We start from the raw sequence: 144,179 nt of genomic DNA, 5'->3' as shown, positions 1-144,179 counted from the left end.
CGCAGTTCATTGTCATCACCTGCAGGTACCTGTCATGAGGTTGGGAACCCCAGCCAAGGAGGTGGGTACAGGGTCTCAGGGGACCATAACTCCCAGCCCAGGGTCTTGGCAGCTCTTGACCTGTGTAAAGGCTGATCAGTCATGGGGTACACAATGAAGCAAATGTCAATCTGTGGGACAAGGAGACTGGAGCTTAGGGGCTCCGGTTCCACTCTGAAGGCAAGGATCCATCAGGGAATTGCTGTAGCAATGATAACACACTTGTCAGCCTTCATTGATCTACATCATGCCAGTTGTTCCAACCCAGCTCCTGAAGGGCATGAGCTGGTGAGGCTGTGAGACCAAAGAATGCCCCAGGCAGAGAATTAGTCTTAGTTTTATTGGGACTTAGGGACAGGAGAGAATCTTTTCATGGTGGCCAGTAAAAAGGATAAATAAAGCTAGTACTCTGCAAAGAAGCAGGAAAAGGAAGGGAAATAAAAGGGGTCTCAGAACAAAGACATTCCATAGGGGCAATAACAGAGTTCTGGGTAGGGTTGCACATGGGGTTTGGTGAAGTTATCTCAGGAATGAGGTTTTACAGCTCAGAGGAGATTTGGTTTAAGACATTCTCTCTCCTCGGGGTGTGGGGAATTGTTAACCTTTAACTTAGGCTGGGTCACTTAGGCAGTTGTATGCCGAGGCCTTCGTGGGGGTCTGGGCCCTGAATCCTCAAAATCCACCCCCATGTAGCAGCCTACATTGACCATAGGACAAGCATTGCATCCATATTCCACAGCAGCAGTATAAGACAACAGAATAATAAGAGTCCTCCACCAAGAGCTAGTAGACATAAAACTATGCTGCCAGGGACAAGAAAGGGAACTAAATCAGTCAGTCAGGGAGTCAATAGCTAACTTATCAATGTGTTGTGTGTGTTCTTGCATATGGTTTAGAGCTTGCAAAATATTATAGGAGTGATCAGGAATATATACACAACCTTGAACATTAATGAGGGCATAGGTCCTGCCTTGTGGTGCAGTAAGAATATCTAAAGTCATCCTATTTTGTAAAACTACCTTTCTTTCATACTTGGGTATCTTTGTTTCATAAGGAAATTGCTACTTTGGAATCATTAAGGGTTGGGCAGTGTGATTGACTAAAGCCATTATGTGCTTTTCAGTGATGACTGCAGCACCTCCCAACACAAAAACAACCAATAGGTAGAACCACCAAGGGGTGTGCTTTACCCTATAATTAGCCTTGACCATTTCCCAATTACTAGGAGTATAGGAGTATGGAATAATGAGTCATATAGAGTAGCAGGGACATAAGGCTGTCCCCATACATACACCATCTGGTTCAGTTATAGGACAAATACAGTCATCCATTTGGCCACAAACCTATAGCCATCCTTTGGGGGATGGGTAGGTCCCAGTTAATGAGTGGTAGGCCTGCCATTGGAAAAGATCATCATTTTTCAGTTTGACAATAAAATTACACTATTCAGAGGGTAACCACATTACTGATTCCCTCCTGTCATTCCATGAAGACAGGAGCAATGCAATCTAGGGTGACAGACTCAGCCATTAACCATACTAAACCATCATATCCTAATAAAGCATATCCTAATAAAGGTCTGGCTTATTCACCTGTTCCCTTACATGAGAAAAAAAAAATCATTGTGAGTCTCATCGAAAGGCAGCAGCTGGATTTGTCCTAAATGGAAAGGCCTTGTTCCAAATTTGTCAATGGGTCATATTCTGCCATGCCAGCAAGGTGTTCCATGCCGTCCAATTTTGCAGGAGTTACTGCACAAGAAAGGCCAGTAGCACCCAAGGATGGTAAGTCTGTGCAAGCCCAACATTGGGTTTGAATGTGGGCATGGGTTACTGCTGAAGCCCATTGGAGAAAGGTATTGGCTAGCGTGCTATGGGTGAAAATAAAGATGTTTATGGGGAATGATAAAGGGCAGATCGTGTTGGTCTAACAGTATACAAGCAACATGTCCATTAGTAGATAATAAAGTACCAGGTAGGGGAGCCTTATGAGGAGACTTCCAATAACATATATTTTCCCCTTCTAAATTCTCTGTGTTTTCTATGGTGACATCAAACACTTGTTTAGGCATAAGGAGACTCCACATAGACACCCAAGGGTCCCAGCATGAATAGGAGAAACTGGATTATTAATAAAGACTTTTACTGGGATTTTTTGTATAAACTGTGGTTTTATCACAATGTTTTAGGTGACTCCTATTCCCCATGGGATTAAGATTCCCAACCAGTGAGATTGTATACGCCAGTTCCATGGCCAAATGATCTCATTTTTCCCAGCTTGGATGGTTTGAGGCAGAGACAACAACAGGTTATTATTACTTCTCCTTTTGGGTTGGAGGGTCACTGACCCTTTAACTTGTATTCTTAATGCTTGCATTGGTCTTGCTATTATTGGAGCTGGGGCCACAGCCCACAGCATTAAATTTAAATTTGTTAAGGCTGAATACATTCTCTTAGCCCCCATTGTTGTAAAGATCCCTTATTACCTGTTCTTTAAAAGGCCATTCATTCTTTCTGTAAGGCCTGCACCAGTGATGGTAAGGGTAAATGGAAAGTCCAAGCAATATCTTGGTCCTCCATACAAGACTGTCTGAGGTGACCAGGAAACAGAGTCTCTCAGTTACTTTAAAATTGGGCTGGCACCCCATACAGGGTACATACCTTTTCTAGGCAGTGAGTAGTGGCTCATTGATTGGGCTTTCCTACTGGGAAGGCCAACAAGAGTCCCATGGTGGTATCCATGGCAGTGAAAGCATACCCTGCCCCTTGTGATAGTGGGAGGGGACTGATGTAATCTACTTGCCATCATGTCACAGGGGTCTACTCCTGGCCAATATGTCCCATCTGGTGAGGTAATTGTCATGGTCATTGGAGTGAACATGATGGACACTCATGGGTGATGTCTATGAGCTGCTGATGAGTGACAGGCAGCAGGAACTGCTGGGCTAAGGCCACAGGGTCTGGTAACCACAATCTCTGCTTTTCCTGGGGAGCCATTCTGCTGCCTCAGGTCTCAGTGAGGCAAGGCATCTACTTCAACATTCCCAAGGGGCATACCAGAGGAGTGGGCAGGGATGTGATAGTTATCTGTTGCCACTGACAGGATTTCCAGATGTCCTCCCATAGATATCTCCCCTACAGAAGGTGGTTCATGACAGTCCATTGTTCTTGTTTCCAAGTTTCCATCCAGGTGGTAAGGTCTTTGTATATTGCCCAACTATCAGTACAGATTATTAATGCATCTCCAGGCTCGTGTGTTATAACCATCCACATAGCTCTTAACCAGGCCACTGACTTATCTGCATGGTGTCTGTTTCCCACCAAATAGTGTCAGTGTTGGACTGGTTGCACAGTTGTGGATGTACACTAGCTGAACTGTCCATGTACCAGCCATTCTCCCGAATGTTTCCCAAGTCTTCTATAGTGGGCACCACAATGACCACCTTATGGGTTGTAGTGTGGGCTGAGGAATCTTCCACATAAGACACTGAGCCTAGGCTCTTATGCATTTGAGTACTTAAAGGGTTAATGTTGAAGACACTTCATGGCAGCTGGTAAGCTTTCCACTTTGTTAAAGTACTTAATTGTGCACTTTAGTTTTGTTCTCAGTATCTGAGATCCACTCTTGGCTAGGGATGGCAGTCTTCAGAATGAATGGGCACTTTTAGGTTAAACGTTCTATTTGCAACAAGGCATTGTATGCTGCACATACCTGTTTCTCTAAGGGGTTAACCATAATTCAGCCCCTTTCAGTAATTGTGACTAAAATCCAAGGGGAAATTGTTAGAATGTTGCCTTTGCCACAAACCCCACCCAAGGCCAATATCAATGCTGACCACATACAATTCACAGGGTAAATCAAGGTCCATACCTCCCCTTACTGCTTGAACCTGTGCTATTTCCCTCTCTACTTCTTCAACAGCAGGCTCCTGAGGGGGGGGGTCCTCCCATTCTCATGATTAACACATAGAATGGTTTTAAAATCTGAGGTAAATGAGGGATGAAGGGTCTCCAGTACCCCAAAAACCCCAGAAAGGCCATTAACTGTTTAGAAGTTTGTGGTGTGGGAGAACATTGTACTTTATCAATTAGAGCAGGGGGTATAGTCTTTGTCTTACCTGACCAAACAACACTTAAGAATTTGACAGAGCAGCCAGCCAGGACCTTGAAGTTTGGCCCAACTGTTAGCCTTCTTACGGGAAGTTGAATGCAGGCCGCTTTGACTTCTCTAAGGAGATGCTAAAGGAAGCATTAGCAAATTCTAAAACAAAGTGATAGTGACATAACTGGGTACTAATCTCTTGCAATAAAACAGCAATATTTAGGACTGCTGCATACAACAGTGGTGTTACTGAAGCCAGCTTCTAAGATACGGAATCAATAGATGGATCTGGAACCTGGCAGAGATCATCTGGACATCACATGGACATCAATAACCCCCAAGATAGCTACTAGGAGACCCTCCCCAAGATTCTGCCATTCAGAACAAAGACTTCCTCTGGAAGCCAGGAGAAGCCCTGGATATTTCTCAAACACTTTACCATTGGACCCTCCCAGGGGATTGATGGGTGGAGTTATTGATCAAAATAGCAAACAGCTGGAACTCTTTCCATGCCTTTAGCAAAGGGGTGGAATAATTAATGGCTCAAAAAGCAGGCACGAGACCTGAATTCGCACTCCCTCTCACCTTTAGATCCCTGTTCCTGCCTTCTGCACCCTGCTCTTGCTATTTTTCCCCTGCCATAATGGCCACACAAGTAAAACCTGGGCATTTATAATCTATAGTGAGGAATTGCAGTCTGTAAATCAGCCCTCTTTATCACTTTTCAGCCCCTTCCTCTGTTGTAGAATTTGAGAGAAGTTCAATTATTTGAGTATAGAGAGGCCAGGACTCAGGAATGATTTTGAGAAGGAAAAATGGTTTATTGACGGCCCGCCGGACTCAGGAGCTTTCTGTTTGAATCCTGAGCCCCGAACAAGATTTTCAAACGTCTTTTATACAGAGAGGAAAGGCCAAATGGTCCCTTTGTTTCAGTTCTCAATAGGCTTCAATTAGCACATATATCTTCCACATCTTAGGTAAGCTTTTAGCATGGACTCCAGACATTCTAGATAAGCTTTTAGCATATTTACTTTTTGCATTTCCCCTAAATACTTAAAGTTTATAGCCCTTGCATTGTTAAACTGCTTCCTGGGACTGGAGCCTGTTGTCATTGTCCCTAAGGGCAGGACTGCAGCCTCTTACCATTCCACACCCACAGCCTTCAGCTTAGGTTATCTCTGAAGAGACAAAGAGCCTTCCACCCATAGCCCACATCACCTCCTCACCTGGTACCCATGATCTGTTATTTTCTCCCATTTCTCTTCTCTCCCTACCTGAATAAATCACTGGCCTTACTCACCTGACATGCTCTTGTAATTCACTTCTGCAGCATAGTCAAGAATGTAGATGAAATCTGGTAACGTATTTGGTGAGTCAGCCTGGAGCTTATTTGTGAGTGAAACTATGACCTACAGCCTAATGCCTTCCTTTTGTTCTCCACTTTAAATAGGTTTGCCTACAAGCCCCACGGGATGTAATCCTGGGAGGGAGGAGGTTGGGGCACAGGAATTCTCCACATCCATCCCACACACCCAGGCTTGTTAGATCTGAACCCTGCCAGGAGGTCTGGGACTCAGGACAGGAGCTCACCGAATGACTCATTCAAGTCCTTTTAGCAGCCATCAGTTCTGTCCTTGGGGCTGGTGACCATTGCCTTCTCCTGTCTTCTCCCCTGGGGAGTGCAGAGCAGTGAAAAAGAGTGGGTGCTGGCTTCATGGACCCATGCCTTTGCAGGTCTGCCAGGTGGTGGGCAGAGCCAAATGGATGCTGTGGGAGTTCCCCTTCCCTGGAGCAGTCATAGGCTAGGATACCCTTTTATAATTAACTTTTATCCACATTTTTACCTTCCTACTTCTTGCTACTGAATCACTCATTACAGGTTTGTGGTAAAATGAGTCTTTCTTTGGAATGTCTTAAAAACTGTAAAATGGAAATGCCTTTGCTATCAAGGAAATGATTGTCTCAGGGCCCCAAAGCCTGTTCACTAAGACAATTGATCTCTAATCACTTAAGGCCTTTTGGTGGCTGGTCTAACTGGGAAACTCTCAGACAGTAAAGTTATAAAACTAGGATGGCTTTAAGACCTCTGTAAGAATAGGAAGAAGCTTTTGCCCCTTCTCTGAGGAAGGAGCAATATTTGGCTTCACAGCTTCTGGTTGAAATCTATTCAACCCTGAGATCTATTTGGCCTGCCTCCCAAGTCCAGAATGGCCCCAGAAATTCCTGTAGCAGGGGCTCTGTAATTCCTGGGGTGGAGGGAATCATAAAACAGCCAAACATTTCCTGAAATTTAACTCAGGATCTTCTGTTTGGGTAACCATGCAGTTAGCCTTAAACTATGAAACATCAAGGGTGCTGAGAACCAGAGCAGCAAATTCTGAATGGCCCCCATTCCTGGGCCCTTCTATTCAGAGGACAGCCAAATATCCCCTGAGACATCTCAGGAGCTTAGATTTGGGGTAACTGTTCAGAACGTCTCCCACCAACTCAACTTGGTTGCATTGATCTGATCTCTGGAATCATCAGATATCCCCCCAAACCTAGTTCACCCACAGGGACACCTGTAAGCCAAGAAGGCTCTGAGTATTGAAATTCTCAGGATGCTGATACAGAGCAGCAGCTCCAAATTATGTGGAGTGGCGAACATTTTAGTCAGACTAGGACTCTTGAATGCCAGATGAATCGACTAAATCATGCTCCTTCATTCTCCCTAAAATAATGGGAATGGTCTCTAGCCCACCAGTAAACTCTCCATAAGAATGTCTTCTCAAGGGTCAGGAAAATTTGCCTACTATTGGGCCCTGTGGCCACAGTATAGCCAAGAGCAGCCTTTGCATGAAATCCTGAATTCCAGTTAAACTGGTGTAAGAAAAGAGGACAGATAGATCTGAGGTCCAGAAACCTCGTGTTATGTCTCCTTAAAAAAAAATGAGGAAATAAACCTCAAACTTTGAATAGCTTCCTTTTAGAAACAGCCTTCTCAGTTCAAACTCGGTTGTGCCTATACAAGTTGTGAATAGTAATCAAGATAAAGAAACCTCATGTGCCATCAAGTAAAATAAAAAAGTTCCTAGAAATACTAAGGGTATAAAATTCTTCTGTTTTAATCTGTGCTAAACTTTGTGTTCAACTTTGAAATCTGTGCTTAACTTTGTCAGTTTACTTGTGCCTAGGAAATCTGATTTGTTGTTCACCTGCTACAAATTGGATAACAGTGAAAGATAGCCTAAAAATGAGGCTTTAAATATCAATACTGTCTTGCGAATGGGTTTAATATATAAATCACAAGTAGAATTGATTCAACTGTTATAAAAGCAGAGAAACTTCACAAAGTTGTTACTAATAAAATTCTTGTGGCTTAGTTAATAAAATTACCCAATTTGACTGAAAGTAAAAACTTACTGGAAACTGTAACTAAGAGTACTTGCTAATTAACATCTTCATGGTAAAAATGTAGAAGTAAGCAAAGTACTAAAAAGTTCATTTGCTATGTTACACATTGCACTGGAAGTGTTTAAAAAGTGTATAAAAGTCAAGAGATAAACTTCAGCATTGTCAAACTCTCTTGTGCATTCGAACCAGGCCTTCAATACACTGCAGGTTGCCTCTCCATTTGAGTTATTGGCTAGGTTGGTCACTGCCCCTAAAACAATAAAGATATCTACTACATCTCTGGTTGTGCTCCTAAAGGTGATGGAGACTACATTGCAGTTTCAAACTCCTGCAGCAGCCAATGATGACTTGATATAGCCAAATGTACAAAGGATTTTGCCTCCAGACTGGCACTGTTTCATGGTGCTGACAGGTGCTATGCACCAGGCTGGTGGAATCCTGGAACCTACTTTCCTAGCTTCTCTCTAGGGTCAGTGTGCTGCAGCTTGCTGGCTGTGTGAAGAACAAATGGAGCAATGATCACCAGATTACTGTGAGTAGAACTTAAACACAATTGGCATTATGGCCTGCTCCCATGCAGAGATACCATGTGTGGTGTTGCAAACCTGGAACTCAAATCTATTGATTGCAGATCAAAGAAAAACTTATGCATTGGATAGTGCATTAATTAGTATTAAGTACTGTGCCTATATCCTATTATAGATATAAGCCTGATGATTATGGTGATATTTTTTCTATCCTAGACCATATGCAGAGAAACATTAATCATGTTAAAAGTCCTAGTTAACTTCTTTTTCTAAGTAGTTAAGGAATGTGCTTAGCCCAGGTCTCCCTCCTAACCCTTACTCCAAAACCACTCCTAGTCATTCTCTGAGAAGAACTAGTAGATCCACATGCCACCCTACCAGGGCAAAGCATTTTCCCACCAGAAGGGAAACAGCAAATGAGGTGGCTAAGGCCCACTTAAATTTAGCCTCTTCGAGATTGTCCATGGAAAATCTTTCCTTACCCCAGATGTGGAAACCAGGTTCAGATTTTAAAAACTTGGCAAGAAAATAAACCTCATTCTCAATTAGCGCCAAAGTGGAAGGAAACTTACTCTGTAGCTCTGATCCCTCCAATAGCTATTAAAGTTAACAATTTCCAGCTTGGTGCATGAATTCTGAGTGAAGCCAGCTGCCTAAGGAAGGAGCAGCTCACCAGAAGCATCTGATGGGATGTTTGAATGTCAGTCATTGGATGGCCTGAAATACCTCTTTGAGACAAAGCTAAATAGTGTCTGTGTTAAAGTCAACTGTTCCCTATAACTCTAGCCCAAATGCTGTTGATAGGGGGAGGGCAAACCAGACACCCCTTTAAAAATCTTGCTGTTTTCATCTCCTGTAACTTAAGTAAAAAGGCAATGCCTCTTCTCATTCCTCTTCTCTACCAAAGGAATTGGGATTGGCAATTTTTACCTAACTCCACTGTCTACTGTAATCTCTCACTAGAGTTAACCAACAGCATAAAATAACTGAAGGAAAAAAATACTGTTTCCCTCCAACTTCAGGAAAATGCAGCCTTTGCAGGCACTTGGCATTTTCTACTTCTGTGGTTCGGTGTCCTCTTAGTTGGACCACATATTCTCAAATTTCTAATTAAATTTGTTTCTTACAGAATCAACATCTTGTTAGCCATATGGGGACTTCATCCAGCTTTGCCCAAGATGCTAGAGTCATCTTCCTCCAACTGAGATAGAAAAGCAGGAGGGTTTTACACCTTGTGAGGTAGGGCCTACTGCCCCTAACCAGCAGGAAATACCTAAAGAGGAAAGATCATCTCCCTCCACTACTCCTTTAAGAATAAAGGTATAAACTATCTGAGCAGGCTAGTAAGACAGGGAATCAATAGATGGATCTGGAACCTGGCAGAGATCCCACATGGACATCAATAACCCCCAAGATGGCTGCTGGAAGACCCTCCATGAGATTCTGCCATTCAGAAAAATGACTTCCTCTGGAAGCCAGGGAAAGCCCTGGATATGCCTCAAACACTTTATCATTGGACCCTCCCAGGGGATTGATGGGTGGGGTAATCAATCAAAACAGAAAACAGCTGGAACTCCTCCCCTGTCATTAGCAAAGGGGTGGAATAATTAATGGTTCAAAAAGCAGGTGCAAGGCCTGAACTTGCACTCTCTCTCACCTTTGGACCCCTGTTCCTGCCTTCTGTGCCCTGCTCTCACCAGTTTTCTTCTGCTGTAATGGCCATGCAAGTAAAATCTGGGCATTTATAATCTATAATGGGAAATTGTAGTCTATAAATCAGCCCTCTTTATCACTTTTCAACCCCTTCCTCTTCACTTGGGACCCATGATCTGTTATTTTCTCTCATTTCTCTTCCCTCCCTACCTGAATAAATTACTGGCCTAACTCTCCCATTGTACTCTTGAAATTCGTTTTGGCAGCACAGTCAAGAACCTAGACAAAATCCAGTAACATTTCCTTAATTTATGATCACCTATTGTTATGCACCACTCCTGGCAGCCCCCAATGGCCACTCTCTTTTTATGTAGCCTTTGAGCTGTTTCCTCAGTGGAGGTGGGACAAATCAGATAAATACTACCCAAAGCATCTGCCTCTTGATTTCCAGGTAGAGAAGTTGTTTATGTGACATATTGTTGTAGAATTTGAGAGAGGTTCAATTATTTGTGTGTGAGCTGCTATTCCAAGTTAGCAACCCCTGCTGTGGGCTGCTATTCTAAGTTAGCAACCCCTGCTGTGGGCTGCTATTCTAAGTTAGCAACCCACGAGGACCGGGCGGGCTTCCACGGCTCGGCGGTGAGCCCCTAGGCCAGCGCGTAGGCCTAGGTTCTCCAGGCGTGGGGGACGCGCGGTAAAAACCACGGAGACAGCCTGTGAGAATGAGCTAGTCTACTTTATTGTGGAAACACACTTGATTATATAAGGTCGGGTAAAGGGAGGGGTAGGAATTGGGGCGGGTAAACTACGGGGCGGTAGTGGATAGGCGGAACTGTGCAGGCAGCTATGAAGTAGGCGGTGATTAAGAAAGGGGGCAGATTATGAGTTGGCTAAGTGGACGGGACTGGCGGGAAGGATAGCAACGGCTGGAAAAGGGAGATAACAAAGGCTAGGAGGAGGGGTGAAGGGAGGCAGCAACATTTGTGTATAGAGAGGCCAGGACTCAGGAATGATTTTGAGAAGGAAAAATGGTTTATTGACAGCCGGCCAGACTCGGGAGCTTTCTGTTTGAATCCAGAGCCCCGAACAAGATTTTTGAATCCCTTTTATACAGAGAGGAAAGGCCAAATGGTCCCTTTGTTTCAGTTCTCAATAGGCTTCAATTAGCATATATATCTTCCACATCTTAGGTAAGCTTTTAGCATGGACTTCAGACATTCTAGGTAAGCTTTTAACATATTTTGTTTGCCTTTCCCCTAAATACTTAAAGTTTATAGACCTTGCATTCTTAAACTGTTTCCTGGGACTGGAGTCGTTGCCATGGTCACCAAGGGCAGGACTGCAGCCTCTCACCGTCCCACACCCACAAGTCAAACAGCTTAGGTTATCTCTGAAGAGACAAAGAGCCTCCCACCCATAGCCCACATCAATATAACATTTTAAATATAATTAAAACCATGATTAACAACATTATTCTTTTCCCTAATATTATGCAGAAAACATTGCTAAATTCCTGGGGATGTTATACAATCTTTAAATATTTTTATGAACATTTTACTCATATAACTTTAATTAACAGAAGTTTAAAAAATCCCTTTTAATTTTATAAAACTTTTTAAACACTTTTTATTTAACTTATAACATATTAAATGAATTTAACTATTCTTATAATTTTACCTTTTTCAAGGTGAAAGAACAAATCGTTTCAAACAGTTTGACACTTAAAAAGACACTTTTTGAGGTTTGACTTTGAAAAAGCAAAATGTTAGAATTCATCGTGTTTTAACATTATGGTTGTTTTTTTTTTAAGTGAGAAGAGCTGTTTTTCTTTAACAACCAAGGACACCGTAAGGTGAAAGTACAAGAAGCTATTTTAACAAAGCAGAATTTCTTCTTCATAAACTGATTAAGAAAAAAAATCATAAACTTTTACTAAAGCAGACTAATGACCTAAGAAACTTTGTCACAGGAAGAGAGGAAGAACGAAATGTTAGTTTTGCATCATTATACTGTTGTAGAAGTTGAGAGGTTCAATTTTTTGTGCATAGAAAGTCCAGAACTCAGGAATAATTTTTGGGAAGGAAAAATGATTTATTTGTGACTGGCCAGGCTCAGAGATTTCTGTTTCAAACCCCAGCCCAGAACAAGATTTTCAAGTTCCTTTTTCACAGGGTGGGGAATCAAATGGTGCTTTTATGAAATAAAACTACTTTCTTTGTTAGTTAAGTGTTTGCCTGAGTACCAGATAGGTTTTGAATTAACATATCGCCCACATTTCAGCTGAGCTTGAATTAGCATCTGGCCCATATTCCCTCTGGGTGCAACTTTGAAAACACTTTCAGTCTTACATCCTTTCTGAACATTCAAAGCCTATAGGGCCTATAGCAGGTAACTGGATTCCTAGAGACTAGGCACACTTGGATATAGAATAAGATAATTTTGAATTTATGCACAAGCTATATTATATTTCCCAATCAAGGCCAAGTCTGAGTCCCCTTAAGCTTCAGCATCTCCACCATCAGAGCCTCCCTGGACTGACTGGTATGTATATAGAGTTTGCATTGCTAAATTGCCTCCTGGGACTGGAGGCGTTGCCATGGTCACCAAGGGCAGGACCGCAGCCTCTTCACTGTCCCACACCTACAAATGAGGACACATACAGCTTAGGTTATCTGCAAAGAGATGAACAGCCTCACACCCATAGCCTACATCAATACCAATTGATAATAAACTTTTTAAAACTATAAATAGACCCATCAAATCTTACACAACTTTAACCACAAAAAAAAAAAACTCCTTTTCCATGAATCTTCTGCACTTTGAGACCAGCCTACTTTAGGCAATGAAAAGATGAATCCAGGAACTGGAAGAAAATCATGGCTGTGAAATACATGGCCATAGAATCCCACCTGAACATCTTCTGAGAGAAAGACCTCCCCCCCGCCCCCCCAGGAAAGCTGCTGGAAGAACCTGACAGTTTTTCTTGATCATCTGGAGTTAAGGAAAAGCTCCCAGATATTCTCAAGGGCCTTATCATCATCCCCCTGGGAGAATTGATAGGTGGGGTAATTGATCAAAACAGCAAACAACTGGGATCTCCCTCCCCCACAAACATTACAAGTGGGAGGAATAATTAATAGTTTAAAAAGCAAGCACTGCCAAATGTAAGGGGGAAATGGAAAGGAGAAATGAGTTTATATGGCTACGAGTCTCTAAAAAAGAGTCTGGAAGCTGTAAGAAGGATTGCCCTTGTGCACAACTGAGCGGGGTCTGAGAGACAGATAGAGCAGATACAACCCCCAGGTATTGGTTCCTTTGAGGGCTAAAGAGACCCGTGGGAGTTATGGTCATGGCCGATGGGGTTAACTACCAGGTCAGATGGCCCCTCTTGGGAAATGGTGTTTATGTGTGATGAATCTGGACTCAGATGGGATCTCTCTTCATGGGACTTCCATGCTAATGTGCTGGAGGTGCAGTTGGTATTGGGGTTTGGGATATATTTGGGGGATTTGAATCTCTGGACTGACAGTGTGATGGCCAGGTCCTGAGTCTCAGCAGACTCCAGCACCTACAGTCTGATTCATTGGACTCACCACACTCAGCTAAGATGGAGTTGAAGAGGGACAACCACCACACCATGGAGCCTAGAGTGATTACAACTGAAAGTGGGAGGATTGCATCCAGCATCCATGTGGAATCTGAACCTCCTCTTGACATAGAGGTGCAATGGACACAACCAATCCAGTGTCCACATAGAAAAGGTGGCATTGGATTGGGAAAAGTGGACATGGTGGCTGATGGGTATGGGGAAAGGCGGGAGGAGATGAGAAGTGGAGGCATCTTTGGGATATGGAGCTGCCCTGGATGGTGCTTCAGGGGCAGTCACCGGACAGTGTAAATCCTCACAGGGCCCACTAGATGGAATGGGGGAGAGTATGGGCCATGATGTGGACCATTGACCATGAGGTGCAGAGGTGCCCAGGGCTGTGCTTACCAAGTGCAATGGATGTGTCATGATGATGGGAATGAGTGTTGCTGGGGGGGGGGAGAGGTAGGGTGGGGGTGGTAGGGTTGAATGGGACCTCATATATATATATATTTTTAATGTAATATTATTACAAAGTCAATAAAAAAAAAAAGCAAGCACTGAAGTTAAATCATCCCTTTTTTCCTACTGCAAGAATACCTGGGATCCATAATCTGTTTATTTTCTCCCATTTCTATTCTCTCATTTCCTTTTACTGGCCTAATTAAACCAGCATGTTCTTAAATTCTTTTATGTAATATACCCAAGAACCTAGAGGAAATCTGGCAATATATACCAGCAAGTCACCAGAAGAAGGAGGTAATCTTCCTCAATCTCCATGAGGTGAATCTGACTGTGAATATTTAATGCCCTCTTTTAGTTATCCCTTTTGAACAGATTTCCCCTATGTGCCCCCACAGCACATAATCCCAAGCCAGGGGCAGGGGCTGGGGTGTGGGACCCCTCCATGGCCATGTTGCATGCCCAGGCTTGTTGTACCTCATCCTGGTCAGGAGAGTGAGGAATGAGGGATGGGTCAGATGGAGCCCTGGACTAAGCTCCAGGCACAGCAGAGCTGCCTTTTCTGGCCTAGATGACTTTTTTACCAGCTAGCCCCAGCTCCCAGCACTGACTGCCACTGCCTTTTCCTGTCATCCCTCCCCCAGCAGCTGCAGGGATGGCAGAATGCTTCTGGGGCTTGATGTGCCCCCCTCTGTGTCCATACCTTGGCCTGCCTGCCTTCCAACCACAATGGCTCCCTGGTTGGGATGGGGTGAAAAAGCAGTGGTGGGTGGAGCTGAGGTGGGTGCCACCAGGCAGCCCATGTTCTCTTTCCCAGAGGGGTCATGGCCAGGGACTGTATCTGTGTCCATAATTCATTTCTTTTCTTTTTTTTTTTAAGATTTTTATTTATTTCTCTGCCCTTCCCCCCACTCTGGTTGTCTGTTCTGTGTTTATTTGTTGCATCTTCTTTGTCCACTTCTGTTGTTGTCAGCGGCATGGGGATCTGTGGGTCTTTTTGTTGCATCATCTTGTTGTGTCAGCTCTCCGTGTGGGCGATGCAATTCCTGGGCAGGCTGCACTTTCTTTTGCACTGGGTGTCTCTCCTTATGGGGTGCACTCCTAGTATGTGGGGCTCCCCTACGTGGGGGACACCCCTACGTGGCACGGCACTCCTTGCACGCATCAGTACTGGGCATGGGCCAGCTCCACACGGGTCAAGGAGGCCAAGGGTTTGAACCACAGCCCTCCCATGTGGTAGAGGGATGCCCTAACCACTGGGCCAAGTCCTTTGCCCATAATTCACTTTAACTCTTCATGTAATCATCCTACTGCTGAATTTCTCATTTTAGAAACTGAAAATGTATTTGCCAGTGAAGCTGGGTTCCAACCACAGGGTGGAGAGGTTCTGTTCCCTCCCTGTCCCCTGAGGGCCCTGACATTTCTTCAGATAGGGGGCTGGAGTAATTGATCCCTTAATGCTTGATGGGCCCTTAATGTCTGGTTTAGCTATGAAACTCCCTGATTGAGCCATAAAATGAGACTGCTTCCTGAGACCTCTATAAAAAGAGGTTTAAAAAAAGAGGAGGTTTCAAGCCCCTTTTCCTGGGAAGAATCATGTTTTCTAGGAGTTTCAGTTGTGTTGTAATTGCTCCCAATGCCTCTCACAAATCCTGCTTGGGATCTTTGGTCTGAATTATGGGTTCAGGCATCTTCTAAGACCTAGTTCAGCCATGGTGTTGCCCATTGGCAGGGCTCTGAATTCTCTGAATGCTGAGACCAGAGCAGCAGCTCCAAACATCTTCCAAGTCTTATGTGACCCCCAAGCAATTGACATCTCTTTTGCAACTTTGGTTTTTAAGGTAAAGTTTTAGTCAGACTTGGACTCTGGAATGGCAGGTCAGCTGACTAATAACATTGTTTTAGTTGCTTAGGTAAAACTGTATTAGTTGCTTTGTTAATAAAAGTGTTTCTTTTCTCTTAGAATAATGGGTGTTGTCTCTAGCATGCCATCAGAATCCTCCCTGGAGTATATGCTCTAAGAACTGGACAATCCTGCCCACTGGCGGGTTGAAGAAGGAGAAACTGATCTTTTTCTGCAACACTGCATGACTGTAGTATGGCCTTAAAAATAGCCAGCAATAGCCTGTTAATGGCACTCTAAATTATGACCCTATTTTACAGTAGACATCCTGTATAAAAGGGAAGAGAAGCAGGTAGAGATTTCATATGTCCAACTCTTTATTGCTTGATATCAAGACACAAGTTTAAATGGATCTTGCAGGTTGTGTTATGCTCAGAAAGTGAAAGCACCCCAATTCATATGCCCATAGCCAGCCCAGAAGCAGTCACTTGGAGCAAAGCATCTTTTCACCTTATTAGGGGACCCAAGAATGACCTCTACTAAAAAAAGTAGGTAACAAATAAAGACAGAAGCAATTAGAGTCTGTGTTCCTCTCTCCCTAGCAGATGTAACACAATGAAAAAACAGTGATTTTCTCCTTTAGAAGCAGCTTTTTTCCACTTTCAAAAACTGCAACGAGGCCATCGAGGAAGGGAAGGTAAGAAGAGATGGGGAAAAGGCCCACCTTGTGGCATTTGCCATAGACAGTAGTCTGCCACCTCAAGATCACCCCAACTCAGGTTCTAAAGCATTGAGATCCTATTTCAACTGTGGAGAACTTGGCTGCTGGAAGAAAGAAGGCCCTAAACACCACAACCCCTTAAGGTGTCCCCCTGTGCCTGCCCCCAATGTGAGAAAACAGACATTAGTCTCAGGATACACTGAATCCTGAAAGGGGGACAGAGCATGGTCCATGGCCCTAATCGCAATGGCCACCAGGGAGGACTGAGAAAGGTTGGGACAAATGTGGGTGGTTGGATGACTTTGTGGAACAGTAAACTCAAGGAGTCCTGAGTGAACTTTGACATGGTAGATAAAGAGATTGATTTTTTTTAATTAATGAAGGAGCCACCTATTCAGTTCTGACCTGTCACTCCAAACCTCCCTCCCCCAAAACCAGCCTGGTAGTGGGTGTTTAAGGTGAATCTAAAATTAGATCCTTTACTGAGCCTCTCTTCTGCAAAATAGGAGACCTGATTACAAGTCATCAATTTTTAATTGTTCCTGAATGCCCCATCCCCTTGCTGGGATGGAATTTACTTCATACTCTGGGGGCATGCATCCAACTAGTAGGTATAAATAAAACCTCTAAGGTACCCTTAGCTCAGTGCTCAAGGGAAGAACATAGAACTCCATGTTTACCCATGACTATGGCTAAGGAACTGGGAGTCTGAGCAGTTATGCAGGAAGTCAATAGCAAAGCAAATCCTATTGTCTGGGAAACTGGGATACAAGGAAGGGCCCTCCAGGTTCCCTCATTTCCCATTGCTTATAATACCAACTAGCCCTACTTTCATAGAAAGCAGTATCCCCTCAAGGAAGAAACTATTAAAGGCCTCTAGCCCATGGTTAAAGATTCTTGGAAAATAGTATACTAATTCCCAGGCCAGTCTCCGAGTGTTAGTCCAGAAACAGGATGAGATTTCTTAATCAGTAACTTATTTCTCCTAACCTCTGTATAACACAGTGCAGGAATGGCCACTTTGCCTGAGAACAGAGGGAGTAATAGTGATATAGCCTGTGCATTAAAACAAAATTATTTCCAAGAGTACCTAGTCTCCAAGATGGCCAAATAAGTAATATAGGCCCTACAGTCTTTGAATGTTCAAAAGGGATGTGAGACTGAGTGTGTATTCAGGGCTGCCTCCAGACGATGTGGAAGATATGCTAATCCAAACTGGCTTGGATGTGGAGAATATGTAACTCACCGGGAGGAAATAACCTATCTGATACTAAGATCTGAAGAACCTAACCAAAGGTCTGTTTACCATCACTGTTAGTCTTCCTAATCCTATATCCTCTGTATAAAAGGGTCTGGAAAAGGCTGTTCGGGGCTCGGTTTTTATTAGGACAAGAGTCCACCGAGCCTGGCCGGTCGAAATAAACCAACTTCCTTCTCGGTATTCTCGTGTCCTGGCCTTCGAAACCGCGCCTATCCTAATTTCTCCACTACAATAGCCCCTTTAATTGAGCAAGCCACCAAATTAACTTGGGGGCAAACTCCCACAGTCTTCACCCCACGCAAGGTGAAAGGTGCACTTAACCCAAGTCTCCCTCCTAGCTCTCATTCTAAAACCAGTCCCACTTATACCCTGGGTAGGACTAGCAGACCCATATGCCATCTTGCTAGGGCTAAGGATTTTCCCACCAGAAGGGATACACCATATGTGATTGATGTGGGCTATGGGTGGGAGGCTCTTTGTCTCTTCAAAGATAACTTAAGCTGTCTGTGACTTGTGGGTGTGAGACGGTAAGAGGCTGCAGTTCTGCCCTTGGTGACCATGGCAATGACTCCAGTCCCAGGAAACAGTTTAACAATGCAAGGTCTATAAACTTTACATATTCAGGGGAAATGCAAACTAAATATGCTAAAAGCTTATCTAGAATGTATGAAGTCCAAGCTAAAAGCTTACCTAAGATGTGAAAGATATATTTGCTAATTCAAGCCTATTGAGAACTGAAACAAAAGGACGTTTAACCTTTCCTCTCTGTATAAAAGAAACTCTGAAAGTCGTATTTAGGGCTCCGGTTTGCAACAGGAAGTTCCTGAGTCCAGCTGGCTGTCAATAAACCATTTTTCCTTCTCAAAATCATTCCTGAGTTCTGGCCTCTCTATACACAAATAATTGAACCTCTCTCAAATTCTACAACATGATGGCTAAGACCATTTCATCTTAGCCCCTTCAAGATAGTCTATGGGCAACTGTTCCTTACCCACAACATGGAAACCAGGTCCTGATCAAAACCTGGCAGGAGAATAGGCCTCCCTCTAAATTAGAACCAAAACAGAAGGGACCTTACTCTGTGATTCTGATTCATCCCACAGCTATTAAAGTTAAGGGAATTGCCAGCTGGGCTCACTTATCCTGAATGAAGTCAGCTACCTAAGGAAGTACCAACTCACCAGAAAAAGCACCCAATGGGTATATGAGTGCCAGTCATTATATGGCCTCAAATACCTCTTCAAGAGACAAAGCTAAGTAGTGTCTGTGTCAAAGCCAGGTGTCCCCTCTAACTCCAACACAAATGCCTATAGCTAGGGGGAGGGCAATGCAGACGCCCCTTAAGAAATCTTCTCTATTTTCATTTCCTGTAGTTTCTCCCTATACCATAACTAAAAGGGCAATGTCTCTTCTCATCACCTTCTTAGTTGTCTTAGGCATAACCACCACCAGGGAAAACTGGGATTGGCAATTTACACCAAACCCATTATCTATAACAATCATTCCCTAGAACTAACAGACATAGAAGAAACTAGCCATGCCTTAGAAGCTCTAAAACAACAAATGGACTTTCTTCCTGCTGTGGTGCTGCAAAATCGCAGGGCACTTAACATGCTAACAGCAGCACAGGGAAAAACATGTCTGTTCCTTAAAGAGGAATGTTGTCTCTAGGCAAATCACTCTGAAATAATTCTAAACAGCCTTCAAAACCTGCAAAATAAAGCCCACCATTTTGAAAAGATGAAGTCTTTGGAGACAACTGTCCTTTCCATCTCTTGTGGTCCAGTATCCTTTTAGTGGGACCATATGTCTTCAAAATTCTAATTAAATTTATTTCTTCTAGATTCAACACCTTGTTAGCTATATGGGGATTTCATCCAGCACCACATATGGTGCCAGATTCATATTCCCCCCGTGATGATAGAGTAGCAAGAGAATTTTACACCTTGTCAGGTAGGGCCTATGGCCCCTAACCAGCAGGAAGTAATTAGAGAAGAATGACCATCATCCTTCAGCACCCCTTAAGGATAAGGGTGTAAACCCTCTGAGGGGGAAGTTGAGGCAGACTAGTTTAGGGAATGAAAAGATGAACCTGTGGCCTGGCAGAAAAACATGGCCATGAAACACACGGTCATGGAATCCTGCCTGGAAATCCTCTGAGAGAAAGACTCCACTCCCCAGAATGCTGTTGGAAGAACCCATGTGAAATATCCTTGATCATCCAGGATCAAGGAAAAGCCCCAGATAGTCTCAAGGGGCCTTATTGTTGTGCCTTCCAACATGATAAAGAGTATATGTGAAGAACCAACACCTAGCATCATATTCAATGGTGAATTGCTGAAACCTTTCCCTCTAAAGAGCTGGAAAAATTCAAGAATGGCCTCTGTCACCACGTTTATAGTATTGTGTTAAGAGTACTTGCTTGAGCACTTAGGCAACATAAATATATTAAAGTCATTAAAATTGGAAAGGAAGAAGAAAAAATTTCACTACTTTTTGATGACATGATGCTATACATTGAAAGCCCTGAGAAATCTACAAACATGCTTCTAGAGCAAATAAATGAATTTAGTAAAGTGTCAGGATATAAGATCGAAACATAAATATCAGTAGCATTTCTGTGTGCCAATAATGATGAATCTGAGGAGGAAATCAAGAAAAAAATTCCATTTATAATAGCAACTAAAAGACTCAAACACCGAGGAGTAAACAACTAAAGATGTAAAAGACTTGTGTGTAGAAAACTATACAACACTGTTAAGGGAAATCCAAGAAGACCTAAATAAAAGGAAGAATATTCCATCATCATGGATTGGAAGACTAAGTATCATTAAGATGTCTCTTATAGCCAAATAGTTTTACAGATTTAATGCACTCACAATAAAAATAAAAAGAGCATGTTTTTTACTGAATTGTTAAAGCTATCTATTAAATTTATTTGGAAGATCAAGGGGCCACAAATACCCAAAGCATATTGAAAAACTAAATTGGAGGAATCACACTACCTGACTTAAAACATACTACAAAGCTACAGTGGTCAAAACTGCATGGTATTGTGTGCAAGAAGACATACTGACCAATGGAACCAAATGAGTGTTCTGATATAAACCCCCAGATATACAGTCAACTGACATTCAATAAGAACACCAAATCCACTCAACTGGGAGAGAAAGGCCTCTTCAACAAATGGTGCGTGGAGAACTGGATATCCATAACCAAAAAATGAGAGGAATACCCTCTCCCATACTTTATACAAAAATTAACTCAAGATGGATCAAAGATCTAAATATAAGAGCTAAGTCCATAAAGCTCCTAGAAGATAATGTAGGGAAACATCTACAGACACTTGTATTTGGAAATGATTTCATAAACTTTACACCCAAAGCACAAGAAATGGCAGAAAAGATAGATAAATGGGAGCTCCTCAAAATTAAAAACTTTTGTATTTCAAAGGAGTTTTTCAAGAAAGTGAAATGGCAGCTTATTCAATGGGAGAAAATATTTGCTAAACATCTATCTGATAGGGACCTAATATCCATCATATATAAAGAAATCCTAAACCTCAAAAATAAAAAACAACCCATTTTAAAAATGGGCAAGAGATTTGAATAGATGCTTCTCCAAAGAGAAATACAAATGGCTAAAAGGAACATGGAAACGTGTCAAAATCACTAGCTTTTTAGGGAAACGCAAATCAAAACTAAAATGTGATATCATTTTACTCCCATTACGATCCTGGTTATTAAAGAAAAGATAGGACTACAATTGTTGGAGAGGATGTGGAGGGAATGTAGAATGATGCAGCTGTTGTGGAGGCCAGTTTGCTGGTTCCTAGGGAAGCTAACTATAGAACTGCCAGATGATCCAGCAACCCCATTGCTGGGTATATACCCAGAAGAAATGAAAGCAGGGACATGAACAGATACACACACCCTAATGTTCAGAGTGGCATTATTCACTATTGCTAAAAGTTGGAAGCAACCCAAATGTCCATCAACAGATGAATGGATAAACAAATAGTGGTACATGAACGCAGTGGATGCAGCATATTCAGCTGTCAAAAATAAAGCAATGCAGTATTAACACATGAGATATCATGGATGAATACTGATGACATTATGTTGCATGAAGTAAGTCAGTCACTGAAGAACAAATATTACAAGACCTCACTGATATGCATTAAGCAAATTGAGCAAGCTAGTCTGGAGATGGTTTTACAGGAGACCGAAAGGGAGTAGAGGGTGGTGAGCTGAAGCCCATCTGGGCAAAATCTATGATAAGTTGGAAGGGTTTGTTTGGGCAGTGGAGGGGGTGTGACAGTGGTTCAGTGATGTGACTAGATTCAATGGTGCTGGTTTATGAGGGGGAGTAGATTGGGAAGTTGTATTGGACTATCCATGGTAGTGGGGGAGATCAGGGGAAGGAGCAGATGAACTCTGGGAATTTGCAGGTCTTTAGCTGAAATTTCAATTTTGGAAATGTTCTTTTGAGAAATATAGCAAGGGAGGGTTACTGGTATAGGGTGTCACATTTGGGAGTGTATATGGGATAGGATGCACTGGAGGCAGGCTTCTGTGGAATATCTAAGTGTTCATCTTACCAAAGTGTGTTATATTAGCGGGTGGAGGACCACACAGCAAATAAGAAAATATTAAACTCCCATCCTAGGAAGTCATGCTATGCTCTCAACTAGAGGGACAAAAATCCCTCAAAAACATAGGCAGTGCCTAATAAAAGAAAACAGATGAATACATCAAGCCCTCAATATTTTTGCAATTAACAATGAATCTTATTCTTCAAAAAGTGAAACTCAGTGGTTATAATTTGTTCTGAGGGGAGGGGGAGGTGAGAGTAGAAAAGATGAAACACAGGGCATTTTTAGGGCATAACGGTTGTTCTGAATGACTTTGCAATCATGGATACAGGCCATTTTAAATTTTGTCAAAACCTATGAAAGTATATGATCCAAAATGTAAACCATTATGTAAACCATTGTCCATTTTTAGTAATGCTACAATCTTTGTACAATTTTAACAAAGTCACCATCTGCATGTAAAATGTTATTAGTATTGGAGAAAGAAAAAGGGGGAAAGTATAGGGTATATGGAAATTCCCTATATTTTCTCTATGACATTTCTGAACCTAAAGCTTCTTTGAAGATATAATTTATAAAGAAAGACACTAGGGCAATCAATGGAAGAAAATGTCACTATACATACAAGACAACCTATCTTACAGTTATAGATACAACCTATCTAAAGTTTTTCTATTTCAATTTTTTTGTGTTTTGTTATTTTAAAAATTATTATTATTTCATTTTCTTATTAAGTATCTGGTTATTTTGTTGATTTCATTTTTGGAGAGGTTTTGGATCACAACTGTGGCAGGGGAGATCACTAGCGCAGGGTGTTGGTTTGGGGGGGGAGGCCTGGGGGCAGTTTCACCTGAGACATGCCTCTAAGGCATATGAATATGTTCAGTTGTTCACTGGGAATTGTCTCCGTGGATAGAGATCCACACAATAACTGAAAGAATGTTGAATTCCCATTCTGGAGAGCACTGTCATATTCTTTAATGTCCCCAGGACAAGGGCAGTGCCTAGTGAAGGAAGACAGACCCCTAAGCCAGGTCCCAGATGTTGATGATGGTACTTACGAGACTTTTCTTGTGAAAGAGAAACATAGCCTAGTATTACATATTGCCCAGCAGTTACCTGGTGAAAGCTGCCTTGTTGCTCAAATGTGGCCCTCTAAGCCAAACTCTCTAAACCAGTGTGGGACATGACTCCTGGGGATGATCTTCCCTGTCACTGCAGGATTATTATCAAACACCAACTAGCAATGCGTCTGGAAAAAGACCTTGACCAAAAGGAAGAAATGGTAAATAAAAAATAAGTTTTTATGGCTAAGAGATTTCAAAGTGAGTCAGGTGTTCACTTCAGAGGTTAAACTTATGCATGTCTCAGCAGGATCTCTTTGTCACAGTAAATAGTGTCTCAAATAGTGGGCTCCCAAGGTCTCTATAGATAACCAGACACTAGCATGGCAGGAATTCAGCATCATGTCAGTGCACCTTTCTTTGGAATTTATGTTCCACAGTGTAACCTAGTTAGCCTCATTTTTAGTTTTCCTACACATGGCTCTCCTGCCCCTTCTATTTGAATGTATAATTAGCACTATACTTGTTAAATATATTCCCAGAAACCTAAATCTTTGGTCCATCCATATGCCAGTTTGATCCCTGAATCTCAGCAGAGTTGCAAAACCTACTCTACTGTTCATTGGAATCATCCAGGAGAACTTCCAAGGAAATGATGATGGACAATGCCCATCCCAAGAAACAGTGTCTGCGACTGCAAACAGATAGCTCTATCCATCTGCCACATGGGATCTAAGCCCTGTCATTTAGGAACAGAGTGAGCATCACCATCCCCAAATCCTCAAGATTGGGAAATGAACAATGTACTAAGGTAGACTAATTGTCATTCTATTATAGACATTATTATTCTAGCAATGGAAGAACTTTTGAGACTCTGAAGGGAGGGAGAGGGAAGAATAGGTGTAACATGGGGGCATTTCTGGGACATTGGAATTGTCCTGCATGACATTGCAATGATGGATACAGGCCATTATATATTTTGTGATAACCTACAAAATTGGGCATGACAGAGTATAAAATATAATGTAAAATATACTCCATGGTTAGTAGCAATGCTTCACTATGTGTTCATCAATTGTAACAAAGTTACCACACTAATGAAGTATGTTAATGTGGAAAAGTGTGGGAGGGGATGGGGTTGGAGCATATGGGAATCCCTTATATTTTTTATGTAACATTTGTTATCTAAATTCTCTTTAAAAATAAAAAAATAATTAAATGTTTCATCATTAAAAAAAAACTTACCTCTCACACTAACATGCCTTGAAATTTATATTTAAAATGGGAAGCAAGTTTAGCATCAGCCTTCAAAGAACCTTCTGTCTATGATAAGCAAAATTCACCTTTGACAGAAAAGAAATTTTGATAATTCCAAGATGCCTAATTGGAAAATCTGAATATACCTTCTCTTCTTTGCATGGTTTAGTGAGACTTAAATTGAGGGGTTCATTTCAACTTTTTCTGCTAACCTGTTATGTATTGTCACTGAAAACAGCTGCCTTTATTTTAAAATTTAAAAATACTAATTTCTAGTAAGTAGTCATCCAAGTAAGGATGGAGAATTACACTGCCTTCTATATTGCACTAGGCACATCCATGGTCTCTTTTTTGAAGTCTAAAATGAAGAAACAGTAACACAAATGAGTTATTAGGTGCCAGATCTGAATTTATGATGAATGGATTCCAGACAGTGAATTTAGCTGAGTTGGTACATAAGGTATCACTCATTTAGATCTTCTATCAAATCCCAGTGTTAATTTTATTTGTGAAGGAAAGATGTTTAATAAATTGTTTGAGAATCTTGGTGAATAAAGATTCATTTTAAATCCAAATAACATTACTTTTCTATGTGCCATTTTGGGGATAGGTGTAGAATGTTTAGAGACACTGTTCAGGTGCACTTATGTTTTTGTTTAATTACTGTTTGTTTTATAGTTTTGCCTAGAATGTGTTTTGCCATAGTTATGACAATCTAACCATGTTCTTGCTTTGAAATTGCAAGACCCCCTATTCATGATGAGGTTAGCCTGTCAGTTAATGCTTTGGTGAGTAACTGCCTTTCTTTGGCCTAGTTAAAACCTGCAAGAATAAGAAAAAAATTGTTGGAGAGGTTTAAAATATGAGTTCTGAAAGAGTAGTTTTATTTTATAGCAGAGAATTTTACTCGCTGAGCTCCAATTTCTATACTAAATTTGACAATATAATGCAGACTGGAAAATTAAATGCTCAAACTGATCCTATTCAGATATCCAACCTAGGACATCTGAATAACTACTTTCCTGTTTTTGGTTGACTTTACGCCACTGCCATTTGATTTGAAATGTTTCAGACCACTTTTTCTGCAAACGTGTTACAGTTTTACTAGCTACCTAGTGACTTAAGCACCACTGTGAATTTATTTTTTTTAAGTGCCATTGACATCCCTATAATTCATATTTTAACATTTAGGAACATATTTTTATTTTGTGCCATAGCAAAATCTACAATGTCTCTTTGAGCATGCAACCAAGTCTTACTTCAACTTCTTCCTTATAGTAGCCCTTAGTAGATGTAATACAATTCTTTTCAAATTACATTTGTAAAGAATCTTTAAATTACATAAATGATGCAACAAAAATTAGGGGGATTCTCATATGCCCCACCCCCTGCACCTCCCACACTTTCCCCAATTAACATCTTTCATTGGTGTGGTACATGTATTACAATTGATGAATGCATACTGAGGCATTGGTACTAACCATGGTCAATAGTTTACATTATAGCTTACACTTTGTACCACACATTTTTATAGGTTTAGGTTTTGACAAAAGACATGATGGACTTTATCCATCATTGTAGTGCATTTACAACAATTACAATGTCCATACATTGCCCCATGTTACATCTATTCTTCCCTCACCCTCCCCTCAGAAATTCTGGTTACCACTGCTCATATATCAATGTTACAAGATCTTTCAGTGATAGAATAATTAATAAGTCCACTTTAATTTATAGTTGCATCCCCCCCTTTTTTTTGTTCATTCCTCAATCTTGAGAATTTTAGGATGGTGATGCCCACACTGTTTCTGAATGAGAGGGGGCATAGATCCCATGGGGCAGATGGATGAAACTGTATTGCTTACAGTTGCTGATACTCTGTTTTGGGGGATGAGCATTTTCTATCTTCATCATTTTGTTAGCTATCCAGGGTGAGTCCAATGAACTAAAGACTAGGTGCTGGAACACAGCTGAGATTCAGGGCTCAACTGGCACATGAATATCCTGAAGATTTAAGTCTATGGTACATATATTTAATGAGCATAGTACTAATTATAGGTTCAAATAAAAGTGGTAGAAGAGCCATGAATAGGGAAATTATAAATGAGTATAATTCTGTTAAACAGAGGAACATATATACCAAGATAAGGCCCACTGACAGGGGGCTGAATTCCTGAGATTGTTTTCCTTGCCTTTATTTATTTATTTCTAAAGATTTATTTTTTATTTATTTCTCTCCCCTTTCCCACCCCATCCCCCAGTTGTCTGCTCTCTGTGTCCATTCGCTGTGTGTTCTTCTGTGTCTGCTTGTATTCTTGTCAGTGGCACCTGGAATCTGTGTCTCATTTTGTTGCATCACCTTGCTGCATCAGCTCTCCGTGTGTGTGGCGCCATTCCTGGGCAGGCTACACTTTTTTCGCAGTGGGCATCTCTCCTTATAGGGTGCACTTCTTGCACATGGGGCTCCCTTATGTGGGGACACCCCTGCCTGACATGGCACATCCTTGCATGCATCAGCACTGCACATGGGCCAGCTCATCACTCAGGTCAGGAGGCCCCAGGTTTGAACATAGGACGTCCCATGTGGTTGGTGGACACCCTATCTGTTGGGCCAAATGCACTCCCCTTCCTTGCCTTTAGAGTCTAGATCTCTCTAAAGCCCTCAGGAGCATCCCTGATTTAGGCATTGTTTACTGTGGTAGCCAATGAGATCCACCTGAGATGTGCATGAACATAACCTCTTGAATGACTTCCTGACTCATTTTGAAACGTGTTAGGCATAAAAACATTTGTATTTAGTATTTCCCCCTTTAGGTCAAGGTCATTTGCCAAATTCATTGCTAGCTGGCATATTTTGGATGTAACATTTATGTAGTCTAAAGCTTCCTTTAAATAAATAAAGTAAGTAAATAAATAAATAAGAATGATTCCTCTATGTTGTCCCATGTTCCCTGCATTTTTTCAGGTGGGTAATAATGCATTGTATATATATATCACAATTCATCTTTCGATAGACACATAGTCTGCTTCCGACTTTTGGCAATAGTGAATAATGCCGCTATGAACATTGGTGTGCATATGAATGTTTGTGTCCCTGCTTTCAATTCTTCTGGGTATCTGTGCGGTCACCCCTCGGGCTGTGCCCATCAGTGGTTAGCTTCCTGATGAGCCACCAAATTATGCTGCACAATGGCTGCACCATTCTACATTTCCACCAGCAGTGGATGAGCATTCCCTCCCTTCTGCATTAGTGTGAACCCTTGTAGTCCTCTGCTGTAAAATGATCTCATTGTAGTTTTCATTTGCATTTCCCTAATAGCTAGTGATAGTGAGCATTTTTTCATGTGCTTTTTAGCTATTTGTACTTACTCTTTGGAGATGTGTCTATTCAAATTACTTGCCCTTTTGTTAAATGGTTTATTTGTCACTTTATTTTCAAGATGTAGTTCCTATTATATATAAGCTGGGTATTAAGACTTTATTGGATAAATGTTCACCAAATTGCCCCATTGTGTGAGCTGCCTTTTCACTTTCCTGACAAACTCTTTTGAAGAGGAAAAGTTTTTAATTTGTGGAGTTCCCATTTATTTATTTATTTATTTTGTTGCTCATTTTGTAGGTGTAAAATTTATGAAACCATTTCCTACTAGGAGATCTCATAGATGCTTCCCTATATTATCTTCTAGTAACTTTATTGTCTTGGCTCATATATTTAGATCTTCGATTCTTCTTGAATTAATTTTTGTATAGGGTATGACATGGCAACCTTTCTTTTTTTTTTTGGATATGGATATCCATTTCTCAAAGCACTATTTGTTGAAGAGGCCATTCTGTCCCAGTGGAATGCGGTTGGTGGCCTTGCTGAATATCAGTTGAACATATATGCAAGTATTCAAATCAGAAACCTCAGTTTGTTTCCATTGCTTATTATGCTTATACTTCTGTCAATACCACGCAGTTTTGACCACAGTAGCTTCATAGTATGCTTTAAAGTCAGGTAGCATGATTCCAAATTTCATTTTTCTTTTTCAATATGTTTTTTGGATAGTTGGAAACTTTCCCTTCCAAATAAATTTTATAATTAGCTTTTTCAGTACAGTAAAAAGTGTTGTTGTATTTTTTATTGGGATTGCATCAAATTGGTAAATCAAGTGGGTAGGACAGACATCTGAATGATGTTTAGGCTCCCATGCAGATGGAATTTTCTTCCCTTTATTTGGATCTTCTTGGATTTCCTTTAACAATATTGTGTAATTTTCTGTGTGTAAGACCTTTACATCTTTAGTTAAGTTTATTACTGATATTTGATTCTTTTAATTGTTATTGTAAGTGGATTATTTTCTTGATTTCCCTCTCAATTTCTCATAATGGGTGTACAGAAATACTTCTGATTTTTGTGTGTTAATCTAGTATCTTGCCACTTTAATGAAATCATTTATCAGCTCTAGAAACTTGGTGGTAAATATACCAGTGCTTTCTATATATAGGATCATGTCATCTTCAAACACTGATATTTACACCAAATTCCCTTCCAATTTGGATTCCTTTTTATTTCTTTTTCTTGCCTAAGTGCTCAAGAAAGTACTCCTAACTCAATCTTAAATAACAGCAGTGACAGTGGGCATCCTTGTTTGTTTCAGATCTCATGGAGAAAACCTTTTAGCATTTCACCATTGAATACAATGTTAGCTGATGGCTTTTCATAGATGCCCTTTATCACGTCCTTCTATTCCTATCTTTTGAAGTGTTTTTATCAAGAAAGGATAATATATTTTGTCAAATGCTTTTTCTACATCAATAGAGAATATCATATGATTTTTTCTGTCAATCTGTTAAATAGGTTTATTACATTGATTGAGTTCTTATTTTGAACCATACTTGCATACCAAGGATGAAACCTACTTGATCACGGTGTAAAATTAATTTCATGTCTTGTTGGATATGATTAGCAATTACTTTGTTGAGAATTTTAGCATTCAGATTCATTAGAGTGATTGGTCTGTTGTTTTCTTATCTTGTGGTGTCTTTATGTGGCTTTGATATTAAGGTGATGTTGGCATCATAGAAAGAGGTATGCAATGCTCCCTCCAGTTCTTCTGCTTCTTTTTGGAAGAGTTCAAGCAGGATTGGTGTTTGTTCTTTTGGGAATGATTGGTAAAATTCACATGTGAAGCATCTTGTCCTGAGCTCTTCTTAGCTGGGGGGTTTTGGGGGGGGGGCTAATTTAATCTTGTTACTTGTGGTTGGTTTGGTGAGTTCATCAATTTCTTCTTTAGTCACTGTAGGCTCCTTACATGTTTCTAGAAATTTGTCCATTTCCTCTAAGTTATCTATCTTTTTGGAATACAATTTTTCAAAGCATGCTCTTGTAATATACTTTATTTTTGTGGGATAAGTGGCCATATACCCGCTTTCATTTTTTATGTACTTGCATCTTCTCACTTTTTTTTCTTTGTTAGTCTACCTCTGAGTTTGTCAATTTCATTAATCTCCCCAAAGAAACAGATTTTGGTTTTGTTCATTTTTCTAGGGTTTAATTCTCAGTTTCATTTGGCTCTGCTGTAATCTTTATTTCTTTTTTTCTGCTTGCTTTGGGATTTGTTGTTCTTCTACTTCTGCCAGGTGTGCAATTCAGTCTTCAATTTTAGCTCTTTCTTCTTTTTAAATATAAACATTTGTGGCTATAAATTTTACTCTTAGTTCTCCTTTTGCTGCATCCCAGAGGTTTTGATATGTGTACTCTCATTTTTATTCATTTCAAGGTATTTACTAATTTCTTTTGCAATATCCTCCTGATTATCTAAGACATTGTTGCCTACCTTCCATACCTTTGTGCCTACTCAGCTTCTCTGCCCATTATTAATTTCCAACTTCATTCTGTTGTGAGCTGTGAAATTCCTTTGTATAATTCATTTTTTTCTGAATTCATTGATACTTGTTTTGTGACCTAGCATGTGATCTATCCTGAAGAATGATCCATGTGTGTTTGAGAAGAATATATAACCCACCGTATTCGAGTGTAATATTCTACATATGTCTATTACATCTAGATCCTGTAATGTATTATTCAAGTTCTCTGTTTCTTTATTGACCTTCTCTATTAGTAAGCCAAAAGGGGTGCTGATGCAAACTACCAGAAATCTGTTGGCTTTTATAAAGGGTATTTATTTGGTGTACAAGCTTACAGTTTCCAGACCATAAAGCATAAGTTACTTCCCTCACCAAAATCTGTTATCAATTGTTGGAGCAAGATGGCTACTGGATTCCGCAAGGGTTCAGTCTCCCTCTTCCTCTTAAGGCTCTATGGTTACAGCTTCTTCCAATATCAGCTGTAGGCTGGGATAACTCTCTTCTCTCTCTCTCTGGCCTCATTCTTCTCTGGTCTCCACTGCTCTGTTCCCACCACAAGGTCAGCTGTAGAATATCAGGCTCTCTTTCTCTACCTGGGTCCTCTGCTATACCAGCTTCTCTGTGGATGTACTTCGCAGGCTCCAACATTAGAACTCCAACTGTATACTCTGCCTTATTGTTTTCTCTGTGAGTCACCATCCACTTAATCATAATTTAATCAAAGCCTTAATCATAACTTAATCATGTAGAAGTGAAACCTCTGAATCCAATACAATCTAATATGCCCAGAGGAACAAACCAGTTTACAAACATAATCAGTATTTCTTCTTGGAATTTATCAATATCAAAGCCACACATTCTGTCAAGATGTTATGTCTAATGATGATAATGGTGTATTTAAATCCCCCACTACACCTATAGAGGTATTTCTCTCCTTAGTTTTTCCAATGTTTGTCTCACTCTGGTTAGGTGCATAAATTCTTGTGATTGTTCTTTCTTCTGGATAGAGTATTCTTTTTATTACTATATAGTGTCCTTTTTTGTTTGTTACAATAATTTTGAATTTAAAGCTATTTTATCCAGTATTACTAGAGCTACTCCTCCTCATTTTTGTTTCTTGTTTGCATGTAAAATTGTTTTCCAAGCAATCATTTGCAACCTTCTTCCATCCCTGGTTTTAAGATGAGTTTCTTATAGACAGCTTATTGATGGGTCATATTTCCTTATCCATTATTCCAATCTGTGCCTTTTGATTGGAAAGTGTAATATGTTAACAATGAGTGTTATTACTCTTCAGACAGAACTTACATTAGCCAATTTTTTCTTTAATTTTGTATATGTCAGATTTTGTTTTTATTTTTCTTTTTGTCTTTTTAGTTATTCTTTTTAGTCCTTTTCCTTTCTACACTCTCCTTAAACCCTCTCTCGCCTGTTTTTTTCCTTTCACCTTCACAACTCCTTTTAGTATTTCTTGAAGGGCAGGTTTCTTGTTGACAAACTCTCTTAGTTTCTATTTATCTGTGAATATGTGAACTCCCCCTCATTTCTGATTGCTAATTGTGCTGGATAAAGAATTCTTCGCTGGCGGGTTTTTTCTTTGTCACCTTAACTATATCATACCACTGTCTTCTCACCTCAGTTTCAGAAGAGAAATCATCACGTAATCATATCAAGCTTCTGTTGTATGTGATGAACTTCTTTTCTCTTGCTGCTTTCAGTTTTATCTCTCTATCTTGAGCATTTGACAATTTCATCAGTATATGTCTCATGCTAGTCCAGCTAGCATTTATACTGTTTCAAGTAGGCTCCACTTCCTGAACATGTACATCCATTGCCCTCAAAACAAGTTGGGAAATTTTCAGCCATTATTTCCTCCAACACTCCTTTACCCCCTTTCCATTCTCTTCTCCCTTTGGGATGCCTAAAATGTATTTGTGCTTTTCATGTTGTCATTCAATTTCTTTAGTTCCTGCTGAATTTCTTCTCTTTTTATCCTTCTGTTCTACTACTTACGTGAGTTCAGATGTATTATCTTTGATATCACCAATTCTTTCCTCTGCCTGCTCTAATCTGCCATTGTGTCCTTCTACCATATTTTTTTTTATTTCTTATGTTGTGCTGTTTATCACTGTAACCCAGTAGGTCAAGCCCAGGGAGGATGACCAAATGTTTCAATATTCCAAAGAAACCACATGAGAGGCCAGCAGGAATAAACATGCCTTTAATATTTGAAGGACCTGGTATGGTATGGATCTGGATATTTGCACTGACATCTGCCTCAACATTCCCAAGAGGGGTATTGGAGGAGTGGGCAAGAACATAATAGACAGTAACTTGTCCCTACTGGCAAGTGTCCCAGGTGTCCTTCCACAGATCTCTCCCCTATAGAGGTCAACCCATGACGGCCCATTGTTCCTGTCTTGTGTTTTAGTATTTTCAATCCACCTACGGGTAGGGGTGGCAGTCTTGAGAGTGATCTGGCATGTTTGGGTTAAGCCCTTTACTTGCATTAGGGTGTAGTATGCTACACAGTTGCTTTTCTAAGGGGCTCTATCATACTTTGGTTCCTTTTTACAATTGTGACTAAATCCCAAGGGATATTTGTTTAGAATGTTCCTTTGCCACAAACTCTACCCAAAGCCAGTATTGGTACTGGCCACATCCAATTTACAGGGTAAGTCAGGGTCTACCACCTTATTCCTTGAGTCTGTGCTATTGCCCTCTTTTCTTCTTTAAAGGCAGCCTGATGGCATATGTCCTCCTGTTCCCATGCATGACCCTTCCTGATTAACACATACAATAGTTTTAATATTTGAGTTATTAAATAAGGGACAAAGTGTCTCCATTACTCCAACAACCTGAGAAAGGCCATTACTTATTTTGTAGTTTGTGGTGTGGGAAAACATTATACTTTATTGATTACAGCAGAGAGTATAGCCTTTCTTACTCAACCAAATAACGCTTAAGAATTTGATAGAGCAGAGAGCTGGGACCTTGAAGTCTGTCCCAATTTTTTGCCTGTCCCTTGTGCTAAAGATAAAATGCCATTGTTTCTGTTGCCTTATTTTAATTCTGACAAAGAATTAATGGTTAATATAATGGAATAATGTTACAGGCACAGATTTTTTTCCAAGCAGCCAAATCCTTTGCCAGGAGGCCAGGACAAATAGTGCGGCTATGCACTTAACCTTGGGGAAGAACTGTATAAGTTGATTGTTGCCCTTTGCACAGAAAGGTGGATGCAAGCTGCCTTGACTTGCCTAAGAAGATACTAAAGAAAACCTTAAGATCTGAAACAAAGTGATAGAGACCTAACTGGGTACTGAGTTCCTGCAATGAACTAGCAATGTTTGGGACTGCTGCATACAGCTGTGGTGTTACTTTGTTTAATTCACAATAATCTAGGCACTACTCCATTGCAGCCCTATTGGCCACTCTCTACATAGCCATAGAGCAGTTTCTTCAGGAGAGGTGGGGAAAAATAGAAAAATATCAGCCAAAGCATCCACCTCTGGTTTATAGGTGGAAAGGTTGTTTCTGTGACATATAACATCTTCAAAATAATTAAAACCATGATTAAGAGCATTATACTTTTAGCTAATATTATGCAGAAAACATTGTTAAATTTCTAGGAGTTTTATACAATCGCTAAGTATTTATATGAACATTTTACTCATTACACTTTAACAGAAGGTTAAAAAGTCCTTTTTAATTTTATGCTAGTAACTAAACACTTTAAATTTAACTTTAACTTGCATCGAATGAAATCAACATCTCATTACTTTTCACTTTTACACCTTACCATGATTACATTAATGAACAGGTATTTTATTTTAGCAGTACAGAAAAAACTACTTTCTCCATTATTTTATGAAAACCTAACTTTCCCAATGTAATGAAGATGATCTTTCCCCTACCACTATTTTAATAGGCAGATTGAGGTGGCTTCTGACAGGTTTTCCCCTAATGAGGCTATTTTTTTTTATCAACATCAATTCAGTTTCTATTTAATAAGGAATTTATGGAATTAATCACATAATATTTCAGTTTAAACAATGCTTTCAAAAACTTCTTACAACTGAGGCAGATTAGTGCAGGGTAATGGAGAAGACAACAGACCGCATCTGGCTGCAAGACCTTGGTGGGAATTTGAATTTAACTTGAGGTCCCAGTTTCTCTTTCTGGGACCTCCCCTTGGCCTCAGATATTCCAAAAAGGCCTCAGCATTGGCCCCTATCATGGGTGGGGTAACCAATAACTCCTGGAGTTCATCCTCTTATTGTTAGCAAGGAGGTGGAATAATGAATAGTTTAAAAGGTAATCACACAAGGCAGAGCATCCTTTCTCTGCCTAGAAGGGTCTGCACCACATCTTGGTGTGTATTTCTGTCTTTCTCTTCCATTTCTCAGCAAGCACTATTCTTTCCCTCATTGCCCAAATAAATTATTTTTCCTGGCCTAACCAAACTGGCTTGGTCATAAATTCTATTATGTATCATAGCCAAGAACCTAGAGGAATCCAAAGTTTTGATATGAGCTGTGTGTGTGGGCTCTGTGTGTATTCAGAAATAATATGAGCTGTATGTATGTGTGTTCAAGAATGATATGAGCCGTGTGTGTATTCAAGCTCATGCAGTTTCCTAAAAGTGCCTAAGGCCCACAAAACTGAAACCTGATCCAACTAAGAAAGTCTTTTCATGCCTAAACCTCTCCTGGCCCCACCCCATGTGTCTCTTATGTAAAAGCAACCTGAAAACCTGGCTCAGGGCTTGACTTTTGGATGCAAGTCCACTGGGCCCAGCTGGCTGTTAATAAACCTTCCTTCTCAGAAGGTTCTCATATCCTGGTCTTCAACACTGCGATCACCAAATCCTCTTAACTACCACAACATTTCTGGGCATTAGTCTGGGATTGCTGTGAAGTCAGAGATGGCAACATTTAGTTGCCCCTCTCAGATGACTCTGAGGAGGGTGAGAGGGAACAGGTGAACCCCAACCCAGGGCTCCCCTACACCCCTTTAATCCAAAGAGGTCATGGACTCCATTGGAGCCCTCCTGGAAGAAACCAGAGGCACCAAAGGGTTTGAAGAAGACCCTGAGAATGGAGCAGAGGAGCTTCCCACACCAGCTGTGTAAGTCTCCTGGGGGCATAGTGTAGGGAAAGCCTAACTCTGAAAGTTAGAAGGGGAGCCTGATCACCTGCTGAGAAGCCCCGAGTACTCCCAGGAAGTTTTGGGGGAAACCGTCTTCTCTAGGTCTGAGAAAATAAAATGAAGGAGGGTGGTTGTGTGCATGTGATTATAGAGACCAAGTGAGATGCAAATAACCTTTATGGGGTGAGTGTGAAGTCTCAGTCCATGGTTCTGTAGCCACCTCATATGGTTATAGGCTGTGGAGGAACTCTGAAAAGAGCCCTTCCTCCAAGCTGGGGGTTTATACCGATCTGCCACACTAAGAGGTGCTGTAAGTCCCCACAAGGGGAGTGGCCAGAGACAGACAAAGCAAAAGAATTGAATGAGTGTTGTGCAGTGTCAACTCAGGGCAGGGACATGGGAAACACACAAAGTATGACCCCACTAAGTTGCATGCTAAAAACCTTTACCAATGTTTTCACCTTCCTGCTTCTTGCCACTAAATTTCTCTTTACAGGTTTGTGTTAGAATGCTTTGGAATGTTTTAAAAACATTTAATAAAAATAGTGACACCAAGAGTTAGCATTGATTTACCTTTGCACTCTCTCTCTCTCCCTCTCTTTCTCTCTCTCTTTCTCTGCCACCATGGGAAAAAAGGCATCAGTATCCCAGTGCTTCCCACTAGGATGCATCCAGAAAAATTGGTCTAAATTTGGAAGATATTGGTTACAGAAAAACAAATTAATTTTTTAAATAAAGCTTTGTCTAAATATAGATTAGATGACAGAAAAATTTGGCCAGAAATGGGTCTTTGAATTTGAATACTATATTGCAATTCAACTTGTCTTATAAACAGAAAAAAAAAAAAAAAGGCAAAAGTTCCCATTTGTTCAAATTCTTCTTTGAGTTGTGGAAAGATAGAGGAACCAAAAATTGTCAGTTAATGCTGTGTAAGTCTCCTTTAGCCCCAGTTAAAGACCTTAAAAGCAGTAAAAAGAAAAAAAGTGAAATGATAGAAAGCTTAAAACCAACCATGCCAAAGAAGTAAGAATTATGAATCAAATTAGCAAACTTTATGTTTCTGTTGTATTTTAACTCTTTTGTGTTTGTCTGTTCATTCAGTGTATACTTTCATACCTCTTCAGTGTATACTTTCATACTCAGACTGGGGCTCTGGGGCACCAGAACAGTCTACTAAAAAGTGCTTCTTCATTCTTCCTAAAGTAATGGGCACGACCTCTACCATACCAGAAAACTTCCCATAGGTCTCTCTTCTCAGGAATCAGGAAATTCTGCCTACTGCTGGTCTACATGGCCGCAGCATAGCCAACAGCAGCCTCTGTATAGAACCCTGAATTGCAGTTAAACCAACATAAGAAATAGAACAGCTAAGTCTGAGGCCCAGAAACCTCATGTCATGCCTCCTTAAAGAAATGAGTGTTGTGGAAAGCTGGTTTACCTGTTTGTTATTGCCAATGTTACACCTGTTAAATGTAGCAGCTGTTAGATGTTGCAGTTGTTCCCTGTTATTGTAAATGATGTTGCAGTTCTGATAGCAAACAGCTGCTTGGTAGTTTTCCAATAAATGTGATGGGAAAACTAGGGTTGAGGCTCTCAGTTCCAGAAGCTGTGAGTCCCCTGGTTCCAGGTTTTTCTCCCCTCTTGTGTCTCTACCTTTAGTTCTGCATTGCCTTCCTTTCGAACCAACCTACTGTGAGCTGAATGCAGCAAGTGGCACCCAACATGGGGCTCAAAGGAAGGAAGGTTCACAACAAGTGTCACCCAAAGTGGGGCTTGAAGTGAACAGGGGCGTGAAGGAAAAAAGGCATGAAGGAAAGAATGCTCACAATAACTGGTGCCAGACCAGGAATACAAAGAGAAGAAGGATTGCCTCAAGCAAAACTAAAGTTGGTGTAAAAGTTCAGAGCCCTGAGTGTTTTGGAAAGCCTTCGAAATCCTTGAGGGTTTCTTGTATTTCCCCAGGAGATGGAGAGCGGAATCTACACCTTCTTGGCCAGTGGCAGCAGCTGTGGGACTGTGGGGACAATCTTTCCAGACCAGCAGCCGTGGGGAGGCTGCAGGGCTGCCTGGCACACATGCTTCCGCTCTGGAGTGTTTCTGCATGGGGACGCTATGAAAAGGACTTCTAGAACTGTTTTGAGAAATGAAAGAACATCCAGCTTGTCAGGTAAAATGATACCATGAATGCCACGAACACCTAGAGATGACAAAAGTTCCTGTGGGACCCAGAACCTCCAGTCATGCAGATGGAGAAATGAACACTGAAAACTGCCCATCTGGGTCTCATTCTGAAGACATCAAAGTATCTTAACTACAGAACTTGTTCAAACATGGCATCATAAAGCAAGTATGACTTGGGGACAGAAAGAGAGTAAGAAAGAAATTGAGAGGAGGAGAACTGGAAAAGAAATGTGTTGAAGCAATGAAGAAATTCTAGATTAGTAAATTTAAAACTGCTTTTGTGTTCGTATGGTTGTTCAGTGTTAGTGAGAAAGTGTGTTTGTTCAATGTTAGTGTGTGTGAAAAAAAGAAGGTCAGGTGCCCCAAGAGGGCGGGAGCACAGGGTCCCAAGAGGCCCAAAAGAGTGTTTGTGCAATGTTAGTGTGTGTGAGAAAAAGAGAAGGGCAGGTGCCCCAAGATGGCAGGAGCCCAGGGTCCTAAGAGGTCCAAAAGGGTGTTTGTGCAATGTTAGTGTGTGTGGAAAAAAAGGTGGGGCAGGTGCCCCAAGAGGGTGGGAGCCCAGAAAGAAAAGAGAAAAAGAGAAGGGCAGTTGCCCCAAGGAGAGCGGGTACCCAGAAAGGTGTTTGTTCAATGTCAATGTGAGTTGTAATTTTTCAATGTGTGTAGTAATGGTTTTTGTTATATTTTGATATAATGCTATCTAAAAGAGCTCTATTCAATTGGCCAAAAATAAATAAATAAGCACTTTTATTATTTAAGTTTCTTAATTGAATTCTTGCTTAAATTGCTTCATAGGATAAAAAGAAAAATGTAAAAGTTAATTGAATATTGAAAAAGTTTGTTGGAATGCTAACTGAAATTTAAGGTGTATTTTGTCCTAAAATAAAATGGTTAATATGGAGATATGTGGGACAGAACTAGTATGCATATAGCAAGTTGTAAATGTATTGTGGTAGCACTCAGTGAGATAATGTGTTTTTCAAAAGTAAAACAAGCCTGAATGAATATAAAAGGTGCAAAAACTGTGTGAAAAGGTCAACAAAGAACTTTTCCAGTTCCTCAAGGCTTTCCACCCTGGCCTAATGGCAATGAATCTTGCTGCATAGAAGAAATCTGTGGCAGTGACCCTATCAAGAAACATCAGAGTCAATAGTATTCTAAGGACCTGAAAGAGGCAAACAATTGGGACAAACAGTAAGGTCCCAGCTACTCTATCAAATTCTTAAAGGTTGTTTAGTTGGGTAAGACAAAAGTATATTCTCTGCTGTAATTGATAAATGCAATGGTTCCTCATGTTAATGGAATTTGTAATGACTTAGCTTGTGAATTGGATGTGGCCAGCACTAATATCTAGTACTGGCCTATATAACTTTATTGGTTGGAAATTTTAAGGCCATGAGAAATGAAAGTCTATTCTGCCAGTTGGAAGTCTTATTGTTGTTAAAGCTTTATGAATCAGTAAAACATCATTTACATAGACTTTGTAAAAACAAAAAGGGGGAAATATTGTGGGAAACTGGTTTACCTGTTTGTTATTGTCAATGTTACACCTGTTAAATGTAGCAGTTGTTAGATGTTGCAGTTGTTCCCTGTTATTGTAAATGATGTTGCAGTTCTGATAGCAAACAGCTGCTTCGTAGTTTCCCAATAAATGTGACATGAAAAGTGAAAACTCGGGTTAACCTCTCAGTTCCAGAAGCTGTGAGTCCCCTGGTTCCAGTTTTGTCTCCTCTCTTGTGTCTCTACCTTTATTTCTGCATTGCCTTTCCTTTGAGCCAAGCCCTTGTGAGCTGAATGCAGCAAATGAGGAAATAAACTTCAGACATCCATTAGTTTAAATTTGGTTGTGCCTATAAAAGGTGTGAATAGTAATCAAGATAAAGAGAGCTCATATGCCATCAATTAAGATCAAAGAGTTCCTAGAAATGCTAAAGGTATGAAACTCTTCTATTTTAATCTGTGCTTACCTCCATGTTCAACTTCAGAATCTGCATTTAACTTTGTCAATTTACTTATGCCTAGGAAATTAGATATGGGGTTCACTTGTTAAAAATTAGATAACAGTGAAAGGTAACATAAAAAATCTTTAAATGTCAATACTGTCTTGTTAGTGGCTTTAATGCATACATCACAAGTAACATTTATTTGCTGAAAAAGCAGAGAAACTTCACAAAGTTGTTACTAATAAAAATTGTTTTAATTGCTTAGTTAATAAATGAAAGTACCCAAATTGATTTTAAGTGAAAATTTTCAAGAAACTAGAGTTAAGATCATTATATAAATGACTTTATATATAAAACAGCAGAAGGATAATAACTGAAATTATTATAACTGAGTAAATGTGGCCTAAATGTCAACTATTGTAATAGTAATCTTAAACTAATTTACCTTTGTTTATGGCTTCTTCAAGTCTATCTTGTGCTTGCTATAGTAATGATAATTATAAACTAAACTTACCTTTGATTATGGTTATTTTATAACTGGCTTCACCTAGCTCTTAGACTTCAGGTATTGTGATGGTAATTATAAACTGAGTTTGCTTTAGTTTATAGTTACTGCAGTTCTAGCCTCAGCCCTTGCCTTTGCTTACAGTTATTTCTTGACAACTTCTGCCCCTATGGCTCAGGGAAAGCAAATTCAAGACATCCCTTTCTCCTACTGGTGCTAGTAACTCTGCTTTCTCTTGTGGCTCCAAGTGTGAACTAAATTACTGCCTGGTGGAATTCTTGACCCTTGAGGTTGAATGTCCACTCTTCCAGTCCAGCAGCTGCCAGAGTCTGTTATCTCCAGGGACTGGGAATTGAAGGAGACTTCCTGCCCTGACTGTCAGGGTCCCTAAAAGTGGCAATTCATAAGAGAAACCAGATTCCCTGAGACTTCTACAGTCTCAGTGAGTATACATATAACTAGTCTTGCTCATCCAAAGTTTACTAAAGTCAAAGTAAAATCTAAGGTTCTAAAGCATTGGGAACATTTTGGTTATAAGCCATTAATTAAAAAAACTAAATTCTTGTGCAAAACTGCATGGTCATAGTGCAAATTTTTTTTAAAAAGTCTTCAATACTCTCAAGTAAGCCCTCATGGAAACACCAAGTCTTGGGATCCCAGACCTCAGCAAACTGTTCTATCTCCCTTTATATGAAGCCACAAAGGTGGGGGGGGGGAGGAACTGTGAACCCCTAGTCTCAGGAAGCCCACAAAGGAAAGCCTTCAAGAAAATCTTACAAATGTTGCTTTACAGTTAAACTTGTTTTTTTTTTTAAATGAACATTTTAAGTAACTGTTATGTTTCTGTGTCAAACTATTCATGTCTGCCTATTTGCTCAGTGTATATCTTCATACATCAGGATAATATCAAATTAACAAATAATTTTTAAAGAACTCTATTGAAATTGTTAAAAATTAAATATGCAGTTATATATAATGAATATTCTTAGAACTCAAATTAAGCTAAAAAAAGACAGAAAAGTCATATAGAAATCTAAATATAGCAACTATTTAAAAAGGGAAAAGAATTTTCCCGAGCTCTTTAACCTACCCTGTCCCCCAGGGTCTTCTCTTTGCAAGAGCTCTGAGGGAGGGGCTAAGTGTAACAGATTAAAACTCTTCTAAACAGAAAAAATTAAAAATCAGTTTGTCTTGTAATTTAATGTTTAATGAAATTAAGCTAAAGGAAAAATGTAGATCTACTATCTTTTAAATACAAAAAGTAAATTCCATCAGTTACTGATTGTGATCTAAGGTAAATTAACCAGTCCATGTAGTTGTGATTAATTATAAAGAGTTTGTAAGTGCATCTTCCAAACTGAAGCATTTAAATGGCTAATTCTAAGAAGCCATTATTAACTAGAATCCTAAATCAATGTTAATGGCAAAAGTAATTTCATAGCAGTGAAACTGTCTGGAAGTTACTTCAATGTGTATATTCAAGTGGTGGTAATAAAAAGTTACCTTGATACTATCGGGAATCTTCAGTTTTCATTTTAAAAATGAAAGATTTTCCTTTACTGCTAAACTAAGAATACCTACTAATTAATGTCTTCATGGTAAAAGTGTAAAAGTAAGAATCCAAGTACTAAAAAAATTAAGTTGCATGTTGCATTGGAAGTGTTTAAAATGTATATAAACATCAAGAGATAAACTTCAACATTGTCACACTCTCTTGTGCATTCAAACCAGGCCTGGAATACATGGCAAGTTGCCTATCCATATGAATTATGAAAGCATGGCACTTCCCTAAAGGTTGAACGAAGAAACCACATGGAAACAGAAGTAAAGGGAGATAGAGACCTTCACTCCCTGCATATCAAAGGAACACTCACTCCTCCAACATTCCAAGAAAACCTAACTCCCTAACCCACTATCCACTAGCCATACAAGGGAAAATTTTCACCTCTTGGGCTTCTTATTGGCCTTTGACCCTCACTGAGACCCTCAGCCTCCTCCCACTGACTATCATTTCCCCATCTGGGAAAGTTCTGTATCAATTCAAATCCCCCTTCCAGAAGTGGGCTGAAGTCTATTCTTCAGACCCCCTCTGTTGGGAGAGCTTCTCAATAAATATCCTGCTGTAGTCATATCAGTCTCCATGTCCCAGTGAGTGCCATTTTTCTCCAAAAGCATTGGACCCTGAATTTCCAGTTGAACCTGTTTAAGAGAGGAGAGGACATACAGATCTGAGGGCCAGAGACCACAACCTCATGGCCATGTCTCCTTAAAGCAGGGTTTCTTAAGAAGGGGTCTGTGGAACAAAAATTGATGAAAAGCCCTGCCTGAAAGGGATGAGGAAACACACTCTAATTTCCAATCTCCCCTGTAGACTAACAAACCTCCTCATGTATCATCAATAATGGTTAAAAGATTCCTGGCTTTCCTAGCTCCCTATTTCCTTGTAACACTCCAATCCTTCCAGAGAAAAAGGCTTGCAAGGTTTTACCCCTTGTGAGATAACTAATGGATGTAGCCCCAGTTCATGTCTTCTCAGAAGCAGGCTTCTCTAGACCCCTTAGCTCCGTATCTAGCAGTTGCCCACAGATTTTCCTGGAGGAATGAAGCTGAAGGGTCCTGCATGAAGTTCTTGCCATGGACTGATCCTGGGAACTTTGTATCCAGGTGATTCTAAAGTCAAGTCTTTCTCTAAACTAAGTGCATAAAAGTTTCTCTTCTGTTCTAATTTGCGCTTGCTTTAACTTTGTTATACTCTTCATGCCTAAGAACTCATGAGTCAGATTTGGGGTTTGTCTATTTAAAAAATTGACAACATTGAAAGGTAACCTAAAGATGAGTCTTTAAATATCAATGCCATCTTTCAATTAAATTTTATGTATAAAGAAATAACAAATGGAATTAATTCAAGTGCAGAAAAAGCAGAAAAACTTAGCAAAGTTGTCAGCAATAAAATTGTTTTAGTTGCTTAATGAATGAAAGTGCTCAAATTGTTTTTAAGTGAAAACTTATTTGAAACTGTAACTAAAAGTCAAGATCATTATATAGATGCCTTTATTTTATAAAAAAGCATAAGGATAATAACTGAAATTATAACTGGGTGGGTGTTTAACCAGATTTTGTCTAGTTTTTCTTTATAGTTTATTTCATTTATTTATTCCCCTCTCCCCACCTTGTTGATGGTGCAGGAGTGTGGTCCATCAGCTGGCCACAGCAGTGGTGCAAGCCAGCTTGCCTCCATGAGGAGGCACCAGGAATTGAACCTGGGACTTCCCATATGGTAGACGGGAACCCAATCACCTGAATCACATCCACCACCTCTAGGTTCTTAGCTATGCTGCAGAAATGAATTTCAAGAGAACATTGGGTTGTTTAGGCCAGGAATTTATTAAGGGAGGGAGGGAAGAGAAATGGGAAGAAATAAGAGACCATGGGTCCCAGGCAGAGAGGAAGGGGCTAAAAAGTGATAAAATGGGCTGATTTCTGGACTACAATTTCCCATTATAGATTATAAATGCCCAGGTTTTACTTGCATGGCCATGATGGTATGGGAAAACTGGGAAGAGCAGGGTGCAGAAGGCAGGAACAGGCACACAGAGCAGCACTAGGACAGAGCAAAGGCAAGACAGCAGGAGAGAGAAAGAAGTCTTTGTGCTTCCTTTTTAAACCATCAATTATTCTGTCTGTTTGCTAAAAGCATAGGAAGAGTCCCAGATGTTTGCTATTTTGATTGATTACTGCACCAATCAATCCCCAAGGAGGGTCAAATAGTAAGGCCCCTGGAGAATATCCTGGGCTTCTCCTAGTTTCCAGAGGAAATCTCATTCTGAATTGCAGAATCTTGGAGGGTCTTCCAGCAGTCATCCTGTGGGTGCTGAATGGCATGTGGATTTCTTGCCAGGTTCCAGATCCATCTATTGATTCCTTATCTCACTGGCTGGCTTCAGATGTAGCCTAGACTTGAGCCACTCTAATGGTAATCTTAAATTAAATTTACCTTAGAATATACTTATTTTGTAATGAACTTTATGGAGTCCTTCAACTTCAGCTATTTTGATGGTAATTATAAACTGATTTAGCCTTTGTTTATGGTTACTTCAAGACTAGCCTCACCCCTTGCCTTTGTTTATGGTTATTTCACCATATGCTTCTACCCCCTGTAGCTCAGGGGAAAGCAAACTTAAATGACTCCTGTCTCCTGTCCTACTGTTTTTAGTGATCCTGCTTTCTCTCATGACCCCAAGTGTGGACTAAATTGCTGCCTGGTGGAATTCTCAACACTCAGGGTTGAACATTCACTTTTCCAGTCCAGTGGCTGCCTGGAGTTCAGGGTTCCTAAAAGTGGCAATTCCTGAGAGAAATCAGTTTCCCTGAGGCTTTGACAGCCTCAATGAGTATACATAAAATTAGTCTTGCCCATCCAAGGTCTGCTAAAGCCAAAGTTGGAAATAAAGTTTTGAAGCAAAGGAAAATTGTATTAAAGCATTGGGGACATTTTGGTTATAAGCCAGTCATTAAGGAATGAAATTCTTGTGCAAAACTTCATGGTCACAGTGCAAAGTAGAGGACAAAAAGCCTTCAAAGAAATCTTCCAAATGTTATTTTACAGTTAACCTTTTTTTTAAAAGAATGAAAGTTTTTTTTAAAGATTTATTTTATTTATTTCTCTCCCTTTCCCCCCCACCCCAGTTGTCTGTTCTCTGTGTCCCTTTGCTGTGTGTTCTTTTTGTCTGCTTCTTGTATTGTCAGCAGCATGGGAATCTGTGTTTCTTTTTGTTGCATCATCTTGATGTGCTATACACAGCATTGGAAGTGTTCAGAAAGTGTAAAAATCAAAACAAACTTCAGCATTGTTAAACTCTTGTACATTCAGACCAGGCCTTCAATACACTGCAGGTTGCCTTTGCATTGGAGTTATTGGCTAGTTTGGTCACTGACCCCTAAAACAATAAATGTTATTTAGTGCATCTCTGGTTGTGCTCCTAAAGTGGATGGAGAGTATGGAGAGTACCTTGCAGGTTCAAACTCCTGCAGCAGCCAGTGATGGCTCAATATGACCAGATGCAGAATGGACATTGCCTCCAAAATGGCACCATTTCATAGTGCCAAAGGGTGTTTATGCACCAGGTCAGTGGAATACTGGAGCCTACTTTCCAAGCTTCTCTCTAGAATCAATAGTGCTGCAACATGCTGGCTATGTGAAGGGCATACCAAGTGGAGTAATGATTACCAGCGTGATGTAAGTAGAACTTAAACATATTATGACCTACTCCTATGGAGAGATAATATGTATGGTATTGCAAACCTGGAGCTTAGATCTACTAACTGCAGCTCAAAGAGAAACTTACGCATTGGATAGTGCATTGATTAGTAGTAAGCACTGCACCTATATCTTTCCTATTCTAGATATATGCCTGGTGATTATGATGATATCTTTCCTATTCTAGATCATATGTGGAAGGATATTGAATATCTGAAAAGTCATGGTAAACTTCATTTTCTAAGTAGTTAATTAACATGCCCATAAGTAAAGGAATATCCACCTTCCTTGAGAGCAGTGGAGGCAACAGCCCTTTTAATTTATAAAAAGGCCACCAAATTAACTTGGGGGTGACCTCTCACAGTTTTAACCCACACAAGGTGAAATATGTGTTTAACCCAGTTATTGCTCCCAGCCCTTATTCTAAAACCTGTCCCAGATATACCCTGGGGAGGACTGGTGAACCCACATGCCTCCTGACAGTGCTAAGCATTTCCCTCCAAAAGAGAAACAGGAAACGAGGTGGCTAGGACCCAACTTCAGCTTAGTCCCTTCAAGATGGTCTATGGATAACCTTTCCTTACCCAGGACTGAAAAACAGGTTCTGATCAAATCCTGGGAGGAAAAAAGGCCTCACTCTCAATTAGAGACACAATGGAAAGGACCTTATTCAGATCATTCCTGCAGCTGTTCAAGGAATTGCCAGCTGGGTGCACTTAGCCTGAATGAAGTCAGCTCTGCCAAGGAAGTGCCAGCTCACCAAAAGCACCTGATGGGACATACATATGCCAGTCATTGGACAGCCTGAAATTCATCTTCAAGAAACAAAGCTAAGTAGTGTCTGTGTCAAAGACAGCTGTTCCATTTAACTCTAGCCCAATTGCCTATTGCTAGGGGGAGGTCAAGTCAAACACCCCTTATCTAGAAATCTTGTCTGTTTTCATTTCCTGTAGTTTCTCCCTATGCAATTACTGAAAAGGCAATACCTCCTCTCATCCCACTTTTAGCTAGTTGTCTTAAGAATAACCACCACCATAGAAAACTGGAATTGGCAATTTATACCAAACCCCATTATCTACTACAATCTCTCCCTAGACCCAACTAACAGCATAGAAGAAACTAGCTGCACCTTAGAATTTCTAAAACAGCAAACAAACTCTCTTGCTACCATAGTACTGAAAAATCACAGATCCCTTAACAAGCTGCCAGCAGCACAGGGTGGGGTGAGGGTGTGTGTGTATGTGTGTGTGCATGTATATTTCTCAAGAAAAATGCTGTTTCTATAAATCACTCTGGAATAGTCCTAAACAGCATTTGAAACCTGAGAGGTGAAGCCCTCCAACTTCAGGGGGATGCAGCCTCTCAAGGCGCCCAGGGCTTTCTTACTTTTGTGGTCCAGTATGTCATAGCTGACTTCTCTTTTTTTGGATCCACTTACAGCCATCTTCTTTATTCTTTATTCATATATCTTAAATTCTAACTAAGCTTATTTCTTCCAGAATCAACACCTTCCAAAACAAGATATTAGTCACTTAGGGATTTCAGCCAGTTCCAAGCACAGTGACCCTTCTTCCCTCAACCTCATTAGAAAAGCCAGAGAACTTTACACCCTGTCAGGCAGGGACTACTGCCCTACCCAGTAGGAAGTAACTACAGAAGAATGATCATCGCCCCTCACTAACCCCCATAAGAATAAGGGTGTGAACTCTCTGAGAGAGGAGCTGAGGCAGGTTAGCACAGCACCATGGAGAAGATGACCCACAACATGGCTGGCAGACAACATGGCTGGCAGACAACATGGCTGACAGACAACATGGCTGGCAGAAAACATGGCTGGCAGAAAAGAAGGCTGCAAGACCTCCCTGGGATTTTGAGTTTAACCTTGAGGTCCCCGTTTCTGTTTCCAGGACCTCCTCTTGGCCTTGGGTATTCCATAAAGGCCTCACCATTGACCCCTACTGGAGGTGGGGTAACCAGTAACTGCTGGGGCCCATCCCCTTCTCATTAGCAAGGGGGTGGAATAAGGAACAGTTTAAAAGGTAATCACACAAGGGAGAGCACGCCGTTTCTGCCGAGAGGGGCCCACACCAAATCTTGCTGTGTATTTCCATCTTTCTCTTCCATTTCTCAGCAAGCACTCTTCTTTCCCTCATTTCCCAAATAAATTATTTTTACTGGCCTAAACATACTGGTGTGTTCATAAATTCTTTTATGCATCATAGCCAAGAACCTAGAGGAATCTAACGTTTCTCCATCTTCATAACTGTCTATAACCACACAGACTATAGTTATTTCATCTCAAGACAAATTTGACTTTCACAAAACACATTCCCTTACTAAATGTTACCTTCTACAATGTCTTCTACAACTTTCTATATTCATTCAAGCCTTGCCTTACACATTTCCACCCTGGTTTTATGAAAACCTGTCATCTTATCTTAGGACAAAACACATTCCCTTAAACAAACTCAACATTGACTATAAATTCACTTCCACAAAACTTTTACTTCTTTCTATATCCATTTAAGTCTCATATCCCACATTCTGCTGTGGGAAGGATAAAAACTACTTATTTCAATTTAGGCAAAAGCAATTAAAAAAAAAAAGGTTTGTAATAATTTTATTAGCCAATAACTTACAATTTTCATCAATTTGAGTATTTAACACATCTAATGCCAATTTATTTTATGAGTATCCATACTCACTTATCAATATCGGTACTTATTTAATTTTTTGGCCATTTGAATAGAGCTCTTTTAAGAATTTTCATTTGTTTATTTAAGATTGCCACCCAGAGGTATGAACATATACATTGAAAAAACAAACAAACACAAAAAGAGTTAAGACACAAAAGAAGAAACATAAAGCTCACTAATTTGACTCATAATTCTTACTCCCTTGGTATGACTCTTTTCAAGATCTCCATCATTTCACGTCTCTGATTTTTGCTTCCTTTAAGATCTCCTCTGGAATCTGTGCTGCATGTAATAGGCCAGCTCGTTCTTGGAAACATTAGGAATACTTGAACAGTATAAATGCAGTTAAACACTAATTTAGTAGTAAAGACAGGCAGACATTTAACACATATATTCTCGATTATTACTCTTTAGGCATACAATTAGATTTGAAGTTCAGGAGTAAACTATTGATTCAAGACTGAAAGTTCTTTTTAACAACTTGATAAACATTCTGATCAAAATAAGATGACAAAAACTTAAAGCATTGTCAAAGTAACATCCCACTTAAACTCTTCCTCAGTTTACACAAAAATTGTGAGCTTTCAGTTTTGTAATTTATTTTTAATTGCAGGCTTACAAAAGTTGCTAGTATTTTTCTATTTTCTCTTACTTTCATAGAGTTGTCCAGTTCAAAATTAATAAACTTTAACAGCACTAATTTTATCAATGTGGCTATCCAGGCCCAGTTAGGATTATTATGGAAATGAAATAGAGAACATGGAAGGCAGGGCAAGATGGTGGCTGAGTGAGTGTACCTTATAGTCTCTCCTGCAAAGAAGCGGCTGGGCAGCGTTAGAAATTCTTCAGGACCAGGCTGTTTTGGGATTTTGCAGGGGAGGAGGTGTCTGGACATCGATTTGGTGGGATGGTAACAGAGAAGATTCGTGTAAAAGCTAACATGGAGTTGAAGAATGTCAACCACCACACCATGGAGCCTAGAGTGCCTACATCTGAAAGCAGGAGGATTGCATCCAGTATCCATGTGGAATCTAAACCCCCTCTTGACATAGATGTGGAATGGACACAACCAAGCCAAGGCCCACAGGAAGGAGGAATACAGTAAGGATTAGAGTGGACTTAATGATATTCTATTCATGAACTATTGTGGTTAATAATCAAGAAAATGTGGCATTGGTGTGAAAAAAGTGGCCATGATGGCTGATGGGTACGGGGAATGGGAGGAGGAGATGAGATGTGGAGACATTTTCAGGACTTGGAGTTGTCCTGGGTGGTGCTGCAGGGACAATTACCGGACATTGTATGTCCTCCCATGGCCCACTGGATGGAATGTGGGAGAGTGTGGGCTATGGTGTGGACCATTGGCCATGGGGTGCAGCGATGCCCAGAGATGTACTCACCAAATGCAATGGATGTGTCATGATGATGGGGGAGAGTGTTACTGTGGGGGGAGTGGTGGGGTGGGGGTGGTGGGGGTGAATGGGGACCTCATATTTTTTGAATGTAATATTTTTTTAAAAAATGAATTAAAAAAAAGACTCAAAAAAAAAAAAACCCAAAACAAAACAGAGAACATGAATGTTGCTATGTTTTTCTACTTCTTCAGCAGCTAAGCTCTCTCTAGCCCACGGTCTTCAGGTGGCAGGGGTTTGAGGAGTAGCTGCCAAATTGTTGCCCTTATCTCAGTTAACTCTTTAGAAGAATATTTTCTCACAAATGGTTTTGCAGACAAATATCTTATTTAGCACTTCTGCTTGTGATTTAGCTTTTCTTTGCACAAGCATTCTAACAGGATTTAAAGATTCTTTTATAGTTTCTACATCTGAATCACTATCTCTTTCTTTTTTAGTTGCTTGGAGAGAACTCACTAAGGTGGAGGTGGAAGTCTGCAAATCCCTTTCTAGCTTTAACTTTTTTTTTTTAAGCAGTAGGTTTCTGTGTTTCCCTTGAGGTAATCTGCTGTAACTAACCGTACCACCCCTTGCAACTGGCAGCCCAAATCCTGTGGCAGCATGCCTGTTATCTTTACTGAGCTTCACAATCTTTTGTACTTGCAGCATGCACTCACTTGACTCCTATCAGCATTTTCAGGGCATCCCATACTCATGGAGTTCCACAACAGTCAAGCAAGTGAGTGACCCCAAATTCTCTTGAAGGTCCCCACTCTTCTGGTCCTCACTTGTCTGGGAGGGCAGCCACCCCTCCCCACATGGACGTTACAGGACAACTTGGGATTTCGCCGTGGATTCTCCCATCCTAGAGCTCATGGCCACCACTGCTGGTAGCCCTTTAGTCTACAGGCTATGGCTTGCCAGTTATTCCAATCCAACTCCTGAAGGGCATGAGTTGGTGAGGCTGTGAGACCAAAGAACACATCAGGCAGAGAATCAGACATGGGCTTCATTGGGACTTGTGGACAGGAGAGACTCTTTTGAAGGTGGCCAGTCAAAAGGATGAATGAATTTAGCACTCTGCAAAGAATTAGGAAAAGGAGGAGGAATACAAGGGGTCTCAGAACCCCATAGGGGTGGCAACAGAGTTCTGACTAGGGTTGCACATGGGTTTGGTGATGTTATCTCAGGAAATGAGGTTTTAAAGTTCAGAGATTTGGTTTAAGACATTCTTTCTCCTTGGGGAGGTGTGGGGTTTGTTAACCTTTAAGCTAGGCCCGGGTCATGTGCTGAGGACTTAGTGGGGGGATCCGGGCCCTGGAACTCCACACCAGTTTATAGATGAAATCTTGTAAACAACAAACAATATTCTAGTATTGTATGTGCCCAATATTACATGAGGGACATTTATGTTTAAAAAGTATTTATTGTTTATCTGAAATGTGAATTTGGTTAGGTGTGTGTTCTGTATTTTATCTGGCAATCCTAACTAAAAGCGAAACTAATACATTCTTATTAGTTATTCACCCATAAGAAAAGAGCACTGAACTTACAATACAGAGACTTAAGTTTGCATTTGGCTCTACAAAGAAAACACCCCATTTCCTCATTTTCACAGAAAGGGAAAAACTTATAGAAACTTCGTTTGAATTTTTATTCTGTTCCTTTGCAATTGATGCTTCTTAAATGATTCCACTCAAGGAGCGAAGATTCAGGAAAGCCAGAAGCTAGTTTCTGGGTCCAGATTTTAAAATGTCTTGAACAAATAATCTATAACAAAAGATTTTCAAATAAATACATTTTTGACTCTCCTTTTGAAAATATCTACATAGAAAATAAACGCACAGGGGAAAATATCTCAAAATAGTAAATGTCACAGGTAAAACACTTAGCAATGGATTCAGGAAAAAGTATTGCTTCTTTGGGTTTCCCAGGTTTCAAATTCTTTGCCAGACTGCTCTTTAATGGACTTTTTCTGGCTGAATAAGAAAAATGAGATACTATTTTTTAAAAGAACACTGTCCAAAGTGTTCATAAACATTCCTTCCAATTAAAGAATAATACGCTTTAGGGTACATCTCTTCCCAAACATTCACCAAGATTCCTATCTAATTCAATGGAATTACAGATTTTTCTTTTTCAAAAATCATGAGTGGTCTTATCCCACTCATGATATAATAAGTAGGCATCTCAGGCTAAGAGGCATCGCCTCTAGCCTGAGAATTAGAGGGCACTGAGGATGTTTCTTTTCTTTTTTGTCCCACAGGAAATGCGCCTCCGCCTCCCATTTCCGCCTCGGCCTACACCAGCACGCATGCGTACACTCCCGTGGGGGGCGGGATCTCAGGCAGGAGCTGCGGAGATCCAGGGCTCGGGAGAAGGTGCTGCCTAAGGGCGGCCTCTCACCGCCAGAGGGGATCCCGAAAGGCGGCGTTGAAGCTGGAGAGGCGCAGCCCTCACACGGCGGTCCTGCCCTTCATCTCATTTTTATCAAAACAGAGGTGATGGGCAAACTCTCTGATGCTGGTGCTACCCTTTAACGCTGTGTGATGGTGCGATCCTGCCCTCGTGGTAGGAACCTGGGCCTTTGCTGGATCTCTTCATACTGTGCGAATCGGCGAAAACTGCAGATGCAGAACCGGTGAACTTACTGATCTTTTGATGGACTGGACCTAAAATGAGGGGGAGGATTTGATAAGCAGATGAAACTTAAAGGTTGTTTTGTGTCAGTAGCTGCTAAATTCTGAATAACACTCAAAAAAAGGAAAAATGCTTCCGTGCTTGAAAACCATTATCCAGTAAGGACGTAGCTAACGTCATTAGAAATTGAATGAAATTCTTGCATACATGTTCCGTATTTCATTTCTGTGTTACTTTTAATACAGAAATATATTTTCGCATTTAAGGGTAGTGTATGAATTTCTTTTAGTTGGAGGGATGTTGTATACGTTCGGATGTGGTGTGGGGCTTGTATGAGTGTATTCTGGATGATGGAGTTATTTCTGGTTTAGTATTTGGAAGTGTGGGATTCCATATAAGCAAGTAGTGTGAGGCTGGATATGTGTTATTGGTATAGGGTGGTATATTTGCGTCTTTGTAGTGGGATGGGTAAATGAGTATATTTCACACATGTTGAAGTTGAGTTGCATTTGAATTGAATTTATGTGTGTATTCAGGGTGCATGGGAATTTGGATGTGTATTTTCTAGGTCTGTATCTGAATTTTCAGTAGGAAGTCGATAGTATGCATTATGGGATATGGAGGTGTGGGTTGTGTGTTTATACAGAGATGTGGGATAATTGTATTTGTATGTAATGGAACTGTGTGATATGATTACGTTAGAGTATTAGGAGATGTGGAAGTTTGTGAGTGTAATTTGTAACATGGAAGAGATTTCATTTGTACTGGTATGGTAAGCTGGCAATGCTTCTTTATCTTCATAGTGATACTAGTTTATGTGTGGATGGTTTGCATGGGATGAATAAATTATTCAATAAGTTTTTAAAATAGGTGTAGGGTTTGCTAGGGCTGTTCACGGTGCCTTTCTTTGGAAAATGATGTTTTGTACATGTGTTGGAGAATGTGTGAGGATATTGATAGGAAGATTTTATTCTGGGGAGGTGGGAATGATGAATAATGTTTTGAGTGATGCCTACATTCAAGGGGCATTTGTGTTTCTGTATGCGTGTGTGTTTGAGCGAGACTTTGCTGAGATTGTTGGTGTTTCTGTGTATCTGTCTGAGGGGTGTATAATTATGGACACTGTATAGATGTGTGTATAGTGAGGGTTGTGTGTATGTTAGTGTGTTCACCGGCTCCCTTTGTGTCTCTTCTGGAGTAATACTTGAAGAATTTGAAGCTGTGGTTTTTGTTTTTTAGGAGTTGGAAGGGTGGTCTTTGTGCATTTGCTGTGTACAGGTTGTATATGGCTATATGTGTATATGTTTTTTTGTGTGTATATGAAGTTTTCATTTTAAGGAATGTGAGAGTTTCAGCATATATATTTGGAAACTGAGCTTGAATAGATTGAATGTATATTCAATAATTTTGGAGTATGTGTACTTTATAGCTGTGAGATTGTGTGTGGGTCCATGATAGTGTGGTGCACGAGATAACACTTAAGTTTTAGAGAGACTGTGTTTGTGTAGGAACATTCTTTGTATATGTAACAGTAGTGTGTTGGCTGTACATGCTTGTAAAAGGACATAATGTGTGTTGTATAGAGTTAGAACTGTGTAATATACATATTTCTTGTATGTAGAGTTTTCTCTGTAAAATTTAGGTAGTAAAAAGTGTGTGTTTAAGTTTTTATGTGTGTGTGTTCTGGATGTATGATGGATTGTATGTTCTGTCAATTTGTCATATGGTGTTACTGATATATTTGGAGTAAATGTAGAGGTTCATACTGAGAGTACAGGTCGATTATGTGCACATATTCATATAAAAGGAAACGCAGGCTCATTAGAGCTGAATCATACTAACTTGGGATAGTCAATGGTGCATATCTCTTCCCAGCTCTGCAGGTTGGCACCGTGAAATTGGCTATGGAGGGATTATATACAACACATATATGGTCAAATGCGAAAAACCAAGGCTTGTCATCCTCCCCCTGGAGAGTGGTTATTGTAATTTACCGGCACACTGTGTGTGCATGTGTGTTTGTGTGTGTTTAAGGTGTATGTCTGTATAAAGAAAGACTATTCAGGTTTTATTGAATTAGGTGTAGACTGGAGTTGGAATGGGGCATTTGGGAATTGTGGGCCCTTGAGTGCTCATCCATCCTGGATTATTTTCAATTAAATGATGGGAAATTCTTGATAATTTTTAATATTCTCTCTCTTTTCATCTAAGTGTGGGCATACAGTATCTGTCCTTTTGTGTCTGACTTATTTCACTCAACATCATGCCTTTTAAGTTCATCCATGTCATACCATGTAATCAGAACTTCATTGCTTTTGGGTCTGAATAATATTCCATTATTTGTATACACCACATGTTAGTTATCCATTCGTCTGTTGGTAGGCATTAAGATTGCTTCCTCTTTTGGATGTTGTATAATGCTGCTATGAACATAGGTTGACAAGTATCTCTTCAAGTCCATGCTTTGAATTCTTTGGGTATATGTGGGAATTTCAGGTCATGTGATAATTTTGTATTTCAAAATTTGAGGAACCACCGAAATACTTTCCATAGAGGTTGCACCATTGTACATTCCCACTGACAGTGTACTAGGTTTCCTATTTCTCTGCATCCTCACTAACACTCAATCATTTTCCTCTAAAAGAAAAAGTCATTTTTTTGGGAGTGAGATTGTATCTCATTGTATTTTAATTTGCAACTCCCAAAAAGATAATGATATTGAGCATCTTTTCATGTTCTCATTGGACATTTGCATCTCTTCTTTGGAGAAATGTCTATACAAATCTTTTGTCCATTTAGAATTGAATTGTTTTTCTTTTTGTTCTAAGGTGCAGAGATTCTTTATATATTCTGGATTTTTAAAAAACTTTATCAGTTAAAAGTGTTCCAAACTTTATTTCCTATTCTGTAGGTTACGTTTTTACTTTCTTGATTATATTTTTTGATAGACAAAAGTTGCTAATTCACAGGAAGTTCTCTTTCTCTGTTTTCTTTCTTTTTGTGTTCATATTTTTAATGTAAACTTCAGGAATTTATTACCTAGTAAGAGTTGCTTTTCAAGTGTCCTAATGCTTCTTCTAACACTTTTATGGTTTTAGCTTGTATATTTAGGTTGTTGGTCAATATTAAGTTATTTTTTGTATGTGGGGTATAAGGAGTGGTTCACTTTTTTCTTTTTTTTTCCTTTTTTTATTTAGCAGAGGTTTTTATTTTATATATATATATATTTATTTATTTTAAGTGTATTTTTTTGAAGATACATAAATCACAAAAAAATGTTTACCTTAAAAAATTTAAGAGGTTCCCGTATACCGCACCCCCCACCTTGCCACAACGTCTTTCATCATTGTGGCACATTCATTGCATTTGGTGAATACATTATGGAGCATTGCTGCACTGCATGGATAATGGCTTACATTGCAGTTTACACTCTCCCCCAGTACACGCAGTGGGTTATGGCAGGATGTATAATTTCCTGCACCTGTCCCTGCAATATCATTTAGGGGAACTCCAAGCCCCGAAAATGCCCCCACATCACATCTCTTCTTCCCTCTCCCTTCCCTCTACAACTTCTGTGGCCACTTTCTTCACATCAATGCTACAATTTCTTCCATTGTAGTCACAATATTTCTATAGTAGAATATCAGCAAGTCCACTCTAATCCATATTTTATTCCTCCCTCCTGTGGACCCTGGGACAGTGATGTCCACTGTACCTCTACATCAAGAAGGGGCTTAGATCCCACTAGGGTGATGGATGCAATTCACCTGCTTGCAGATTTCATCACTCTCAGTTCCCTGTTGTGTTACTTGACCATCTTAACCTCCCTGTCAACGGACCTGGGTAAGTCCAACGAACCGGCATGTAGGAGTTACAACTCTGCTGAGGCTCAGGGCCGCTTGCACATGGACAGTCCAGAGATCAAGTCTCCTGAGTATACACCAACCCCAGCACCAATCACAGGTTCAGTACAAGTGACAGAAGAGGCATGTGTAGAAAGATCACATCTGAGTCCAACTCCATCACACTCAGGAACACAAATTCCACAGTAGGGTCCACTGATAAGGCACTGAACTCCAGAGCTATCTGCCATGAACATAGAACATGTTTGCCTCCATAGGCCTCAGGAGCACCAGTACCTGGGGTTGTATCTACTTTGGCTGTCTCTGGGATTGTGCTGATGTGTGCATAAGTGTGACACTTTTGATGACCTCCTGACTCTTCTGAACACTCTTAGGCATATAAATGCATGTGTCTTTCCAATTTCTCCTTTTTATTCAAGGTCTTTTTCTAGTTGCATCTCCAGTTAGTGATTGGGAATAATCCCTTGGCATCAGGGAGACTCATCCACGGGAGTCCTGTCCCACACTGGGGGGAGGTAATGCATATACCTGCTGAGATTGGCTTCGAGAGTGGCCACATTTGACCAACATGGAGGCTCTCAGGGGGTAACTCTTAGACACCCTGAGCTCTTGGCCTACTTGAGATTTCAGGTACACAGTCTCATAAGCATAGCCATCAGTGGAAAGAGCTCATCATTGGACCATCCTTCACTGGTCTTTGCCCTTGCAATTGGGGGATTGTTGCTGTTCCATTTTGGAATGTGATAGAGCTCCCCTGGCTGGGAACTCAGCACTCCCTCAGTTGTGGTTTGTAACTGTAACTACTAAGAAAATACCCAATGAATATCTGATCTTTTTTATATACCCTACATACATGCCCTGGCGAACTCCCTCCCAACAGTGTGTCCCACATTAATAACACCCCTCACTAGCATTCCTCCCCTGCCATAGTTGAACCCCCCTGTGGTCCAAAACTTATTCAAAAGTGAAGCCTAATATATTGCCAAATTCAATTAGTAGGAAAATGAAACAGTAATCATAGGTTTAAAGATTAGAAATAGAATACATACAAATTTAGAAAGACTAAAATAAAGTAAGAAATAAATTGGGGTATTAAAAAATGAAAAATATCATAAAACTTTTTTTTAATGTTTTGCCTTTCATCACTGTAATAGCTGTTGCCTTGTATGTACAGTGGCAAGGCAATTTTTTTCATTCCTTCCTCCATGTCTACATCCTTTTAATTTTTAATTTTGTCTTCAAAAAAGTTTTAGGTCACTGTAAAGTCACATGTACAATATAGGGGATTCCCATATATCCAACATGAAACCCTTTTCCCCCTTCCTTAGCAATGATCATTTTACATGTTCATGTTATATTTTCTGTAGCTGATGTACAAATATTGATACATAGCTACCAAACATGGTTCCATTTTGGTTTACGTTATGGTTTATATGTTAGACTGTACAATTTTCTAAATTTTTAGTTACATTTTGGTTAACATTATGGTTTACATTTTAGCTTATACACTATACATTTTTGGTGAGATTTAACATGTCCTGTATCCATCATTGCATGATCTTGTGGAACACTTCCATTGCCCTCCAGTTACCCTGCTTCCACCTATTCTATTCCTCTTACCCACTCCCCTCAGGGCCCACAGTGATAACAAAGCTTCACTGCTTGAAGGATCAGATTAACAGATACTTGCAACAATGGTGAGGCTTGACTAGACTGTCCTACCCCATTGGGATCCACCAATTCTCTCAAGAAGACACAATTCCCTATGTTTGAGAGCAGCAGGCCTCCCCATTATGGGGCTACATCTTCCCATACATTGTATGGGTCTCTACCCAATGATGTAACACACTATGACAAGATGAGCACTCACACACTCCCTAGAAGCCTGTCCCTGTGCCAGACCCCCCATTAAGCACCTTAAACAGGTAACCATTCCTTATATTTTCTAAAGAGTTTTCTCAACATTATAGTTGAGACAATTTCCCATGTTCATCTATTCCCTCCCACCCTCCCCCCAATTCCTTGGGCCACCGGAACCATCCTCCCAACCCCAGCCCCCTCAAGCCTGCAAAGCCCCACCCAGTACTATCCTTATGCCCCTATTAGATCCCTTCCCAGTACAACTACTTACCTCCACTTTATCATAGATTTCATCCATGTAGGCTTCAGCTCACAACCTTCCTCTACCCCCCAATATCCTCTAAGCCTACCATACAGTCTCTAGCTCTCTGAGACAGCTTGGTTTGCTTATTTCATGTCAGAGGAGTCATGTAGTATTTGTCCTTCTCAATGCCTGGCTTGCTTCACTCGCCTTAAGGTCCTCAAGATTCATCCAAGTTTCCCATGTGTTTGTACTGTATTCCTTCTTACATCTAAATAGTATTCCATTGTATGTATGTACCACATTTTCTTTATCCATTCATCTGTTGCCAGGCATTTGGGTTGATTCCAACTTTTGGCAGTAGTGAATAATGCTGCTGTGAACATTGGTGAGCATATATCGGTTTGTGTTCTTGTTTTCAATTCTTCTGGGTATATATGCAGCAATGGAATTGCTAGGTCACATGACAAATCTATACTTAGTTTTTTAAGAAACTGCCAAACTGTCCTGCAGAATGGCTGGATCCTTCTGCATTCCCATCAGCAGTGGATGAGTGTTCCCATTTTCCACATCCACTCCAACACTTGTACTCTTTGGTTGTTTGTTCGCTTGTTTGTTTGTTTGTTTGTTTCTCTCCCCGTCCCCCCCGGCCCCAGTTGTCTGATCTCTGTGTCCATTTGCTGTGTGTTCGTCCTCTTGTTCTGTAAGCTGTCCGTGTGTGTGATGCCATTCTTGGGCAGGTTTCACTTTCTTTTGCACTGGGTGGCTCTATTTATGGGGCACACTCCTTGCGTGTGGGGCTCCCCTATGCGGGGGACACCCCTGAGTGGCAAGGTACTCCTTGCATGCATCAGCACTGCACATGGGCCAGCTCCACACGGGTCAAGGAGGCCTGGGGTTTGAACTGCGGGCCTCCCATGTGGTAGGCAGACACCCTATCCATTGGGTCAAGTTTCCTTCCCCTTCGGTTTTTTTTAATAGCTGCCAGTCTTCTGGGAGTAAGATGGTATCTCATTGTAGTTTTGATTTGCATTTCTCTAAGGGCTAGTGATTTCAAGCATCTTTTCTAGTGCTTTTTACCCAGTTGTGTTGTGTTTCTTCTTTGGAGAAGTGTATGTTCAAATCTCCTGTCCATTTTTCAAATGGGTTGTTTGTCTTTTCATTTTCGAGATACAGGATATTAGCCTCCTATCACATATATGTTTACCAAATAATTTCTGTCATTAGGTAGGCTGTCTTTTCACTTTTTTGACAAATTCCTTTGAGGTGCAAAAGGCTTTAATTTTGAGGAGGTCCTATTTATCTGTTGTTCTTTTGCTGCTCATGCTTTGGGTGTGAAGTTCACGAAGGCATTTCCTATTACAAGGTCCTGTAGCTGTTTCCCTACATTGTTTTCCAAGGTCTTTATGATCTTGGCTCTTCTATTTAGATCTTTGATCCATCTTGAGTTGATCTTTATATAAGGTGTGAAATGGTAATCCTCTTTCATTCTTTTGGAATTGGATATCCAGTTTTCTAAGTGCCATTTGTTGAAGAGGCCATTCTCTCCCAGTTGAGTGGGCTTGGTGGCCTTGTTTAATATCAGGTGACTGTACACGTGAAGATCTATATCAGAACTCTCAATTAGGTTCCCTTGGTCAGTATGTCTATCCTTGTGCCAATACCATGCCATTTTCACCACTGTAGCTTTGTAGTATGTTATGAAGTCAGGTAGTGTGATTCCTCCAATTTCATTTTTGTTTTTCAATATGTCTTTGGTTATTTGGGGCCTTTTTCCTTCCCAAATAAATTTCATATTTAGGTTTTCTAGTTCAAGAAAAAATGTTGTGTTGAATTTTATTGGGATTGCATTACACCTGTAGATCAGTTTGGGTAGGATAGACATCTTAATGATATTTAGTCTTCCTATCCATGAACAGGCATTGGTCTTCCATTTATTTAGGTCTTCTTTGATTTCCTTGAACAGTGTTGTGTAGTTTTCTGTGTATAACTCTTTTTCATCTTTAGTTAAATTTATTCCTAGGTATTTGCATTTTTAATATACTATTGTAAGTTGTTTCTTGATTTCCTCCTGCGATTGCTCATTATTGGTGTATAGAAATTATACTGATTTTTGGCACATTGATCTTATAACCTGCGACTTTACTGACCTCATTTATACGTTTGAGAATGCTTGTTGTAGACTTCTCAGGACTCTCCATGTATAGGATCATGTCATCTGCAAACAGTGAAATTTTGATTTCTTCCTTTCCAATCTGGATGCCTTTTATATCTGGTTCTTGTCTCATTGCTTAAGCAAGTACTTCTAACACAATGTTAAATAGGAGGGATGATAGTGGACGTACATGTCTTCTTTCTGATCTTAGAGGGAAAGATTTTAGGATTTCACCATTGTAAATCATGTTAGCTGTGGGTTTTTCATATATACCCTTTATCATGTTCAGAAAGTTTCCTTCTATTCTGATCTTTTGCAGTGTTTTTATCAAGAAATTGTGCTGTATGTTGTCAAATGCTTTTTCTGCATCTATAGACAAGATCATGTGGTTCTTTTCCTTTAATCTGTTTATGTGTTGTATTACATTAATTGATTTTCTTATGTTGAGCCTTTCTAGCATACCAGGAATGAAACCCACTTGGACATGATGTATAAGTCATTTAATGTGTTGTTGAATAGAATTAGCAAGTATTTTGTTGAGGATTTTCACATCTAGGTTCATTAGACAGATTGGCCTGTAATTTTGCTTTCTTGTGGTGTCTTTGATTTTGGTATTATGGTAATGTTTACATCATAGAAGGAATTATGCAATGTTCTCCTATTTTGATTTTTTGAAAGAGTTTAAGCAAGGTTATTGTTAATTATTTGCAGAATGTTTGGAAGAATTCACCTGTGAAGCTGTCTGACCCAGGGTTCTTCTTAGTTGGTAGGTTTTTAATAACTGATTCCTTCTGTGATTGGTTTATTGAGATAGTCAATTTCTTCTTTCCTTAGTGTAGGCTGCTTATGTGTTGTCCATTTCCTCTAAATTGTCTTCTTGTTGGCATACAGTTTTTCAAAATATCCTCTTATGATATTCTTTATTTCTGTGGGGTCAGTGGTGAAATCCTCTTTCTCATTTCTTATTTTGTGTATTTGCATCTTCTCTCTTTTTTTTTTTTCTTAGTCTAGCTAAGGGTTTGTCAGTTTTCTAGTTCTTTTTAAAGGACTAGCTCTCGGTTTTATTTTTTCTAGTGCTTTCTTTCTATATCATTTCGTTCTGTTCTGATCTTTGTTCTTTCTTTCTTTCTTCTTCCCTTAGGGCTAGATTGTTGTTTTTTTACTAATTCCTCCAAGTGTGCAGTTAGGTCTTCAATTTTAGCTATTTCTTCTTTTTTGAAGTGTGAATTTATGGCTATGAATTTCCCACTCAGTACAGCTTTTGTTGCATCCTATAAGTTTGGATGTGTTGCATTATAATTTTCATTAGTTTCAGAGTAGTTACTAATTTCTTTTGAGATTTCCTCTTTGACCCACTGTTTGTCTGAAAGTGCATTGTTTAATCTCCATTTCTTGGTTCCTAATCTGGGTCTCTGGCCCTTGCAGATTTCCAGCTTCATTCCACTGTGGTCAGTGAAATTATTTTGTATAATTTCCATCTTTCTGAATTCCCTGAGACTTTCTCTGTGGCATAGCATGTGGTCTATCTTGGAGAATGATCCATGTTTACTTGTGAAGAATGTATATCCTGCTGTATTTGGGTGTAATGGTCTATATCTGTCTATTTGGTCCAGCTTCTCTAATGTATTGTTCAAAGACTTGTTTCTTTATTGGTTCTCTGTTGAGATGTTCTGTTCAATGGTGATAGTGGTGTATTAAAGTCCCCTACTATGGAAGGAAGACTTGGCCCAATGGATAGGGTGTCCGCCTACCACATGGGAGGTCTGCGGTTCAAACCCTGGGCCTCCTTGACCCGTATGGAGCTGGCCCATGTGCAGTGCTGATGCGTGCAAGGAGTGCCCTGCCATGCAGGGGTGTCCCCTGCATAGGGGAGCCCCATGTACAAGGAGTGCACCCTGTAAGGAGAGCTGCCCAGCGTGAAAGAAAATGCAGCCTGCTTTGTGAAGAACACAGAGCAAATGGACACAGAGAGCAGACAACTGGGGGGAGAAAGGGGAGAGAAATAAATAAAAAATAAATCTTTAAAACAAATTTCTTTGAATGCCAGCTTTGCTCGATAGAGTATTCTTGGTTGGAAATTTTTTTCTTTTAGTACCTTGACTATGTCATACCACTGCCTTCTTGCCTCCATGGTTTCAGATGAGAAATCAGCACTTAATCTTATTGAGCTTCCCTTTTATACAATGGTTCTCTTTTCTCTTGCCTGCTTTCAGTATTTTCTCTTTGTGTTGTGCGTTGGATAATTTGCCAAGTATATGTCTTGGGGTAGGCTTGTTGGGATTTATGTTGTTTGGGTATGTTGTGCTTCCTGGACATGTACATCCATCTCCCTCAATAGGTTTGGGAAGTTTTCAGCCATTATTTCCTCCAACACCCCTATTGTCTCTTTCCATTCTCTTCTCCTTCTGGGATGCCTATAATGCATATGTTTGTGCATTTTGCACTGTCATTCAGGTCTTTAAGTTCCTGCTGGAGGTTTTCTATCTTTTCATAACTCAATTCTACTATCTGAGTTCAGATATACTGTCTTCCACATCACTAATGATTTCCCGTGCCTCCTCAAATCTGCTGTTATTTGCTGAGAGTGTATTTTTGTTTCTTTGGATTATGCTGTTCATCACCATTATCTTTTTGTGTATGTTTACAGTTTCTTCTGCATGCCTTCCAAGTGCTTTCTTAATATCCTTCATCTCTTCCTTCACTTGATTAAATTGCTCCATGATATCTTATTTGTTGTTTTTTTATTCTACAGTCTATTTTTTAATGTTACATTAAAAAAATATGAGTTTCCCATATACCCTCCATCCTCCCTCACCCCCTCCTCCCACATCAACTACCTCCTTCATCATAGGGGAACATTCATTACATTTGGTGAATACATTTTGAAGCACTGCTACACCACATGGATAATAGTTTATATTGTAGTTTACACCTTCCCCCAGTACATTCAGTAGGTTATTGCAGGATATATAATGTCCAGCATCTGTCCCTGCAGTATCATTTAGGAGAACTCCAAATCCCTAAAATGCCACCACATCACATCTTTTCTTACCTCTCCCTGCCCTCAGCAACTACCATGGCCACTTTTTACATATCAGTGCCACAGTTTCTGCCATTACTAGTCACAGTAGTTGCATAGTTTTGCGAGCTTTGATTAGTTGTTCGAGGTTCTGCTCCACTTCCTGGTTTTTAGTTTTTTCATTGGATTTGACCATGTTTTCCTCATTATTGGTGTGGTTTGTAATTTTTTTGCTGTCTGGATGTCATTTTATCTTGATGGGTTTTTTTCAGTTGATTAACTTCTCTGTAAGTCTGGTTTATTTAGGTCCTGTTTGTTGTGCTTGTTAAGTCTTCTCTTTGACACTTCGTTCTTCTTTTTCTATTTCCTTGTTGTTTTCTAAGTTTCCTTGAAGAAAATTACTAGGGCCAGGGAAAGCAAAAGAGGCAAGAAAAGAAAAAGTATAATGTTAGTATTGATAGTAAATTTTAGCAGTAGAACCATGTGAGATCTAGGAGACTGGATATTAAACTCATGTAAGCTGTGTAGAGTTATAAGAGTAAAAAAGTGGAGTAAGTACAATGAGACGGTAAACTGAATATGGGGAAAAATAGAGCATGAATTAAAAGGTCAGTGTGGTCAAGAGAGAAGGAAAGAGAATAGAAAGGACAATAACATAAAGAGTGAATAAAAGATAGAAAACAGAATAGAGGTGTTAAAAATAAAAAGTAGACAAATGGGGGCTAAACAAAAAGAGGTGGAATGTAAGAGAAACAATAGATGATGGAAGATAGGAAGATGTAAAGAAAAGGGGATAGCATTGATAGCCAAAAGCAGTTCACACAGAAAAGAGGAAATTATGGATGAGGAAGCACAGCAAATAAGAAACATTTGCCTGCAGCACCTAATAGAAAAAAAGGAAAAAGGGAAAAAGAGAAAAAGAAAAAAGGGGGCGCCATGGGGGGATAAAGAGGAAAGAAAGACAAGTAAATATATCAACAGAAAACCAGACAAGGCATCAAGCAAGGAATCCTCTTTGCAGTTGAATAAACTGCTTAGGAGTCTATCCTTCCCCCTTTCTCCTTTCCTCACTTCCTTCCCTCCCATGGCAGTAGGAAGGCTGTGTGAGGCTCGCCTGGGAGATTCACATGGGACCCTGGTGAACCTTCTCACCACAGAAAATAATGACTCTTAATTTCTTTGAGAGAGAGCACCCACACCTTCTAAGGAACGGTAAATATGCTATTAGAAACCTACAAAGCATGTCCTTCTGTCCCCTTCCCTTAGGTGTTCTATGCAGGACTAGCTAATTTTCTGACTCCACCTTCTCCCAGACCAGATTTCCCTATCCCAGGGCATTTAGGTGAATCAAGCTCTCTCAGCAGATTCACCTCTCCTTTCTTCCCAGCCTCTCCCATGCCAACTGACATGCTCCTCCAAGCTCAAAAAAAGTGGGACCAGACAATTAAACCTGTGCTCCTCGGGTCCTTTTGCACCCCTCACCAAAGCCCTCCCACTCTCGGAGTTTGTCTGAGACCAGAGGGCTAGGGGAATGCTGGAGTTCCGGGAGTGCTGGGTTTGGAGAATGCGGGCTCAGGGAATGCAGGTTTGGGGAATGTGGGTTTCAGGTAATGTGGTTCAGGGATCGTGTATTTGGGAACACTGGGCTCGGGAATGCCGCCTTGAGACCAGCAGTGTTCAGGGAATGCTGCGGCTCTCAGCCCTAGGGGAAGGGTTTTGCCTTCCCAGAGCTTCCAGCTCTAGTGTCAGAAACCCACGGTTTTACCTTGAGCAAGCACTCCTTTTGTTGCAGTCTCTCTCGATGGATGTCCAGAAACCTCCTGCTTTGTGGGTTCTACAACTGCTCACTCAGGCAGGATTCTGTCCCCACTCAGCTGGCTTTTTGCAGGAGAGATGATGAGGGTGCACTCACTCAGATGCCATCTTGCCGCGCCTCTCACTTTTTTCTTGTGCACTTAGATGACCAGTTTTTCCAGCACCATTTGTTGAAGAGAATATTCCTTCCCCATTGATGTACTTGGAACCCTTCTGAAAAATCATTTGTGCCTAGATGTATGGTTTTTTCCCCCTGTGCTCTCAATTCTATGTCATTTGTTCATATGTCTGACCTTCTTCCAGTACAACAATGTTTTGGTTAATACAGCTTTGTAATAAGTTTTGAAATTGGGAAGTGTGAATATGCTAACGTCATTTTTTTTCTCAAGATAATTTTGGGTATTTGGAGTCCCTTGCCTTTCTATATAAATTTTATAATTAGCTCTTTCATTTCTGTGAAGAATTCTGTTAAATTTTGGTCAGGATTGCATTAAATCAGTAAATGGCTTTGGGTAGAATTACCATCTTAATGATACTAAGTCTTCAATATAACGAACATAGAATATCTTTCCATTTATTTAGGTATTTTCAAATGTCTTTCAGTAATTCTTTGAATTTTCCTTGTACAGCTCCTTTACATCCCTGGTTAATTTTTTTCCTAGATATTTTACTCTTTTGGTTGCTATTGTTAAAGATATATTTTTCTTGATTTTCTTTTTGAACCGTTCATTGCTAGTGTATAGGGAAACTACTGGTATTGAATGATGTTTTACCTGTTGCTTTGCCGTGTTCATTTATTAACTCTAGTAGCTTTCTTGTAGACTTTTCAGGATTTTCTAAATATAGGACAATTTAGATACTTGTCCTTTATCTTTTCCAATTTGATACTTTTTATTTAATTTATTTATTCTTTTTATTAGAGAATTTGTAGGTTTAGAGAAAAATCATGCATGTACCGAGTTCCCATATATTCCTTATAATTAGCAAGTTTCAATGGTGCGGAACATTTGTCAGAATTGATGAAAGAATTTTGTAATAATTATCTTATTAACTGTAGTTAATAATGTCATGGTTGATATTAGTATCCTGTTTGTGTTAGAGTCCAATGTTTCTTTATTTCAACTTTTATTCTAATAACATATTACAGCCTAAAATTTCCCCCTTTTACTACATTCATTGCTGCTAATAATGTTCATAACGTTTTACTACCATCACCACTATCCATTACCAAAACTTTTCCATCACCCCAAATAGAAACTCTGTACAATTTAAGCATTAACTCTCCATTTCATAGCCCCACTCTGCCCCTGATAAACTGTATTTTAGTTTCAGAATCTGTGAATTTACTTATTCCAATTACTTCATAACATTGAGATCACCCAATATTTGTCCTTTTTTGTCTGTCATGTATCATCAACATGATGTCTTCAAGCTTCATTCATGTTGCATGTATGAGAACTTCATTCCTTTATGGTTCAATAATATTCCATTTTATATGTATATCAAATTTTATTTATCCATTCATTGGTTAATGGGGACTTTGGTTACTTCGATCTTTTGAAGATTGTAAATAATGCTGCTGAGAATATTGCTGTGCAAGTATCTTTTCAAGTCACCGCTTTCAATTCTTTTGTCAAATATGTGTCTTAGTGTCTTAAATCTTCCAGCTGTTCATATGCCAGGTGTGTCCTGAATCTCAGAAGAGTTACAGCCAATACCTATTCTCCGGTTCGTCAGGCTTGCCTAGGACAACAAAGAAAAGCATAATAATGGACAACACCCATCCCAAAAAACAGTTTCTACAATTACAAGCAAGAGAGTTCCACCCATGTGGCCCATGGGGTCTAAGCTCCCTCTCAGCTGAGGCAGAGTGGCCATTACAATTCCAAATCCTCATATTGAGGAATGAAAATATTTAAGGGGGAAATGCAATTATGGACTAAAGTAGACTTATTGTTATTCTAGCAATGGAAGAAGATGTAACACTTATAAAAAGACAGTGGTCAACAGAGGTTCTGAGGGGAAGGAGAGGGAAAAATAGGTGTAATATGGAGCATTTTGGAGACATTGGAGTTGTTTTACATAAGTTTGCAGTAACGGATACAGGTCATTATCCATTTTGTCAAAACCCATAAAATTGTATGTTGCAAAGTTTACCATAATGTAAACTATAGACCATGTTTAGTAGCAATCTTTCAATATGTGTTCATGAATTGTAACAAATATACCATACTAATGCAACAAGTTTTTCATGGGGAAAAGTTTGGAAGGGTTTGAGGTATATGGGAATTTTCTGTAATTCCAATGTAACGTTTATATAATCTAAAACTTCCTTAAAAATACAATACAATTAAATTTAAAAATTAGGTCAGGGAGGTGGGGAAGGGGACTTTTCCCACCCACTATGGAGGTTTGTGGTAATTCAAGTTTGTTGTTTGGGATTCTTCATCTCTCTGTCACTCACCCCCCTGGGAGTTGTGTAGCACTGTCCTGGTTTGCTGAAGCCCCAAGCAGGACCCTTGGATAGCTTTTGGCCCTTTCTCCATTGTTTTTGTTAGAAAGTTGAGCCCCACATGCCTACACTGATACCATCTTCCTGGAATGCCTTGATGAGGTGAGGTCCCATTTATGGTTGTTGTGTTTTTTTAATGCTTATGCTTTGAATGTAATGTCTAAGAAATCATTGCCTAATATAAGTTCTTGGAGATTCTTCTCTATATATTCTTCTATGAGTTTTAAAGTCCTAGCTCTTATAGTTAGCTCTTTCATCCATTTCAAGTTGATTTTTGTATAAGGTATGAAATCGGAGTCTTCCTTTTCCTTGCAAATGGAGATACAGTTTTCTCAGAACCAGGTGTGAAGAAGACTATTGTTTCCCAACTGTTAGGTTGTTGCCTCCTTATCAAAAATCACTTGACCATTAACATGAGGATACATTTTTGAACTTTCAATTTCATTCCATTGGTCTGTATGTCTCTCCTTGCACTATGACATTGCCCTGCTGTTTTGATTATTGTGGCTTTGTAATAAGTTTTAAGATAGGAAAATGTGAATCCTCCAACTTTCTTCTTTTTCAAGATGGCTGTGGCTATTTGGGGCTCCCTACGCTTCCCTACATATTTGGTGATTGGCTTTTAAATTTCTGCAAAGAGAGTTGTTGCAATTTTGATTGGGATTGAACTGAATCTATAAAATGGTTTGGGTAGGATTGATGTCTTAATGCTAGTCTTCCAATCCATGAACACTGAATGTCCTTCCCATTTATTTATGTCTCCTTTGATTTCTTATAGCACTCTCTTATAATTTCCTAAGTGTAGGTCCTCTACATCCTTTGTTAGATTTATTCCTAGATACTTGATTCTCTTCATTGCTATTGTAAATGGATTTCCCCCCTGATTTCTTAGTCTGATTGCTCATTGTTTATGTATATAAACATTGTTTACTTTGAGTGTTGATCTTCTACTCCACCACTTTGCAGAAATCATTTATTAGCTCTAGGAGCTTTGTTGTATATTTTTCAGTGTTTTATGTATATAAGATGATGGTATCTGCAATTAGGGAATGTTTTACTTCTTCCTTTCCCATTTGGATAGCTTTTATTTCTTTTTCCTTATTGCTCTGGCAAGAACTTTCAGTACAGTATTGAATAGTAGTGATAATAGTGTGCATCCTTATCTTGTTCCTGATTTTAGAGGAAAAGCATTCAGTATTTTGACATTGCGTATGTTTTTAGCAGAGGTATTCTATATTCCCTTTATCATGTTGAAGAAAATTCCTTCTTTTTCTAGTCTTCTAATTGATTTTATCAAGAGGGGTTGCTGGATTTTTTAAATGCCATTTTTGCAGCAATTCAGATGATCGTGTGGTTTTTGTCCTTCATTTTGTTAATGTGGCATCTTACATTAATTGATTTTCTTGTATCGAAACATCCTTGCTTAACTGGGATAAGTATCACATGATCATGGTATATAACACATTTAATATGCTGCCTAATTCAGGTTACTAGTATTCTGCTGAGGAGTTTTGCATATATTCATAATGGATATCAGTCTGTAATTTTCCTTTCTTGTGGTATCTTTATCTGTCCTTGGTTTTAGTGTGATTTTGGCCTGAGAGAATGAGCAAAAGTGTTCTTTCACTTCTATTGTTTGGAAGAGTTTGACCAGGAGTTGTGTAAAATCTTCTTGGAATGTTTGTAAAATTCAACTATACAGCTGCTTAGTCCTGGACCTTTCTTTGTTGAGAGATTTTTGAATACTGGTTCTGTCTGTTTACTAGTTATTGGTTTTTTGAGATTTTCTATTTCTTTTTGAGTCAGTGTCGATAGGTTTTGTGTTTCTAGAAATTTATCCATTTCATCTCAGCTATCTAATTTTTTGGTGTGCAGTTTTCCATAGTACCCTCTTATAATGTTTTTATCTCTGTGGGGTTGGTAGTAAAGCCCCCCACCCCTTAATTTCTGATTTTAGTTATTCATGTCTTCTCTCTCTCCCTCTCTCTCTCTCTCTCTCTCTCTCTCTCTCGCTCTCTCTCGCTCTCTCTCGCTCTCTCTCTCTGTCAGTCTGGCTGGAGATTTGTTGACCTTATTATCTTTTCTGAGAAACAATTCCAACTTTTGGTTTTGTTGATTCTCTCAATTACTTTATTCCCCATTTTATTTTTGTCTGTTTTTACATTAGTTTTTGCCTTTCTTGCACCCACTTTGTGTTTTATTTTCTCTTCTCTTTTATAGCCTTCATATTTGAGGTTAGGTCTCTCATTTGAGATCTTTCTTCTTTTTTACTATAAACATTTATAGGTATGAATTTCTCCTACCATATGGCCTTTGCGTCATCCATAATTTTTCTTTGTTTTGTTTTCCTTTTCATTTGCCATAAGATATTTGCTAATTCCCCTTGTGACTTCTTCTTTAACACATTGGTTGTTATCTTAGTTTGCTAAAGGCTGCTAGAAGCAATATAACAAAAATAGACTGACTTTTATAATGGGAATTTATTAGGTTCAAAGCTTACAGTTCTGAGGCTGTGAAAATGTCCAAATCATGGCATAATCAGATGCTGTCTAACCTAAGGTTGACTGCTGGTGATCTTGGACTCATGCCATATAGCAAGACAATGGCAGTTCTGCTGGTTTGCATCTCTGCCTCCTCCTCCAGGATTACTTCTTCCCTAAACTCAGCTATAGGTGATCAAGCATATGACTTATCTCTCCCTCTCCTCCAGATCTCATCTCTTCCAGCCTCTCAGGGATTTTCTGTCCCTGCTGTGTTTCTCTTTATGAATCCGCTTTCAGTTCTCCCCTTCTAAAGAACTCCAGCAAGAGGACCAAGACGCACACTGGGTCATGCCTCACTAAAGCCAAACAATCAAAGGCCCCCAAGCTGAATCCAATATAATCAAAATCTCCCACCCTCACAGGAGGGGATTAGCTCCAAGAACATTATATTTTTTTGGAATCCACAAAAAGCTTCAAACTGTTACAGTTGTTTAAGAGTATGTTGTTTAATTTCCACAGGTTTTTGGATTTTCCTGTTGTCTCTCTGTTATTCATTTCTAGCTGTATTCCAACATGCTTGGAGAAGATACATTGTATATTTTTAGTATTTTTTAATTTTTTGAGAATTCTTTTGTGAAATAACTTATGTTCTCTCCTAGAGAATGATCCATGTTTACTAGCTATGAATGTGTATTTTTCTGTTTGGAGAAGTGTTCTACATTGTGACAGTTTGAATTCTGTGAATCCCAAAAAAATATGTTCTTGATTTAATCCATTCCTCTGGATGTGGGGCCTTTGATTGCATTTACTTCAGTTAAGGGACCTTGTTTAGACCACCTGATTATGTTGCTTTAGGGCTTTTGATTGGACTGTGTTAGTGAGGTGTGACCCAGGTTGGGTCTCCACCCTCTTGCTGGGTCTTTATAAACTGAGAACATAGAGAGAGAGACAGACACACACACACAGAAAGGGAGCTCCATTTTGACCTTGCCATGTGAGGTCGGGTTCTCCACATTTGCCTACAGCTAGAGAAAGACAGAGAAGCCCTGAGAGACTAAAGAAGATGAGGCCCAAGGAAAGATGCCTGATCACTCTCAGTTGAGCTTGAGAAAAAGCAGAAAGAAAATTGCAGACCTACCATCTTGCCTCACAACTGGCAGGACTCCAGGATCTGCTAGCAGCCAAACTTTATTAAGAAAGGATCTCTGAATATGTCTTGTTTGGGAGATTTTCATAGCTTCAGAACTGTAAGCTTTTCCCCTAATAAATTTTCCATTATCAAAGCCAACCCATTTCTGGTACTTTGCATTGGCAGCCCTCTGGCAAACTAATACATATGTATATATATATGTGGACAGTGGCAAACTAATATATATGTATTATGGAAAGTGGTATATTGAAGTCTCCTACTAGTTATGTATTACTATCTGTATCTCCCTTCAGTTCTGTTAATATTACCTTCATATATTTTGGGGCTTTCTTGTGAGGTGCTTAAATGTTTTGGTTGTTACATATTCTTGCTTACTTGACTCCTTTATCAGTATATTGTAACCATTTTTATCCCTCAAAGAGTTTGACTTAAGGTCTATTTTTGTCTGATATTTGTATCGCTACCGAAGCTCTCTTTTGGTTACTGTTTGCGTAGTATTTTTGTTTCATCCTTTCACTTACAACGTAATTGTGCCTTTGAAATTAAGGTGAGTCTCTTGTAAACTGCATAGAGTTGGGTCTGGATTTCTTTTACTACATCCTGCCAATGTCTGCCTTTGGCTTGGATAGTTTATACATTTTACATTTAAAAATAACTTTCTTCTGCCATTTTCCTATTTCATCTTTGTAAGTCTTTTACCTTTTCTGGCCCTCAGTTCTTCTGTAAATGCCTTCTTTAATATTTGTTTTATTTCTAGTATCAAACCATTTTGAGTCCCTTCTAATTTCATTCTGAATCTATTTTTCATAATTTTACTTTGTGGGTATCATGTGAACCCACATGTGGGTATCAAACTTTAATATCCTAGATCTATAGCAGTCATATTTGATACCAATTTTACTTCAGTAACATGTGCTTATACACTGTGCCTATATCTCTTTTGTCCCATCCTTTGGTTGTATTTGTTACAAATTATATCTTTATATATTTTACCTTCATAACCATAGTATATCATTACCTTTTATGCCTTTGTATTTTAGAACCTGTAAGAAGTAAAGACTGGAGCTACATACACAAAAATTCGGTAGTACTAGCATTTATAACTGCTGATAGGCCACTTCGATTCACTGTCTCCAGGACTTGTCTTTCACTCTGAAAAACTCCCTTTAGCATGACTTGTAGGGCAGATTTAGTAATGACAGGCTCCATCAAATTTTGTTTTTCTGGGAATGTCTAAATTTCCCACTAATTTTTGTAAGCAAGTCTTTCCAGATGTCAAATTCTTGGTTGGCAATCGTTTTCTTTCAGCACTTTAAATATTTTTCCCACTATCCTCTTGCATCCATGGTCTCTGATGAGAAATTGGCACTCAGTTTTATTGGAATTCCATTGTTTACAACTCATTACTTTTCTCTTTCAGCTTCCAGAACTTTCTTCTTGTCATTGGGCATGTTTGTTACTGTGTATCTGGACATGGTTCTCTTTGAGTTTATCCTATTTGGGGTTCAATAGGATTCTAAAATATGTACATCCTTGTTGTTCATTAAATTTAGGAATTTCCTGCCATTTTTTCTTTGAATATTCCTTCTGCCTCTTTCTTTCTACTCCTTCTGGAACTCCCATAATGTGTATATTGGTACACTTGATGGAGTCCCTCATGTTTTATTAAAATTCTTTTATTCTTTCTCCTCCTCAGCCTGAAGCATTTAAATTGCCTTGTCTTCATGATCACTAATTGTTTCTTCTGTCAGCTCCATTCTGCTGGTGAGACCCTCTAGGGAATTTTTCAGTTCAGTTATTGTGACGTTCAACTCCAGTATATCTGTTTGGTTCTTATTGAGAATCTCCAAGAGTTAGCCATGTCGTTTATTCATTGCTTTCATCACATCCTTTAGTTCTTTTATTGTATTTTCTGTTATCTCAAGCATATTGAGGATCATTTTTTAGAGATCCTTGTCTCCTATGTTTAAAGTTTGATCCTCTTTCTATTATTTCCCTCTCCTTTCCCACCATGCCCACCTCCAGTTGTCTGCTCTTTATGTCCATTTGCTGTGTGTTCTTCTGTGTCCTGTATTCTTGTCAGTAGCACCAGGAATCCGTGTCTTTTTTTTGTTGTTGTGTCATCTTGCTGTGTCAGCTCTCCATGTGTGCAGAACCACTCATGGGCAGGTTGCACTTTTTCCATGCTTGGCAGCTCTCCTTACAGGGCACACTCCTTGGGCATGGGGCTCCCCTATGCAGGGGCAACCCTGTGTGGCATGGCACTCCTTGCACACATCAGCACTGCGCATGGGCCACCTCATCACATGGGTCAGGAGGCCCTGGGTTTGAACCCTGGACCTCCCATGTGGTAGGCGGATGCTCTATCCATTGAGCCAAGTCTGCTTCCTGTTTGATCCTCTTTGTTAATGGTTTCTGGATTTGTTCCTTTGGAGGGACATCCTTTCTTGTTTCTTTCTTTGACTTGCAATTTTGTTGCATACACTATATTTTAATATTTTAAAGTGTTAACTCAGGGATTTATTTCTTATCGTCTGTCCCTAATGTTTGTATCCAGCTAGTGATATGACAAGAGATTTCCTTGAGTAGGAGGAGCTAACATAAACAAATGAACCAAAGCATAAAAACACCTTTCAGGGCAGCAGACTTGGCCCAGTGGTTGGGGCGTCCCTCTACCACATGGAAGGTCCGCGGTTCAAACCCTGGGCCTCCTTGACCCGTGTGGAGCTGGCACATGCACAGTGCTGATGCGTGCAAGGAGTGCCCTGCCACACAGGGGTGTCCCCTGCATAGGGGAGCCCCATGTGCAAGGAGGGCGCCCCGTAAGGAGAGCTGCCCAGCATGAAAGAAAGTGCAGCCTGCCCATGAATGGTGCCGCACACAGGGAGAGCTGACACAACAAGATGACATAACAAAAAGAAACACAGATTCCCATGATGCTGATAACAACAGAAGCAGACAAAGAAGATGCAGCAAATAGACACAGAGAACAGACAACCGGGGTGTGGGGGGAGGGGAGAGAAATAAATAAATAAATCTTTTACAGAATAAAAAATAAAAATAAAACCACCTTTCACAGACTTTACAAATTGGCTTTACTTTGGCTAGTGATTTGCTTCAGAGTTTAATGCTGTCATCAGAAAGATCAATTGGAGGTCGATGTGAAGTACGAAATTATATTTGTCTTTTCTGATTCTGAGTAGAGCCATTGACCCTGCTCCTTTCCTGGGTTTGTGCTTGCTAGTAGTCTTAGGACAAGTTTCCTGGTTCAGTCTTTAGGTTTTCACTAGTTGGCTTAGCACTGACATACAGGCCTACAGTATACATGTAAGGGTTATTCCCCTCCCCCTGGAACAGAGCCATGGACCTCTAATGGGAGTGCAGGCTTGGTGCACACTGCACTGGGGAGAGGAAGGGCACAGGTAGCAAACGCACCATGAGCTTCATTGAACTACATTTTTTCAGGCTGCTTTTTCTTTATTTGGCTCTGACCCAGTTACTTCAACCCTTTATTCTTTTCAGAAGTTTTGAGAAAGTTTTTGCTAGTTGTGCAAAGATTCTTAAGTTGTGGGGGGTAGCACCCTAAATATCTTTCACTGCTCTGTTGGTCAACTGGAAATCTCCTTTTATTTCTTTTTCTTGTCTTAATGCTCTGGCTAGAATATCCAGTACAGTGTTGCATAAGAGTGGTAAAAGCAGACATCCTTGTCTTCTTCATTAATTTAAGGAGAAAGTTTTAGCCTTTCACTGTTGAAAATGATGTTTAGCTGAGGATTTTTCATATATACATTTTATCATGTTGGGGAAGTTCCTTTCTATTCCTAATTTGCTGATATTTTTTAAAATTGGAGAAACGGATTTGCAGAAAAATCAGGCAGAAGGTACAGAGTCCCCATATATCCTCCATCACAAATGCTGTTTCCCTCATTATTAACACTGCATTAATGTGATATTTTTGTTACAAGTGATGAAACAATATTATTGTAATTATGCTTTTAACTATAGTCCAGAGTTTACATTATGGTTCACCATTTTGTGTCATACAGTTTTGTGTTTATTCTGGTATCATAAATAGAACCTAAAATTTCTCCATTAGACACATTTAAATATACAATTTAAATGTGTCAGTTACATTCACAGTTTTCATCACCATCCATTGATAAAACTTTCAGTCATCCCAAACAGAAATTCTGTGCCAATTAAGCATTAACTTCCCATACCTTAACTCCTTTCTAGCTCAGGGTGATCTGTTCTCCAATTTTGAGCCCTATGAATTTGCATATCCTAATTATTTCAAGTAAGTGAGGTCACACAATACTTGTTTCTTTGTATCAGGTTTCTTTCACTCTACATGATGTCTTCATGATTCATCTGTGTGGTAACATGTATCAGAGTTTCTTTCCCTTTTAGTCTGAATAACATTTTATTATTTAAATATATACCACACTTTGTTTATCCATTCATTTCTTGAGAGACATTTGGGTGGCTTGACTATTTGGCAATTATGAATAATACCACTAGGAACATCAGTGTGCAAATATCTGTTTGTATCCCTACTTTCATATCTTTGGAAGTGAAATTGGTAGGTCATATAGTTATTCTATACTTAGCTTTCTGAGAAAGCACCAAACTCTTTTTCAGAGCAACTGCAGCATTTTACGTTCATACCAACCAAGCACAAGGATTCCTATTTCTCCACATTCTTGCAAACACTTATCATTTTCCTTTTTTTAAATCATAGCCATTCTTTTGGTTGTGAAGTGGTAAATCATTGTGGGTTTGATTTGCATTTCCTAAATGGCTTGGGATGCTGAGCATCTTTTCATGTACTTATTGGGCATTTTTATATTTCCTTTGAATAAATGCCCATGTGACATCTATTTTTCACTTGGGTTTTTTGTAATTTTGTTGTTGAGTTGTAGGAATTACTTATTCTAGATACTAAAAGCCCAACAAATGAATGATTTCTAAAAATTTTCTCCCATTTTGTGGGCTGTTTTTTACTTTCACAATAAAGACCTTTGATCATAGATCATACAGAGCCTCCAAATGGGGTCTTTCCTAGCTTCTTATATTCCAAGCCCAGGAACTCTAGCACAGATATTTCTGTGGTTTGAGGAATGACATTACAGTGCACCATAGTCTGGGCCTAATATCCATGGTCCTGGTACAGTGTCTTCTCCCATGAGCCTCTTATGAGACATATGGCTCGTGATAGGTCAGACCAAAGATTTCCTGATGAGCAAATCTGGGCCTACCTCCCTGTTTTCCAGCTGCTTGGTAGGGATGAGGGGAGGAGGGGGACAGCCTGGCCAGGGCTTATACACTAGAACAGCTCTTCAAAATACAAGCCAATGAGACATCATGAAATACTGAACAATAAATAAAGGTTCTGTACAAAGGGAAGTGGCATGGAGATATTTCATCTGTCTCACTATCAGAGGTACTGTATTTTCATTAATAGAGGTCTCGAACCCAGTGCCAATTGGATTTCCTGTAGGATGTTACAGCACAGCCTCTTTGAAAGATTTTATTTCCTGTTATTTAAGGATGTGGGCTCTGGAAACAAACCATCCTGGGCTGATCTTAGCAATACTACTTTATATTATGTGAATTTGAATCAGTCTCTTGACTTCTCTGTGCCTCAATTTCCTTATATAGAAATATAGATAAAATAAGGCATACCTCACAAGGTTTTTGTGGAGAATTAAGGAATTAATGGGAGGTGAAACATGTGGGAAATATAGAACACCCATCAGCATTTGCTGTATATATGCATTGCTATTTACTTTGCTTAAAGACTAGCAAGATTTGGTGCATTGTAATAAATTTTCATATATTCATTCAATTTCACTTAGCAGTTTCCTGATGCATATTTTATCTACTGTACTTCCAAATTTTCATGTCCATTTTATTTTTCTGTGATACAGGTTAGTTGGAACCATTGAAGATCTGAAACACTTCTTCATTTTTATTCGCATTGGACATTCTCTTGTCCATCCCAATGATATGAAATTCCCTGCAAGTAGAAATGCAGTATATTGAATTGGATCCTCCCACAATTTAGAACTGTATAAATCTGCACTGTTAAATATCAAAGTCGAAGACCATTGAAAGAGGAAAAAATGAAGAAAAGTAACTTTATGCAGTAAATGACAGCCAACTGTAAACCAAGGCCAAAGTTGTTTATACTCAATATAAACTGTGGAAACACAGAGATGAGTATGCTTTCAGCACAAACAGGGACCTTGCAGCAATGCATCCCTTCATCTGGCAAGCCTGTGGAAATAAGAAACTCTTCAAATCTCAAAACCTTTTATTAGTGAGTCCCAGGGAAAAGAAGAAAACCTGACCAAGAAGAAGCAGCTAACTGGAGAGTTCCTACCTCTTACAGGGCACAGTGAACCCCCAGCAGCTCAGCGCAGCTGGTAAACTCTGATGCCTGGATGCTGGATTCCTGTGAGGAATGAAGTTTATGCAACCGTGGACCTTCATTCGCACCCCCTGCTGGCTCTGGGTTAGAGTCTAGTGACCAGGTAGTACAGAGAAAGAATTGGCATTATCAGGTTTTCCCTCCTCCTGTTACCTGTTCAACAGAAGGATGGCTGGCAGACCAAGCCAGGTATGTGAGGATGGATATATCATCAACCAATCTCCCACAGATGGAGCTTTGATGATTCTAATCCTTGGCAGAATAGCACCTGCCAGGGATGGACCAAAGTCCCTACAAATTAACTTCATTTATTATTTCAAAGATCATGATAGGTGAATGCTGTTACCTTCATTGTCCATTGAAGGCCTCGAAATATAGAGGAGTTACTTGACTTGCTAAAGTGAAAACATCAGTAAATGGTAAAGCTCGGCTCTGTCATTTACTCCAGATGTTTGAATGCAATGCCTGATATATAATCACACTGACAATGATGCATGCATTATAATGTGGCCACAAATGCATAGAAGTATGTGCCAAGAAGTCAAGTCTCATTCCTCTCGGTCCAAAGGAAACACCCAGGAAGAACTTTAGGTATGCTGAGGAATACATAAACCTTGAAGACTGGCCTCTTCATGGAAGCCAGAAATGAGCACACTAGAGAAAAGTGCTGTCTCTAGGATCAATTATAGAAAATTAATTGAGATCCAGAAGTCTGGAAAGTAAAAGAGCTAATTTCCATCAATGGATTATTAAGAGATTCAGATGATGATGAGATGCCCACAGAAAGCCCCCAAAAGCCAAGCCAGGGCATGCGAGAAGAGGATAAGGAAAGGGATCACTAGGACATGTCAGTGATGAGGGAAAGCATGAAATTATCCTGTTTGCAGGAGCAGTCTGAAGGAATTTAGTCTAAAGCTGGAAGAGAGAACTAGGTCACTCACCGGTGAATCCGTAGAGTCTGGGAACATCCATATCTTTCTTCATAGACCCTCAATCCAGCAATTATCAATAGCAGGTGTACAGAATATTGCAGCACTGAGAGCACTGTCCAGTGAAACTAATTTTATTACATTTTATTTACAGCTACTCTAAAATAATCCACCAAAGGGATGATTTCACCCTGGAAAACCTTTGAAGTCCTTCCTGGTCCTTCCTACATTCTCTAGAACCTCCTCAAAACTGCACTGGTATCAGGTAACCTCATTTAGAGTCATTTATTTTTTAATTATTTTCTTTTTAAGTTAATAGAGCACACAAAACGTTACATTAAAATAACGTGAGTTTCCCATATACCCCACTCCCTCCCACCCCCATCATTTTTTAAAATTGTACTTTTTTGAAGATACATAGATCACAAAAAATGTTACATTAAAAAATATGAGGGAAGCGGATTTGGCTCAATGGATAGAGTATCTGCCTATCACATGAGAGGTACAAGGTTCAAACCCAGGGCCTCCTGACCCATGTTGTGAAGCTGGACCATGTGCAGTGCTGTTGTGCACAAATAGTGCCATGCCACACAGGGGCATCCCCTGTGTAGGGGAGCCCCATGCGCAAGGAGTGCACCCAGTAAGGAGAGCCGCCCCACGTGACAAAAGTGCACCCTGGCCAAGAATGGATCAGCACATACGGAGAGCTGACGGAGCAAGATGACACAACAAAAAGAGACACAGATTCCCAGTGCCGCTGACAAGAATACAAGCAGACACAGAACACACAGTGAATGGATGCAGAGAGCAGACAACTGGTGGGAGGGGAGAGAAATTTTTTTTTTAAATCTTAAAAAAATAAGTTTCCCCTATATTCCCCCCACCCACCCCCCACCCCACTCCTCCCACATCAAAAACCTTTTTCATCATTGTGGCATGTTCATTGCATTTGGTGAATACATTTTGGAGCAGTGCTGTACTACATGGATAAAGTTGACATTGTAGCTTACATTCTCCCCCAGTACATTCAGTGGGTTCTGGCAGCATACATAATGTCCAGCATCTGTCCCTGCAATATCATTTAGGACAACTCCAAGCCCCGAAAATGCCCCTATATCACATCTCTTCTTCCCTTTCCCTGACTTCAGCAACTGCCATGGACACTTTCTCCACATCACTGCTACAATTTCTTCCATTACTAGTCACAATATTTCTATAGTAGAATATCAGTAAGTCCACTCTAATTCATATTTTATTCCTCCATCCTGTGTACCCTGGGAGAGTGATGTCCACTCCACCTCCATATCGAGAGGGGGCTTAGAATCCCTTATTGATGATGGATGCAATTCTCCTGCTTGCAGTTGTAGGCACTCTCAGTTCCCTGGTCTGATGGTTGACCATTTTCACCTCTCTCCGTTAGCTGAACTGGGTGAGTCCAATGAACCAGGGCCCATCTGGCACACGACCAGTCCAGAGATTCAAGTCTCCTGAGTATACACCAACCCCAGCACCAACCACAGGTTCAGTAAAAATGACAGAGGAGGCATGTGTAGAAAGGAACATCTGAGTCCAACTTCATCACACTCAGGAACACAAATTCCACAGTAGGGTCCATTGACACAACACTAAACTCCAGAGCTATCTGCCATGACCATAGAACCTATGGGTTTCCTTAACCCTCAGGAGCACCAGTGCCTGGGGTTGTATCTACTTTGGCTGTCTCTGGGGTCCTGCTGAGACGTGCATAAGCACGATCATTTTGATGACCTCCTGACTCCTTTTTGAAGACTCTTAACCATATAATTTCATTTGTCTTTGCTATTTACCCCTTTTATTCAAAGTCAAAAAGCAGTTTTTAACACATGATCCTACATGTAGGCTGAGATATTCTGTGGGACTTAGTTGACCCTTTTATTCATGGTCTCTTTCTAGTTGCATCACCAGTTAGTGATTGGTAGTAATCCCTTGGCACCAGGGAGGTTCATCCCTGGGAGTCATGTCCCATGCTGGGGGGAAGGTAATGCATTTACATGCTGAGTTTGGCTTACAGTGGCCACATTCGAGCAACATGGAGGCCCTCAGGAGGTAACTCTTAGGCACCCTGCAGCTCTTGGCCTACTTGAAATTTCAAGCACACAGGCTTATAAGCATAGTCATTAGTATCAAGGGCTCATCATTGGACCATCCTTCTTCACTGGTCTTTGCCCTTGCACTTGAGGTAATGTTGCTGTTCCATTGGGGAATGTGACAGAGCTCCCCTGACTAGGAACTCAGCAATCCGTCAGTTGTCATTTGTAACTAAATACTATGAAAATACCCAACACATTCCCGAACATAATCAGGTGACTTTCACTAGTGTGTGTGGAGTGTGACAGGCAGTAGATGTGCAAGCAGTGTGCAGGGCAGGAATAAGGATGGAAAAATTCACTCCGCTCAGGGTCAAGAAAGGTGACATTAACTCGGGGTCGTGCTTCCTCAGCACATTCCAGAATCACCACTCCTTGTTCTGATGTGCAAGGAACATTGCACATGATTCACTATAAATGTCCCCTATGCTCCGTGCTAGGCGAAGCCCAGTCCTTGCAGGCCTCTGGTCTCCTCCTTTACCCACCAGTGGTGCTGTGCTTTTTGAGCAGATGTTCTCCATCATGCGCCAGGTCGGAGATGTGCTGGTGAAGAACCTGAGGAGGGAAGCAGAGAAAGGCACATCTGTCACCCTGAAAGAGTAAGGGGGAGCAGGACTGCTTGGACTCTGAACGTGGTCGTGAGCCCTCTCGCTGGAGAAGTGGAGGGAATGTGTAACATTTAGCATTTTCCTTGTTTCCTCAGCAAAAGTGTGAAGGGGTCTCAGTCGTTCGGAGTTCCACATTGACTTTTCCTGCTCCCCTCTGCCTGCCCACATGCAGCAACGCCTTCCCCTCCCCCCAGGCTGTACCATGCACATGTTGAACCTTGGTGCTATTGATCGTGTTTTTCATTCTCCACCTTTTTATTTGTTTTGTTCTCTTGAATAAAAAGGTGACAACAAGGCAGTGAGTTGTCCTGACTCATGGGCACAGGGAGGAGGAGGCTTCTCTCCTGGCTGCCCTGTCATCTGATGGGAACCCCCCCTCTTGGGGTGCACATTACAGTTTCAACACCACACACTGGCTTTGGTTTGATCACAAGTGTAACTTGACAGTGGTAGAGTCAGCTCTTTGCACATACATTGCATGATCAAGAGAGGGGTGGATAACTCCACCCCTGGGTGGGAATTTCACTATGTCAATTAAGCAAGTTGCAGTGAGGACAGCAAGGGGCTGCTTCTGCGCAGGTCCGGCCAACTGGTTGAAGCTTGTTGTCATACTTCATTGCTTCAACAGGATATTCTTGACCACCAAAAGCAGAATTTGGCCCAAAGAGAGGGTTGCATTCATTACCTTCTGATTTACATACAATTCTTTTCTTTGTATCCTAGCAACAGGGAGAGAAACAAGTTACTTTCAGGTATTCGGTCATCCTACATCCATCAATCCCTTCCTTCTAGATTTTGGCGATATTCTTATTGCAGGGGAAAGGGACGAAGCTCAGATCTTCTGTAACTACTTCCTGCTGACATTATGGGTGTTGAGCTCTTAGAAAATTATAGTAAGAGGGTGGTCTGAGGAGGAAAAGTTAGAGTTTACAACTGCTTTTATTTAAAGCATTGCATGTATGGTATGAGTACGGCTGCAATTGTCAAACGAATAAGGATAATAATTAACAAAGGGGACAGCCACTTGGTGAAGCTGGATGGGTTCCAGGAGGAGAAATTATTTTCTTGTATTATGAATTTTAATTAAGTAGGCTATTCTGGCTATTGCTTTTAAGGTGTAGATTAACTGAAACATTTCACAGTAAACTGGTTCAGGCATTACTTGATATTGATTATGCAAATTTACACAGTACCAACACATGGTTCTAATTGTAGAGGTTTTGGATGATTTGCAAAATATGTGTGTAGCATGAGTGATATCTTCCCTCAGGGCTAGTTACTGGCAGGTTCCTGTAGTAGGAAGAACAAGATTAGTATTTGGTGGAGTTTTTTCTTCTTGAACAGGAACCGCAGGTTCTCAACTGGCTCCATCTCATATTTTGCTTCATGCTCTGGTGTGATCTCCAACTCAGGACCTCCTTTATCTGCTGGCTTTGATAAGTAGTAGGGTTTTGCTCTGGTATGATGTACCCAGGACTTGATTCCCTGCAACTTAAGAGAAGAATGAGAGGTTAATACTACTGTGTAAGGTCCCTCCCATTTGAGTTGAGCTGATCTTCAGGATGTTTGTTTTTCCAAACTTTTAAAAGAACCTGATCCCAAATTGAGAAGGGGTGGAGAGGCTGGTCAGCGGGGTATATTAGGTGCATATTTGCATATACGTGCATGGTGGTAAGGAGCTCTCCTAACTGCAAAGCCCACTTATGGAGGGCTCCCTCTAAGGTCACTGGCAAATTGAGTTTTTCCCTTGGGTTGCTTAGAAAGGGCCTTCTGTACAGAAGTTCAAAAGGACTTAATTCAAGTCCCCTTCTAGGGGCCACCCTAACCCGAAGGAGAGCTAGGTTAAGTGCTTCTGTCCATTTCAACTGTGTTCCTTGACAAATTTTACTTAAGGTTTTCTTCAAAGTATAGTTCATTCTTTCCACCTTTCCTGACTCCAGGTCTCCAGGCTGCATGTAGTTTCCACTTAATTCCAAGACACTGATTGACACCCTGTACCACAGCTGAAATAAAAGCAGGTCCATTATCTGACTGAACAGTTTGGGACAGTCCAAACCTCGGGATGATTTCCTGGAGGAGGAATTTACTTACCATGGAATGCTGTTCTGTGTGGCAGGGAGAGACTTCCACCCACCCTGAAAAGGTGTCTACAAATACCGAAAGATACTTATAATTTCCTATGGTTTTTGGCATTACTGTGAAATCTACTTGCCAATCTTCTGCTGGGGCAAGCCCTTGACTTTGTGTCTCAAAAGAAGTCCACGATGTTCCCTTTGGGTTATTATTCTGCAAGAAAGACACTGGTTAGAGACTTTTTGCACAGTTCGAGCAAGGTGAAATCCCACCACCAGTTGGTGAGGAAGGCTCAGCAGTGCTTGCTGTCCCAAATGTGTGGTTTGGTGATAATAAGACAAGGGAATATACTAGGTTCTCAGGCAGATAGAATTGTCCTTGGCTGTTTTTCAGTCACTTACCCCTTTTTCTGGTTTTTCTGAATTTTCTTGAAAACCCCATTCTCTTGTGTGTTCAAGGTCTGCAGGGGTATAGACCAGACAGAAAACTTCCTCTATATGTTGAGGAATCTGAGGTTTAATGAGTGCAGGTACTTGATTAGGAGGGTAGCCTTCTCTTGCAGCCTCTTTTGCTGCTTGTTCTGCTTGCCTGTTCATAGGGCTTACACAGGAGTCTTTATTATGATGTCCCTGGCAGTGCATTACAGCTACTTCTGTGGGTAGTTTTATTGCTTTTAAAAGTTCAGTTATGAATAGGTATTTCTTCAGTAGTTGATGGAAATAGAGAAGCTGGATTAAGGTTGCACAGACTTTTATTTTAACTTCTGGGTTGTTTAGGAGTGCTGCTTGATATTTTCCAAACCTCCCTTGGGTTAGCCAGAGATTTCCTTTTCCTTCAAGCAATGTGAGTATTTGATGAGGGGTTTGCATGGTAAGGGACTGTTCTAATGTAAATTTTTCAGCTTCCTGTAGTAAGACACAGGTTGCAGTAACAGCTCTTAAACAGGCCGGCCACTTTTTTGCAGTATTTAGTAATTTTGAGAAGTATGCTACCGGATGATGCTCACTTCTCAATTTCTGGGTTAATACTCCAAGGGCTACAGCTTGTTTTTCATGGACAAATAAATTAAAAGGTTTTCTGAGATCTGGTAATTCCAGAGCAGGGGCACTCATTAGCTCCCTCTTCAGTTGATGAAAGGTATACTTACATTCAGATCACTGGAGGTGCTCTGTGTCCCCACCAACCAAAGCTGTGTGCAGTTTTTGTTGGACCTCCTGTAATTTAGTGATTGATTTTTGCTTTGGAGCACTGTTCCACAGCCCAGCAGGAATGCAGATTTCAATGAGAATCAGCTTCAGGGACTGCCTCATTTGGGGAGCTGTAAATAAGGTTTTGAGGTGCCACCTGCTGCAATGCCTTGGCTTCTTGTTGCACTTTTTCAAGGATCATAAGTCTTTCCTCGGGGGTGAGGAGGATGTTTATAAGGGCTTGTATATTAGCCACATTTTGTGTGGCAAAAATGGAAACAAACAGGTTGTTACTTTCTCAGAATCTGCATGATAAGTTGGAGTGTTATTTTTCCAGTTAAATAAATTAGAGGTGGTGAAAGGAGTGTGGACAAAAAGAAAGCTTTAGGGTCGTCTTTGATCATCAATTCCATTTGGAACTTGCCGGAGCAGGAACTGACCTACAGTCTCCTTTGGGTGGCGGGGAGGGCTACCCTGGCCAAAAACAGCTCCACTCCGAGTATGGGAGGGAGATTGAAGGAAAGGCCCTTGTGGGAGGGAAAGGGGCCTGATATCTCTAAGGGAAGAGTGGGTTTTGGCAGTGGCCCTGGTGGGGGAGGAGGCAGAGGTGGTCTAGAATAATGAGGGGGTAAGAATTCATCAATGGGTTTTAAGAGAGGGAATCCCAGGACCTCAACTGTTCTTGCAACTGGGGCTGAAGGGGGCCCACACAACGTTAACCCACAACTCCTTCTGGTTTCCTTATCTTTCCACAACTCCAAGAAAACTTGAACATATGGGATTTCTGCCCATTTCTCTTGCTGTTTACAAAACAAATCCAATTGCAGTATAGTATTAAAATTCAAAGACCCATTTTCTGGCCAAATTTCTCTGTCATCTAATCTATATCTAGGGCAAGCTTCATTACAAAAAGTAATTAATCTATTTTTCTGTAACCCAGATCCCCCAAATTTAGACTAATTTTTCAGGATGCATCCTAGTGGGGAGCACTCAGGTACCAACGCCTCGTTCCCCATGGCAGCAGAAAGAGAGAGAGAGAGAAAACAACCAAAAGTAAAGGCACAAAAGGCAGCAGGCTTCCCTTTAAAGGGAATGACGGAGTGGGACTCAAACCCACAAAAACCTCTCCTACTACCACCAAACCTTCGCTACCTTAGCGAAGGTATGCCAAATGCTAGCTCACAGTTAGCCAAAGCTAAACAGCAGGTTTCCCTTTTAAGGGAGTGAGGGAGTGGGACTCAAACCCACCAAGACCTCTCCCACTGTAACCAAACCTCCACTACCTTAGTCAAGGTAAACCAAATGCTAACTTGCACTTTGGTTTTAATGGCAGTACTTTTCTCTAACATTTTCCCCTAAAGAAAGAAAGGAGAACAGAGGAATTTTATTTCCTAGTTGGGGCAGGCTTATCAACCCACACTGCTTGAAAGCTTCCCTCCATTTTACAAAACAATATTTGTTTCAAATGATTATCTCCAACAGACATTCATGTTAAAACTTTTCATTAAACTAGGAGGATAGGGAAACTTCCTCAACTTAATAAAGAGTAATATTAATGACTAAAGACTGATTGCTTTCCCCTTTAGATTAGGAGTGAGACAAGGGTGTCCACCTCATCACTCTCCTCTATGTCATTCTTTAGGTCCTATTTAGTGCAATAAGACAAGAAAGAGAAATAGAAGATATAGAGATTGGAAAGAAAGAAATAGAACTGCCCCTAATTTTTAGATGATGTAACTGTCAACACAAAAGTTCTAAAATTTCAAGGAATACACAAAAGAAAAAAAAACTTGAAACCTCCTAACCATAATAAGTGAGTTCAGCAATGTTACAGGATACAACACACAAAATAAATTGCATTTCTATGTAATAACAAGAAACGGGTAAACCGAAATAAAAATCAATACTATTAACAAACACTTGACAGTAAATGAAATATTTAGGTATGAACCTATTGAAATATGTACAGGATCTGTAGTCTAAAATAATAAAATGCTGAGGAAAGGGTTAAATATAAACGTACGTAAGTGGAGAGATATACTGTGTTCACAGTTTGGAAGATTCAACATAGCGAAGATAACGGTCATTCCCATATTTATCTACAATTTCATCCAATTCTTTTCAAAATCCCCGCAAGGACTTTATAGACTCAGAGAAGCTTATTCTAAATTTGTTTGGAAACAGAAAGGATCTAGAATAGCTAAAGCGATTCTGAAAAAGAAGAATAAAGTGGAGTAATGACTCTACATGATAAGACTTACAACAGAGCTACAGTGTTCAGGACTGTTTAGTACTAGCAATGGGATATTCACAGAGATCAGTGGAAGAGGGTAGAGAAGAAGCAGACAATGCAAATATGGTCAATACTTTTGATAATGGTGCAAGAGCAATTCAAAGGAGCGAACATAGCCTTTCCAACAAATGACATTAAAGCAATTGGACACCCATAGGCAAAAAAGAAGTGAACCTTTGCCTGAACTTCACACCCTATATCCAACTTAAGTCAAAATGGATCACTGAAACACTATATAACTCTTAGGAGAGAAATTGGGAGAAAATCTTTGAGAATCTCATGCCTGGCAAAGAGTTTGCATACTCAAGGGCAAAAGCACAATCTATGATAGAAAAAAATGGATAATTTGGTCTCATAAAATTTTTCCTCTATAATAACCCTGTTATGAGATAAATACAAATTACCACCTACATCTATGGAAGATGTGGTGATGGAGGAGTTCTGTATCTTGATATGGTGGTTACGGGAATCTACATTTCTAATACAGTCACATAGAGCTACAAACACACTCACAACACAACCCCCCCCCCCCCCCACACACACACATAAATGACTGCAGCAGAAACTGATGAAATCCACATTAGTTATATGGATTTTTCCAATGTCATTCCTGGTTTGATCTTATGGTATATAGTTATGGGATGTGTCTCCACAGGACAATTAGAGGAATAAATGGGGAGTTAAGGAAAAGCTACCTACCTGCCATTTTGTGAAGGCAGAGTAACATTCTTTCACCAGTATTATCTTCATCATACCTGGATCCCTGATGGCCAGTACAGGCTGTGGACCATCATAAAACCTGTGCTGGGAAAACAGACCTGATTAAATTTTCCAAGTTGGATTCTACAGCTGGATCCACACCTGGGAGGCCAGACTTCCACCTGACTTTACCCAATCTGTACTACTAGTTGTACAATACACAACACATCTTCCCTTTAGTTCAAGTTAGGGTGTGCTACACAGCAGCATTCAGACCACAAAAGCCATTCAAGTCTTCATGAAATGAAGAGTAAAGTTGTTCAAGTAGGGTAGAGTCATTTAAAGAAAAACAGCTCTTAACTGAGATTGCAGTTGCAGATAACGAGAACATTTGTAAATTCCAGAGGGTGGGCACAGGTGTATTCATGACATTATTCGCTATGATTTTTGTATGTTTAAAATACTTCATTATCAAGGGGGACATTAGGCAAATGAAAAATTGAATGCAAGTTTTTTACTTAAGACCAAAAATAAATAATAATTATGTAAGGACAGTCAATCTAATCAGTGATCAAAAGTTGTAATTTTTAGATAGTTCAAAACATGAGAAGATGCATATGATACAAGAGTAGATGAAAATGAAGAAATATTGATCACAAATATGTAAACATATGTGTGCATATAGTCATAGAATGCTCCTAAAGTTATGTTAGAATTATAAATGATTTCTTTGCCCTATTTTCTTAAATTTGTTTAAATTTCAAAAGGAAAGATCATTTTAACTCTTAAAGAGAAATCTTTGGTAGCATTGAAGTTAGAAAGAAATTCTAATCACATAGATAATGATATAAAGAAATATGGAGGAACAAAATATGCCAGAACAAAAGGAAGATTTCCCCAAAATCGTCTATTATTTTTATTCATAGAGGAATGTTAAGTGGTTCCTTGGTCATATTTAAAAATTGGCAACAAACGCTGCACTTACTGCTGTACATTTCCAAAAATAGTATGAAGCTCAGAAGCTTCTGTAGGTATCAAGTGTCCTAGTGTGAGCCATGACATGAGCTGTTGAGGGGAGGCCTAGGTCTCTTCCACTATCCGATTGATCACATTTCTTGTATGATTCCTCTCTCCCTGTACTTCTCAAAAAATACCTTGGTGGGGAAGGGAGAAAGGGAAGTTGAAGATAACAAAATTGACAAATAGTTAATGGTAGTTTCCATATCAGTTTTCTCTTCGGAATATGTGATAATTAGGCTAATATACCAACTCAGCCAGGTAACGGTGTCCAGTTCTCTGGTCAGGCAAGCGCTCGGCTAATTGTAATACGAGGGCATTTCATGGACTTTAATCATCAGTAAGCTGATTGCATAGATGGTTGGTTACATCTACAATCAACTAAGGGAACTGTAGTCAGTAATGAGTGACATCTCATCCAATCAGCTGAAAGTCTTTAAAGGGGAAGAAAGAGAATTCCCATCACTATCCCAGACAGCCAGCTTCTCCTGGGAACTCATCAAGGACCTTCACTGGAGCCCCTGGTTTGCAGCCTGCCTTTTGGAATTTGGACTTGTGCATCCCCATAGTCATGTGAGAGAATTTAATAGTCTCATATTATACATAGATATTGCTATATTGGTTCTGTTTACCTAGGGAACCCTGACTAATACAGAATCCTTGACTGGTCAGTTAAGTATCTTCATCTCACACCAGCCCAAATATTTCTTCAACCATTGATTAAAAATAAAAAAGAATTCCCCCCATGCACCCAAATTCTCCAGCTTGGGACAGGCTGGGTGAGACCCAAGGATGTGTATTCTTTTTTTTTTTTTTAAAGATTTATTTATTTATTCCTCTGCCCCCCCCCCCGTTGTCTGTTCTCTGAGTCTATTTGCTGCGTCTTGTTTCTTTGTCCGCTTCTGTTGTCAGTGGCACGGGAATCTGTGTCTCTTTTTGTTGCGTCAGCATTCTGTATGTGCAGCGCCATTCCTGGGCAGGCTGCACTTTGTTTCGCACTGGGCGGCTCTCCTTATGGGGCGCACTCCTTGCGCATGGGGTTCCCCTATGCGGGGGACACCCCTGCGTGGCAGGGCACTCCTTGTGCACATCAGCACTGGGCATGGGCCAGCTCCACATGGTTCAAGGAGGCCCGGGGTTTGAACCGCGGACTTCCCATTGGTAGACAGATGCCCTAACCACTGGGCCAAGTCCGTTTCCCGGATCTGTATTCTTAAAAGCTCTTCCAGGGGCTTCATCTGTATGCCCAACCATGAGAACCATCTCTTAAGAGGAAAAGGGTCCATAATGATGAAGTGACTCCATCAAGTGCTCCCAACTTCTAAGTGTTGGCAGGTTGTGAGGCTGGGCCAGTGAAGATCCCACACTGTATGTTTCTCCCACTCTATCACATGACCTCTATGGTGCATGCTCTTTGTTGGCAGAGACCCCTGCCAGCCCTATGGTCCCTGAAGATTTGGTGGGAGAAGATGCAGAGGTATGAAAAGGTCAGGCTTTGGGCATCAAGGCCCAGCCTCCATGACTCCTCTTCTGCTGTGCTCACCGAACCCTCAGCAGCTCTGAAGGGAACAGTCACTGCAGCTGGCCCAGCCCTCCTTACACAGATATTAGTTTTATTTTTTCTTCACCTTTTCCATCCAGTCTCGGGGAGAATACACATAAAATAGAGATTTATTTTCCCTCTATAGGAAATCTGCTGGCAGGTTTCAAAAGCAGAAGTCCCTAAAGCCAGTTTGGGATTTTTCAAAGTTAGTAGGGATGGAGTATATTAAGAAATACCTGCATATATTTCTATTAAGCAATTCAGAAACAATTTCATACTTGTGGAGGAAGTAAAAAAGCTGAAAATAATGGTTTCCCAATGTATTTACCTCTCTCCTGCAGACCTTCCTTCAAATGTGCACACTTAATCCTAAATTTAAATAAAGGAATTTGGCTTTTAATTGCAGGTGAATCCATGTGGGAAAGGGGTAATCACAGTATTTATTAGCACATATTAGAAAGGTATGAAATGAGCCATGCTTATGCAATTGAAGAGGATAAGAAAAGAAAAATGGAGCAAGAGCAACAGACTTTTGAATAGAAAGTAAGGCTAGGAGTTCCAAGCAAAAAAAAAAAAAAAAAAATCTGGAGAAAAGTGAGAACCTGTTACCTTCTGGGCTGATTTCAGATGGTAGACCTGGACACTAGGTGAAACACAGGAGGCTTGGCAGAACAAGTCTCTAAGATCTGTACAATAAATGGTTTCCTCCAAAAGCTTCTGGACTGAGATTGTCCTCCATACAGTTGGGTGCCTCATCATAACAATAGGTTTTCCCAGTGGAAGTTTCTAGAATACTCACCCCCACATTTTCCCATACTTTAATTTAGAAAATTTACTAAAATGTGCTTATAGTTAACTCTTTCCTGGAAAGAAAGGATGAATTCTGGCTATCTTTCACTGGCATTTGAAGGGAAGTTCTTCTTTAGAGATGTCTTAGGGGTCTGGGGCAAAAATAGAGGAGATATTTTAATAGAGAATTTAAAGTAACAGTTAAAGTTTCTCCAATATTGTAGATAGAGAACAACTGAAGCCTGTCTCTGAATAATAAGTTACTCCTTGTCTTTCTAATGTGTTTTACTTGTGCATTTGCTATCTCTAAAATCCCATATCCCTCTGAATTATAACATCCATGTGCACATGAAAAAAATGAGGCTTAGAGAAACTGAGGGGATGTTCCAAAGGCTAGCACACTTTTTTCCCTCCTGGTACAGCATCTTTTTCATAGACCTCATGAGATCTGTCTAGAAAGCTTGCAGAATTAAGAAATTAAGGATATCCATGACTCTTGTTGTTCACAGATTAAAATAAATCTAAGATATATTTGTTGAGTGAGAAAGTGAGTGAGTGTGAAAGCATGACAAAGTAGGTTCAGCCTTCAAGTTTTCCACTAGCATGGATAAGGCATAGAGGTGCTACCTCTATACAAAGCACACTGCAAGTTAAAATACTTGTTCTGTGTTTTCACTTCTGTTACTTAGAAAAGAAACTTCCCCTCTAAGTTTCAGCTGTGATGCTTTAATGACCCAAAAGAAGGTCCTAGAAAGATGGACTTTGCTATTCACCAACTAAAGTGTGAATGTGGAAAGGTTGGAGACAAAATGATTGCTTTATCAGAGGAAGAAAGAAATAAAGTAAGATCTGAGATGGTAATTAGGAAATAGAGGCCTTTGTTAGGAGAACTGGAGTCTGAGAAACAAGCCTGAGGTCTGCAGAAAGCAGCCTGTGCCCAAGATCATGTCGACTGGCCTTCTGGAGGGGAGCTTGATACCTTCCAGCTGGTGCCTGGGCAGAGCTTCCAGTGGGGCTAGTCAGAAAGCTTCCGGCAAAGTTCAGATCAGGCTATTCTGTTCAGCTTGGTTTGAAAAGTGAAATTCAATTTTTAGTAATTTTAACAAAGTATCTTCTTTTTACTGCTTCTTAAAATCAGTGATTATGCCTGAGTTAAGATTTTTAAAAACCTCATTTCGTGGTAAAATATCTGAACTTGATAGACAGCCATGATCTTATCTGAGTTTTAGCTACTGCCTGCTCAGACTCCTCTCAGGGTGCCTGCTTTGAAGGAAAAGAATTAAAGCAGAAAGCTCTTGTTTAGCTCTCAGAACTCCCAAAGAACTCATGGATGGCAGGAGTTGGGATAAAGCCATGGAAATAACCACATGGGAGTTAACAGTTCTCAAGAGCATTCCAGTATGTGCAAATGATCATATGTGAATACTTAGGCAACTGCCTCATTATTGGAATTTGAGAAGTTATCCAGGAAGAAAGGGAAAAAAAGCTGCACCAAGTTCATGAGCCTAACAGGGAAATTTGAATCTAGCACACCAAGCTTAATGGGCTTCTTCCAGTTCCCATCATGCTAATCTTCTAATCTTTAGGACCACTATGCCTTCCTGGAGCCTGCACCTGGCAGAGAGTAAAAATCTTCATGATATTCACAACATTAGAACATTGTGTTCTTTGCTAGCTCTACCAGAACACCAGAACCCAAGGGGTACAGCAGGCCAGCATGCTGTGTGGGGCCTACAACACCATTTCCAGAATGTGTAGGACCTTATAAATTCCTCTTGAGGAAGGGCATTTTTGCTGATGGAACTAAATGGATATTTGCAAACAAAAGAAGAAAAAGAGGGGCACTCACCTTGCAGTAGGCCAAAACAGTGCCCAAAAAAGACAGAGGTGTCGGCCCAGGAATTCCAAACTTCTTAAAGGTACTGAATGTGTAGGTTCCATATCTATAAAATGAAAGAGAAAGCCAGATCACTGGACTTGTGGGCCAGTCATGAAAGCAGGACCCAAGCAACATGTGGGCAATCAATAATAATAAAAACTCCAAAGGCTACAATTAGATTTTATCATAATGAAGATTAGCTAAAAGCTGTTAAAAAATCTTCATGGCACCAATCCTAGAGTGAATACTTGATAAACATCTCCAAACTTCAGTGCTTCTGGGAGGTTCAGTATGGAACTGTCCTGGAAGATTCACTTATGTCCGTTTGCTGACCTGACTCTCCCTTGATTTAGTGATTTTTTTTCTAGGTAGAAAGGGAAAGAGAAATCTTTCTCTTCTGATACCGAGGATTTGTATAACTATATTCAATCAATCACAGATGGTTACCAAGGGCCTATGAAGACATGGTTCTTGCAGTGTACTCTTCACTTTTATGCCCTGTCCCCAATTTAGCAAATAGGCCTTCACAAAGAGGTCTCAGAGCAGCCACAGCATTCTTATTTCTATAGAACGAAAACCCTGTGCCAGGCTTCTATTGATTCTGTACAAATGAAAGTGATTTTTTGCTTCAGCCAGGCCTCCACTGCTGGACAATTAGGTTGGTGTGAGCTATAGGGGAGGGTGATTGACCAATATGCTCCCTCAACTGATATTATTAGAAGAAGTAACAGCTTAATAATCCATTTCCAGGCGAGGCCTCCCCTGTGGGATCTGGTCCTCCACCTGGTGGTTTCCACATGGAAAGCAGAGCACCAGGCCACTTCATTCCTTTCAGTGTGGTCAGTCAGGAAGCAGCCAGTTTGCTGTTATGGATGTCAGCTCTCCTGAAACCTAACCAGGCTGCTGCTCCTCTGGCAGGCCTGCCTGACCCTCATCTTTGACTGGTCTTCTATGGATCCTGTAATTGAAACTTGGGTCCTTGCAAGTCTTCCCACTCCCGTGTTTCAGAGAGACTGTAGAGTAGAAGAAGGGAAGCTGAGGAAGAGGCTGCTGACAGCCACTGAGAGTGCAGATTTTTGGTCTACACAGTGAGCCCCACAGAGGCAAATTTGGAAAATATTGTTGAAAAGTGAAAATGCTTCACCATTCCTGTAATAGAATTCAGTTAAGAGATAGGGAGCGTTCCAAAATCCAGGAAGTTTCCTTTGGTAGCAAAAGATGTGTTACACAACATAAAATAAGTCACTATCAAATGTTCCAGGCAGTTGCATTAAAAAATTGTTTTCTCTTCTTTGGACATTGTACTGTAAGTTCATATAAGAGCCAACTGTTCTGTCCAAACACAGTAAATCTCATGATATGTGATAAAATAAAACCTGAAACTTGCATTTCAGTGTGCTTGGAGGACCATGTAGAGGCCCCTTGGACAGGTCCAGCTGGGTGTTTGGGTCTCTGCCCAAGATCTATCAGTGGGTGAGTGCCTGTTGGTGGCCCAAACAGAGACAGCCTCCATTATTTCCACCAAGGACCACCCATGTCACCTGCAGTCAAGGCAAATTTGATACTCTAATTCAGGCTTCTGAAAAAGCAGGATGTTCTACGAAGTCTCAGGTGAGGCTGAGCCATTGAGTTAATATTTCAGCAGCATTAGCCCAGGAAGGATTTTTCTACTGTCTAGATCACATGTTCCTTGTAAAGTCAGAGGGCAGGGTGGGTGAGTTCTTAAGTTTCTTTCCAGCTCCCCTGTTTTGGTCAAGTACTGCACATTTGTTCAAATGATGAGCTAACAACAACAAAATGGGCCTTTTTCTTGCTTTTAAATTGTGTTGGCATGACAAGGGCACATTCCACTGTCCAGTTCCTGGCCCCTGTCCTGCATCTTCTCAGGCTACAGTTGGCTTCTTCGTCAGCCAGAGTGTCTAGGGACAGCCCCATTGCCAGATAGGCTCCCCCAATGGGGCTTGGATGCCAGCCCTGCTGTCCTCCCTGGAACCTCCCAGAGGGGTCAGCATTTACAAACTAGTCTGGGAGTTCTCCCTTGAGTGGTGAGAACATCCTCCCAGCTCCCTCTTCTCCCCACCTGGATGCCTTCCCTATCCTGTGTGGACTGCATTCTCACCTGCTCACCCCCAATCCAAGGCCACAGTCACCTGCTGCCAGGTACTTTTAAATGTCCCCATGCAATCTTAGCATGGACTACACTTGCCTTCCTTATACTATGCTAGAAGAGGGTAGGTGGTTTCTCACATATTTATAGTAATAAATACTGAATCTATGGCTCACTATCATCCTTCAGAAAAATGGTGCTGGGAATAGTCTAATTTCCATAAAAACCTGGTATTAAATAGGATGAGATTAAAGCATAGTCATGAATTTCAAAATATCTTTATCCAGAAAATATGTTGCCACTACACTTTGAACCCTTTTCTTCAAAGAATGAAATCCAGGCTTATAGTTTCTATTTTCACCTCATCATGATTTCCTCCTATTAATAGAAGTGAAATGGAGAGAGAAGTCAAGTGTGACATCAGAGGCCTCCCCATAGCTCTTCTCCCAACTACTCTGATTCCTGGAATTGCACCATGGCTTGGAGTTCCTCTGTAAATGACTTGGATTCACCCTACTGTATGCAACTTAGAAGGGAAAAATAACTTAAAACCCAAACTGGCTTTAGGCCTTCTCCATTTGAAAACTGCCAGGAGATTGTCTATTGGGGGAAAACGAATCTCTCTTTTATGCATACCCTCCCAGAGACTGGACAGGAAAGGTGAAGAAAAAATAAAACTAATATCTCAGCTAGTCTTTCCTCTTTTAAGGATTCCCCATTTAGAAGTCAGTCTTCTGCCAAGGCAGAGTGGGCTGTGTTGAGAAGAGTCCCTGGTCAGAGCACAGAGTAGAGGGAAGAATCGAGTCTGAAGAAGGGGCAGTGTCCAGCCCCCAGGAATCCTGGGTGCACCCTGGGCCCCGTGAAAGCCATGGGGAGGGGGAGCAGGAGCCCCCTGCATGGCTACTAGCCCAACACTTCTGCCCATCTCTTAGGTGGATATATAAACCTGCAAGGTGAAGACAATGAAGGGAGCCCCCCGGCTGCTTATCTGAACCCCAGAATCCCCACACTGGGGAAATAGTCAAGGAGCCCAGTGCACAGAGTGACCAGTTTGAAAAACTCCACCTCTGCTGAATTCTGGTTGTGAGTGTAGGTCCCCACCAATCAAGCTGAAAGTCATCCCAGGACTGAAAAATGCCACTAAACTCTTACCTCAGAAATCAGAATTTGGGGGTGGTGGTGGGAGGGGTGCTTGCTGCCACTTTAAAAATCTGGATAAAGGGGGAGCAGATGTAGAAAAGTTGTTGAGAACCTGCTTCCCATTTAAGAGGTCTTGGGTTCAATCTCCGATACCTCCTAAAAAAAACAAATGAAGAAGTCAACTCTCACTCTCATTGGAGAGTAGATGTAGCCCAGTGGATGAGTGCCTGCTGCCCATGCATGAGGTCCTGGGTTCAATCCCTGGTACCTCCTAAAAAAACAAAGAACCTGCATAAGCATAAGGTGAAAGTGTTTCTGTAGCATCCAACACTTAATCACTTTCCTCTCCATTATCTCCTGGACCTTCTGCACAGCCTGGGAAAAGTCATTATCAGAATCAAAACCCCAGGCCAGATGACCAAGGAGGAGCCTAGACAGATACTCACAGGTAGAGGAGCACCAGGGAGGTGGTGAGGAGAACCAAGGTTTCTATAGAAAAGCTGGGGACCATGTCAATGGTCATGCACCGAGGACTCTCTCCTCTGTGCTTTTATTTCTGCCGTGTGCTGATGGGCACCGCCTGTCTTCCCAGCTCTGCAGTGGTTCGGGGAGGCTGGTTGGGGAGTTTATACTTTGGGGGAGGTGGGTGGGATCTGGGCTGCAGCCAGTGGAAGGGCACCTGCCTGTCTTCTGCCACCCTGGGAGACCAAGATGTTCCTCCAGCTTGACAAGGTGCAGGATGTGCATGGACACATCCACATCAACCTCCCTTGAGTTCATGTCTTGTGAAATAGCAATAATTAAACAATTCATGGTTATCAGTAAACCCATAGTTTATTGATTATTTTCAGAAATCCAAATGGAACCACTGGGTGGGGGGGCAGCAGTCCCATTGGCTACATGAACCCCACCACCTTAGCCACCAGAGCTGAGGCCAATTTCACTGCACATATCTCCCACGGCAGCTCATCCATCATCATTATTCTGATCCATGTCCTATTCTGCTTGGAATCATGGATTAGGGAAAAACCAACGTCTGCCCAATCTTAAGACTCAGCTGAAATTAAAGAATTATTAGCTTGTGCATTTCCTTCTTTCTTGATCCTTTCTCACTTTCAGCCCTGCTGCAGAACTTGAGACTCATTTCTCTCCTTCCCTCCCCTTCCCTCTGGCTCTTAGGTCCCCAGGGCTGCTGGACCCTGGCTGAGAAGGGGGACATCTAACTGGTAAAATGAATCAAGACTCAGCTATCTCACCTGTCCCCTCTTACCTAGAGGGCTTGTCATGTAGCCTGGAATCTTGACCACCTGCGGTTTTGCCTTCAGCTTGGAGCAGGAGGTGCTGATTAAATTCCAGAGCTGCCTCTGGAAAGTGTGATCCAGGAACATATTTACTCCTCCAGCACTGATGCAAGACCAGGTGGGTGGATGTGCATGTTGTGTGTCCCAGGCCGTGGCTGGAAGCCATATAGTCTGTCCTCGGGAGGACTGGCCACAGGGAGGGAGGGAGAGGCTCCAGGTGGTCAGGAGGAGGCCTGAGCACGTCGCCTCTGGGCTCTCTGGGACAAAGATGTCCTAGAAATAACTGAGGGAAGATGTGGTAGCAAGCTCTCACACCAACAAAGAGAGACAGAGGAAGCTGGAGACAATCTTCAGGGAAAGTAGCATAGAAAGCCTAGAGAATTCCCATTCACTTCTGCCCATTTTGGTGGTCTCACCAGGTACTGATCAACAGGGTTGACTGCTCTGATCTCCAGTTTACAGATGCAGAAACTGATCCCCAGTGACTGCAAGAGGATTCCCACAAGGCTTGATCACAACAAAAGAATGTAAACTCCTCTGTGAGTGGATTTTAAAGGTTCCCTTCCCTGATAAGGTCACTAAGGAAAACCCACCCCTAAACACAATAGCAAATTTGATAAAATCCCGGCTCCTGTTTCCATGTTTACTCCCAGAGCTCCTGCATGGATCTTCCAGAACAAAGGGCTCCACCTCATCTCAGCAGAAAAATAAAGACACAAGTCATGACAGCTACGTCAGTTTGGTCATGGAGGATCTCCCTGCCTGAGCTCAGGAGCCAAAAGAAGCTCAGAATCCATCCAGACAGGGAAGGAGTAGAGTGTGTTTGGGTTATTATTGATGACTCAATTAGCTCACATAAACCCAGAGGCCTTCTTAATCTTTTTGGAAACAAAATCCCTGTGGAAACTAATATGGTTTCCTCTTCCTGCAAAAGAGGCATTCAGCTAGGATGCTTTTACAGGTAAACTTCATGTGACTGTCCCGCACACTCTCACCAACAGGATTGATTTGACTGGTTACAATCTGTACTGATTGCCATATGCTGGACTTTTCTTGGAAGGAAGGAAGCCAACACCATGTGGTAATCTATGCAAATGGTCCAGTTCCACAAGGAAAAATGGCAGAAGGCGTGTTGTTTGTGCCACTTAACTTTACAGTTTGTATCACTTAAGACAAGAGACTTGTTCTGCACATGTGAGGGAAGACATCCCATGTGTGCCTGTGCTCTACTCATTTGTAAGTTAATGCACTCATCATGTACTTTTAAAATTCTTCTTAAAGTCCATGGAGTACAAAGATGACTAAGTCTGGACATTATTCAGGTTAAAGATAAGAGACAAACAGATAATAATAATATAGTCAAGGAGAAGTAATAATCCAGGTATGAGAAATATGTTGCCTTCTCAACAATTAATAATGTAATTTCTCTCTTGGGCTCCTTGACAGTTGGCCAAAGTTGAATCTCAACTACTATTCAGAGAGGCAATGAGGCTCAGGTCCCAGCAGAAGTGGACATGTTGTCTGTTGGCTCAGTGACTTGGGGAACAGCATCAGGTCTATATTTCCATTCTTTTATATTTAATACCAACAGCTTATGTGGTACATCTTCTCGGAAGCCTGCACAGACTGCCAGTGTCTGTGCTACTGTTCACAGTATAGGTAGGCACTTGTGCTCTGGAACAAGCTCCATATTAGAATCAGTTTTACAGGTTATGATCTTGAGTGTGCCCAAAAGGAAAGTAAGATTATTAGTCTGTAACTCAGTTTAAGCCCCCAATCTTTCCAGTAGTGGAAAACTTGACCTTGCCAAACTGGAGTAACCAGGTAAGTTTGGATGGTTGGAGGAGGGGAATAGACAACTTGTGTGTCTCATTGTGGGGGAGGGCAGTGAGGCAATAGTGGCCACTCTAGGTCCTCTGTTGGTATTTGGGGAGGTGTGTGCATCACCCCAATATCCTACTATGCTGGTGGGCTCTATTTCCTGCTGGATTGTGAAGACATTTTCCTTTTCCCTCCACAAGGTCCTCTTGAGACAGCTTGCTCTCTCAGGGCCTATGTCCCTCCAGAACGTTCCCCCCTGTACCCTGAAGCATGAGGACATTGAAGGGTCCCCTGTCAAGCATACCCACTTCTGGTACTGCCCTCTGACACCCCTTTACCATGCTGGGGGTCTCCTCTTCCAGAAGGCTCTGAAACGCATACTAGGAAAGCTGGAGTTGGTCTTCTCTGCACTGGTATCCTGCACACCTCTGTGACCTTGGAAAAGTCATCCTTATCCACCACCCTTGGGCTCTACTATGAAAAAGAATGCAACATCCCTCTTCTCCTAGGAATAGGACAAGTAGTTTTTATATCATGGGTTTTAAATACCTATCTAGCCACCCAACTGTTGAGCACTGACTATTTCTCTCTCTCAGTGTTCCATCTCTAACCATGTAAACCCTGTCCAGAGCAACGGATAGCTCTGACTATACTCTTAAAGGCTAACGTTCAAAAATCATGATGAATGTATTTATCTTCAAAATATCATCTCATTACTTTTGTTTATGTCTCAGCCTCCATTCTTGGACCATCAGTTCCTCCAGGAAATGAGGTTACCTTTCCTAAATCTGCATTTCTCCAGTTGACCATGACATTCTAAATGATTGATCCCAAGGACCAACGGGTGCTTCTCAAACCCTCTCATACTCATTCATTCAGTCTTTTGTTTTGCGGAACATCTGCTATATATATATCAGGCAATGTTCCACTCACTACAAATTAAGGAGAAAGGAGATGGAATCCTCCTTCACACCCATGTCACTCATACTCTAATGGGAGAGAGACACTGACAAAGTAACTACACAAATAGACATCAAAGTTTATTGGAATAAATACTAGCAAGTCAGAGAACACTGCAGGTGGGGGATTGGTTTCCCAAGGATCGGGAGGTCATGGCAGCTGCATGGTGGAAACGGTAGCTGAGATGGAGTGTACGTCCTACTTTGAATTAACGGTGCTTGGATTGAATGAGTGGAGTGCAAGCTTGAGCTCAAGGAAGCAAGCGTGGCCCATGGCAGCTCAGACCCTCTGCCTGCCAGGCAGAGAGGCGAAAGGGCAGGTCTTGATTGCCGCCATGGCCATCACTCATTTCTGGTTAAAGTTTGCACCTACTTAGCATCAGTATTCTCATTTCTAAAGAGGTTCACCTGCAGATCTAGCCAAGGATAGAAATTAAGTGGAGACTAAGTAAGTTTCCCAACTACAGTTGATTATTCATCAGTTCAAAGCTGACAGATGTTGAAGAAGGGACTTCTGGGATTGGAGGAGAGAATAGGAATGTGGCAACACAACATTGCTTTAGAACTGACTCTGTTAAGGACATGACACCAAATATAAGAAAGACTGAAAAAATTGTTGTTAAGAAGAGAGAACTATTAAATTTTGGGAGCAGAGGTTTCTCTAGTAGATGAGCAACTATGCAAGATATGCCTTTTATTCATCAGTCTTCTGAATTAGGTGACTTAGATGCCTGGCAAGAAAATACCAATGCATGGGAGGAAGAAGAAGATGCTGCCTGGAAAACAGAAGAAGTTCTGAGGCATCAGAAGATAGCAGACAGAGGAAAGAGAGCCGCAGAACAGCAAAGGAAGAAAATGGAAAAGGAAGCTCAGCAGCTAATGAAGAAGGAACAAAACAAAATCGGTGTGACACTTTCATCACTAATGATCTTTAGACCTAGCGCCAGTAGGAGATTTCTGAGCTCCACAACTAAGCAACATTCGTATGGATTTTAGAGTATTTTCAGAATACAAATGTGCTCCTTGATTTTAATATGTTCATCAGGCCATCTAGGACATGAGGATTCTCCCAAAGTACTTTGAACTTTTATGGTTGAAACTTAAAAAAACAAAAAAGATTTATTGCCCAATATATTATTCAACATGCTCCAAATATGAGACAGTTAATTATTGTAGAAAAATAATTTCAAATGGAATATACTAGTACCTCTCCAAGCTAGATTCTAGCTAAATAAATGGGTGTAAATAATTTTATGGAGGAAAAGGACTCTGGTATTATGCTTTCCTTCAGTGTGCACAATGATAAAATAAATAATTTTAAATATCCTTTTCCTTCCTTGATTACCTGATCTAAATCAGACAAACTATAGGGCTTTAACTACCTTCTTTTTGTCAGAAGCTAGTATTTTCATACATATCCTCTAATTCGTAAAGGTGTTGTTTATATTTGGTATAACATTAAGGAATTTGTTGATTTTGGTTTTTGTAAAAGAAATTTATATTAAAAATGCAGTAATTTTATTATAAAGATGTTCTACATCTTTGTTTTTTTTGGTAGTGTTGCAATGTTATTGTACATATTCATAACTTATATTCCTTGTCTAAACACATGGCAGGTCACTTAAAATGTAAACTAGTCCATTCGGTGCAGCAGTGCTCCAAAATGCATTCACTAAATGCAATGAATGTGCACAATGATGAAAGAGGTTGATGTGGGATGAGTGGGGGTGTGGTGGGGTGTGGGGTGTGGGGTATATGGGAACCTCTTATTTTTTTTTTATGTAACATTTTTTGTGATCTATGTATCTTTTAAAAACAATTTAATAAAAAATTTTAATTTAATTTAAAAAAAAAGAAATACAATTATTTCTGTGAATGAACTTTGTATCTTGCATTTATTAGTTCCAGTAATTTCTATTGTAAAGTTCATGGCATTTTCTACATACACAACCACTTCATATGCAAATAAACAAATTTTATACCTTAAAAAAATGATAGATTTGTTTTACATTACAATAACATGTAGGTGTTTAAAACTAGATTCTAGTAGTATTTTTTTCCTTTATTGTATATTTTAAGCTGTAAGGTTTCTTTAATTATCTTAGTTCTTCCTCTCCCCCAAAGTCATTAGTTTACAAATGCAGAAAGCCAGCAAAGCTTTTAGATGATTTCAGTACCAATTTTATATATTTGACATAATAAAGTCTATCTATGTTGTTGGCTAGATAACATTATTGATTTATTAAATTATAAAACAATAAAAAAAAATCCTGAATTACAAATTGGAGGAAGTGCTGTGAAGTAAAAGAACCCCAATAGGTAGTATGTGGCAGAGCTGAACCTTCTTTCTTTCTTTTCTTTTTTCTTTTTATTAAACTGTCTTTTTTTTAAGACTCATAGATCACAAAAAAATGTTACATTAAAATATATAAGAGGTTCTCACATACCCCACACCCCACCTCCCCACTCCTTCCACATCAATAACCTCTTTCATAATTGTGGCACATTCATTACATTTGGTGAATACATTTTGGAGCACTGCTGCACTGCATGGATTATAGTTTACTCAGTAGTTTACACTCTTCCCCAGCCCATTCAGAGGGTTATGGCAGGATAAAAAATGTCCAACATCTATGCCTGAAATATCATTTAGGACAACTCCAAGTCCCAAAAATGTCCCCATATCTCATCTCTTCTTCCCTCTCCCTGCCCTCAGCAACTCTTGTGGCCATTGTCTCCACATCAGTGATAAAATTTCTTCTAGAGTCACGATAGTTCTATAGTAGAATACCAGTAAGGTCACTCTAATCCATATTTCATTCCTCCATCCTGTAAACCCTGGGTTGGTGGTGTCCACTTCACCTCTACATTGAGGGGGGCTTAGATCCCACATGGTTGATGGATGTGGTTCTCCTGCTTGGAGTTGTAGACTCTCTTGGTTTCCTGGTGTGAAGGTTGACCATCTTCACCTCCCTATTAGCTGACCTGTGCAAGCCCAACAAACTGGAGAATAGGAACTGTAACTATGCTGAAACTCAGAGCCCAGCTGGCACATGGCCTGTTCAGAGATTGAAGTCTCCTGGGTATACACCAACTCCAACAGCAACCACAGGTAGAGTAAAATTGACGGAAGAGGCCTGTGTAGAAAGGTCACATCTGAGTCCAGCTCTGTCACACTCAGGAACAAAAATTCCAAGGTAGGGTCCACTGACAAGGCACTGAACTCCAGAGACAACCACCATGGTCTTAGAACCTGTATGTCTCCATAGCCCCCAGAATCACCAGTAACTGGGGTTGTAGCTACTTTGGCTGTCTCTGGAATCCTTCTGAAGCATGCATAACTGTGACCTCTCTGATGACCTCCCAATTCTGTTTTGAAGAGTCTTAGCCATATAAACTCATTTGTCTTTCCAATTTCCCCCTTTTATTCAAGGTCTTTTTCTAGTTGCATCACCAGTTAGTGATAGATAGTAATCCCTTTGCACAAGGGAGGCTCATCCCTGGGAGTCATGTCCCATGCTGGGGGGAAGGCAATGCATTTACTTGCTAAGTTTGGTTTAGAGAGTGGCCACATTTGAGTTATAATGCTTGTCTTTTTGTGTCTGGCTTGCTTTGTTCAACATTATGTCCTCCAGGTTCATTCATGCTCTCATATGTTCTCATACACTTCATTTCTTCTTACAGCTGCAAATATTCCATCTTGTGAATACACCCCAGTTTGTTTATCCATTCATCTGTTGATGGACTCCTGGGCTGTTTCCAACTTCTGGCAATCATAAATAATGCCACTATGAACATCAGTGTGCAGATGTCTATTCATGTCACTGCTTTCAGTTCTTCTGGGTTATACCAGGTAGTGGTATTGCAGGGTCTCCTGGCAAGTCTATACTCAACTTCTTTAGGAACTCCCCAAAAGTCTTCCACAGTGGCTATACCATTCTGCATTCCTACCCACAGTGAATAAGTGTTCCTATTTCTCCTCATCCTCTCCAACACTTGTAGTTCAGTGGGTTTTTAATAGTGGCCATTCTGATAAGTATGAAATCATATCTCATTGTAGTTTTGATTTTTATTTCCCTAATCATTAGTGATGTTTAACACTTTTTCATGTGTTTCTGTTTTCCATTTTTATTTCTGCTTTGGACAAATGTCTATTCAAGTCTTTTGCCCAGTTTTTAATTGAGTCATTTGTCTTTTTATTGTTGAGTTGTAACATCTCTTTATATACACTGGATATTAAATCCTTATCGGATATGTGATTTTGAAATATTTTCTCCCATTGAGTTGGCTGAATATTCACCCTTTTTAAAAAGTCTTTTGAGGTTCAAAAGTGTTAATTTTGTGGAGGCCCCATTTATCTATTCTTCTTTTATTGCATATGCTTTGGGTGTAAGGTCCAAGAAACCACCACCTACTGCAAACTCTTGAAGATGTTTCTCTACATTTTCTTCTAGTAGTTTTATGGTCCTGGCTCTTATATTTAGGTCTTTGATCCATTTTGAGTTGATTCCTAGGGAGTGAGATAGGGGTCCTCTTTCATTCTTTGGTTATAGATCTCCAGTTGTCCCAGCATCACTTGTTGAAGAGACTGTTTATTCCATTAACATTAATTTGGTAGGTTTGTCAAAAACCAGTTGACTGTATAGGTGAAGGTTTGTTTCTGGATTTTCAGTTCTAGTCCACTGATTGATATGTCTGTCTTTATGCCAGTACTGTGCTGTTTTGACCACTGCAGCTTTGTAATATGTTTCAAGGTCAGGCAGTGAAATTCCTCCAACATGGGTCTTCATTTTTAGGATGCTTTTGGCTATTCAGGTGCACTTTCCCTTCCAAATGAATTTAATAATTGTCTTTTCTAATTCTGTAAAGCAAGCTTTTGGGATTTTGATTAGTATTCCATTGAATCTATAAGTCAGTTTGGGTAAATTGACATCTTCATGATATTAATTCTTCCAGTCCTTGAACACAGAATGACTTTCCATTTGTTTAGGTTTTTTACATTGTTTTGTAGGTTTCTGCATATAGGTCCTCTAATTCATGATTAAATTAATTTCTAGATATTTGAGTCTTTTTGTTGATATTGAAAATGGAATTTTCCCCCTGATTTCCTCCCCAGGTTGCTTAGAAGTACTGTACAAAAACATTACTGATTTTTGTGTGTTAGTCTTTTATCCTGCACTTTGCTGAACTCATTTATTAGCTCAAGTAGCTTTTCTTGGATACTTTAGAATTTTCTAAGTACAGGATCATGTCATTCATATACCTGTCTACATATAATAACATGACTTCGGGAAGCGGTTTGACCTAAGGTAAGGGGGAAATGGAAAGGAGAAATGAGATTATAAGGCTGTGAGTCTCTAAAAATGAGTCTGGAGGTTGTCAGAAGGAATACCCCTATGTACAACTGAACAGAGTCTAAGAGACAGATAAGGTAGATACAACCCCAGGTATTGGTTCTTTTGAGGGATAAAGAGACCCACGGGTTCTATGGTCATGGCAGAAGGGGTTCACTGCCATGACAGATGGCCCTTCTTTGGAGCTGGTGTTTCTGCGTGATGGAAATGGACTCAGAGGGGATCTCTTTTCACAAGACTTGCATGCTACTTTAATGGAATTGTAGTTGGTGCTGGGTTTAAGATACATGTAGGGGATTTGAATCTCTGGACTGATAATATGACACCCAGGCCCAGAGCCTCAACAGACTTCAGCTCCTACACTTTGACTTATTGGACTTACTCCACTCAGCTAACATGGAGTTGAAGAAGGTCAACCACCACAACATGGAGCCTAGAGTGTCTACAACTAGAAGCAGGAAGAGTGCATCCAGTACCCATGTGCAATCTAAGCCCTCACTTGACATAGGTGTGCAATGGACACAACCAATCCAATGTCCACAGAGAAAATGTGGAATGGGTGTGGGAACAGTAGCCATGGGGGCTGCTGGGTGTGGGGAACGGGAGGAAGAGATGAGATGTGGAGGCGTTTTCGGGACGTGGAGTTGTCCTGGATAGTGCTTCACGGACAATTACGGGACACTGTAGATCCCCCCAGGGCCCACTGGATGGAACGTGAGAGAGTCTGGGCTATGATATGGACCATTGACTATGGGGTGCAGTGATGCTCAGAGATGAACTTACCAGGTGCAATGGATGTATCACGATGATGGGAGAGAGTGTTGCTGTGGGGGGAGTGGGGGGTGGGGGCGGTGGGGTTGAATGGGACCTCATATATTTTTTTTATTGTAATTAAAAAATAATAATAATAAATAAATATTTTAAAAAAAACAAAGGAAAAAAAAATAAATGGTGAGTGTTTTACTTCCTCTCTTCCTATTTGGATGCCTTTAATATATATATATATTTTTTGATCTAATTGCCCTAACAAGAATTTCTAGTATAATATTGAATAAAAACGGCAACAATGGGCATCCTTGTCATTTTCCCGTTCTTAGAGGGAAAACTTTCAACATTTCTCCATTGAGTTTGATGTTGGTTCTGGGTTTTTCATATATGCCTTTTATTATATTGAGGATTTTTCTTCTATTCCTATCTTTTGAAGTGTTTTTAATTAAAAAAAAAAAAGGGTGCTGGATATTGTTGAGTGCTTTTTCTGCATCAATTGAGATTATCATGTGGTTTTATCCCCTTCAATTTGGTAGGGTGGTGTATTACGGTGTTTGATTTTCTTATGTTGAACCCGCCTTACATACCAGGAATAAATCCCACTTGGTTGTGATGTATATGTCTTTTGATATGCTGTTGGATTCACTTTGCAAGTATTTTGTTGAGAATTTTCCCATTTACCTCATTAGAGGGATTGGATTGTAATTTTCTTTTCTTGTAGTACCTTTATCTGGCTTGGGTATTAGGGTGATGATGGCTTCATAAAATATGTTGAGTAATTTTCCCTCCTCTTCAATTTTTTGCAAGAGTTTAAACAGGATTGGTGTTAATTCTTTTTGAAATGCTAGGTAGAATTCACCTGTGAGGTCATCTGGTTCTGGACTTTTCTTTGCTAGGAGATTTTTGATGAGATTCAGTCTCCATAAATGTGATTGATCTGTTAAGTTCTTGTACTTTTTAACATCAGTGTAGGTTGGTTGTGCCTTTCTAGGAATTTGTGCATTTCACATAGGTTGTCTAGTTTGTTGGCATACATATCCTCTTATGAAACTTTTGTATTATAAAAGTTTGTATTATATTGTCTTTTTTTAAAAAGATACATAAATCACAAAAAAATGTTACTTTGAAAAATACAAGAGGGAAGTGGCTGTGGCTCAATCAGTTGGGCTCCCATTTAGCATATGGGAGGTCCTGGGTTCGCATCCTGAGGGCTCCCTGTGAAGGCAGGCTCACCAGCATGCTGCAGAGAGCTGCTGGCACAGAGCACTTCCCAGCACACAGATGCTGCAGAGAGCTGACTCAGCAAGGTGACGCAACAAAGAAGGGAGACAAGGGAGAACACAGAAGAGCATGCAGCGAATGGACACAGAGAGCAGACAGCAAGCGAGCTGCAGGGGGGAGGGGAAATATAAATAAATACAGACACAGAAGAACGTGCAGTGAATGGACACAGAGAGCAGACAGCCACACAGAGAGCAAAAAGCCACAAGGGGGGGGGTAATACAAGAGATCCCTAAATACCCCACCCCACCCCCCACTCCTCTCACATTAACAACCTCTTTCATCATTGTGGCACATTCATTGTATTTGGTGAGTACATTTTGGACCACTACTGTACCTCATGGATTATAGTTTATAATTCTTGATTCTTCTTAATTTATGTGTGGTCAGTTTCAACTTCCCCCTTTTCATTTCTGATTGTATTTATTTGCATCTTCTCTCTTTTTCTTTGTTAGTCTAGCTAGGGGGTTGTCAGTTTTATTGATCTCAAAGAACCAGCTTTTGGTTTTGTTGATTTTCTCTTTTGTTTCTTTTTTGGTCTCAATTTCTTTTCTTTCTGCCCTAACCTTTATTATTTCTTTCCTTCTGCATACTTTGGAATTGATTTCCTGTTCTTTTTCTAGTTTCTCTAGTTTCTCAGTTGAATCTTTGAGTTTAGCTCTTCTTTTCTAATATAGGCAGTTAGGGGTATAAATTTCCCTCTCAAGACTACCTTTGCTGTATGCCATAAGTTTTGGTAAGTTGTGTTCTCATTTTTATTTGTGTCAGTATATTTACTGATTTCACTGGCATTTTCTTTTTTACTCACTGATTTTTTAGGACTGTGTTGTTCAGCCTCCACACATTTGCAAATTTACTTTTATCCTGTCCATTATTGATTTCCAGTTTCATTCCTTTGTGATCTGAGAAGATACTTTGTATAATTTCAAACCTTTTATATATTTTGTGAATTGCATTGTATCCTCACTTGTGGTCTATCCTGGAGAAAGATCCAAGGGGCACTTGAGAAGAATGTATAACCTGCTGAAGTTGGATGCAGTGCTCTGTATATGTCTGTTAGGTCTAACTCATTTATCATATTGTTCAAGTTCTCTGCTTCCTTGAAGATTTTCTGTCTAGTTGCTCTATCTAATAATGTGAGTGAGTTGTTGAAGTCTCCAGTGATTATTGTAGATTTCTATTTCTCGGTTCAGTTTTCCCACAGTTTGTCTCATGTATTTTGGGGCAACTTGTTTAGGAGCATAGATGTTTATGACTTTTATTTCTTCTTGGTGGATTGTTCCTTTTATTAATATACAATGGCCTTCTGTATCTCATTACTTTTTTGCATTTAAAGTCTGTTTTGTCTGATATTAATATAGGTACCCTTACTCTTTTTTGGTTACTATTTGCATGGAGTATCTTTTTCCAACTTTCACTTCCAGCCATTTTATATCCCTGGGTCTAAGATGAGTGTCTTATAAGCATACAGGTGGCTCATGTTTTTTTTTTATCCATTCTGTCAGTCTGTATCTTTCGATTGTGGAGTTTGTTCCATTCAAACTCAGTGACATTACTATAAATCCACTATTTGCTTCTACCACTTTATTCTTTGGTTTTCATATGTCACACCATATTTTTTACTGTCTTTTTACTCTTTTGGCTTTCCTTTCTGCTATTCTTTCTTCCATACTCATCCCCAAGCCTCTCCCATTCTTTTTATTTCAGGTTCTAAGGCTTCCTTTAATATTTCCTGCAAAAGTGGATTCTTATTTGCAAACTCTCTTAGTTTCTCTTTGTGAATATTTTATACTCACCCTCATATTTGAAGGACAATTTTATTGGATAAAGAATTCTCAGCTGGCAATTTTTCTCTTTCAGCATCCTAATTGTATCATACCACTGTTTTCTCACCTCCATGGTTTCTGTAGAGAAACCTGTGCTAAGTTTTTTTTTTTTTTTTAAGATTTATTTACTTATTTAATTCCCCCCCTCCCCTGGTTGTCTGTTCTCTGGGTCTATTTGCTGCGTCTTATTTCTTTGTCTGCTTCTGTTGTCATCAGCGGCACAGGAAGTGTGGGCGGCGCCATTCCTGGGCAGGCTGCATTTTCTTTCGCGCTCCTTATGGGTGCACTCCTTGCGTGTGGGGCTCCCCTACGTGGGGGACACCCCTGCGTGGTGCGGCACTCCTTGCGCGCATCAGCACTGCGCATGGGCCAGCTCCACATGGGTCAAGGAGGCCCGGGGTTTGAACCACGGACCTCCCATGTGGTAGACAGACGCCCTAACCACTGGGCCAAGTCTGTTTCCCTGTGCTAAGTCTTATTGGACTTTTCCTGTACATGATGATTTTCTTCTCCCTTGCTGCTCTGAGAATTTTCTCTTTATCTTTGACATTTGACATTCTGAGTAGTAATAGTCTTGAAGTAGGTCTATTCAGATTTGTTCTGATTGGGTTATGGTGTGCTTCTCAGATATATAAGCTCATTTCTTTTGTGAGAGACCTATTGTTTCCTCAGATTCTCTTTCTTCCTCCTTTTCCTTCTCTTCTCCATCTGGAACTCCCATGATATGTATGTTTTGCTTTTCATGTTATCATTCAAAATAAATGAGCCCCTGCTCAAATTTTCTCCATTCTTTTCTCTCTTTAATTTTAGCTGTTCTGCCTTCAGTATCATTTATTCTTTCTTTCATCATTTCAAGTCTGCTGTTGTATGCCTCTATTGTATTTTTTATCTCACCTATTGTGTCTTTCATTCCCATGAGTTTTGTTACTTTTCTGTACAGGATTTCAAATTCTCTTTTGCACTTGTTCAACGTCTTCTTGATGTCATTTATCTCTTAAATTTTTGCACATCTCACTGATTACATCTCTCAAATTCTGCATCTCTTCTGGACCTTTGATATATTCCTTTTCTTGGGCCATGTCTTCTATTTTCTTAGTATGGCTCATAATTTTTTGCTGATATCTAGGCATCTGATTAAAAGGTGGTCCACTCAGAAGCTCAATTTATTTCTCTTTTCAAAGGATTTAGTGGCAGGAGGCTGTGTGTTACCACTGGTCTTTGATTCTTGACTCGATCTGGATTGTTAGAATTGTCCCTGCTGGTTGCTCAAAACTGGGCACTGGACCCAGTAATTGGTTGTAGACTTGCTTCCTAGGTCTTGGGGAGGGAGGTTATAGAGGCCAGAAAAAGCCTCTCCTTTTTATATTTAATTTTCTTGCATGCACTTCCTTGGTCTGCCAGCAGATGGTGATCTTTGACAGCTCTCATTTGAATTCCTGGCCAGAATGTACTTGTTGCAACACAGAGTGGATCAATGTTATAGAGCTTCCTGTCTGGAGGCTAGGAGCCTTGCAATTCAAACTTTCCCTGAGACATTCTCTAGCTTTCTCTGGCAGCCCCCTCCCTTTTCCTGGCTAGGAAATATTCCCATTCCCCTCTGAGCCCTCAACGTCATCCTGGTTAGTAGAGAAGGAGATTGGGAGGCTCATATATCTTTAACTCCTTGCTAAAAGGGATTGGCTTCCAAGGTAAACAATGGCCTAACCCCACCTGGCCTGCAAGGGATCCTGGGACAGCAGACCAAATTTGTGAGTAAAAGCTTAGTCAACCGTAAGCTGTGTTCCTCTTTCTCCCCTTTCCTGAAGCATGCTCAACAATCAGTCCCAGCCAGAAGAGAGGGAGATTACAAGGGTCGAATTTCTCCTGTCCTGTGCTGGCTCCCAGGGAAAACCACTGTGTGGTCCCACCCACTCTGGAAAGGCTGATGGTACACAGCAGACCAAATTTGTAGGTCAGAAGCTGAGTCAGCCTTAGACTGTGTCCCTTTCATTCCCCTTTCCTGGGTAGTAGATCCCTGGAGCCCCCTTTGTCTGTAGTCACAGACCCAGAGGCCTGGGTATTCTGGTGTCTCTAGTGTGGGGGTGGTGCCAGCAACAGTAGCCACGATTTCAACTCACAGTTCTCTTGTCACAATTTCCTTCCTTTGTCTCTCTTTCTTCTGGGCAGTGTCCAGCTTTTGCCTGGTATTCTAAACCCTGGAAGATCTTTTTCCAGGCTATTTCAGCGTATCCTCTGGCTATCTTTCTGGAGGAGAAGGGAGTCCTTTATGTTTCTAGTCTGTCATCTTCTCAGAATTCCTAAAGAATTCTATTGATTCATGTCCATGTGCCTGCCCATCACTAAGCCAACAGCCATCAACCCATGCCTGCTATCCCTGTTCACATGTACTCACAGTTCTGTCCCTGCCTCATATATTATTTTGAAATATGCCACATTAGTTAAACTGTAAGATTTCTACTATGTTCACCAAAGTATTGGGACTCTTTTAAAAAACACACATAAGCAAAATACCATACCATTTTCTACAGATCAGTATTTTTCCTTAGTATAATCAAATATCAAGGAATCAAATTTGATTAAAATGTGGGGTTAACCAAAAAGAAATTTATACTTAGGGGAACATAAGCTTTTTGACATCAGCTTTTGTTTTGACAGCAGCATTTTTTTTTACATCAGCTTTTGTTTTGTTTTGTTTTTTACTACAGTAATGTATAGGTCTATATAAATTATCCATCATGAACTATTTTGAGAGAGAGATGGAGGAGAAGCATGGGGGAGAGGAGGAAGAAGGGGAGAATGAGGGAGATCAAGAGGAAAAGGAGAAGGAAGAAGACAAAGGCTAGTAACATAAAATTAAAAACTTAAATATTGGGAGAATATTTTGTTGCCTTCTTCCAAAAAAGCATATGAGAAGCATAAATGGGAGTTGAGGTAGAAACCTCTTACATTCAGTCAATCTCATCTGCCTCTCAGAGTGAGAAACCTCACCACCCTGAGTGTTAGTTTAGTGTTTGCAGATACATTTTCTATTAAATAGCATTAATCTCATCTCCTCGACAAAACTGTAAGCACCTTTGAGATGAGGGGAATGAAAAGGGTCTGTAACTTTAAATTCTCATAGCGGAACACCAGAGGAGGGTTCCAATTATAAGCCCACAAAAGAATCTTGTATACTAATGATTGAGGGTTCTACATGATACACCCAAACATGTAGCCTTTGTGCTTGCTATGTTCCTTAAGGTGTTTTCATCTACTGTTGTGTAACCCAGTTCAGTAAAGAGAACAAGGAGAGGATAGATTCTTACTTATACGTGGCCTTTGGGGCTAGATCCCGGAACTGCATCAACATGAAGTTATCTCTGATGATCATCAAATTGGCCATCATGAGTCTTGTGCAGCACTTATCCTCCAAGCCTTGTAAAGAAACACAGGACAGACAGTAAGGTTTCTGCATTATTCTACTGGAAGCTGCTATTTTTTTAAGCTGAGGGTGCAAGAACCAAAAAAGAAAGTAATATACTCATTCATCTTTTAAAACACTGTGCTATTGACCAAAGGTTTTATTTTAGGCAGTCTGTGAGCTTAAAGAGCTCTTCAATTGTGCAATTCTAATTCTGCATTTTTTAAAGGACCATTTCAAAAGAATGCTAATTCATGTTATGGAATTATGTACAGTCCATTTGAACTTGGCAAAATTTTAAATTCTGTTTTCAGAAATGTTTTGCATGATCATGTAACATACCTAATACCTAATCAACATCTGAATGATCCTCTCTTCCACCAGCACTTACAGAGGCTGCCTCATGACAGATTATCTCCATCACTGATTGGACATTAGAATCACAAGGGAGCTTTAAATAATCCTGATACTGTGGTCATTTCAGAAATTCCAAAATATTTAGTGCAGAGTTTGGCTTTAAAAGCTACCCCATTGACACTAACATGTACCCAGGTTGAGAACCATGGATTGAAGTTTTCCTGCCAGATGTGAAGAAATTCCACAATCTGTGACCAGTTTGGATATTGTGCAAATTGAGATCCTTTTACATTCTAATAATCATTCTGTGAATATTCTCCCTTCTCTCTTTCCCATCCCATCCTCATTTGTCAGTGATAATTCCATTTTGAGCCCACCATGGATCTTTCACATGTACTCCAGGAACCATCCACCCTTCATTTCTTTCATTGGCCAATGCAAGTAGTTACTAGTCACACCTCTGAGATATTTGTTCATAAACCATCTAGTTTGGTTCCCTGTATTTTCTTTGTACATAAAACGTGTTTCTCTTTTAAGTTTAGCCCTCATTTTATTCTACCTGTAGACACCCATCAGAGCCTTATTCAAAGCTTTGTCCATTGCAAGCATTAAAACAATGCTTAAGGAATGATTTGCAGTGTGTCTCTCAGTTCTTCCACAAATTTTTAAACTATTTTAATTTTAAAACTTCAGTAAGTGATACTTGCATTTGTTCATGTGGTGTGTGTTGTGTGTTCAGGGATGTGTGTATATGTGCCTTCCTGCAGGGAAAATAACCCCCATGCTATTTGAAATTAAAATTATAATATTGTGCTTGTACTTTTAAAGAAAAATTTGGAATCTCTCCTCTGAAGAACCTAAAGAACTATTGTCACTGTTTCATATCAAGGAAATCCACCCCTTTGTTCATCTCCATGACTTCAGTATCTCCAGTGGCCACTCTCTCCACATCAATGATTTAATTTCTTCCATTGCTAGAATCACAATAAGTCTATAGTAGAATACTAGTAAGTCGACTCTAGTCCATATTATATTCCCCAGTTCTGAGGATTCTGGGATGGTGATGCCCACTCCACCTCTAATTGAGAGGAGACTTCAAACCCTTGTGGTTGATAAGTGAGAAACATTGCTTGCAGTTGTAGATTCTCTTGGTTCTTTGGAGTGGTGGTTGTCTATTCTTACCTCCTTGTTAGTTGTCTTGGATGAGTCTAATGACCTGGAAAGTAGGTGTTGCAACTCTGCTGAGGCTCAAGGCCCAACTGGCACAGCCCAGAGATTCAAGTCTCTTGGATGTACATCTACCAGCTCCAGCACCAAACATCGATTCTAGTAAAAAGGACAGAAGAGGCATGTGTAGAGAAGTCATATCTGAGTTTAACTCTGCCACACTTAGGAAAAGAACACCAGGGTAGGATCCACAGATGAGGCACCAACCTCTGAAGCTATCTGCCATGACTATAGGATCTGGGTGTCTCTGGAGCCCTTAGGAGCCCCACTATTTAGGGTAGTATCTACTTTGGCAGTCTATGAGATCCTGCTAAGACTTGCATAAGTGTTACCTCTGGGAAGACCTCCCAACTCACTTTGAAGTCTCTTAGTCTTTATTTTTTCCTCCTTTTATTCAAGGTCTTTATCCAGTTGCTTTGCTCATTGGTGTATCATAGTAATCCCTTGGTGCCAGGGAGGCTCATTCCTGGGAGTTATGTCCCATGCTGGGGGGAAGGGAATGCATTTACAAGCTGAGTTTGGTTCAGAGAGAAGTCACACTGAATCAATTTTTTTAAATTGAAAGAATATATTTCTATACAGATACAGGGTATTAAGAAGTCTCTGGGTGAGCATAAAGAACAATTTGAAAGCCTGTAAAGAAGAGTAACAGAACTTATGGTTATTTAAGGCATGATGGATGATATTAAAAATACATTAGAGGCATGTAGGAAGATTTGAAATGCTCAAAACAGAATTAGTGATTTCAGAGACAGAACATCCAAACTGGGAAAGAGGAGAACAGAAGGCAAGAGAATGGAAAAAATGAAATAGAATCTCAGGGAATTGAATGACAATGAGAAATGCACAAACATATGCATTATCAGTGTTCCAGAAGGAGAAGAGAATGGAAAAGGGGCAGAAAGAATATTTGAGGAAATAATGATGGAAAACTTCCCACCCTCATGAAGGAAATAAATATCAATATCCAAGAAGGGCAATACACCCCAAACAGAATAAATTCGGAAAGACCTTTTCTGAGACATCTACTATTCAGGATGACAAATATCAGAAGTAAAGAGAGGATTCTGAAAGCAGCAACAGAAAAGCAAAGCATCACATACAAAGGAAACGCGAAAAGATTAAGTGCTGATCTCTCATCAGAAACCATGGGGGAAAGAAGAAAGTGCAATGATGTATTTAAGGTGGTGAAAGAGAATAACTGCCAGCCAAGAATTCTGTATTTGACAAAACTGTCCTTCAAAAATGAGGGTCAGGTCGAAGTATTCACAGAGAAAGAACATCTGAGAAAATATGCTACCAAAAGACCATAATAACAAGAGATACTAACAAGAGTGCTGCAGTCTGAAAGATAAAAACAAGGGCAATAGCCTTGGAGAAAAGTGTAGAAATTAAGATTATTAGAAAGGGTAAATTAAAGGGTAAAAAGGCAGGCAACAGTATGATATGGCAACAAAAGGCCAAAGGAAAAATGGATGAAGTAAGGAATGCCTTTACAGTAGTAACATTGAATGTTAATGGCTTGAACTCCTCAATCAAAAGACATTGACTGATAGAATGGATTTAAAAAATATGAGCCATTTATATATTGTCTACAGAGACTCGCTTCAGATGTAAGGACACAACCAGGTTAAAAGTGAAATGTTGAGAAAAGATGTTCCACACAAATAGTAACCAAAAAAGACCTGGAGTAGTGATACTAACATTGGACAAAATAGATTGTTTTTAATAAAGGATGAAGAATGTCATTATATATTAATGAAAGAGGCAATTCATAGAGAAGAAAAAACCATAACAGATATTTATGCAACTAACCTGAGTGCCCTAAGATACATAAGGCACACACCGGCAAAGCCAAAGGGAGAAATAAAAGTTTCTACAGTAATAGTTGGAGACTTCAATACACCACTCTCAGTATTGGATACAACACCTGGACAGAAATAAATAAACAGGGAACTTGAATACTATGATAAAAGAACTAGGCCTAACAGACATCTACAGAACATTGCACCCCTGAATAACAGCAAATACATTCTTAAGCACTCATGGATCCTTCTCCATTATAGACCATATGTTGGGTCACAAGACAAGTCTCAATAAGTTTTAAAACATTGAAATTACAAAAACTTTCTCTGATCATAACAGAATGATACTAGAAATCAATAATGGATGGAAAAAGGGAAAATTCATAAATATACGGAGATTATAAAACAACACACTCTAAAACAACCAGTGGGTTAAAGAAGAAATTGCAAGAGAACTCAGGAAATATCTTGAGATGAATGAAAATGAGTGCACAACATATCAAAACCTATGGGACACCACAAAGACAGTATTGAGAGGGAAATTTATAACCCTGAATGCTTTCATTAAAAAAGAAGAAGAAACTAAAGTTGAAGATCTAACTGTACACCTGGACATACTAGAAAAAAAAACCCCAACAAGCTAATCCCAAACCCAGCTAAAGGAAAGAAATAATAAAGATCAGAGCAGAAATAAATGAAATTGAGAAAGAAAAAAAACCCAGAAAGAATCAACAAAATCGAAAGTTGATTATTGGAGATCAACAAAATTGAGAAACCCTTAGCTAGAGTGACAAAGAAAAAAAAGAGAGGATGAAAATAAATAAAATAAAAAATGAAAGGGGTACATTACCTTTGACCCCACTGAAATAAGAGAGATCAAAAGGCAAAACTACTGTAAGTCAAAAAACTAGACAATGTAGAGGAGATGGACAAATTCCTAGAAACACAAAAACTACTTACACTGACCTAGAAGAAATAGAAGACCTCAACAAACCATTTACAAATGAAGAGATTGAAACTGTCATCAGAAACATCGCAAAGTTGAAAAGCCAGGACCAGGCAACTTCACAGTTGAATTCTACCAATCGTTGCTAGATGATCTAATACCAATCTTGCTCAAGCTCTTCCAAAAAAATTATTATGCAAAAATCAATAGTGTTTCTATACACTACTTATGAACAATTAGAGGAGAAAAATTTTTTTAATTTTATTTATACTAGCAATAAAATAATCAAATATTTAAGAACAAACTTGGAGGCGGGGCAAGGTGGCGTCTGAGTGAGTACACCTTATAATCTCTCCTGCAAAGAAGCAGGTGAGTAGGGTTTGAGTCCTGCTGGACCAAGCTGTTTCAGGTGTTTGCAGGGCAGAAGGTGTCTGTACGTCAATTTGGTGGGATGGTAACAGAGGAGATTCTTGTAAGAGGTAGAATTTTGGGTCTCTTTCATGGAGTTTGGGGCTGTGCACGGGACCATTCTACCTGGGGCCGGTGGCCCGGTGGCAGTGATTCCTGGAGGCTTTGCTGTGCTGGGGAGTTTCCAAGCCCTGAGCAGGCTGTTTCAAGAGCTTGCAGGGTGGGACGTGTCCGGAAGTTGATTTGGTGAGACAGTGAGGGAGGAGATTTTTGCGAGAGGTGGAATTTGGGGTTTCTGACTTGGAGGTCACAGGTTCCGGGTGAAGCCCCTCCCCCTAGGGCTGGCAGTCAGGCCGTGGTGATTCCTGGAGGCTTTGCTGTGCTGGGGAGGTCCCAAACCCTGAGCAGGCTGTTTTGGGGACTTGCAGGGTGGGAGGTGTCTGGAAGTCGATTTGGTGAGACAGTGATGGAGGAGATTCTTGTGAGAGGTGGAATTTTGGGTTTCTGACTCAAAGTTCAGAGGTTCCGGGTGAAGCCCCTCCCTCTAGGACTGGCAGCTGAGCTGCAGTGATCCCTGGGATCTTTGTTGTGTGGGGTGTTCCCAAATCCTGAGAGGGCTGTTTTGGGGGCTTACAGGGCAGGAGGTGTCTGGATGTCAATTTGGTGGGACAGGGATAGAAGAAATTCTTGCAAGAGGTGGAACTTTCAGTTTCTGACATGGAGGTCAGAAGTACTAGGAGGAAACCTTCTACCTAGGGCTCCCAGCCCATCCGTGGCATTCCCTGAGCTCATTGTAGTGCAGCGGCTCCTCCAGCAGGATGTTTCAGGGGATTGCAGGGCAGGAGGTGTCTGGATGTCAATTTGGTGAGACAGTGACAGAAGAGATTCTTGTGAGAGGTGGAATGTTGGGTTTCTGACACAGAGGTCAGAGTCTGCGGGCGGGACCACTCACCTTAGAGTTGGTGCCCAGTTGTGGGGATCCCTGAATGCAGTGTTGTGCTGCGGTGCTACCAGGCCTCCTGTTAACCGGATGCATGGCTCCCAGGTCCATGTCCCCTAAACCCTGGTGGCCCACGCACTTTGAGTCTGCAATATCACAGAATTCCCATCCCTGAATCCGCCATGCCCTGAAGTCCATCTGAGGTTCTTGATTATCGTAGCCCTCGGCTACGATGTGTTTTGCTTTGTTTTGTTTTGTTTTTGTCTTAGTTAATAGTATTGCATTATCTCCTGGTCTTTTCTCCCATTGTATCCCCCAAGGTCCATTTTTGTTTATCTAGTTTTTTTTCTCCTTTTCTTTTTCTAGTTTGTTTCCCTCCCTTTTCTTGCCCACTCCTTTTCTTTTTTCTCTTTTTTTCTTTTCTCTCTTTTTCTTCTTATTTTATTTTATTTTCTTTATATAATAGATGCTGCAGGGAGTGCATCACATTAGCTGTGTTTCCTCATCAGGAATTTCCTCTTTTCTGTGTGAATTGATTTTGGCCACCTACACTATCCCCTTTCCCCCACATCTTGCTATCCTCCATCATCTACTCTCTCTCTTATATTCCACCTCACTTTCTTTGGCCCCCAAATTGTTTGATTCTTTAATTTCAAACACCTTTGTTCTGCTTTCTGTCTTTTATCCACTCTTGATATTATTGTCTTTCTTTTCTCTTTCCCTCTCTCATGAAAACACTGGTTTTTTAATTCATACTATATTCCTCCCCATATTCAGTTGACTGTCTCATTGTAAGTACTCTACTTACTGCTATAACTCTAAACAACTTACCTGAGCCTAATATCCATTCTCACAGATATCACACTGTTGCTCTGTTAACATATATTACCAACACTACTTTACACATTTGCTTTTCTTGCTCATTTTGCTTTCCCTGGCACTAATATTTTCCTTCAAAGTGAACTTAGCCAGCAACAAGAAAATAGAGTAAGAAGAACAAAGTGACAAAGAGAAGACATAACATTTATTCATGAACAACAACTAATTTATCCCCAGAACTAGACAAAGAAGTTAAGGAACTGATTAAACCCATCAAAATAAAATGATGAACAGACAGCAACAAAACTACCACACACCAAACCAATAATCAGGAAAACATGGTTCAATCCAATGAACAAACTAAAAACCAGAAAGAGAAGCAGAACATCAGACAAGTAATTAAAGCTCCCAAAACATATATTAGAGACCAACTTAATGAAGTAAAGGAAGAGATTAACAATATGGAGGAAACATTGGAGAGAATACAGAAGAAATTGGAGTCATACACAAAAAGATAACAGATATGATGGTGATGAACACCACAGTTCAAGAAATCAAAAACACACTCTCAGCAAATATCAGCAGATTAGAAGAGGCAGAGGAGAGAATTAGTGACGTGGAAGACAGTACATCTGAAGTCAAACAGATACTAGAACTGATCAATAAAAAGATAGGAAAAATCCAGCTGGGACTTAGGGACCTGAATGACCATGCAAAACGCACAAACATATGTATTATAGGCATCCCAGAAGGAGAAGAGAAGGGAAAAGGGACAGAAGGGGTGTTGGAGGAAATAATGGCTGAAAATGTCCTAAATCTACTGATGGAGATGGATGTACATATCCAGGAAGCACAACACACCCCAAATATGATGAATCCCAACAGGCCTTCCCCAAGACATATACTTGTCAAATTATCCAATGTGCAAGACAAAGAGAAAATACAAAAAGCAGCAAGAGAAAAGAGATCTTCAGCAAGAAAGGAAAAAACAGGAGAGGCAGAGTTGAGGAGAGTGTAAGAGCAACAAAAAAGACAAAAAGAGAAGGAAAAACAAACAAAATATGACAAATACAAGTCCAAACAAAATATGGCTAGCATAAATAATTCCTTGAAAGGAATTACACTGAAAGTCAATGAATTAAACTCAAATGTCAGAAGATTCAGACTGGAAGATTGGATAAGGAAATATGACCCATCTATATGCTGTCTACAAGAAACGCATCTTACACCCAGGGATTCAAGGAGGTTGAAAGTGAATGGATGGAAAACAATGTTACAAGGAAACAATATCCAAAAAAAGGCAGGAATAACTATATTAATATCAGACAAAATAGACTTTAAATGCAAAACAATTGTGAGAGACAAAGATGGACACTACATATTAGTGAAAGGGATAATCTTTCAAGAAGAATGAACAATCATAAATATTTATGCTCCTAACAACGACACCTCCAAATACGTGAGGCAAACACTGGAAAAACTAAGTGAAAGAATAGATGCCTCTACAATTATAGTGGGGGACTTTAATACACCACTCTATCAATTTTGGACAGAACATCTCAAAAGAGTATTAATAAAGAAACAAAAACTTTGAACAGTATATTAGAGGAGCTGGACCTAATAGATATGTACAGAACATTACACCTAAATACAGCAGGATATACATTTTTCTCAAGTGCACATGGATCATTCTCCAAGATAGACCATATGCTAGGCCACAAAGAAAGGCTCAATGAATTCAGGAGTGAAGCTGGAAATCTGCAAGGGCCAAGGCCCAGATTTCACACCAAGGTATGGAAATTAAACAGCACACTCAGAAAAACAGTGGGTCAAAAAGGAAATCTCAAAAGAAATTAATAACTACCTTGAAACTAATGAAAATAATAACACAACATACCAAAACTTATGGGATGCAGCAAAAGCAGTACTGAGGTGAAATTTATAGCCATCAGTTCATACATCACAAAAGAAGAAAGAGCAAAAACTGAAGAACTAACTGCACATTTGGAGGAAATAGTAAAAAACAAACAAACAAAAAAACAAAAACAAATTAACCCCACAGGAAGAAGAAAGAAAGAAATAACAAAGTTAAGAGCAGAACTAAATGAAATAGAAAATAAGAAAGCCCTTGAAAAGATAAACAAAACCAAGAGCTGGTTTTTTGAGAAGATGAATAAAATTGACAAGCCCTTAGCTAGACTAACAAAGAAAAAAAGAGAAGATTCAAATACACAAAATAAGAAAGGAGAAAGGAGATATCACCACTGACCCCACAGAAATAAAGAGTATCTTAAGAGGATACTTTGAAAAACTATATTCCCACAAAAATGACAATTCAGAGGAAATGGACAAATTCCTAGAAACACATAAGGAGCCTATATTGATGAAAGAAGAAATTGATGATCTCAACAAACCAATCACAAGTAAAGAGATAGAATCAGTCATTAAAAACCTCCCAACTAAGAAGAGCCCAGGCCAGACGGCTTCACAGGTGAATTCTACAAAACATTCTGCAAAGAACTAATGCCAATCTTGCTGAAATTCTTCCAAAAAATTGAAACAGAAGGAACATTACCTAACTCGTTCTATGATGCCAACATTACACTAGTGCCAAAGCCAAACAAAGACACCACAAGAAAGGAAAATTACAGACCAATTTCTCTAATGAACCTAGATGCAAAAATCCTCAACAAAATACTTGCTAACCATATCCAACAACACATTAAATGAATTATACAGCACGACCAAGTGGGATTCATTCCGGGTATACAAGGATGGTTCAACATAAGAAAATCAATCAATGTAATACACCAAATAAACAGATTGAAGGGAAAAAGTCACATGATTATATCTATAGATGCAGAAAAAGCATTTGACAAAATACAGCACCCTTTCTTGATTAAAAAAAATCAACTGCAAAATATGAGAATACAAGGAAATTTTCTGAACATGATAAAAGAGTATATATGCAAAACCCACAGCCAACATCATTTACAATGGTGAAATCCTAAAGTCTTTCCCTCTAGGATCAGGAAAAAGACAAGGATGCCCACTATTACCCTTCTATTTAACATTGTCTTAGAAGTACTTACTTGAGCACTGAGGCAAGAACCAGATATAAAAGGCATCCGAATTGGAAAGGAAGAAGTCAAAATTTCATTATTTACAGATGATATGATCCTATACATAGAAAACCCTGAGAAGTCAACAACAAAGCTTCTAGAACTCATAAATGAGTTTAGTAAAGATGCAGGTTATAAGATCAATGCACAAAAATCTGTAGCATTTCTGTACACCAGTAATGCTGTATATCAGGAGGAAGTCAAGAAACAAATATCATTTACAATAGTAAATAAAAAAATAAAATACCTAGGAATAAATTTAACCAAAGTTGTAAGAAACTTATGCACAGAGAACTACACAACACTGTTCAAGGAAATCAAAGAAGACCTAAATAAATGGAAGGATATTCCCGGTTCATTGACAGGAAGACTAAATATTATTAAGATATCTATCCCACCAAAACTAATCTACACATTCAATGCAATCCCAATAAAAATCAACACGCATTCTTTAAGGAACAACAAAAACTAGCTATGAAATTTATTTGGAAAGGAAAGAGGCCCTGAATAGCCAAAGACACATTAAAAAGAAAAATGAAATAGGAGGAATCACACTACCTGACTTCAAAACATACTACAAAGGTACAGTAGTGAAAACAGCATAGTATTGGCACAAGGAGAGACACAGACCAATGGAACTGAATTGAGAGTTCCAATATAGACCCTCATATATATAGTCATGTAATATTCTATAAAGCCACCATACCCTCTCAACTGGGAGAGAATGGCCTCTTCAACAAATGGTGCCTGGAGAACTGGATATCCATATGTAAAAGAATGAAAGACGATTACCAACTCACACCTTATACAAAAATCAATGCAAGATGGATCAAAGACCTAAATATTAGAGCCAGGACCATAAAGACTTTGGAAAGCAGTGTAGGGAAGCATCTACAGGACCTTGTAGTAGGAAATGGCCTCATGAACTTCACACCAAAACATGAGCAGCAAAAGAACAAATAGATAAATGGGATTTCCTCAAAATTAAAGCCTTCTGCACCTCAAAGGAATTTGTCAAGAAAGTGAAAAGAGAGCCTACACAATAGGATAAAATATTTGGTAGCTATTTATCTGATAGAAGATTTATAACCTGCATATATAAAGAACTCCTATATCTTGAAAATAAAAAGACAAACAACCCATTTTAAAAAGGGGAAAAAGATTTAAACAAACACTTCTCCAAAGAACAAATACGAATGGCTAAAAAGTACATGAAAAAATGCTCCAAATCTCTAGCTATCAGGGAAATGCAAATCAAAACTACAATGAGATACCATAATCTTACTCTCATAATATGGGCAGATATGAAAAAAACAGAAGACTACAAATGCTGGAGAGGATGTGGAGGAATGGGAACACTCATCCACTGCTGGTGGGAATGCAGAAGGACCCAGCCATTCTAGAGGACAGTTTGCCAGTTTCTCAAAAAACCAACCATAGATTTACATATGACCCAGCAATTCCACTGCTGGGTATATACCAAGTAGAACTGACAACAAGAGCACAAACTGATATATGCACACCAATGTTCATAGCAGCATTGTTCACTATTGCCAAAAGTTGAAATCAACCCAAATGCCCATCAACAGATGAATGGATAAATAAAATGTGGTATATACATACAATGGAATACTACTCAGCTTTAAGAACGAATACACTACAAACACCTGATAACATGGATGAATCTTGAGAACCTTATGCTGAGTGAAGCAATCCAGGCATTGAAGGACAAATACTACATGACCTCAATGATATGAAATACATAAACCAAGCTGCCTCAGAGAGCTAGAGACTGGATGATAGGCTTAAAGGAAACTGGGGGGTAGAGGAAGGATGTAAGCTGACACCTAAATGGGTGAAATCTATGATAATCTGGAGGTAATTATTTGTACAAGGAAGGGATAAAATGGCAGCATAGGGTTACTCTTGGGTGGGGCATTGCAGGCTTGAGCGTGGCTAGGGATGGGAGGATGGGTAATATTGCCCAAGAAATTGGGGGGAGGGGGGAGGAACATATGAACATATGAGATTGTCAGATATTTGGTTGAGAGTATAATGCTGAGAAAACTTTTTAAAAAATGTAATAAGGAAGGTTACCTGTTTAAGATGCTTAAAGGGGATAATCTGACCCAGGACAGGCTTTTAGGGAGTGTGTGAGGGCTCATTTTGTCATTGTGGGTTATAGCATTGGATAGAGACCCATATAATGAGAGTGAAGGCACACCCACATCCTGGGGAAGACTGATATTCTCAAATAGAGGGAATTGTATCTCTCGAGAGAAATGATGGCTCCCAGTGCATTAGGGCAGTCGAGCATGTCAAGCCCTTAACATTGTTGCAAGTATCTCTGAACATGGCCCTTCAAACAATGAAGATTGACTGTCACTGGGGACCCTAAAGGGAGGGGGAAAGAGGTATTGAATAGATGGAATCAATGTAACTGTGTGGGCAATAGAAGTGTTCCACAAGATTATGCAAGGATGGATATAAGACATCTTAAATTTCACCAAAAATGTATAGGGGCTGATAGGCTAAAATGTAAATCATAATGTAAAACATAAGATAACTAAAATTTAGAAAATTGTATAGTCTAAAATATAAACCCAAATGTTACCTTGTTTGAAAGCTCTTGTCTCAATATCTGTACACCAGTTTCTGTAAATATTGTATGAATATGTAAAAAGATTATTGCTGTGGAAGGGAAAAGGGCTTTATGTTGGATATGTGGGAGTACTGTAATTGTATATATGAATTACTGTGATCTAAAATTTTTGTGAAGACAGCTTAATAATTAGGAAAAAAGGAAAAGAAAAAGAAAGGACATAGACAACTGAGGAAAAGATGGAAGAAGTTCCTTGCCAATTTGCATACAGGGCAACACTTACTGCAATGATGGAAGGCAAAACATCAAAAACAAAGCTTTTGCATTTTTAAATTTTTTGATACCCCAATTTATTTTTACCTTAACTTTTCTAAATTAATATATATTCTATATCTAATCTTTAAATTCATCACTACATTCCATTTTACTATTAATGGAACCTGGCAATATATTGGTTTTCATTTTTGAAGAAGTTTTGCATCACAGAGAGGTTCAACAATGGCAGGGGAAGAATACTGGTGTGGGATGTTACTGACAGGGCACACATGGTTTGCAAGGAGTTCTACAGGGCATATATCCAGGGTACATAAAAATGTTTGGATATTTTCATAGTGCTTACAATTAAAAACAGCATCTGAGGGGGTTCTGAGTTCCTAGCCGGGGGAGCTCTATCACATTCCCTAAAGGAACAGCAATAATCCCCCAAGTGCAACGGCAAAGACCAAAAAAGAAGGAAGGTCCAACAAAGAGCCCTTGATACTAATGACTATGTGAGTCTTTGCACCTGAAATAAGAACAACACCTAGATCTGCAGGGTGCCTAAGAGTTACCTCCTGAGACCCTCCATGTTGTTCAAATGTGGCCAGTCTTGAAGCCAAACTCGGCATGTAAATGCATTTCCTTCCCCCCAGCATGGGACATGACTCCCGGGGATGAACCTCCCTGGCACCGAGGGATTACTACCAAGTACCAGTTGATGATGTAACTAGAAAATGACCTTAAATAAAAGGGTCAACTCAGACCAGCAGAATATCTCAAACTACATATAATACCAGGAGTTAAAAATGCTTTTTGACCTGAATCAAGGGAGAAATGGAAAGGACAAATGAGTTTGTATGGCTATGAGTCTCCAAAAAGAGCCAGGAGGTTATTAGAGGGGTTGCCCTTATGCACAACTCAGCAGAGTCCCAGAGATAGGTAAAGTAAATACAACCCCAGGTAAAGGTTCTTTTGAGGGCTACAGAGACCCACAGGTTCTATGGTCATGGCAGATGGAGTTCAGTGCCATGTCAATTGGCCCTGCTTTGGAGTTTGTGTTTCTGTGTGATGGAGCTGAACTCAGATGTGATCTTTGTTCACAAGCCTCTCCTGTTACTTTTACTGGATCTGTAGTTGGTGCTGGGGTTTAGTGTATACCCAGGGGACCTGAATCTCTGGACTGACCACGTGATAGCCAGGCCCTGAGCCTCAACATACTTGCAACTCCTACACTCCTGTTTATTTGACTTACCTCACTCAGCTAACATGGAGTTGAAGAAGGTCAACCACTGCACCATGGAGCCAAGAGTGCCTACAACTGAAAGCAGGAGGATTGCATACAGCATCCATGTGGAATCTAAGCCCCCTCTTGATATAGATGTGGAGTGGACACAATCATTCCAAGGTCCACAGGATGGAGGAATAGAATATGAATTAGAGTAGACTTACTGATATTCCATTCATGAACTATTGTGATTAGTAATTGAAGAAAATGTGGCATTGGTGTGGAGAAAGTGGCTATGGTGGCTGCTGGGTGTGTGGAATGGGAGGAAGAGATGAGATGTGGAGGTGTTTTCGGGACTTGGAGTTGTCCTGGGTGATGCTGCAGGGACAGTTACCGGACATTGTATGTCCTCCCTTGACTCACTGAGTGGAACATGGGAGATTGTGGCCTATGATGTGGACCATTGACCATGATGTGCAGCAGTGCTCAGAGATGTATTCACCAAATGCAATGAATGTCTCATGATGATGGAGTAGATTGTTGCTATGGGGGAAGGAGTGGGGTGAGGGGGTGGGGGGTTTATGGGGAGCTCATGTTTTTTAATGTAATATTTAAAAAATTAAGACAAAAAACAAACAAAAAAACCAAAAGCACAAATATTGTATAGTCTCACTAATATTAACTAAATACCACCAGTAAGCTCATGGAGGTAAACTCTAGAGTATAGGTTAGTAGGAAATGGACTGTGGGTTGAGAAAGGGAGTTGATGCTTAATGTATGCAGTTATTTTTATAAAGTTTATTGTAAATGTGTGGAAATGAATAGAGTTGATGGTAACATATTACAGTGAGTATAACTAAGACTGCTGATTTATAAGTGTGATTATGACTGAAAGAATGTAAATGTCAATTGAAAGGAAGCTAGAGATTAATTTAGGGAGTATATGACATAGTGATTTTAGTGGTGGATGAAGATTGTGGTTAATAGTATATGAATGTTCTTTTTTTAAATAAAGTGTTAAGAATATGGTGATATATGAGAAGAGTTCAACTAATGTACTTGTGGATGACAGTTTTGATATTGTAATATTTTCTGTAATGGCAAAGGAGATATTATATCAATTGTAAGGGACAATAATTTGGGGTAAAAGGGGTATAGTCTTTTATTATTGATGACTTTGAGAAGAAATATTTGATTATGTTTGTAAACTGGTCTTTTCCTCTGGGTGTGATTAAATTATGCTTAGGGTTTTGATTGGGCCATGTTGGTGAACACTGAATCCCCACCTCCTTGGTGGGCAGAGACTCACAGAGAAAATGACATGGCAGAAGACTTAATTGGAGTTTGAGCAGGAGCCTGGGAAGTAAGCACACAGAGGAGGAGAGCAGATGAGCCAGGAGAGAATTGAGCGCCAGAGAGAGAGACACAGCTGGTTGCCTGATAGTCTACAGCTGACCTTGTGGAGAGAAGCAAGCCTGAGCCAGGAGAGGATGGGGCCCTGGGGAGAGAGACATACCTAGAGAGTGATGGCCTATAGCTGATATTGAAGAAGCGGAGCCTTAAGAGGAAGAGGAAGTCTGAATGTCGGCAGCCATCTTCCTCCAACATGTGGCAACAGACTTTAGTGAGGGAAATAATTTATGCTTTATGGTCTGGTAAATGAATGTAAGCTTCTACCTCAAATGAATACCCTTTATAAAGGTCAACAGATTTCTGGTATTTTGCATCAGCACCCCTTTGGCTGACTAATATAGGGAATATGGGATGATTCCTTCTGCAGTAATGAAAATACTCTAAAATTGACTGAGGTGATGACTGCACAACTATGTGATGAATATGAGAGCTGCTGAGTGCACAAAGCATGGGACTGTATAGCACGGGGAATCCAGTGTTGGAAGATGGTCTGTGGTTAATGAAACCAATATGAGAATGTTCTCTCATGGGGCATGAGGAGCATATAATACTAATACAGGTGTCATTAACCAGGTAGGTTGGGGGAAAATACACCAAGGGTAAGATTTTTGCTTTAGTCATAACGTTTTGACAATACTTCTTCAGAGTTTGTTACAATTGTTTCACAACAATGCAAGGTAATGGGGTGTTGTATGGAAGCCCTGTTTGATGATATGCATGTTTGTTTTGTAAGTTCACAAATTTTTGCTATTCACTTATGTTTATCAATGTTCAATTGTGACTGATATACTTCAATAAATATTCAAATATTTTTTAAAAAAGAATAATCGTAAAGAACCAAAGCTCTCTAGGATCAGCAGTAGTTTTTATATTTGTGGAGCTCTATTGTCCTTGAGGCATCATATATTCTTAGCTTCTGTTCTAGTTGATGTTTCATTTCCTGGTTCTCAGTGTGTGTTTAATTGTTACAGATCTACTGAAACTTGGCTGTGGAGTACTTACTGTGCCTTCAGAACCTATTGTTCTGAAGGTTGAGTTGAGAGCAGGAACCATAAGTGGAGCCTGATTTTCCCATAGAACTTCTCCTTCAGCCATCAAGGAAACTGCAACGTGGAGAATCAGGTATCTCAATTTACTTTGTGAATAAAACCCAGAAATGAATTCTGCTGAATGACTTGGGATTTTATGCCCTCACTTTGCTCCCCAGTGTCTCTGTGGAGCAATGTGTTCTAAGTAACGTGAAGGAGGGCATGGGACACCTCACCTAGTACAGGCTTAGCCCACCCCAGGTACTTCCCTCAACTCCTCCCAAGCATCAACCAGAGAATAAAATTTTCTTGCCAATTATGAACAACTTTGAACAAACATCAGAATTTCTGTAGTGACTGTAATAGTGCCATTTAAATCACATATATTACTTTTCATATTTTCTATTGCAAGTACTCGTCTGGGCTCATTAATGAACACGTCTCTACAAAAGCATTATCTGCTACCTTAGTACACAGCAAAAGGGTATCCCTTAAACTGCCTCAGTAAGAAACAACAAGCAGACGTCTTTGTCATCATAATCATTGGGGGAGGGGGTCTCTTTCAGAAGTCTAGTTTGATGGATAAGACTTGAAAAAATTCATCCAAAAAATTCCCCTTTGCTTGGAATACATTTTCTTACTTTAATTCTACCTTTTTGAGTGCACAATTAGGGACCTTATTATTTTATTATTACTTTTGATACAGAATTTTAACTCCTCTCCCCTGACATTTATGGAAAGACACAACCTGTTTCTTATTTCCCTTTTATTCCATCTTCAACCTCCAACCGAGCTTTAAGCTTTAAGCTCCTAAGCATCCGTGGAAAGAGCATGGAGTGTAACCCAGCTGGACGAGGAAGGGCTGCTGTTAAGCAGGGGCGACCTGAGGCCCATGGTCTCCATCAGAAGGCAAGGCGAGGCAAGGGCATGCCATTGCTGAAGTCCTTCTAGGTTCATGTCTTCTTGACACCATCTTTTGTGCACTCAACTAGTTGTATCAGTCAGGCAACACTGGGGTTGCCAGCTGAGGCAACCAGTCTTCAAAGCGGCCCCCAGTCCTCTCTCCTGGTTTTCATGCCCCAGTGTGTCCTTTCCCTTATGGGGTGGGCTGGTCTTGAGACCCTCAGGACGTTGTAGAAATGATGCTGTGTGACTCCAGGGGCTGGGTCATGAAAGCCTTTGTGGCTTCTCTCCCTTGCTCCTTCCTGGATCACTCACCACCCCCACCCCTGGCCCAGCCTCCTTGTTGGGGGGACAGTCTAGGAGCCACAGGGAGGACCTGAGGCCTCCAGCCCACCCTGAGTCTACAAGTGAGCCACCTCTGGAGTGGATTATCTGGCCTGGCCCAGCGATCTGATGGCTGCAACCCCAGCTGACACCCGGACTGCAGCTTCCTGACTGACTCTGACCCAGAACTACCCAGTAGGCCCTTCTGAATTCCTGACCCTCAGAAAGTGAGATAGTATAATTATTGCTTTAAGTCACTAAATTTTAGGGTAACTTGTTACTGAGCAGCAGCTAACTCATACAGAGGCCGAAGAGTCAAAAGCACTTCTTTGATGGCTGCAGCAGAGAACTTTCTAGGATGTCCAGGGCAAGCTGGCCTCGCAGGGTAAGGGAGTGACTTGGTGTTAGTGATATGTGTGTGTGTGTGATTGTGTGTACACACATGTGAAGGGATAGGCTCCCAGCAGCCATCCTGATGGGATGAGAGTAACTAACCACTATCATAGGGTGTGGTGGTTGAGGGGCAGGCTCTGCAGCCAGACTGCCTGGATTTATGAGCCTGCTGTGCCACACACAGCTGCTGAATCTAGCTTTAAGCCTCAGTTTCCTCATCTGTAAAACAGGGAGGCTGATAGCATCTGCCTAATAGGGCATTGCTGGCATTGAGGGAGTTAACATGTATAGGGCGCTCTGAGCAATTCCTGGCACTGGTAAGCCACCGCTATTACTGGTCATTGATATAATGGTCCAGAAGTTCCACATTTGATGGAAGCCTATTTGCCACATTTTCTTCTTTGCTGAATGACTCATTCAGTGGATACCTGGAGATACTTCATGATGTTTTAGTTTTTCCACAGCCTCTCCTTTTATGATAATACAATATTACAAATCAAATAGGTTTTCTATTAAACACAATTTACTATTTGAGTTTTCCAGACTTATGTCTGTCATCTGCCCCACTCCCCTGCAATGGCCCCTGCCTTTGCCCTCTGCTGCTCCATTCTGTGGCACATTATTGGTTTTTCCTTAAATCCACCTTGCCATTTTCTCTATTTTTGTAGGCTTATCTATCACTACCTTTGAAAGAGAACTTGGAGAGATTAAAGAGCTCATACTATCCTACAGTTTTGGTGAATTGATGTCTTTTAAACTCTCCTATATGTTTTCGAAGTAGGTAGTGGGCTTAAATCCAGCTGCTCCAAGGTGTCAAGAGTCCCGTGGCCTTAGCCCTATTTGCTCAATGCTCAAACCTCCCTATGCCAGGAGCTTACAGGCCACTCACATCGTCTGTGTCCTGTGACCCTTTGTGTTTGGCCATAAGAGCTGGTCTCAATGACTAATTAATTGGTTTCCTCATAAAGTTTTGTGGTCTTTGGACTCTCGATCTTGTTCTAAAATGGGGCTGGGTGAGATGGATTCCTTCCTTCAGTTTTTCATCCCAAGTTAACCCTGTTGCTATGGGACTATGAGGCCCAGGAACAGACATGAATAATTATTATTCCTACCCAAGAGGATCTCATGGTTTAAAGGGAGAGAATGAAAGATAATTATTCTACACACAATGTGAGAAATGTCACAATGGGAACATTAATGAAATGCCACAGGAGCTTGGAGGATGGAGTCAGTGGAGGTTCCGAGAGCAGGGGCACTAAGCAGTCCTGCTCTGTCTCATGCAGAGGAGACAAAGTCACCCACATGTTCTGTGGTACTTCTCCAACAGCAGGTTTGTCCTGTGGATTAAAAAAAAAAATTTTTACCCTTTATTTTTAAAGAAGCTTTAGATTACACCAATGTTACCTCAAAAACATAGGGGATTCCCCTATACTACCCCTCCCCCACACACACTTTTCCCCATTAACATCTATCATCATTTGGTCCAATTGTTACAATTAATGAACACAAATAGAAGCATTGCTACTAACCATGTTTTATAGGTTATGGTTTACACTCTGCACCGCACAATTTTATAGGTTTTGCCAAATTATATATTGTTCTGTATCTGTCCTTGCAGTGTCTTGCAAGACAATCCCAATATCCCCAAAATGCCCCCATTAATACCTGCTTACCACTGTCTTTATATCAATGTTATATGTTCTTCCATTACTAGAATAATATGTCTACTTTGGTCCATAGTTACTTTCCCCCCTTGTGTTTGTTCATTGCTTAATCATGAGGATTTGGGTATGGTGATGCCTACTCTGCTTCCGATTGAGAGAGGACTTAGATACCATGGAGCATATGGATGGAATTGTCTTGCTTACATTTGCAGATATTCTGTTATTTTGGATGGGTGTGGTCCATCATCATCATTTTGTTGGTTGTCCTGGATGAGCCTAATGAACTGGAGAGTGGGTGTTAGCTGCAAGTCTGCTGAAATTCAGGGCCCAACCAACACATGAACAGCCAGAAGATTTAAGTCACTTGGACACATATTTAATGGGTATAGTGCTAATTATAAGTTCAAATAAAAGGGGCATAAAAGCCATGAGTAGGAATATTATAAATGAGTCTTAACTCTGATGCATTGGGGAGATATGTTATCATAAATTCTAGGGTAAGGCCCACTGAAGGGGTGATGATTTTATGGGTTTGCCTGCCCTTTCTACAGTGTCTAGATGTCTCTAGAGGCCTCAGGACCACCCCTGCTTGAGGCACTGTTTACTGTGCAGTGAGATTCTTCTGAGATGTGCATAAGCATAACATCTGGAACGACCTCCCAAATCACTGAAATCTCTTAGCTGTAAAACTCATTTGTATTTAATATTTCTCCATTTTGGTTTTTTTCCAACTGTATTGCTAGTTGGCACTTGGTAATAATCCCTCTGTGCCAGGGATGCTCATTCCCAAGAGTCATGCCCCACATGGGTGGTAATGTAGTGAGTTCATACGATGAGTTTGGCTTAGAGAGAGGCCACATTTAAAAAAAAAAATTATATTTAAAAAAGCTTTAGATTACTTTTTTGTTGCATTGAAAATAAGGGGGATTCCCATATACCCTACACAGTCCCCTCCCATAATTTCCCACATTAACATTATCTTGCATTTGTGTGGTACATTTGTTACAATTAATAAACAATTATTGAAGCAATGCTACTAACCATGGACTATAGTTTACCTTAATATTTACACTTTCCGCTGCACAATTTTATAGGTTTTGACAAAATATATAATGGCCTGTATCCATCATTGCAGTGTCACACAGGACAATTCCAAAGTCCCCAAAATGCCCAATATCTTTCTTTTCTTTCTCCTCCACCTGTAAACCTCTGGTGGCCACTGCCTTTATATCAGTGATACGAGTCCTTCCATTGCTAGTATAATATTAAGTCTGTAATAGAATAATGATATACTAATAAGTCTAATTTAGTCTTTAATCTTGAGGATTTTGGGATAGTGATGCCCACTCTGTGTCAGATTGAGAGGGGTCTTATATCCCATGAGGCAGATCACTGAAACTTTCTTGCTTGCAGTTGTAGATACTCTCTATTTTTGGGGGGATGGGTATTGCCCATCATCATCTTTTTTGTTAGTTGTCCCTGGTAAGTCCCATAAGCTGGAGAGTAGGTATTAGCAGAAACTATGTTGAAATTCAGGGCTCAACCAGCATATAAACTCATGAAAGATTTAAGTCTCTAGGAAATATATTTAACAAGTAGAGTGCTATTTATAGGTTCAAATAAAAGGGGGCAGAAGAGCCATGTGTAGGAAAATTATCAATGAGCCTAACTTTGTTAACTTGGGGGTCATAAATTCGAAGGTAAGGACCGCTGACAGGTTTTCAAATTCCTGAGATTGTCTGTCTTGCTTATATGTCTAGATGTCTCTAAAGCTCTAAGAGCCCCATTGTTTGAGCCATTGTTTACTGTTGCAACCAATGAGATCCTGCTGAGATGTGCATAAACATAACCTCTGGAATGACCTCCTGACTCATTTTGAAATCTCTTAGCTGTTAAAACTCATTTGTATTTAATATTTCCCCCTTTTAGTCAAGACCTTTTTCCAAATGCATTGCAAATTAGTGCTTGGTAATAATCCCTTGGTAACATGGAGGCTTATACCCAGGAGTCGTTTCCTATGTTGGGGTGGAATGTAGTGTAGTGAGTTTATCTGATGAGTTTGGCTTAGAGAGAGGCCACGTTTGTACAACAAAGAGGCTCTGAGGAGGTAACTGTTAGGAAATATATATTACTAGGCTAAGTTTCAATTTCACAAGAACAAGGTTCAAAAGTACAACCATCAATATACAAGGCCTGGAGTATTAGTCTTTCCTCCTTCACTAGACATGGCCCATTCACTTTATGAGAGAATGTAGCAGGAATCCTCAGGATGGGAATTCAATTTTCTCTCAGTTATTGTGTGCGTCTCCACCCAAAAGACATCAATAGAGGCATATCTCAGGTATCCTCCTCCCGACATGCCACCCACACCAATACCCCACTGAAGTGATCCTCCCCTGCCACAGTTGCAAACCTTATGCAATCCAAAACCTCTCCTAAAACAAAGCCAAAATAATAATGAAATAAAATAAGATAGAAAAAGTTTTGCAATGTGCCTTTCATGACCACAAGATCTGCTATAATTTATATATTCTGACAATTTCTTCTATATATTCCCCCAGTGTCTTATTTTATTTTTTCTACTTTATATTCCAAGAAGTTCTAGGTTACAGAAAAATCACATAGGAAATATAGGGGATTCCCATTAACCTTTTGCCAATCCTCCCCTACCAATACATCCCACATGAGTATGGTACAAAATGATGTGGTGGGGGGTGGGGACTGGGTTATATGGGAACTTCTTGTGTTTCTTCTTTTTTTTTTTAATGTAATATTCCTTCTGATCTATTAACTTTAATTTTTAAAAAATAAAATAAAATAAAATAAATTCAGGGAAAAATATCAATGTGATCTGTAGTTATTTCCAGTGAATGGTAATAGAAATAACAATCTCTTATATATGATTGAGCTTCAGTTTTGAGGGAGTTTCTGAAATATATGAATCATAAGGAATAAGGTTATCAAGACCCCAGAAAATGGAATTTTTTCCTTCTTTATCTTTTTTTAAATGTTACGTTAAAAAAACATGAGGTCCCCATATATACCCCACTCTCCTTACCCCACTCCTCCCACATCAACAACCTCTTTCATCATCGTGGCACATTCATTACATTTGGTGAATACATTTTGGAACACCATTGTACCACATAGATAGTGGTTTATATTGTAGTTTACACTCTCCCCCAGTCCACCCAGTGGACCATGGCAGGACATACAATGTCCAGCATCTGTCCCTGCAGTACCACCCAGGACAACTCCAAGTCCTGAAAATGCCCCCACATCACATCTCTTTTTCCCACTCCCTACCCACAGCAGCTACTGTGGCTACCACCCCCCAAATCAATGCTACAAATTCTTCCATTACTAATCACAGTAGTTTCATAGCAGAACATCAGTAAGTCAAATCTAATCGATGCTCCACTCCTCCAGCCTGTGGACATCCACTCCCCCTCTATATCAAGAGGGGCTTAGATTCCACATGGATAATGGATGTAATTCTCCCTCCTGCAGCTGTAGGCACTCCCTGCTCCCCAGTGTGGCAGCTGACCTTCTTCACCTCCCTGTTAGCTGACCAGGGTAAGTCCAAAAAATCAGACAGTAGGAGTTGCAAGTCTGCTGAGGCTCAGACCTGGCTGTCACATGGACAGTCCAGTGATTCAGCTCTCCTGAGTATACACTAACTCCAGCGCCAACCACAGGTCTGGTAAAAGTAACAGAAGAGATATGTGTAGAAAGTTCATATCTGAGTCCAACTACATCACACTCAGGAACACAAATCCCAAAGTAGGGCCAACTGACATGGCACTGAACTTCAAAGCCATCTGCCATGACCATACAACCTGTGGGTCTCTGTTGTCCTCAGGAGTACCAGTACCTGGGCTTCTATCTACTTTGGCTTTCTCTGATACCCTGCTGAGGTGTGCATTACCCCTCTGATGACCTACGAACTCTTTTTTTGGAGACCATTGCCATATAAACTCATTTGTCCTTTCCATTTCCCCCTTTTATCCAAAGTCAAAAGGCAGTTTTTAACACCTGATATTACATGTAGGCTGAAATATTCTGCTGGTCTGAGTTGACTCTTTTATTCAAGGTCTTTTTCTATTTACATCATCAAATTGTGCTTGGTAGTAATCCCTCAGCACCATGGAGGCTCATCCCTGGGAGACATTTCCCATGCTGGGGGGAGGTAATGCATTTACACGCTGAGTTTGGCTTAGAGGGTGGCCATATTTGAGCAACATGGAGGCTCTCAGGAGGTAACTCTTAGGCATCCTGCAGCTCTAGGCCTAGGTGTTATTTCAGGTGCACAGGCTCATAATCATAGCCATCAGTATAAAGGGCTCATTGTTGGACCATCCAACTTTATTGGCCTTTGCCATTGCACTAGGGGGACTGTTGCTGTTCCATTGGGGAATGTGATAGAGCTCCCCTGGCTAGGAACTCAGTACTCCCTCAGTTGTTTTTAACTGAAACCACTATGAAAATATCCAAACATTTTTATGTACCCTGTATACATTCCCTTGAGAACTCCCTCCCAACCATGTGTGTCCCCCATCAATAACACCCTACACCAGAATGCCTCCCCTGCCACAGTTGAATCTCTCTGTGGTCCAAAACTTCTTAAAAAATGAAGCCTAATATATTGCCAAGTTCCATTAATAGTAAAATGAAATATAGTGATGGGTAAAGGTTAGATATAGAATACAGACTAATTTAGAAAAATTAAATAAAACAAAAATAAATTGGGGTATCAAAAAGTGAAAAAATGAAAAAGCTTTGTTTTTGATGTTCTGCCTCTCATCACTGCTATTGGTGTTGCCCTGTATGTATATTATTATATTTTCTAAAGAGTTTTCTCTACATTATAATTTCAACCACATACCTGATGATCTCCTATGTTCAAATGATCCCCCCACACTCCCCCAAATTTCTTGGGCCTTCTGACCCTTCCTCCAACCCTTAGTCCCCCTCAAGCCCACAAAGCCCTACAAAAAGGTATCTCCATGCCCCCATTTTATCCCTTCCCTGTACAAATACTTACCTCCAGCTTATAGATTTCATCCATGTAGGTGTCAGCTCGCAACCTTCCTCTACCCGCCCATCTTCCATTAAACCTATTATTCAGTCTCTAGTTCTTTGAGACAGTTTGGTTTACTTATTTCATATCAGAGAGGTCATGTAGTATTTGTCCTTCAATGCCTGGTTTGCTTCACTCAACATAAGTTTCTCAAGATTCATCCATGTTATCCTATATGTTTGTACTGTATTCATTCTTATAGCTGAGTAATATTCCGTTGTATGTATATACCACATTTTATTTATCCATTTATCTGTTGATGGGCATTTGGGTTGATTCCAACTTTTGGCAATAGTGAATAGTGCTGCTATGAACACTGATGTGCATGTATCGGCTTGTGTCCTTGTTTTCAGTTCTACTGGGTATATACCCAGCAATGGGATTGCTGGGTCATATGGCAAATCTATAGCAAGTTTTTTTAGAAAATGCCAAACTGTCCTCCTGAATGGCAGGATCCTTCTGCATTCCCACCAGCAGTGGATGAGTGTTTCTATTCCTCCACAACCTCTCCAGCACTTGTAGCCTTCTGATTTTTTGATAGTCTTAAGGGAGTAAGATTGTATCTCATTGTTGTTTTGATTTGCATTTCCCTAATAGCAAGTGATTTTGAGCATTTTTTATGTGCTTTTTAGCATTTGTATTTCTTCTTTGGAGAAGTGTCTGTTCAAATCTTTTTCACATTTTTTAAATGGGTTGCTTTTCTTTTTATTTTTTGAGATATAGGGGTTCTTTATATATGCAGGATACAAGTCTCCTATCAGATATATGGTTACCAAATATTTTCTCCCATTGTTTGTGCTCTCTTTTCACTTTCTTGACAAATTCCTTCAAGGTGCAGAAGGCTATAATTTTCAGGAAGTTCCATTTATCTATTTGTTCTTTTGCTGCTCGTGCCTTGGATGTGAAGTTCATGAAGCCATTTCCTATTACAAGGTCTTGTAGATGTTTCCCTACACTGCTTTCCAAGGTCTTTATGGTCTTGACTCATATATTTAGGTTTTTGATCCATCTTGAGTTGACTTTTGTATAAGGTGTGAGTTGGTAATATTCTTTCATTCTTTTACATATGGATATCCAGTTCTCCAGGCACCATTTGTTGAAGAGGCCATTCTCTCCCAGTTAAGAGAGTTTGGTGGTCTTGTTGAATACCATATGGCTGTATATATGAGGATCTATGTCAAAACTCTCAATTTGGTACCATTGGTCAGTGTGTCTATCCTTGTGCCAATATATGCCATTTTCACTACTGTAGCTTTGATGTATGTTTTGAAGTCAGGTAGTGCGACTCCTCCAATTTCATTTTTTTTTTTCAGTATGCCTTTGGCTGTTTTGGGCCTCTTTCCTTTCCAAATAAATTCATAGTTCGTTTTTCTAGTTCATTAAAGAATGCTGTGTTGATTTTATTGGGATTGCATTGAATCCATTGATCGGTTTTGGTAGGATAGACATCTTAATAATAATTAGTCTTCCTATCCATGAACAGGGAATATTCTTCCATCTATTTAGGTCTTCTTTGATTTCCTTGAACAGGGTTGTGTAGTTTTCTGTGTATAAGTCTTCTACATATTTAGTTAAATTTATTCTTAGGTATTTGATTTTTTAAATTTACTATTGTAAATGGTATTTATTTCTTGATTTCCTCTTCAGATTGCTCATTATTGGTGTACAGAACTGCTACTGATTTTTGTGCATTAATCTTGTAACCTGCGACTTTACTGAACTCATTTATAAGTTCTAGAAGCATTGTGGTAGACTTCTCAGGGTTTTCTATGTATAGGATCATATCATCTGCAAATAGTGAAATTTTTACTTCTTCCTTTCCAATTTGAATGCCTTTTATGGCTGGTTCTTGCCTCAGTGCTTAAGCAAGTACTTCTAAGACTATGTTAATTAGAAGGGTTGACAGTGGACAATTTTGTATTGTTCCTGATCTTAGAGGGAAAGATTTTAGGATTTCACAATTCAAAATGATGTTAGCTGTGGGTTTTTCATGTATACACTATCATGTTCAGAAAGTTCCTTCTATTCTGAACTTTTGCAGTGTTTTTATCAAGAAAAGATGCTGTATTTTATCAAATGCTTTTTCTGCATCTATAGATATGATCATGTGATTTTTTCCTTCAATTTGTTTATATGATGTATTGCATTAATTGATTTTCTTAGGTTGAGCCATCCTTGAATAGCAGGAATGAATCCCACTTGGTCATGGGGTATAATTTGTTTAATGTGTTGTTGAATATGATTAGCAAGTATTTTGTTGAGGATTTTGCATCTAGGTTCATTATAGAGATTGGTCTGTAATTTTCCTTTCTTGTGGTGTCTTTGGCTTTGGTACTAGAGTATTATTGGCATCATAGAATGAGTTAGGCAATGTTCCTTCTGTTTCAATTTTTTGGAACAATTTAAGCAAGATTGGTGTTAGTAGTTTCTAAATGGTAGAATTCACATGTGCAGCCTTCTGACCTGGGGCTATTCTTAGTTGGGAGGTTTTTTATGACTGAGTCTATCCCTTTACTTGTGATTGTTTTGTTGAGATCGTCAATTTCTTCTTTCCTCAATGTAGGCTGCTTGTGTGTTTCTAGGAATTTGTTCATGTCCTCTAAATTGTCCTTCTTGTTAGCATATAGCTTTTCAAAGTATCCTCTTATTTCAATCTTTATTTCTGTGGGGTCAGTGATGATATCTACTTTCTCATTTCTTAATTTGTGTATTTGCATCTTCTTTCTTTTTTCTTTGTTAGTCTAACTAAGGGTTTGTCAATTTTATTGATCTTCTCAAAGAACCAGCTCTTCGTTTTGTTTATTTGTTCAAGTGTTTTCTTATTTTCTTTTCATTTAGTACTGCTCTGATCTTTGTTTTTTCTTTCTTTCCTCTTCCTTTGGATTTAGTTTGTTGTTTGTTTACTAATTCCTCCAAGTGTGCAGTTAGGTCTTCAATTTTACCTGTTTCTTCTTTTTTAATGTATGAATTTATGGCTATAAATTTCCCTATCAGTATTGTTTGTGCTGCATCCCATAAGTTTTGATATGTTGTGTCATCATTTTCATTTGTTTCAAGGTAGTTATTAATTTCTTCCGAGATTTCCTTCTTGACCCACTGTTTTTTAAGAGTGTGTGTTTAACTTCCATATCTTGTTGCCAAATCTGGGTTTCTTGCCCTTTCAAATTTCCAGCTTCATTCCACTGAGGTCAGAGAAATTATTTTGTAGATTTTAATCTTTCTGAATTCATTGAGATTTTTTCTGTGGCCTAGCATGTGGTCTATCTTGGAGAATGATCCATATGCACTTGACAAGAATGTATAAACCTCCTGTATTTGGGTGTAATGTTCTGTATATGTCTATTAGGTCCAACTCCTCTAATATATTGTTCAAAGTCTTTGTTTCTTTATTTATTCTCTTTTGAGATGTTCTGTCCAACGTTGATAGTGGTATATTAAAGTCCCCCACTATAATTGTAATGGCATCTATTCCTTCACTTAGTTTTTCCAATGTTTGCCTCATGTATTTAGAGGCACTCTTGTTAGAAGCATAAATGTTTATGATTGTTCTTTCTTCTTGAAAGATTATCCCTTTCAGTAATATGCAGTGTCCATCTGTGTCTCTCACAACTGTTTTACATTTAAAGTCTACTTTGGGAAGCAGACTTGGCCCAGTGGGTAGGGCATCTGCCTACCACATGGGAGGTCCACGTTTCAAATCCTGGGCCTCCTTGACCCATGTGGAGCTGGCCCATGTACAGTGCTGATGCGTGCAAGTAGTGCCGTGTCATGCAGGGGTGCCCCCGTGTAGGGGAGCCCCACGCACAAGGAGTGTGTCCCGTACGGAGAGCTGCCCAGCGCGAAAGAAAGTGCAGCCTGCCCAGGAATGGCGCCACACACACGGAGAGCTGACACAAGATGACGCAACAAAAAGAAACACAGATTCCCGTGCTGCTGACAACCACAGAAGCAGACAAATAAGAACACGCAGCAAATGGACACAGAAAACAGACAACTGGGGGGCAGGGGAAAGAAATAAATAAAATAAAATAAATCTTTAAAAAATATATATATATATAAGAGGTTCCCATATATCCCATACTCCACACGCCAACTATTCCCCCATCACCAACCTTTTCCATCATTGTAGCACATTCATTGCATTTGGTGAATACGTTTTGGAGCACTGTTGCACCACATGGATTATAATTTACATTGTGGTTTACACTCTCCCCCAGTCCATTCAGTGGGTTATGGCAGGATATATAATGTCCAACATCTATTCCTGCAGTATCATTTAGGGCAACTCCAACTCCTGAAAATGCCCCACATTAACATCTCTTCTCTCTCTCTGTCTTCAGCAACTACCATAGCTAATTTCTCCACATCAATGCAACAGTTTCTTCCATTATTAGTCACTATAGTTCTATAGTAGAATACCAGTAAGTCCACTCCAATCCATATTTTATTCCTCCATCCTGTGGACCCTGCGATGGTGATGTCCACTCCACCTCTATATCAAGAGGGGGCTTAGATTCCACATGGTTGATGGATGCAATTCTCCTGCTTGGAGTTGAAGGCACTCTCGTTTCCCTGGTATGGTGGTTAACCATCTTCACCTCCCTGTTAGCTGACCGGGGTAAGTCCAACAAACTAGAGAGTAGGAGTTGCTACTCTGCTGAGCCTCAGGGCCCAGCTGGCACGTGGCCAGTCCAGAGATTCAAGTCTCCTGAGTATATACCAAACCCAGCACCAACCACAGGTTCAGTAAAAGTGACAGAAGAGGCATGTGAAGACAGGTCACATCTGAGTCAATCTCCACCACAATCAGGAACACAAATTCCAAAGTAGGACCCACTGACAAGGCACTGAACTCCAGGGCCATCTGTCATGATTGTAGAACCTGTGTTTCTCCATAGCCCTCAGGAGCACCAGTACCTGGGGCTATATCTACTTTGGCTGTCTCTGGGAACCTGCTGATGAGGCATAAGTGCAAACCCTCTGATGACCTCCTGACTCTTTTTTGAAGACTCTTAGCCATATAAACACATTTGTCTTTACCGTTTCCACTTTTTTTCTCAAGATCTTTTTCTAGTTGCATCACGAGTTTGTGATTGGTAGGATTCCCTCGGCACCAGGAGGCCCATCCCCAGGAGACAAAACTTCAAAAACAAAGTTTTATGGTTTCATTTTTAATACCCCAATTTTTTTACTTTATTTTACTTTTTCTAAATTAGTATGTATTCTACTTCTAATCTTTAAAAACTATCATTACTATTTCATTTTCCTACTAATTAAATTTGGCAATATATTAGGCTTCATTTCTGAAGAGGTTTTGTGCATCTTTTTTTCTCCTTAATTTTTAAAAAATGTTACATTAAAAAAAAATATGAGGTTCCCATATACTCCCCACCCCCTCACCCCACTCCTCCCAGATCAACAACCTCTTTCATCATCATGGCACATTCATTGCATTTCGTGAATACATTTTGGAGCACTGCTACACCACATGGATAGTGGTTTATATTGTAGTTTACACTCTTCCCCAGTCCACCCAGTGGGCCATGGCAAGACATACAATGTCCAGCATCTGTCCCTGCAGTACCACCCAGGACAACTCCAAGTCCTGAAAATTCCCCCACATTATATCTTTTATTCCCTCTCTCTACCCTCAGCAGCTACCATGGCCACTTTCTCCACATCAATACTACAATTTCTTCCATTACTAATAACAATATTTCCATAGTAGAATATCAATCAGTAAATCTACCCTAGTCCATACTCTATTCCTCCATCCTGTGGACCCTGGGATGGTGATGTTCACTCCATTTCTATATCGGAAGGGGGTTTAGATTCCACATGGATGATGGATGCAATTCTCCTGCTTACAGTTGTAGGCACTCTTGGCTCCCTGGTGTGGTGGTTGACCTTCTTCACCTCCCTGTTAGCTGGCCAAGGTAAGTCCAATAAACCAGACAGTAGGAGTTGCAAGTCTGCTGAGGCTCAGGGCCTGGCTGTCACATGGACAGTCCAGAGACTCAGGTCTCCTGAGTCTACACCAAACCCAGCACCAACCACAGGTTCAGTAAAAGTGACAGAAGAGACATGTGTAGAAAAGTCATATCTGAGAAACGGACTTTGGCCCAGTGGTTAGGGCGTCCGTCTACCACATGGGAGGCCCGCGGTTCAAGCCCCGGGCCTCCTTGACCTGCGTGGAGCTGGCCCATGCTCAGTGCTGATGCGCGCAAGGAGTGCCGTGCCACACAGGGGTGTCCCCCGCGTAGGGGAGCCCCACGCGCAAGGAGTGCACCCATAAGGAGAGCCGCCCAGCGCGAAGTAGGGAACAGCCTGCCGAGGAATGGCGCCGCCCACACTTCCCGTGCCGCTGACGACAACAGAAGCGGACAAAGAAACAAGATGCAGCAAAAAGACACAGAAAACAGACAACCGGGGGGGAGGGGAGGGGAAATAAAATAAATAAAAATAAATGTTAAAAAAAAAAAAAGAAAAGAAAAGTCATATCTGAGTCCGACTCCATCACACTCAGGAACACAAACTACAAAGTAGACCAGCTGACATGGCACTGAACTCCAGAGCCATCTGCCATGACCATAGAACCTGTGGGTCTCTGTTGCCCTCAGGAGAACCAGTACCTGGGCTTCCATCTACTTTGACTGTCTCTGGCACCCTGCTGAAATGTGCATAACCATTACCCCTGTCATGGCATCCCGACTCTTTTTTGGAGACTCAGTCATATAAACTCATTTGTCCTTTTCATTTCCCCCTTTTATCCAAAGTCAAAAGGCAGTTTTTAACACCTGATATTACAGGTAGGTTCAGATATTCTGCTGGTCTGAATTGACCCTTTTATTCAAGGTGCTTTTTCAACCCCAACTTCAACTTTGTTATATGTTAGGTTAAAATTCTTCATGATTTAGAG

The 144,179-nt window shown here is 40.2% G+C and overlaps 1 pseudogene; it reads left to right on the top strand.

Annotated features, from left to right (window-relative positions):
- Positions 1 to 51,797: 51,797 nt before the first annotated feature.
- On the top strand, positions 51,798 to 101,645 carry LOC101444518 (receptor-binding cancer antigen expressed on SiSo cells pseudogene; annotated as a pseudogene).
- The last annotated feature ends 42,534 nt before the right edge of the window (positions 101,646 to 144,179 follow it).

Source organism: Dasypus novemcinctus, chromosome 23 (genome assembly GCF_030445035.2).
Source record: "Dasypus novemcinctus isolate mDasNov1 chromosome 23, mDasNov1.1.hap2, whole genome shotgun sequence".
NCBI classification, from domain to species: domain Eukaryota; kingdom Metazoa; phylum Chordata; class Mammalia; order Cingulata; family Dasypodidae; genus Dasypus; species Dasypus novemcinctus.
Note: the sequence above shows the minus strand (reverse complement) of the source record. Positions and strands in the feature narration are given on the sequence as shown.